Here is a 123,212-nt window from a genome sequence, read left to right on the forward strand (position 1 = left end):
ACTCTTGGAAAACATAAAGGTCGTCAAGGAGAGGCAAGAGAAATCATGGGAGGAGAGATACCCACAACGAATGAAAGAGAATTTCGACAAGAGGCATCGAGCAGACACATAGAGTCACCGACCTCGTGCTAGTGTGGAAAGGAATAATAGATGACAGCGCCAAGTTTTACAGTCCTTACTCTGTGACCAAAACAGCCACGCAGAATGCAATTTTGAAGACTGTCTAGTACACTGGTGAATGTTGATCAGTTGAATGTGCTTTGATTGGAAATGTCTTCAAATGATACCCCAGGAAGAGTAATTAAAAGAAACCAGGAAGGTGAAGCGGTATGAGTCTTGGGACAGGAGAAGAGGAAGCACGAGAGCCGGGGCAAAAAAGAACAGAAGGATGAAGTTAGGAATAAAATCACATTCAGAGGGACGCCACTTCCATACAGAAGGTATAGTGCTGTTTCGTTCTTTTAGGTAGAAACACTACACGACTTTTACTAGAAAAGGCATACATAAGTAATTTAATGACTGTAGCGTTTATAACGCTGCACTGACCATGCAACCTTTGCACGAAAAGACAATTGTTTTTAACGCTTTGCCAAGACGACACGGTGAGGCACCTACCCGTCCGTTTGCGTTCTACACCTTATCAACTCCCAGACGGGCGGGCACGCCACTCCCTTTGTTTTTCAAGATAACTGCGACGCGAGCACTGCTAAGTTTTCTAAAGACGACCGGACTACGCGACCACTTATAAGCGTGCAATGGACAAGGTCACATCTAGACACATGTTGCCCTTCACTTCTTTCTCTCTTCTCCTTTAATCCCCTCACCCCTTCCCCCAGTGCAGGGTAGCAAACCGAACGTGCGTCTGGTTGACCTCCCTGCCTTTCATTTCTTTCCTTCGTCCTCCTCCTGCTCCTGCCAGATATTGTTCACGTAACATGTGTGACATGCTTGATGAGCTCGTTCAGCTCTACTGCCCGCTCGAGGCAATCTTATGCAGCACCCCTTGAATACCATTCACCGATTTTCTTGCACTAAAAATCAAATAAACGTTTTTTTCACTACCTCCAGACGCAAGTGTATCGTATTTCGACGACAATTACAGTGTATCAAGCAGATAAGGGGCCAAGTTTTTTTGTCCTTTGTGAATGCTTCGGCCTTGCGAGAGTAGCAGGCGACTGCCTAATGTCCCACTTTCTTGCAATATTGGCACTGAGACTTCCTGTGTCTGTATTGCGACGCTGAATTGCTCGTGTCGCCGCAGCGCTAACACGCCATCCATGCTTTTGGTCGCGCACGATACCCGGTGAGTAGGCAGACTCAATAAACTACTTGCGGTTGCCTGATACAGTTCACCGGCATCCTAATTAGTGCCTTCTATCGCCAAAACTGTTTTCACCGCCTCCTCGAATGATAGGTCGGGACTATCGATCAGCCACGTCTGAGCTGCTGCGTTGTTTATGCCACATACTATACGGCCTCTCAATATGTTGGTGAGTCCGGCTGCATAGCTGCATTGCTCAGAAAAACACTTGAGTGCCGCAACAAATTCACTAACCGCTTCTCCTTCGGAACGCCCCCTCGAATTGAAGCGAAACCATTGCACAACGACGGACGGTGTGGGGGCGTAGGGTCTGCCAAGTACGGCCAGCATATCGTCGAGCATTTTATCTTGGGGCGTCGCCGGATTCACTAGGTTACTCAGGAGAGCATAAGCACGCAGTTCCCAGCAACTCAGAACTATTGACCTTTTTCTTGCTTGCCTGACAGCGTTGGCTTCGAAGAACTCGTGGACGTGCTTCACCAAAGCCGGCCAGGCCTCGCCTTCCCTTTTGAACGCTTCAATCCTACCAGAAGTAGGCGTGGTTGAGTTTGGTGCACCCTCGTTACGAGTTTCTTACACGTTACCAAAACAAGTGGAGCCGAAACCATTGTAACCGTTGTTATTATTTATTTATTCAATACTGTGGGCCTTTTCAGGCCTATACAGAAGAGGCAAGAGAACACAACGGTGAACACAACACAGCGGTGTGTTCTTGGTGAACACAACACAACTTTTTATTTCCCTCATAAATCTTCCCAGACTTGCTTTTGTTCTTTTGCCTGTGGCAGTAGGTGGCGTTAGTAACCAGCGGTATTACATTACTAATTGTCACAGAAATACTAGAGGCGTGTCATACTATACTGGCTCCACTTGTGTAACTGACACAGCTGTAGTGCTCTATCAAATACAGCTGTCTTTCTTTAATGAACTGCTCACGTGATGATATGTCTGCAGTAACTCTATACGTCACTGTACAGTGGAGACGTTTACCTGCTTTTCAGCCTGCGACGGCAGTAAATAATTGGTAGTTTGACATTCGGCTGTCTCTTTCTTTCTATCTTTTTGATACACCTTGCTTTCGTCAGTTACAAGAAGTCGAGCAAACGAAGGTCCCAACTCGCCTAAAAACAAGTTCTAGTGTACAGCACGTCTTGCTGTACTTTGTGCTTCATTTTCCCGGCTTGGGTGCGCCCAAACATAGTGTTTCTACTTTAACCATAGTATTGAGGGCTGGGCTAGTTAGTGACTGATCATTATACCATAACACGAAGTAGCTCAGTTTTGAGAGGGGCAAAGAGGACACGTTGGACACGACAATCGTTAGATTCTCAGCTAAATCAATTTAAAAAAAAGCTTCATATATTTGAACCCAAGCCTCTCATAGGGGTACAGAAATAAAATAACAGCCTGTGACAAAGAGGTCCGTGGTTCAAATCCCGGTTCCGCGCAGTTCCCAATCGGAAAAAAAATCCGCGTATTGATGGAACTGCATTAGGAGGCCTGAGGTGCGGCCTCACCGGTAACCACCACCTGGAACGCACTCCCTCACCAGAGAAGGATTGGCCACCCTGGTGCAGTATCTGGCCACTACCTCCCACATGCATACGTCAAATAACTCACCGCCCTCAGTTCCCAGCAGCTGCGAAGCAACTGACCATGGCGGCAGTCAGATCTGCAACGCAGCAGAGGGTGCTAAGAATCTCTGGACTACAGGCCGCCTTTGGAACCTGAACTTGGCAACTTTTAACGCTAGAACCTTATCTAGTGAGGGAAGTCTAGCTGTACTATTCGAGGAGCTAGAGGGTGTTAAATGGGATATAATAGGGCTCAGTGAGGTTAGGAGGACAGATGAGGCCTATACGGTGCTACATAATGGGCACGTCTTTTGCTATCGGGGCTTGGCTGACAGAAGAGAACTGGGAGTGGGGTTCCTAATTCACAGAAACATAGCTGGCAACATAGAGGAATACTATAGCATTAATGAAAGATTGGTAGGTATTGTTATTAAACTGAATAAAAGATACAAGATGAAAGTAGTACAGGCTTACGCGCCTACATCCAGCCATGATGACGCTTCAGTTGAAAGCTTCTATGAAGACGCGGAATCGGCAATGAGTAAGGTAAAAACCACAGTATACTATAGTGATGGGCGACTTTCTTGCAAAGGTAGGGAAGAAGCAGGCTGGAGACCAGGCAGTAGTAGATTGTGGCATCATCACTAGAAACGCCAGAGGAGAGCTACTAGTAGAATTCGCAGAACGCAATAATTTGCGGATTTTGAATACTTTTTTACCGAAAACGAGAAAACCGCAAGATGACATGGAGGAGCCCTCATGGCGAAAATATAAACGAAATAGACTTTATAATGACTGCACACCCAGGAACCGTGCAGGATGTGGAAGTGGTTGGCAAAGTACGATGCAGTGACCATATAATGGTACGGTCTTGAATTCGCCTAGACTTGAAGAAGGAACGACAGAAACTGATACGCAAAAAGCTAATCAATGAGCTATCACTGAGAGGTAAAGTACAGGAATTGAGAGTGTCGCTGCAGAACAGGTACTCTGCTCTTAGTGAGGAAACCAACCTTAGCGTAGATACAATGAATGATAATCTAACGAGTATCATTACGGAGTGTGCAGTGGAAGTTGGAGGCAGGGTAGTTAGACAGGACACTGTCAAGCTTTTCCAGGAAACGAAGAACCTAATTAAGAAGCGTCAAAGCATGAAAGTGTCAAGTACAACAGACAAAATAGAACTGGCAGAGCTTTCAAAGTTGATTAATAGGCGTAAAGTATGCGATGTAAGAAGGTATAACATGGAGAGAATTGAACACGCTCTGGAAAACGGAGGAAGCGTCAAAGCAGTGAAGAGGAAACTTGGGATAGGCAAAAGTCGCATGTATGCACTATGGGACAAAGAAGGCAAAATAACTACCAATATGGATAGGATAGTTAAAATAGCGGAGGAGTTTTACAGAGATCTGTACAGTAGCCGAGACAACCACGATCTCAATACTATAAGAACTAGCAGTAAGCCAGATGACACCCCACCAGTAATGATAGAAGAAGTCAGAAAAGCTTTGGAGAGCATGCAAAGAGGCAAAGCTGCTGGTGAGGATCAGGTAACATCAGATATGCTGAAAGATGGAGGGCAGATTGTGATAGAAAAACTAGCCACCCTGTTTACGAGGTGTCTCCTGACGGGAAGGGTACCAGAATCTTGGAAGAACGCTAACGTTATCTTAATACATAAGAAAGGAGATGACAAGGTGTCACACACTTCTGGTGAGGCCCCGCCGATCCAACATCGACGTGCGGCAGACTCGCAGGCTTCCACTTTACGCTTCGGCCTGCGACGCCTGAGATGCCTCGAAGTGGCACATTTCGAATTTATTTGCGGGTTGGTCGACCCTCGCGGGGTTGCACTTGTGGTGATGTGTGGGCCTGACCGACGCACTCATAGAGCAGACACGGAGTTTGATTACACATAAACAAGAATTTAATTAAAACAGGGGCAAAGGCATGAGTTAACAAAAATAGCAGAGGAGGAAAACTGATACGCGCGATAGAAACAACAGGTATATAACAAAATGTGCTAAAAACACAACAGATACAGGCTAAAGACAAATATGCGGAACATTAATAAAGTAACAACAAGATGGAAATCGTAAAAGAGGGTTACAAGGAAATAATTACAGAATGCTCATGGTGGCGCTTTTGAATTTCAACGTGCGACGCAGCGCACACAACTACACAGATTTAAAAAAAAGGGCTGGTTAAAACAATTTAACAGTTTAAAAAAAGTCACAATAAAAAGTTCCATACGGACCAGGCCAGCTCTTGGTGCACGTAGGGGAGTTGACGGGTGCCGCTGAAGGTCTCGCCGGCTTGGTAGACGACGAGGGTGCCCGGAATTGCAGCCGTCTCAATACGTTGCGCGGGTCACTCCATGCTCGCCGCCTACGCGAGGCTCGCGACACCGACTACCGCACTTGTTGCTGGCTGTACGTCAACTGCTCTTCTCATGCAGTTCAAACCACCTCAGGGGCGTACACGTGTTCCCGTCTCATCTGGGAGCAATTTACCTTGTTTAGATCGCCGGTGCCCCTTCCGGTACCGGTGCAGGGAAGACGAGCCGGCGCCACGCTGGGTCGTTATAGTCGCCGGATGTCGTCCCCCAACACAAAAGCGCCCTTCCTTGGTAGCTGGGGCCCGCGGATGCTCCGAAAATTGGAGTCATTTGTGACATAGCCCCCTTCTTAAGAATATTACTGCGTAATGTTCAAGAGAATCACAAACGGGCAATTTTCGAGATCTTGCAGTGTTCCGGTTGTCCACCAATGCGTTTTCTTTTTCGCGCACCATTTCACTGACGTGGACGACATCGCAGAGAACACCTGACACGCTACGCTTCACGGTCACCATAAGATGAAAGTCATAACTCGCGCACAACGTCATGGCCACACACATTCGAAAAGACAATGACAAAAATACTGCACACTTCAGGAGTAAGACAGGTAAGCATTCCTCGATGCCACATATAAAAAGTACGCGCTTTAAGCGGTATTGAAGAATCACTTACTTACACACAGTTTCCGACAAGGATGAATGAAAAATTATTCGGCATGATCATTTGTGCACAGTTCTTGAACATGCTCCACACTAAAGCGCTTCCTTTCAAAATAATAATAGAAAGAAATGTATTGAATAACATAGCGCCATGTTTATCATGCATGCGTACCGTGATACACTTCGATTGTATGACCAACCAGTCTCTTACAACAAAAAGCCCAACTAATGAAATAACAATATCCCTAAAACAAGGCTTCCCTAACTGAACGTGTAATAGGTTGAAGCAACAGAACATCGTCTATAAACACACAGACGACAAAAGCAAACCAAAAGATTAACTAAGTTATTAGTCCCCCCATTCATGGAATGCTCCTAAATCGAAAAACAGAAATGAACATTGTTTCAAACAACAAGTCATTTGCTTTTAAGGTTACCTTTGAGTTCCAATGTACGTAACCTTTATCCGTGCTCGAGGTGGCCGGGCTCTTGGGGGAGTCGTTCGAAGCAACCAGGGCAGACAAAAGAGTGTACGGCTGCCACATGGACGCCTGTTTCTCGTTAGTCTACCCCGTGGCAGCAAGCCATCGTCGACACCGCGTTCTACGGAAATAGGCTTCGCAACCGCGTCGCGTCGTCTAGGCATAATGCGCTCCCTCCCCGTGCATTCCGCTCCTCGAACACAAGAATGGAGTGGTGGGGGTCGGCTCCTCAGAGCAGCAGGTACAATCGCCAGCCTTACCCCCCTACCCTTCCGGCGGTTTGGGGCATGGGGACATGGTCGCCTCGCGAATGTCACCACGCGCAAACGAATCTTTTGTTGCTTTGTGTCACGTTTGGGGCCTCTCATTTGCTTGGGTTTTCCTACAGCCTTGGCTGCTTTCTGTACTTTTCGGCGTCTTTTTCGTTTGGCACATTTACTTGTGCCCTGTTTTGGAGCATCTGCTTCCATCAAATCTTGAGCATAACTACTCTGGTTGGTCTGAATTGATACACTGTGAACACAGCCGGGATTATTTCTTCTTGAATCAATGCTATCCTCACTTGAGAACAGCTTAACCGGCTCCTGAACAATGCAAATGGATTCCTCAGGGCGGCGCCGCTTGCACCTGAATGAACTATCTACAATTGTACTGTCCAGTCCACAATGCACTTCAGCACATGGCTCTGACCCAATGTAATTACAGGGGTTCTCGCCTGGCGATCTGGTAGTACTGCGGGCTTCAGTGTCAGCTGCCTTAGAGACGAACATACATGGTGGCTGTGGCGAGTCACCAGCAGAGGATTTTTCTGTACCATTCGAACCCTGCCGGCACAGCTCCTCGTCACCTTTTCTCCAGCTTTCATTGGGCTCTTTTGCCACAAAAGTGCTTTCTACAGCTAACACATTAGGTTCAGGAATGAACCTACTGTCCGCCTCCCAAGTACTACCGGCCTGCCTGGCCTTCGGCGGCTCTACACACTCGGGCTCCTTGCATCGTTTATGCATTACATCAAAAGCCTCAAACTCGCGCCGCCTGCTCTGAATCTTCAGGCGCAGTTTCTCAACGTACTCATGGTACGACTGTGCCAACTTGTTCGGGGCATGGGCGGTCGCGCTATTAGAACTTCCAGAGCCTGAGCAGGGGTCCGACTGCGTAGTGAGTGGTCCTAATTTCAAGCGCTCTTTCGCTGCTTCTATTCTGAGTCTGGACCGCTCTTTTTCACGTTCCATCTCGAGTTGCATATTTTGCATGTACCTAGTGCGCTCTGCATCGCGCTTCTCTTTAAGTCTATTTCGTTCTTTTAAGACGAAATTGTATAACTGCTTGCCTACAAAGCCAAAGGCTTTGCCCTGTTCAATTAGCTTCTCAAACTCCGTGTCGTCCATTGCTAAAAACAGTTGTCCACCAACAAAGCAATCATGGACGTCTACATATCACGCTCAGAGCTACGTCAGTCTCCCAGACATCACCACGTGATCGGCCAGTCCTGTCGCGCGGACGCCAGATAATGTCACACACTTCGGGTGAGGCCCCGCCGATCCAACATCGACGTGCGGCAGACTCGCAGGCTTCCACTTTACGCTTCGGCCTGCGACGCCTGAGAGGCCTCGAAGTGGCACATTTCGAATTTATTTGCGGGTTGGTCGACCCGTGCGGGGTTGCACGTGTGGTGATGTGTGGGCCTGACCGACGCACTCATAGAGCAGACATAGGTCGTCATAGGTCGTCGGTGTCGCGAGACTCGCGACACCGACGACCGCACTTGTTGCTGGCTGTACGTCAACTGCTCTTCCGATGCAGTTCAAACCACCTGAGGGGCGTACACGTGTTCCCGTCTCATCTGGGAGCAATTTACCTTGTTTATATCGCCGGTGCCCCTTCCGGTACCGGTGCAGGGAAGACGAGCCGGCGCCACGCTGGGTCGTTATAGTCGCCGGATGTCGTCCCCCAACACAAAAGCGCCCTTCCTTGGTAGGTGGGGCCCGCGGATGCTCCGAAAATTGGAGTCGTTTGTGACACAAGGACTTGAAGAATTAGAGGCCGATCAGCTTGCTCTCTGTAGTATACAAACTATTTACAAAGGTAATTGCTAACAGAGTAAAGAAAACATTAGAATTCAGTCAACCAAAGGAACAAGCAGGATTTCGAACAGGCTACTCACCAATTGACCACATCCATACTATCAGTCTTGTATTAGAGAAATGCCCCGCAGGGGCGCCTGCGCAAGTAGGCGTTTGGTGTGTAGCGACACCACGGACCCGAGCTAACGGGGGAGTTTCTACTCCCACCCACACCTAGCCGTGCGTGGCTTTGCCGTGTCCGGGGAAAAGGGGATCCTGGGGGTTGAGCCGACGCTCGGTGATTGGACCTTTAAGGCCCCCTGGCAGAGGCAACACACCCCTTTGGCCCCGGCTTCACGTAGACGGCACCCCTGGGCTGACCCACCCAGGGGAAATCGGCAGTCGCCTTTTCCTATCTCTCTCTCCCTACATCTTAGTCTTTATCTCTCACTTTTTATCTGTCCTGTCTTCTCCTCTCTTCTGTTTACTTCCAAACTTCCTGGCGGCTAGGGTTAACCCTGTGCAAATAGCCTACCTTGGTCTAGGCGCATTGGGTTATAGTTGCGTTGTACGGCTGGCGTCTCCAGGTTTTATAGCATCCACAAACTTGTAGCGTCCCCTCGTTGGGCTCCATGGTGGGTGGCCGCCAACGCTTCTGAAGAAAATTAAACTGGCATGCATAGAGCATTTCCCTTATTAAATGATCGTACCGCCTTAAAGCGTGTACGCACCGAAGACTTAGGCTTTTTCAACCGATCAAGTGAAAACTTCCCTCATTTTCATGTTATACATAGTGAGATAAGCAGCAAGCAAGCCAGAACCGTATCACCCTTTGTAGTAGCCAGATGTCTCACAGAAACTCTTGGGGCCGGGTACAAAGTTACCAAAATGGCCAGCGGAGACCTCCTCCTTGAAGTTCTAGAAAAACAACAGTTTGAAAAGCTACAGAGTCTATCAACTTTTGGTGACACTCCCATCACTGTAACGCCACACAGATCGATGGACACAACCCGTGGAGTGGTTTCTGATGCTGATTTGCTCGGCTTGACTGAAGAGGAACTTCTGGAGGGGTGGAAGAGTGAGAATGTGACCAATGTACAAAGGATCACCATTAGAAGAGACAACAAGGTAACACCAACGAAACACCTGATACTCACGTTCGCTTCCAGTAATCTGCCAGAAAGTATTCAAACAGGGTACACAAAGACGTCGATCAGACCATACATACCTAACCCACGTCGTTGTTTCAAATGCCAGAAGTATGGCCACGGCTCACAAAGCTGTCGTGGTCACCAAACTTGTGCACAATGTGGAGTGTCAGGCCACAACTCTGACAATTGCGAAGAACCATCACACTGTGTGAACTGTGGCGGAAATCATGCTGCATACTCACGGTCTTGCTCATTTTGGAAAAAAGAAAAAAATTATCACATTGAAAATTAAAGAAAACATCACATTTAAGGAAGCAAGACGAAGAGTGTCGCCATTTTATGGCGCTACATATGCTGATGCGGCGCGTCAGGGGGCAACGCCGCACCAGCCCTCGTCACTCCTTCGGCCAGCGCAGAGCGAGCCGACGGTTGTGGCACCTGCCCCCAAGGCGGCAGTAGTTCAGTCTACTCCGCCGCCTAGCGAATTGAGGCCGGAGACTCCAGGGTCCTCTGGTCTCAAGGCCTCCCCTCACCAGGCGAGGCCTAAAATCCGAACCACCAGCTCGCATGTGCGGGCAACCAGTGCCTCTGGGGAGGAAATGAATACAACGGTACCCTTGGTACTAAAAGAGCGGCGCGCCTCCTTGGAGCGCGTTAAGAAAAATAAAAAAACAATAACGGGGCCGGACGACCGTCCTGCCACCTGAATTAACGAGCTCACTCCAACACAGGATACTCTCTGTACACACAGCAGTATCTCTCTTGTTTAAATATGCAGACAGAAATATTACAGTGGAACATCCGAGGCCTTCTTCGAAACCTCGATGACATACAGGAACTCCTCCATGAACACAGTCCAAGAGTGCTGTGTGTACAGGAGACACACTTAAAACGAACTAACACAAACTTTTTACGTAACTACATAATCTTCCGAAAGGATAGAGATGATGCCATGCTACCATCCGGTGGTGTAGCGGTTATAGTAAGTCAAGATATAGCATGCACACAATTACCTCTTCAAACTTCCCTCGAGGCGGTGGCTGTCCGAGCAGTTATTCTAAACAAACTTGTCACTGTTTGCTCTTTGTACATACCACCGCACCACCGTCTAGAAAAACTTCAATTCTAGTCTTTAATCGACGAACTACCTGAACCTTATCTGGTCCTTGGGGACCTGAACGCACATAATGGTCTGTGGGGTGACTCTCGCTGTGATGCCCGAGGTCGTCTCATTGAACAATTCCTCATTTCATCGAGTGCTTGTCTGTTGAATAGGAAAGAGGCAACATACTATAACCTTGCCAACAAAACTTACTCTTCCATAGACCTCAGTATCGCATCTCCTTCACTCGTACCATTACTTCAGTGGAAAGTCATAAATAATCCATACGGAAGTGACCATTTCCCTTTAGTTTTGAGTACACCAATAATAAATGAATGTCCTTCACATGTTCCCAAATGGCTGGTAAACAAAGCCACCTGGGAACGATTTCAAAAGCTTACTCACCTAAATTGGACTGACATATGCGGGTTAGGCATAGATGAAGCTGTGCAGTACCTCACGGCTTTTCTTACTGACGCAGCAACCAAGTGCATTCCACAAACATCTGGACTGCCCGGCAAACGACACGTTCCGTGGTGGAACACTGAGTGCCAGAATGCGCGAAAGAAACAGAACAGGGCATGGAGGTTGCTGCGGAACTCGCCGACAGCGGAAAACCTTGAGAGCTTTAGGAAAATAAAATCTCGAGGCAGGAGAACGCGTCGGCAGGCCAGAAAAAAAAGCTGGCACAAGTTTTTATCAGGGATAAATTCATATACACAAGAGGCTAAAGTCTGGAACATGGTTCGTAGGGTAGCAGGAAGACAAGTACACTCACTCCCACTCGTAAACACACAGGGTGATAGCCTGGAAGATCAAGCGAACTTCCTCGGTGCACACTACGAGCAGGTGTCTAGCTTGTCACACTACACTGAAGCTTTCCAAAGACACAAAGCAAAAATAGAAAAGCAGAAACTAGAATCCAAGTGCACAAATTACGAGGAATACAACCAACCTTTCAACTTAGCTGAGCTACAAACATCACTAAACTCTTGCAATAATTCCGCTCCAGGCTACGACCGTGTCACATATGAAATGTTGAAAAACTTGCCGCTCGAAACGCGAAAAACATTACTCTCTCTATACAATGTTGTCTGGCTTTCAGGCACCATCCCTGCTTCCTGGAAAGAGGCTATTGTTATCCCTATTTTGAAACAGGGCAAGGACCCTTCCTCAGTTTCAAGTTATAGGCCCATTGCACTAACCAGCTGCGTTTGTAAACTTTTTGAAAAAATGATAAACCGCCGACTTTTACATTTCCTTGAAACACACAATTTGCTCGACCAATTTCAGTGTGGGTTTCGGGAGGGTAGATCCACCACCGACCATCTGGTGCGTATCGAGGCACAGATCCGAGACGCTTTTGTCCACAAACATTACTTCCTCTCAGTGTTTCTTGATATCGAGAAGGCTTACGACACAACATGGCGTTTTGGGATATTAAGAGACTTGTCTTACCTGGGTGTGCGCGGTAGAATGCTTTCCATAATCGAGAGTTACTTGTCCAATCGGAAATTCCGCGTCCGTGTGGGCAGTACTCTCTCCCAAATATTTGTGCAAGAAACGGGAGTACCGCAAGTTGGTGTACTTAGTTGTACACTTTTTATTATTAAAATGAATTCCTTGCACCTGTCCATCCCCCGCAACATGTTCTATTCCACATATGTCGATGACGTCCAGCTTGGCTTTAAGTCATGCAACCTAGCAATGTGTGAGCGACAGGTTCAGTTAGGTTTAAACAAGGTCTCCAAATGGGCAGAGGAAAACGGATTCCGGCTAAACCCAGGAAAAAGCACGTGTGTCTTGTTCTCCCGAAAGAGAGGCATGCACTCAGAACCCGACATTGAACTGAACGGCCCACGTCTGTCTGTGAATGCGGAGCATAAATTCCTAGGCTTAATCTTGGACAACAAGTTGACCTTCGTACCACACATAAAGTATTTAAAAACAAAATGTTTAAAAGCCATGAATGTTATAAAAGTGTTGTCACGTACTACGTGGGGTAGTGATAGGTAATGCCTCATGAACCTCTATAGAAGCCTTATTCGTACCCGCTTAGATTATGGGGCCGTTGTCTATCAGTCTGCCACTCAAAGTGCCTTGAAAATGCTGGACCCCGTGCACCATTTGGGCATCCGCCTTTCTACGGGTGCTTTTCGCACCAGCCCCGTAGAAAGCCTTTACGTTGAGACAAAGGAGTGGTCGCTTCATCTGCAAAGAACCTACAAGTCCTTTGTATATTTCTTTAAGGTGAAAGCAGACAAGAGGCACCCCTCATACTCTACTAATAATGACTTGGCGAGCTCCATTCTTTTTCAAAACAGGCCTTCAATGAGGCAACCCTTCTCAGTTCGCCTGAAGGGTCTAGCTGAAGATACCGGAGTGTCACTCGAACACATTTTAATGGCTCCTGTAGCATACCCGCCACCGTGGCAGTGGCAGACTATAGACTGCGATGTGTCTTTCCTAGAGGTTACAAAACATGCACCTATTGCCCATATCCGAACATACTTTCTGGAACTTCAACACAAATACACACGTCCTGAGTTCATCATAGATGCCTCCAAGACTAACTCCTCTGTGTCCTACGCTGCAGTCGGCCCATCCTTTTCGGATGCTGGCCCTCTACATCCACGCACAATTATCTTCACAGCGGAAGCTTACGCGATACTGGTGGCAGCTAAACACATCAAACAATTACAAATACAAAAAGCAGTAATTTATACAGACTCCCTCAGTGTGGTAACGGCTCTGCACAGTCCTAAAAAACAAAAAAACCCAGTCCTTGTCTCACTTTACTCAATTTTGTGCACACTCTACACACACAAACAACATGTTCTAGTGTGCTGGGTGCCAGGGCACCGTGAGATCCAAGGCAACGTGAGGGCGGATCAGCTCGCTGCAAATGTCCATGAGAGCACCGCCATTACATCTATATCAATCCCGGCCCTTGATCTTCATCCGTCTCTCAAACGAAACCTCAGGGACTACTGGCAGAGCAAGTGGGATACACACACACAAAACAAACTACACGTTATCAAGCCACACCTTGGCCATTGGTCACCAGTATCAAAATCACGTCTAACAGAGGTAACACTAACAAGACTCAGGATAGGACACACATACACGACACACACACATCTTTTATCCGGTGGTGATCCACCATTGTGTGAAAAATGTGGTGAGACATTAACAGTTCTTCACGTTTTAATTCAATGTAAACATTTAGACACTCTAAGAAGACAACACTTCCCACTATCCTACCGACAACATATACCTTTACACCCTGCAATGTTCGTTGGTAGGGAACCGCTTTTTAGTCACAAATCATTATTAGCGTTTTTTAAAGGAAATTCATAATTTTCACATCATATACCCGGGTATACCGTAGCACGACCTCTCTAGAGAGGTTTTTGCTGCGGTGGCTACACAAGAAAGCACTTGCCTCATGGCCCTTGGACGCAAGGGTATGAACGAGTGAGGCACTTGTGCTAATGTTATACATATCCACCATTGTCTTATTATCACCAACTTTTGTCATCATTCACACCACACACATCTTTCACGGCATGGTCATCATTTTATTACTTGTATGTTCTTACCCGCCTTATCGCGAGGAATTTTATGGCCCTTATACAGCCGCTTATCACAATCATTGTCCATATTTTTAGTAAAATGAAATGGCACTCTTTGGCCAACAAATGGCCCTTGCGCCAAAAAACACCATATATCATCATCATGTAATACAGAAATGCTCAGAGTATAACCAACCACTATACATAGCCTTCATAGATTACGAGAAGGCGTTTGATTCAGTAGAAATATCAGCCGTCATGCAGATACTGCGGATTCAGGGCGTAGATGAAGTATATATAAACATTCTGGAAGAAATCTACAGGGGATCACCTGCTACCATAGTGCTTCATAAAGAAAGCAACACAATACCAATCAAGAAGGGTGTAAGGCAGGGGGACACAATCTTCCCAAAGCTATTTATCTCGGGCATACAGGAGGTTTTCAGAAGCCTAGAATGGAAACAGTTAGGGATAAGAGTTAATGAAGAATACCTTAGTAACCTGCGCTTCCCCGATGACATTGCATTGCTGAGTAACTCAGGGGACGAATTGCAGCTTATGATTACGGAGTTAGACAAGGAGAGCAGAAAGATGGGTCTTAAAATTAATCTGCAGAAAACGAAAGTACTGTACAACAACCTCGGAAAGAAGCAGCGTTTCGAGATAAGTAATAGTGCACTTGAAGTTGTAAAAGACTATGTCTACTTAGGGAAAGTAATAACCGCAGAGCCTAACCACGAGATTGAAGTAACTAGAAGAGTAAGAATGGGGTGGAGTATATTCGGCAAGCCCTCTCGAATTATGACAGGTAGATTGCCACTATCCTTCAAGAGGAAGGTATATAACAGCTGTATCTTGCCGGTACTTAGCTACGGAGCAGAAACCTGGAGACTTACAAAGAGGGTTCAGCTTAAATTGAGGACGACTCAGCGAGCAATGGAAAGAAAAATGGTGGGTGTAACCTTAAGAGACAAGAAGAGAGCAGAGTGGATTAGGGGACAAACGGGGGTTAAGGATATCATAGTTGAAATAAAGAAGAGCAAATGGACATGGGCCGGTCATGTAGCGCGTAGGCAGGATAACCGCTGGTCATTAAGGGTAACTAACTGGATTCCCAGAGAAGGCAAGTGGGTTAGGGGGAGACAGAAGGTTACGTGGGCAGATGAAATTAAGAAGTTTGCGGGTATAAATTGGCAGCAGCAAGCACAGGACTGGGTTAACTAACGGAACATGGGAGAGGCCTTTGTCCTGCAGTGGACGTAGTCAGGCTGATGATGATGATGATGATGATGATGACATCTTAACTAATTGCATATTTTTCACCCTGATAAAATGATCAGGGCACGTCTATAACATGGCAGCATGCTTGCTACTTTATGATGGCACCAATGTTATTTTACTATCATTGTAACCAACTAACCAGAGAAATAGTTGAATCATTTCACATTACCGAAAAAAACTGCTATGTTAGTCTAGCTCTGGTTACACGAAGTGACCGAGAAGGCACCTTCCTGAAAGGGCTTAGTTGATGTATGTATTATTGCCTCTTTACCGCTCTTTCGTAGTGCCCGCTTGTATTTTGAGCGCGTGTAAGTTCACACTTGAACATTTCGCAAACAACCTTCACTGTACAATTCAATAAGTGTAGGATAATATAATTTTTTCATATCTCTACGCTGCACACGTACCGTTTTTATCGTTTCTTACTGCTTGAGGGCTCGCGAAAATTTGTTTTTGAATTATAGTACACGGACTAAATATTTATACACGTGTCGCGAGTATTCAAGTGTTACGGGTGCAAATTATACTGAAACGCATAACTTCATTGACTGTTATTTCATTTTTGTGTGCCATGTGGAGAGTAGGTGCACTAATAGTAATGATTTTTGCAAAATATATTCCGCTCTGCGTGTAGTAGGTGCCATGTCCATCTTGTCCTCTTTGTCCCTTTCAAAAGTTTGCTAGTTCACCTTTCGTTATAGTGATCTTCTTGAAGAGTTCGTCTGCTGCCTTCTGCGCTGTCTCGTCCACCAGACAACATCTAACATGATGAGTGGTCGACACTCGTTGCAACAGCAACAGGTGTCGCTTACTGACGTTCCCCGTTTTAATGCACATATTTTCCCTATATTTGCCGAAAAGTGCTATGGTAGACATTGAATGTCATAGAGACTGATAAGTGTAATCAGGTCTGCATGTTTTGTCTGACTGACGAACTTATATTGCCCGTACGGTGGTAATATGTTCTATTGTTGTTGTCTTTAGGGAAGTGTTGGTGCACCACATTTCATGCAGCTGGTTCGGTGGCCCTGAGCCGGAGCAAGTGCTAAAGTAACAGTGGTCAAACATTTGAGCTTGAAGCACGTACCTTCGCACTTACTCTTACACGCTTGCTCATTACTTTTTGAATATTGAAAATCATGAAGGGTCTTTACAAGGGAGTGCATCTCTCCTACCAAGCACACACGAAACACCTCAGAGAAGAACTGATGCCCAGTGAATGAACGAGTCATGTAAATTTGCTCCTGTTGTGTCTCGCAGGTGCAATAATAAAAAATAAACATGAGATATTACTAAAAATAAAAAAATTCTTATATAAAAGGCTCATTGTACTTTCGGCGACACACCAAATTAGAGCGAGCTAATGCTTCCAAAAGGTTCCATTTGCACGACGTTAGCGATAGCTTTAATTGTGGTCGCCTCTATTAAAATGTAGATCCGCGATAATTTCCTTTACCCTACATTCTTCAGCAAGTGTTATGCTTCGTGCCAATTTTGCGATTTTCTCTTGACTGATAAATATTGAACACATTTTTCATAAAACTACTTATATTGTTTCATTTTTGTTGCAACTGGCATAAGCGTTTTGTTTTACACAGCAGTGAAGAGCTTTTCTTGTTGGTAAGAGTGGTTGCTTGATTTTCTACGTTTCATTTCGATTTGCTAATCAAGTTTCTTTTTTTTTACTCTTACTATTGCCATATACACTTTTTAATCTTTTCCTCTATAAACCTGTGAATAGAGACAAAGTATTTTCAAGTAAACAAAGCAATGTGAAATAAATAAAGAAATAGAAAACAAATAAATAAAATTAGGCGCTATTATCACAAGAGAGAGCGTCCTTTTTTTAAGATATTTAGAGTGATGTTCAGAGGTGCAGGAGTGCCCTCCTCCATGTCTCACCGTCATCTCCTCCCGTAATTCAAATTTTTTTTCTCTATTCCTTCAACCTTGCCATCTCGTTGAAAGCATCACTTGAGAACAATAGCTATGATAATTTATCCTTAGTGGCTCTTCCTACGGCCTCCGAAGTTCGCATTCGTAAACGTGCAAGCGCCCCAACCCCTTCATCTCAAAATCTTGTGGGATTTCATGTAATTCTGGAATGTAGATATTTTGTTCACTCTCCGCCCAGATTAGCTTAGCCCGGCCCTTCAATAGAAAATTGTGCTATGACTTTCTAGGAGTGCGGGGAACGTCCATGAAGATTATAGACCCTTTTCGTAAACGGGCGCCCCAAGTGCCATCACGCGAACAACTCCTTGCTACCGTGTATAGGGCACCGGAGTGGGCGACAGCAACAGCGTTTCATGTAGACGCAGTAGGAGGAGAAACACTTTATTCATCCCAAGAGAAAAAGGTGCAGTGGTGGAGTGCCAGAGGGCCTCCCCAGCGTATGTTGCTGCTACCCTCTTGGCCCAATCCGAGATCTGGTCCTATGTAGACGCAGACACCGCTCGGCGTTTGAGGTACACGTAAGCAGGCAGGACTTTGTCGTGTGCTCAGAAACATGAAGTCACAACGAGTAAAATAAATACAAATATTTTACTGTCGTGAGCTGCGTTCTGTCTAAAATTGCTCCACGAAGTAAATAAGGAAGAAAATTTCATATTTCACGTTGAAAATGCAGGCGCTATTGTGGGACGACTTTCACTGGCGGTAGGATGCAGATACAAAGCACAGGCACACACCACCTGCCCTATACACGGCGGTTTGTATCCTAGAACCCTTGGTAAAATCGAAACTGACGAAAAGCTCATAGTTAGGCGACTCATTTATAAAGAAGGGTCTATTAACTTCTCTTGATGGGAGGCGCTGTATTTGACCTTCAAAATTGATGTGGTAGGTTTTAGTGGTTCAAGTGCAAGAATTATGGGATATAAACCTACCTGCACGATGATTTTGATTGTTCAAATACAGTGTGCTTTAACAGCAGCTTTTTATTCGGCCAGATTCCTGGTCAGCAATGCATGAATTGTATAATGTTGGGCGCAGGCTGCTGCGCAGGCATTTGTGCAAATGACTATTGACACGTGAAAAATTCTTGGATCTGGCAAAGGTAAACCAAAAAAATCTAGCTTTCTTGTTTCCTGTGAAATTTTGATGTATGGAACTGGCAGCTCTTTTTGTAAAATAAACAACAAAGATGGATTTTTTTTCTTGCTTTTTTTTCTTCCCAGAGCTTCGTCAAGGTTTTGTGCGTAAAATTTATGAAGTCATTTTTCTCTCATTTATTTCGTTGTGGCATTATTCAACTTCAGTTTAGACCAGGTTTAATAATTTACTTCAAGATGCATTGTCTTTTAACATCATTAAATTGATAATTACAAGCGAGCATGAAATTCCTAGCTTAACTAGTACCTGTGACATTACTCATTTCATGTCCTTCAAAATTTATTCATTTAAGTGATAGAAATGCAGCATCGTATTTCATAGCATCTAGAATTACGTATGATGATATATGCTGTCCTATATATCACCATACGTGATATATAGTTAACTAATTAAACTATTTAAAAAGTTATAAATTTAAATGTCATTATTGCGACATCGTAGACAGCATTGCCAAGTAAAAATTATCTGGGTAAATGACATTGCTGTGACACTGTAAACTATAGAACAAAGAAATGCGTACGTTGATGTATGTAAATGTCGTTCCAAGTTTATTGGAATTGAATGACAGTATAGTGGCATCATATTGCATAACGCAAAAAATGCGTACAGTGGTGCATAAATTTGCAGGTGGCTTTTGTAGGGGACTATTCGACGCTCGAATTTCTGCCATTGAAGAATACACGCAAGCTGTCTCTTCTGCCATTTGTACGCCCCATGTGATTCACCCTTGAGTAAGCATTTCTGGCCGTTTTTTAGTTATTCAGCTATATACACTAGTCGTAAAATAATAAGGTTTGCTGGATCACCAACTGACTTTGAAGTAGCATCAATTACCGATCCGTGAAATTGAAAAATTTCTGTGTTCACAATTAGCAACTTCAGTTTTTTGCTCACTTCTTTGCTTTTACAATCCACAGTTCTGTAAAAAAATTCTCAATAAGACTGAAACCAAAACTAAAATGTTGTTCGAGTAAAGATACTAGATTTTTTATCTGAAAATGAAGATGTTTGATAAATTTTGATGTCGGTGTTTCCCATTTTCATTTTTTAGTAAAAAGAAAGTGGGAAACGCAGACACTGCAAAACATATATTATATGAAAAGTCGGATAAATGTGGGACAATTATCGACATTTAATTGAGCAGCTACAGACAGAACGCTTTGGAAATTCTGCGAACGAGAGAAAACGCATACGAGGACTTCGAACAGCAGTAGCGTTTGAGGCTTTTTAGTATAATTAGGTACAAAAAAGTAATAAATCAAGCCGGTACTCCACTCTGTTTTACAGTGATAAAAAATTTCTTCGGGTTTTTTCATCGTTCTGCTTTTCCATATTCTTGTGCACAAATAATTAGCCAAGGTAAACACAGACCGTCAAAAAAAATGGGGGTCACGACTCCTTTAGCCTGTTCCACTCCCAAAAATCGTATTTTAAAATATTTTTGTGCTTGGACGCATTGTTGGTAACGCCGTTATAACTCACCTATTTGATATAAAATTCATTAGTATTCACCCACCTCTTTAATATAAAATCAGTTAGCATTCTTCATAGCACCAAGTGGAGGCCATGTGGCTAGTTTCTTCCAACACTACAAAAAATCTGTAACTGTGCAATACAGGAGGTTGTACCCATAGCACTTTCATGACGTAAGTTTATACGGAGACGGCTGCAGTCGCCTTTAGAGTACAAACCCAGCACACTGCCTTCAAAAATCAGCAGGCAAATGAGGGAGGCCCATGAAATAGAGACTCTGGGCGCTCTGATCTGCTTTGAGAAACCACAAGTTTGTATTAAGTTATGAATTCAATATGTTTCTTATTTATTTTTGACGGAGTCAAAGGCATAATAAAGCAGGTGACGTACAAGCATTCCGGGTGCAGAGGGGGAGAAGGAGGGGTTCAACATGCGGGATGTCTGACTTTATGAGGGGCTCCACCTCGGAATACTTGGTGATCTGTACCGATTGCCACTCGTGCCTTCGACGTCGGCCGATCCAGTAAGATCTGGAGCTCTGGAAGTCACCTCCTTGGCTCTCAGTGCCCGAGCGAAGGAAGTTAGTCGTTGAGACAAGATGACTTTATGCTTTCGCATAGTGGAGCACCGGGTACTCTAAATTATTACCCACTTTTCCGAAACAGACTATGGCTTGCAAGCAGACTTGGCTATGATTTCTCGCCACGTGAAAAACAATATATCATTGCTGGAAAACACATCAATAGATCAAACAATCAATCATTCTGTTTATGTCCTCCACTTAACGCCCAAAATGGATAGCAACCTATTTATATGAATAGCTTCCCTACCTAAAGGTTCATATAGTTTGCTAACCATTTTATCTACAGATTAGTGCACGAGCAAGACCGTCAGCAATTCGTATTTGAAAAAATGAAGCTTAAGGCATGCATGCCGTCTGAGTAAAAAGACGGGTGACGTGACGTTCTCAAACGTGCGGCCGTTGTAGTAGAAAAACTAAGGAGTAAAAAACTGCAACACATTAGCGCAATAAACAGATAAACTTCTGTGCCTATTCAGTATTCGAAACCGGGTAGCGATGATCAATAACCACTCATGCTTTAATGCGCATAAAAGTTCCAGACACGCTTCTTTAAATATTTTCAGACATTTGAGACATAGTTTTCACCATGGTGCTTTCGGCATGTGGATGAGTTATCAATGTTTATTTCAACAGGAGCATCAACCACTATACCAACACTTCTACGTAATATTCCAATTTCAGTAACACTTCGCGTACTTTGCTACCTGTAGGTGTAATATGCGAAATAGAATAGCTTGGAATTTATGTATACGCCCTCATGATTGTCATATGGGTTGGGCTTACCAACCCTACTGTTCCAGCGCTTCTCCATCACCAGCTCTTCTCCGGCAGCGGCACCACAGAGAATGCCTGTGGTGCCGCTTTCAGGCATTCTCTCCACAGAGAATGCCTGAAAACCAGGCCAGAGTCGGCGCCACCCCACAAAATAAACTGTCTTTTTTGCAGTGGTCTAGGCGTGGTATGTATAGTATAGCACAAAAAGATGGTGGGAAAGGGGAGTGGGGTTGAGGAACCGAGAAAGGCAGAGGCTTAAGCAAAGGATAGCCATGTATATTGCAGCACAGCAGCTACACACTCTTCTCAAAGGTACTTTCCGAAGCACTCACCGATCATTGCAACGCTTGAGGAAGCTGGTGAAGGGCCGCTTTCTCTGAGGATGTTCAAACAAGCCCTGGAGCACATTTACCACCTTCGCCGTAAGCGGGATGGACGAGCCCTGCTGGGTAGACTCCACCGCCAGCTATCCTTACGGGTGGGAAGTCTTTGTTAGATGTATGAGCAGATAATCACACACACGCCTGTGGCAGTTGTCCTACCTCCACCACACCACCGCACAGCGAATGTCCACCTCTCACTCGGTAGTGTGAAGAAACGGCGTATATCGCTTGCTATAGCAATATGATGCGGCTAGCAAGCTCCACGAGCAGATGGAAGGAACGCTTCTGATGCTCACATACAGGTCACTCCTGATTGGCGGTTCGGAAACTGCAGCCTGCATCATTGCGATTTGGGCGGAGAGCCGGCAAAGCCAGTTCCCGTTCGCTGCGATCTTGCCTGCAGCAGAGCTAGCAGGTTTCTACCTAGCTGCTGACGTGTGGCTGAGGACCCTCCTGAACAACCAGTGGCCGTCCTCTGTGACTCTAAATCAGTGCTCCCTACGCTTACGGACTCCTTAATGAGGTGTAAGGTTGCAGCACTGACTTCTGCAGTTGTTTTTGATAAATTCGAAGCTGCTTTTTGACTAGCCTGTGTAACGCTTCCGTCCGCACCTCTCCCCTTGCGCGCAGGTGTTGAAGCAGTGCCAAGTAGCTCACGCCCTCCTAGCAGTGTGCAGTGACGTCTCTCTCGCCTGCCGTGTGGTCGCCACGTTTCAGTGGTCTCTAGCTTCACTCTCTCCACTGCCGCAACGCTAGAACTAACTCCTCACGTGGGCATCATCTCACCCGCACCACCTCTCTCCATTTGTAAGCGAAAAGAAACCACGAGCCTGCGGGTGCGCGTGCCCCAGGAGAACATCCCATCGCCGACATTGTGGAGAGTGCGCCGCTGCTTGCCACGCAATCGCGCAGACGGGCACGACACCGTCGCGGCTTGCTTCCCGCTAGTGTGTGCGTAACTTTCCCGACTATCACCACCGTTGCGAGGGTTAGCCAAGCCGATTGCCTCCGCGAATAGCGCCGTCAACACCAACGAGGCGCGAGCCAGGGAAGCTGAACGAAGGCGTCGGCAGTGGATGACTAGCGACACGGATGAGGTGCCAGTCAAGAACACCAATCGCATTCGAGAATACAGACGGAACGCGGGTAACAACGACGAGACGCGAGCCAAGGAAGCCGAGCGCAAGCGTTTTCAACGGGACCACCTACAGCGTTCTTGCGCTTCAAATAAACGTTTACCAAACGTGTCACTGAATTTTGCTAAAATTGCTTCGCATTTAGAACAACCACAATGTTTTGTGCCGTTCCCCACGTAATTTAAACGCGTTGCTCAGTGAAAGAAAGAGGAGCGCTCGAGCAGGTGCGCGCGATTGGCCGGCACGAAGAGGCACGTGCATTCCATCTTGTCTTTATATTGTTCAACTCGGTTAGTGTTACTGTGGCAGTTTCTTTTTGGGCGGACTCAACAACGATGCTGACTGGTCCCGCAGCTTGCGTAATCTCAACAACACTTATTTAGGTTGGAGTTCGTTTATCTATAGCGGTCGTTGTGATTGATGGCGGCTTTATGAGCTTCCCTATATTTGGGGACAACTTTGTCAATGAAGAGAAATCTATGGGGGCGGAGCTACTGCACATATACTCCTTTGCGAAGTAGTCCGACTAGACTCCCTTTCCGAATGCCGGCCGTGTTCAAATTATACCACTGCACATAATTTGTAGCGTTCATTTACGCAGCTATTGCTGAGTTAAATTCAACACAAGATCTTTCGATGAATGATCAGAACAGCTTAAAAGTGACGAGCACTCACCTAAAGACGAACACCTCATGTTGACTGTGAGGTGCACCTGAAACATGTGTCCTGTTCAGACGTGCAAAAATGTGAGATGACACTTTATGAAACCAAACAAACAATAAAATCTCCTTGGCTCGTGCAGCGTCCCAATATAAACAGCTTTCCGTAGACAATAAAGTAATCTTGTTTTTTATTATATTCACGCGGAAAACAGACGTATTTGTGCGATTATATTCCTCAGTGATGACGCACGCCCACTTTGGTTCCGTAGCCTTCCCTTCATTGCCACAGATTGTTGTCTGCGAGTATAGTACACTCCCAAAGTATAGCTTTTTTCGCTGCACACTATACACTGTCTGGTTGGTATGGGTGTGGCATCGCTTTGCCGGGGTGAATGTTTGGTAGTATAAACTTCATGTTATGGTCTGTCTCTTGTTTATTTTGCACGTAGTCAAATGATTTATTCACGCGTACTATTTGTGATAGAGCCCATAGGAATATTTTACTAGTAATAATAATGATTACTTTCAGTTCATTTACTTTATAAATAAAGATCTTGTCTGGTTAAATTCTTTCAAAAGCCTTACTGATGTGTACTTTCTATTATTTCAGATCTCCTTTTCTGAGTGCAGCTGTAAAGCAAGTAAAAGATATGAGGCTTGTTTTGATCGCAGTGACTCTCGCTTCGATTGTAACCCATTTAACTCTTGGTAAGTGGCTTGCATTCTCACACACAGATCGTAAGCCCCCGTCATCAGTGTACATGTGGTTTCAGAGCGTGGTGACGTGTGTTTACTAATGTTTTCAAACTGAAACATCTTTACGATGGGTGCATGCAGAGGACGAGGATGAGGCGGCATTGGTTTGCGAGCACCTTGGTATCCTGTTATGCGATCTCAGCTTTACTTTCATTGTATAAATAAACGCGTTCCATCGTCGCGGTATGGTAATAACGCAATTGCGTTAAAGAGCTCGTTTTCATGTATTTCGGCATTGGCGTCGGCGTCCTTGGTTGTGAACAAAAAATTGTCATCTTATGCGTGACCGGAAAATTTAGAACGATGCAAATAAAATAAATAAACCATAAGAAAACCATGCAACAGAGTGGGGACTGAACTAGCGTTGTTAGGGTTCCAGCAAGCATCGAACCCATGTCATTTGTGTGGCAAGCAGATCTTCCACTACGCGGCCACACCATTGCTTGTGCAGACATTGAAAAAAAAAACTTCATCTGCTTGAAAGTACAGTGAAGGTATTTTTAATGCTTCACAAACACACGCGTTCTGTGTATATGCTTTACAATGCAACATAAAATATTGCAGTAATATTGCGTGGTAAAGAGTCCATTGCGAACGTGTGTCCCATTATGTTATTATCATGATGGCTCCATGGTTGGAAGCCGGCACCCCGCAACTAAAGGCCCACACGCTACTGCGCCTATTGCCTTAAGTCCATGTAGTGGGTGCGTGAAAGTGTATATTGAGTAGTTAACTTTGTTTCGCAATACGTAAATCACAGTGCATGTTCTTTAACCTACAGCTGGTCACAGTGGCCCCAGCGAACAAGCTCGCGCAATCATCTTGCTAATGCAGTTGAGCCAACAAGCGTTTGACGCGGCGAGCTGACTTGGTGACATGGTAGGCACATGTGAACAAGATGTCACTACAGCGTTCAACACCTAAAGCCGAAGCTTTAGGGTCCCCTAAATTTTCTCGGACTTCAATGAATATTTCGTTAGCGTATCAAATGGCTAATACTTCTGAGTTTTTATATACTGGTACCCTTTTTATGGATAACAGGAGGGACCTATACGCTATGTTTGAAGTGACACTGTGTCCATGAAATCCCTCCTGTTCACATACACCTCTTTTTCTGATCTCAAAGAAAGACCATCATAAAAAATAACATAGGATCAACCATAAATTCACCAGCTTTGAGCATGCCTATAAAAGTTGAACTGAAATTGTTTGCTATATGCATTATTATTCGTAAACAGCAAATGTTGGCCATAACTATGTTTATGAACTATAAACAGGAAGCCTCGCACTAGATACTATATTATAACAGGACATAAGCAGAGAGTCCCAAATATCATGCAGCAAGAGTGAAAAAAATGCCACCCAAGAACTCATTAGAAATGATTAAGCAGCAAAAGGAAGGAAGGAATATACGAGGAAAAGAATGGCAGAAAGTTTAATCAGTCTATAGACAGCCGGTTTCCTACCCTGTGCATGGAGGGGGATCAGGGAGACAAAATATACAGAGAACAGAGGGAAGAGAGATAAACACATCATATCAAGCCGCACACGCGCACACACTCAGCGAAAGCTAGAATGCGCTTTACCGGTATTTAGCAGTTGGTTCAACCCGACGCTGCAATGAAGCGTTTTCAACTTAATGGTGACATCTTCATGCTTCCTAATAAGGTTAACACACGTTTGACTTGGCTGTTTATTTCACATGCCACACATTGTGCCTCGCTTCTTCACGACCATGAAAGTGTGTAACGAGCGGGTAACTTCGTTTCGCAATGCTTAAATCACAGTGGATGTTCTTGAACCCACAGACGGTCACAGTGGCCCCAGCGAACAAGCTCGCCCGATTCGGTCATTCCAGCGACGTAGGTGTCGCCATGTAGCCGTGCTTTGAAGCTGTCACACGGTGATAAACTGCAACGCAGTTCGGTTTCTCAGTATTCATGAACTATGAACGCGTGTTCACGCTCTGCGACGCTGACGTGCACACTCGCGACATCACCGTCTCGTGCACCCTTTCGATCTACCGCTGCGCCACCTATAGTCGCTGGAATGGTCGAATCATCTCGCTGATAGTGTTGAGCCCACAATAGTTGCAAGCGTTTGACGTTACGAGCTAATTCGGTGACGTGGTAGACAAGATCCAGCCCTCACTGGTGCTTGCATGCCAGTTCGTCATTTTAGCTTGGAAGTTTTTCTGATCTTACGTACGCAGTTCCTGCCGGCACTTGGCCTCCCGGGCCTGATTTTGTGCTCGGACAGGTGAATGTCAACTCTCTCACCTTTCCACGGTCGTTGCTTCGACATGTGCTTAGGGCGACCGCTGCAGTAAGATAGACTACGTCATTCACGCCAAGGGCGTGCGGGCTTAGGCACGACGCTGAGGACGACCTAACTGATAGACCATCCAATGGAAACCGCTCTTGACACTGATATTGAGTGATTTTTTGTTACAGCTAGCCACCTTCACAGTAAAGAAGACGGGAAATCACAAAACCAGGCCAAAAAGCAGGCAACTTGAGCCAACAGATGTAAAAGTAGCCAGAAATAACCGTAAATTTGTCGAACCCACTTCCATATTGCCGTGCCCGGAACAAAGAACGAAGACGATGTGCGCGCCAACAGCCTCGTGAAAAGGGGGACTGAAGAAGACGATGTGCTTTTGTTTTGCTCGCCTGCTCTTGGCTCCTGCATAAAAACACACGCCGTCGGTTCTCGGACTCAACGTCTCGGTGCACTGCTTACGTTGAACCACGACACTGGTGAAGGCGCTGGGTTGCAAGCCTGCCGATGCTCAACACCCCATCTGGGAGCCGTTCGTCAAGTCCCGACACGCAGCCACCTGTTACGACACCAGTGCACCGCTTCAGTCGGCAGTTGCTAGGCCTATCTCCTGAGCTGACCTCCTTCGACGAACATTCTACCAGACATTACGTACCTCTACCAATGGCCTCCGCTAGCCAGCCACAGTTGGTCCAAGGGATACAAGGCAGCCTCGTTTCCAATCCAGCCCAGGTAACACTTCTTCAGCCGCTTGTGCCTGATCGCTTCAGTGGTGCCACACATGAAGATGTTGAAGATTGGCTTGAGAATTACGAACGCGTTGCCGACATCAACCAGTGGAACGCTCAACAGAAGCTCGCCCGCACGTATTTCACTCTCGATGACAGCGCTCACACGTGGCTTGAGAATCGAGAAGGCCGTATATCCACATGAGATGACTTTCGTCAGCAGCTGATTGACACTTTTGCTAGCGTCGACCGTCGAGAGCGGGCTCAGCAGTTGCTCGAGTTAAGGCTTCAAAACCCTAACGAAACTGTGGCAATGTTTGCTGAAGACGTGACGCGCCTCTGTCATCGGACTGATCCCAACATGTCCGAGGAGAAGTTGCGCTACCTTATGCGCGGTGTGAAAGAACAACTGTTCGCTGGACTTGTGCGCACTGCCCCAACTACCGTGGCAGATTTTATAAGAGAAGCCACTGCCATTGAGCGTGCTCTGCACCAAAGATCGAGGCAATATGATCGCTCGTCCACTACCACCCCAATCAACGCCGCTTCAGTGACTCTGGACAATCAGGGCTCCCTACGTGACCTTATCTGAGATATTGTCCGCGAAGAAATTCAGAAGCTTTGGACTCCTCCAGTGGATACACCAGTGACCGCCGTTGCCGCAGTCATTAGTGACGAACTTAGGCACGCTTTTTCAGCAGCTGATCTCGATCGCGATCAGCGTCAACTGAGTTACGCCGACGCTGTCCACCGACCACCACCCGTTCCACCTATTACATCATACTACCAGCCACCTACAGCCGCACCTTCGTCGCAACCATTGCAGGAGGCTTTCAGACGTCAGCTTATGACTCCGATGTCTCCATGCCACCAGCCACCACTTGCCGCGCCTTACTCACCACCACGAGAGGGCATAAGACGCCCACAATTTCGCAGAACGGACGCTTGGCGCACCGTCGATCGGCGCCCTCTCTGCTTCAACTGTGGTGGTGCCGGCCATATAGCTCGGTGGTCCGCATCGTCGGTTGGTACCGCGACACATCGCTTCGCCCGTCTCAGCCAGGGTACGACGGTCGCCATGTCAATGACGACTACATTGTTCGCCATGACGACCCTGGTTTTCGAGGACCTTCAACAACGTGGTCTCCCTATCACGAGTCGCCTCCTCATCGCCAGCCCAATTCCACCCACAGGTGACGCTCTCCATCCCCTGCACAGACATCATCACCGAATCGGCGTACTTTTGCTGACCTTCGGGGAACAAAGTCGCCCAGCCCTTACCGGGGAAACTAAAGGCGGCGACCTTTCGGAGTAAGGTCGCAGCCCGACCACAAGACGATAAAAAGTCCCCAGTACTGCCGCGACAGAAATACTTGACGCCGACGAATATTAACAACGACGAAATGGTGAGCGCCGACCTCAATGTAATTATTGACGGAGAGAAATGACGGCCTTAGTCGATACGGGTGCTGATTTTTCTATAATAAGTCGCAAGCTGGCTGATCATCTTAGAAATGTAAGAATGCCATGGACCGGACCACATCTAAGAACCGCGGGTGGTCAATTGCTCCTCCCTACTGAAAGATGCACAGCAAGCATCAGCATAGGAGATTCTTCTTTCGTCACGACTTTCATTGTTCTCCCAGAGTGCTGCAAAGATTTAATTATAGGAATGGACTTTTTCAGGGAGCATTGCGCAATAATCAACAACCCGGACCGCGTGGTTTCATTTTACGAGAGTGCTCGTCTGACTGATCCTACATCACCAGAGCACAAATCCTTTCGTCTCAAAGACCACAATATAGTCGTGCCGCCTCGATCATGTATCCTCGTCTCAGTAGCATGTGACGTACCTTTCGACGGTGAAGGAGTCGCCGACCAACTAACCTCGCTGCTTTTCACTCACGGGATTTCCGTAGCACGAGGAATAGTCAACGTCACCGACGGCCGAACGAACTTGCTGTTGACCAATTTCACCTCCGAGTGACGGCACCTTCCAAAAGGCACAACGTTGGCACATTTCGACGTGATCGCAGATGTTCATGACTGCTTTTCAGCACTCGAATCAACACCTGCACAAGACCCACGTCACCTAGCACCGAACCTTGACGTCAGCCCTACTTTAACTCAGCAACAGCGGGAACGCCTGCTTGTGCTGCTAGACGAGTTCCACGACTGTTTTGCGTCGACCTCGAAAGTTGGCCGGACGTCCTTCACCAAGCACCGAATCATCACAGAGGACACGGCTAGACCAATCCATCAAAATCCGTACCGTGTGGCTTCAAAAGAGCGAGAAGCGATAGAACAGCAGGTAACAAAAATGCTTGAAGACGACGTCATTCAACCGTCGAAAAGCCCCTGGGCATCACCTGTTGTTCTAGTGAAAAAGAAGGACGGCAGCCTGCGTTTCTGTGTGGACTATCGAAAGCTAAATCAGGTTACAAAAAAGGACGTGTACCCGCTTCCCCGCATAGATGATTAGATGGACAGGCTTCGAAACGCACGTTACTTCTCTTCCATGGACTTAAAGAGCGGATATTGGCAAATGGAAGTAGACCCCAGGGATAGTGAAAAAACCGCGTTCGTGACGCCAGACGGACTGTACGAATTTAATGTTTTACCATTTGGCTAGTGCTCCGCTCCTGCTACTTTCCAGCGTCTCATGGATACCGTTCTCTCATGCCTCAAGAGTAGGACCTGCCTAGTATACCTTGACGACGTCATTGTGTTTTCTACAACGTTTGACGAACACCTTGAACGATTGCAAATGGTCTTGCAGGCCATACGGGCCGCGGGCCTGACGCTCAAGCCGGAGAAATGTCAATTCTGCTTTTAGGAACTGCAGTTTCTTGGCCATGTCGTCAGTTACGCAGGAGTTCGTCCAGACCCCGAAAATGTTGCCGCCGTCGCACAGTTTCCAACACCATCAGATAAAAAGGCAGTGAGGCGTTTTCTGGGTCTCTGTGCATATTATCGGCGATTTATTCCAGATTTTGCGCGCATTGCGTCACCTTTAACTCGTCTCACGAGGAATGACGCTGCATTTGTTTGGGGCGACGAACAGGAAGATGCTTTCAATGACTTGCGGCAACGTCTACAGATGACCCCCGTGCTTGCCCATTTTGATGACACAGCCCCTACAGTGCTCCATACTGACGCCAGCAATGTTGTCCTCGGAGCTGTGCTTGTACAGCCCCAGGATGACGAGGAAAGAGTGATCGCTTACGCAAGCAGAACTCTGTCACGCACAGAAGCAAATTACTCGACCACTGAAAAGGAATGCCTCGCCGTGGTGTGGGCAGTTATAAAATTTCGCCCATACATGTATGGCCGCCCGTTCAAGGTTATCAGTGACCACCATTCGTTGTGTTGGTTAACAAGTCTGAAAGATCCTTCTGGGAGATTGGCACGCTGGAGCCTTAGACCACAGGAGTTTGATATAACGATGGTGTATAAGTCGGGAAAACGACACACGGACGACGACTGCCAATCTCGATCACCAATAGAGTCGGCTGCTGCTTTTGATGAAGAGACAGCGTTCCTCGGAATCGTCGACGCATCAACCATCGCAGATCACCAGCAGGACGATCGTGAGCTACTTGGCTTGATTAATTATTTAGAAGGACGAAGCCAGAATGTACCCAAAGCCTTTACAAGAGGACTATCGTCGTTCTGTCTGCGAAACAATGCCCTTTACAAAATGAACTTCTCGTCAGAGGGTCCACCTACCTGCTTGTCGTCCCTACCACTCTTCGTTCTGAGGTGTTGCAAGCGTGCCACAACGAGGTAACATCTGGACATTCAGGCTACAAGCGCACACTGAGCAGAGTTTGAGGGAGATATTACTGGCCTAGACTCACCGCTACCGTGAAGCATCATGTTCGGACCTGCCTCGATTGCCAGCGGCCCAAGTCACCTCCAACGAAACGAGCCGGCTTGCTACACCCTTTCCAGATCCCGACAACGCCATTTGACCAGATCAGAATGGACCTTTTGGGCCCACTCCCCACCTCTAGTGTTTGTAACCGCTGGGTTAAAATGGCAACTACCTTACTCGCTACGCCGAGACAAAAGCCATCCAGAGAGGCACAGCAGAGGAGGTAGTCCGGTTCTTCATAGAGAACATTGCGCTGATACACGGTGCGCCATCTATCGTTATAACAGATCGCGGAACCGCATTCACGGCCGCGCTTTTAGATCATGTGTTGGTGCTCAGCGGTACTATTCATCGCAAGTCGACAGCTTACCATCCACAAACCAACGGGTTGATCGAGCGACTTAACAAAACTCTGGAAGACATGCTTTCAATGTATGTGGACTTCGAACACAAAAACTGGAACGAGATTCTCTCTTACATAACGTTCGCATATAATACTGCGAAACAAGAAACAACACGGATGACCCTATTCAGCCTTGTCCAGGGACGAGAAGTAAGAACGATGTTAGACGCGATGCTGCCACACGAATGCGATGACAACGAAACGAGTGCTGACGCGTTTACTCAATGCGCAGAGAAAGCCAGGCAGCTCGCACGTCTGCGAATATGCCAACACCAAGAGTACGACGCAGGCCGCTATAACCAACGTCATACACCTGAAACGTACAAAATCGGGGACAGGGTAAGGGTGTGGACGCCTGTACGAAGACAGGGACTATCCAAAAAATTGCTCAGAAGGTACTTCGGACCTTATCGAGTGCTGCGACGACTAAGTGACGTTACCTATGAAGTCGTCCCGGATAGTCCAAACTGATCAAGCCGTCGCCAGCACCGACCTGAGCTTGTGCACGTAGTGCACATTAAGCCATACGTCAGCGAGTGACTCTGCGAGGCACCGTCGCTTCTACAAAGTGGCTTCTTGCGCAAATTACTGTCTCAGCTATAGCATAGGGGCGATGCTTTTTTAAGGGGAGGCAAATGCCGCGCCCGAAACAATGAACGAAGACGATGTGCGCTCCAACAGCCTCGTGAAAAGGGGGACTGAAGAAGACGACGTGCTTTTGTTTTGCTCGCCTGATCTTGGCTCCTGCATAAAAACACACGCCGTCGGTTCTCGGACTCAACGTCTCGGTGCACTGCTTACGTTGAACCGCGACCATATTTAGTTCAGAATGTAAATATTTGCAGCACTAACACTTTAAAACTATATTTTCTGAGGTTACTGTACAAATTCTTCACTCCAGAAATCATTTCATGCAAGGAGAGGGAGAGTTGGCATTGTTTAAAGAATATTCCCGAGTCTTGCAAATGTTTTCCAGAAAGGACTAGAATTTATAATATCAACAGCAATGCAAAAAGAGCTATGACCAAATCAACGCGCCGAAAATCACAGTTGCTGGCGTTAAAGCAAATAGTTACTGTCTCCTTCTCAATGGCTTATCTAGTGACGTTAATCTCGAAACAAAATCTGTGCCTGAGCCTAACCACTGGTAAAAATTTCTTTTCGCACGTTGTAGTGTGATGAAGAGTTAGGAAAGAGTGTACATGGGTTTCGAAATGTAGCGCTGAAAACCAGAAAACATGACGAAAAAGGGGCAACAAGAACTCTCTCTCTCTAATAATTGCTGTTACCACTTCTAGTGCCTCCCTGACTTCTTATATCCTGTGTTTTTTATTGAGTGCTCAGAGAAAGGGTGAAATATTCAATTTTTAGTGTCAATGAGTGCAAGTAGTGTTGCGTGCAAAGTGCTTTGAATTGCTGTTCACTTTGAAATCGGTTTTACAGTTGAATTCAGCAACAGTTGATTTGGATAATCAGCCCACACGCTATAATTTTTTGTATGCAAAATGTACAGTGATTATTTCACTCAATCTATGTAATGAAATTTTTTTTATCCAGACAGACTGCTCGGAGTATTGTATTTTCTTATGAAAGCTTTGTTTTCTCTTCATATAGCTTGTGCAGACTCAGAAAACCAAGTACCCAGGTTTTGCTGGGGTGGCCTAGTTTTATATCAGAGATATTGCCCAAACTTCGAAAATTATTCTTCGCAGTATACATGTTTTGGAGCAAGTTCTTTGGGATGTGCATGCAAAACACTTTACAGAGCAATCGATGGAACGTGCGTGCCGGTGGACAAATGCGGTAAGCAACCGACGCTATTTTACAGTTTCACACAGGAAGAGAGCGACACAAATTTTAATACAATATCCAAAAGTACTGATGGATTTTGCAATCATAGGCATCCGTCTACCCGCTAAAAGTCCAGCGACATGAGAACTGGGTTTATTTCTTTCGACAAAGTTAAAATTTTTTCTTCAAAACACTCTAAGACTCTTTGCTTATAGGGGTCCTGAAGCACTTTTTCAAGTAAGCATGGATTGAACTCTCTAGAATGGCTTATTGCTTCCCGAATTCAACGGTGCAATATTTTTAAGAATCCGTCAAGTGCGAGTAGATTTGCAAAGGTTTGTCGCATGCTGCAATTGTATTCTCTCTTCTCTGGTCCCGACGAAAGCGCTGAAAGCTAAGCAGGAAGAGATGAAAAGCCCACAGACAAACTTCACGTGCACTTTGCGACCTTGAGTGCTTTTTTCCTTTTTTTCTTCGAATGCTTGGCTTTTTGTTTTTTGGGTGATCGCGTGCGCACGCGTGGACAAGTCGCAGCCTACCGTGGTGGTGTCTGTAACGTGCGAGCGAGCCATGTTAAATCAGCTAATGGCTCATAGATGGGCCCTCTACGTCAGAGTTTTGGACATATAACGTTATTTCTCGAGAGAATAGAAACCAATTTTAGGTGACTTTGATAGTTTGTTGTGAATTCCAGGCCACGCGCTGTGTAATATTATTTGGCTTGCGTGTTGTCGGGAGCTTCCACTACCAATCAGCAGCATTTCCTCACCATGCTTAAAAAGTGTGGCAGGGCCCCTTTAAATGCTTTGCGTAGGGTATACAGTGCGCATGTCTATTGCTGGCAGGATACCTTATACCTTCGCTTTCTGTGCTTGCTGTATGCTTTTTGAAAAGTTATCATTCGTCAAACATCACGCGTAAGGCAAAATATTACTAATGCAAATCAGAGTTGGATACCACACATCGGACTACACAAGGCTATTTTGACATTTTGTTTATTTTTCTTCGTTTTTACTGTGTGCTAAATATTGCATCAGAGCAGAGATAAATAATTATTTTTGTGTAGTCCGGAAATGGTGCCCGATGTATCCCGTCTCATGGATTTTTTATTTTTTAACTATTTCCCAACAGGTAGTTGCACAGACAGTGAGACACTATTAGTAGGGGTTAGATTTGCTTTGTCCCACCACGGTGGTCTAGTGGCTAAGGTACTCGGCTGCTGACCCGCAGGTCGCGGGAATGAATCCCGGCTGCAGCGGCTGAATTTCGATAGAGGCGGAAATGTTGTAGGTCCTTGTGCTTAGATTGGAGTGCACGTTAATGAACCCCAGGTGGTCTAAACTTTGGAGCCCTCCACTACGGCGTCTCTCATGATCAAGTGGTAGTTTTGGGACGTTAAACTCTGCATATGATTCAACTTACGTTTAGTTTCGTTCTTTAACGCATTAGATCACCACCTGTTACAAATTTAATGGGACAAATCTTAATTTAAAGTCGAACGGTGTCTTGTCATTGTCAGCCTGAATCCCCTATCACTATAAACGAGCATATCTCATTGCACCAACTGGCTTCAATGGAATAGTTTGATTGAAAATCGGGAAGGATGCCTTGTAGAGACAAGTAGTGACCAGGAGAATAAATTGATGCTTATGCGATGAAGATAAGTGCACTTAGCATTCACTAACGTCCACCCTAAAAATCAGACTTATTTTTTAATAAATTTGCTTCACTGATATTTTGTTGATTAGGAGAAAGCATTGCTTAAGTTGCAGAGACTAAAAGAAGATCATATCTGCTTGACCAGGTCGATGTATATCTATACGTTCGCTGAGTTGTAGTATAGAAGCAAATTGCAAATATTTCCTTCTGTTATTTAGGAGCAAGCTAGGAAATTTCAAATCGTAAGAAATGTATATAGAATATGAATTCCAAATTATAACAGCACAGCCTTCACGGGCAACCATAGCAGAAAAATAAAAAAATAGGTGGAATGGATGAAACATAGATAATACTAGGCCAAAAAACTTCACAAGGCATAATGCAAAACGCGCCCGGAATCAAATAAGTTTCGCCGAAATATACAAAAGTATATGCACAGAGTAGCGAAAAGTATTTTAAAGTCATTTATATTTAGTGCATGCTTCAAGTGAGGAAGTAAATTTTAATATGATTAGGTTTTCTTACAACCAGCACTGAGCAGATACACACTAGTATATTTAGGAATGTACATGTCAAATTATAAGGGCTTGAAATCTAATAATAACATATTTAGGTATATTTCTCTGTGATGTGATGGAGTACTTCATAATTTTTAAAGGGCCACTCACCAGGTTTGACAATTTTGAGCTGACAAGCGCAATGCGTAGACGAGACGTTCGTGATAACGTCGGCCAAAATTTGCAACTCTACGCGCCACGGAAACGGGTCAAATATCAAGATGAATGCTGCTCCACCTCCCCTTTACCAGAACGCCTAGAAAATGAGGGCATGACACGCGCGTATGAATGGCCCTACCTCACGGCAATACAGTGACGTTGGTCCTCTACGTAGACGACTCTGCTCTGACGTTGCACACAGTGGCACGTGGTATAGTGAAAATTATTTGACACGGCATGCCCGGTTTATGTATTTGTTGCTTGAAAAGATCATTAAAACTCTACACAAACACTGAGACGCAATAAAAGAACGTGAGCGTCTTTTTTTCCATTTTACTCCCGCGAATTGCAACGAGATGTGGGGCTAATGTGTCGGCGTTTCGCATGCGTTTGTGTCGCCGCGGTCAGCGCATGGAGCAGAGTACCGCCGTGGAACGCTCCTACGCATTCGCGCACTCGTTGTTCTCAACTATTCTACCGCATCTAAGCCAGCGTTTCAAAACAATCCCGATGAAACAGGCAGAACACCACAAAATAACGCTGGTCAACAAAGCAAAGCCACTCACGTGTTCGGTGGTTGGACTTGTTCGGGCACGTCATGCACACGTCACTTCATGGTCGTATGCTGGAGAGGATGGGGACGAGATTTGGCTTGCGAAGGGTACGCGGAGGAGCGGCGAGGGTTTCGAGCTCGCTTCCTCTCATCCTCGATTCGCGCCGCTGCAAAAAAACCTGTTTCTCCGCTCGTGATGAAACGATTCAAAAAATTCGTGTGAAAAAATTATCCTCGTCGGACACCCAACAACTTCCACTGTCTGACTAAAATTTGGTATGGGGCCTGGTGAGTGGCCCTTTAAAACAATAAATGAAGGAGCCCCGCATACATTTTAATCTACACAAATACGGTATTCCAAATGCTAAAGTGGTTGTTTATTTTTTTGCATTTAGGAGGTACTGATGCTCGCCTAAGGCATTTGTTCAGTGCTGGATACGTGTGTGATCATGTTTCTAACGCTCTAATATTTTGAAGCCAATAGCATTACTCGAATCACTAGTGAACGCTGGCGCATTAGTAAAAAGCGTACACTTATTCTAGGTACAAAGTCTTTTCGACCCCAGGTGCACTGTTATTTGGCCTAAGCAACAGCAGCTTCTCAATCAAACTGCCATTTAGTCAGCGTCAGTATGGTTTCAACACAACATTCATATTTGAGAAATGGGCTTTCGCCTGAAAGAAATAGGGGTGCGATGCTTGTTTAAGAAACATTCCTAGCAGCCGACATCAGTTTTTTCTCAAATGGGCAATCACAGGCGTCAGGCGTGCTATTGCCACTTAGCTCGTTTTGCGAATGTGAGGAACACTTTTCCATCCTATTTCTGTCGCCGACATATATAGTGCGCCTTCACTTGAACTAGGACTAAAAAGTCTTTGCCGTAGGAACTATGCGGGATTGTTCCTGACAAAACAAAACGCGACCAATTCATAGAAAATCCTGGGTTGGTGAATACTGAAGTCATATGGATAGATAGATGGATGGATGGATGGATCGATGGATGGATGGATGGATGGATGGATGGACGGACGGACGGACGGACGGATATTAGATAATGGAGGTAGTGGAAATAACAGTGGGTATGCTTGAAGCTGTGGTGGACATTATGGTCGATTATGGAGAGAGTGGTGAGATACAGTGGCAGGTGGTGGTGGAGAGGCAGTGGTGGTGACAGTGGCAAATGCTAGCTGACGGTCGCAATGCAAATGGTATTTGGTGGATGGCTTGGTAAAAAAGCTGGATAACAGTTGCGTTTTGGAAGATTGCTGAATGATGGTGGCATGACCTAAACGCACATGAAAGTATGCGAAATCACTAATTTCTAGTGTTTCACTCTGCAATGCCTACGCCGATCATCATGGCATTCTAGCACGTTTTTTTCATTCATACGGCGTCAACACCGTCTTAACTTTGGTGGAGCGCTGAATCTGGCCACGTATGTTTGCATTTCGTGCATGTTCTTACATCAATTACACGCGCGATGTCTTGCTTTGTTGAGATGTTTAGAAGACCAGCGGTGTTGATGGGAACAGCGATAGTAAGTAGTACATTGCCACGCAGTTGTCGAGAAATAAGTTAGCTCTGGTTCAGAATTGCCCCTTCGGAAGGTAAACCTTGCAGAATGCAGCCGCCACTTGATTTGTTGATTGCCATGTGGGGTTCAACGTCCTTAGATCACGACGTGATTATGCGAAATGCCGTAGGGGAGTGCACCGGAAATTTCAACAACCTGTGGTTCTCTAACGTGCGTGCAAATTTGAGCACGCCGGTCAACAGCATTCTCGCCTCAATATAAAATAAAACCACCACAGCCGGGATTCGATCTCCCAACCTGCGGGAGGGCAGTCGAGTGTACCTTAGCCATTTGACCACACCGGCGGGGCTACAGCGTCACCTGATGTTGCCACGTGTTGAATGCTAATGTGGCGATTCTTGCACACAAAATCACCACCTGAGCCATACTATATGTTTTCAGTGAAAGTGCGTGCGATGCTAAAATGCACAAACGCTGATGTTCAACATGCGTCGTGACGAGCCCCAGAAAGTATGGCTTTTAACATTCTATTCTACCACCATGAATTCCATCAAATATTAGGCCTATCAACCAGGCCCGTTTAAATGTTATCGGTGCTTCTGGCTTTACAAATGCAGCATTCCGACAAGTAAAAAGGACAATACAGCAAGGCAGGGGTATAAGTTTTCCTAATTCAAGAATTTCGCTTGTGTACGGTGTCCACGCAGAAAACGATGATTATAGACGCAACGCGTTTCCGCTGAACGTACGCCTCCGGTAGTCAAAAGCCCTCAGTGGCACTCTCCGGCACTTCTCTGACTTCTACGCCAGAACAAAGAGTTTTCAATTTATATTCCTCACTAAACCGATGTTATGTCATATTTTATTCTCCGTGAGCAACACTCGTTTTCGGACAGGCCGTTATAGGTTGTGAATTATAGAGCTATGGATTGGCGCGATCTGGTGACTGCATTTAAGATAGCGCGGAAAACATATCACAGTACTCAATCAATTGTACGCGCGTAGTTATCAAATGAGCGGAACCGCCTTATGATGCCTCTTCACATGTCGCTCTGTAGAACGAGTGAGAACTAGATATTCAAGTTCACTGTAACAGCAGCTAAACAATACCATCTTGATTTTTGGTAGTTGTGAATTTAAAAACGTGTTGGTGCTGTTGGCATTATCACAGTGGTAGTCCTTACCAGCACCAGTTGTTTGTGTTTGATAAATATGTGAACATTAGTACCATGTGTAGAGCCCATCTGTCTCGTGTATGTGACATACGTAACTGGAGTTAAACGGTAAAATAGTATGTTTACTAGACATTCTACGAAGATGAAAACACACGTCAGCGTGGCACCGTGGTTATAGGGTTGGTCTGGTAATCCAAAGATTGCACGTTCGCACTGTAGTTGTGCCACTTTTTTCGTATCATCTTGTAATGCTTTTCGTATCATCTTGTATACATTGTTTTTTGCAGCAGCTCGACACAGTGGTTGTGACTCTGCAAAGCCTTTTTGTGCTCCAGCATTGCCACCACATCAGCATCTTCAACATCCACCATACGCCAGCATACACCATGTGCCACCAATATTCCAGCCCCATAATCCACAATAGTGGTGAATGGTGCAATCCACTTTTCATATAGTGGACATATTTCCCATTGGGCGAATACCCGTGCCCTGTGCAGTATCGCGATGTAGACGTTAGACAGTAGAAATACTTGACTACTGCGTTACAAATACATTTCCAAATGTATTTCAATACACAGACATAGGTATATGCTAACGTACCACTAAAGTACTATCGTGGTACTTTATTATTGCTATACTTTGCAGTCGTGCTTATAAACCATATAAATTTGTTATATTGTTGGTTGAAGACGCCTCTACGCATATGAATAACGCATGCACTTAGCCGTCTTTCGCTTCTAGAGGCGCATGCGGATGGACACTCAGACATAGCAAGTGGAAAGCGGATAAAGAGTATCCAGGAGCCGGCCCGTAAAATATCTGGGGAGACAGCCGATATGCCGACTGACACTGGCGATGGTGCTCAGCCGAATTATTATGAAACCCTCCTACACGACGCTAGCAATTACGAAACTGCTCTTCAGGTGAGTCAATTAGTAACTACTTTATAAAACTTTGGGTGAACTGGAGGCATAAACGCTTTTACATAATTCACATTGGTGCTGGGTATGTTTGCGTGATGGATGTCACCAAGAGAAATGTGAATGGCGATGTGCCAGATGTGATGGGCAACATGGCATGAACCAAGGCGTGAGGTTAGACTGAGAGTAGTATTTGCGCACGTTGTTCTTTATTTGTCTGTAACGCACACGCAAACTGTGAAAACACGCACAGTCTATACTGATTTTCATTGTGATAGCGTCTTCTGGCTAAAAAAACGTTTCGAAGCCATTGGGGTCAGCGTTCATTTTATCAACCCTGAACGAATGATTTTACTACATGCATGAATGTAACATTGTTATTATATAGTTATCGGCTACGTGTCAATTGACACACTGTGGGAATGCGTTTATTTTAAAGGTGTTCTCATAAATAAAGTTGCTCTTATTTATAAAAAAAAGCAGGGAAGCAATCCTCCCGTCTATAATAACTGAACGGGTCATAGAAGTTTGGCGAGGAAGAGTGTAAAATTTAAGAAATCGCGAAATCAGAAAAGTACATCGTGGAATATGGAGAGTGCCGTAGCTGTGTTGAACGAGATAGTTGTATATAGCAGATCTGACCATTCATTTCGTCGCGGCAAGCAAATCAAAAAGACCAACGTCACGTGTGGAAAGTATTCATAATTATCAAGCCCAAGAACATCACTTCTATTGTGCTGATCCATTAGGTTTCGTTTATGTCCCATTTGACTGCTGATCCAATGGCACTGACATTCACACGACGAAGTTAGCGCAATCAAAAGTAAAACAAATTACTAATTTATATTTTTCCCGTTTCTTTTGTCCTGATTTCGTGAGCATCGTCTGCAGCTTGCTCAAGAGCTCCAGCGCAGAGTCCCAATTTTCATGTGTTTGAAAATATTGCTGCTTCATCAATCCATACGTATAATAAGCTTGGTTTAGTTTGGTATTGCAGCACATGCCGTTCACCATGGGCCCACTTAAACGAGGAGTGGTGAAAAGCTAGGGCATATCTTAAAACTGACCCTTGGAAACGCAAATGCATTCGACTTATTGGTTAATTGTCTCCTATAAATACACAGTGGTATGCTGTGACCATGCCATAAGTTTGAAGTAGCTGTAATTTTAATATACGTGAGTTAGAGTTAAGAAGCGTCCGAAAAGCGATCACTGACTTCGAGAGCAGGACGATGTTCTTGAAAGTTCCTGAAGTGTAATAAAACGACAGAGTTGCACGGAGTCTCGTTAAACTGAGTGCAGAGTCCTTTCCTGGGCCTCCATCACGGCTCCCAGTGGACATGTGATGCGTCTTGAACATATGCACCGTACTTTGATTGCTCATATTGTTAATGCCTGCGCCATTGTTGTGTTCTGCTATATTGTGTGACCGGAACCTAATCCTGCCGCAACATCTTTGCAATGTGCAGAAATAGCATAGGTCTATAAAACAAGGGGGGGGGGGGCAAAGTAAATTTTCTTGACAAAATATCTGGCATGAAAAAAGATAAATATGAATTCCGTTCCGGGTGATGGGACCGCACGTCGAAGCATATGCATATTGAGTGAGATTCAAGAATGTTATTTGCGCCTTCATTTCTAAAAGACATGGAACCCAGAAAACAGACCACTATCATTTTGTGCACTTCCTGCAAACTGTAACAGTGTAACCTTCACCCAGTAAAACATCTTTTCAATGGCATACCGTTATTAGAGTATGAGAGAACAAAACATAGCATTGTACAAACTACGCACGACAAAAACTGGCGAAATGTGCAAGAAGATGCTTTCAAAGAAGAGTATGATTCCGCAAAATGTTCTGAATTTGCTCCAGGTGGGAATTTTGAGAACAACGTTTGCGGACGCCTCCATACTTCGCAAGACAGATTTTGTGCCCTCTTGTGGCTAGTGCAAACAATTCTAGAAAGTGTAGTGCGGCTGGATATGGCGTGTAACACAGCATAGCATTCTCACAGCTCTAATATTTTGATAATATGAGGGCATAATCCCATCCATGGAATCTATTCAGAATATGCTGAAATCGCAATAGACAAAAATAGTATACCCAAGTAATCTAGTTTTACGCCTAATCTAGTGATTTTCGGTTTCACCCAGCAGCCGGAAGACACAAAACTTTCCTTGCGTGAGAAAGTTATCAAGGACACATTAGATGTGGAAATGAGGCTTGAGTCTAACGTCAGTAACTTGAATTCGTAGATTTATTAATTTTTTCGAACAGTGATCAGTTGTTCTGCTTTATCAAGATTTGAGCGAAAACAAGAACAATCCTTAAAAAGTGGAATAGGCTAAAATGAACGGACATAAGCATTCAAAATAATTACTGTGTATATATGCCATGAAAGCGAGAACTGCCGCGAGAAAGCCCAAGGAAGGATAAAGCAAACGGGTAAGAAGGTATCACTTGAGCATAACAGGATTTGAATCGCCAACGATATTTACGCGTGAGATGACGCATTTACCTCCCGCCAACTGATAGCAAGGCCGAAAAAATTGTCATTGAGTAACGCGCAGTCAGCGCCATATCATCTTCGATTGCTCTGTTTTAAAGCAAGAAACACTGCTAATAAAACAAATCAGTCGAAAGAGTGGCTGCTGTAGCATGTTACTGATCTCTGAAAAATACCAGAGGCATGTTTGTATGCTTCGATTCGTGATGACGAAATTGGCCCGGCAGACTACCGGCTTTTCTGGACCGGTAGAAAGTCTAGAGGTGTGGGCGTAGCAATATTCGTAAAACATGGAATCGACCAACGGTGGCGGATCAGATTAGTGATCATAAAAGGTGAATTTTAACAGTAGTAATTCGAAAAGTTACTTGGTCTCTTTGTGCTGTTTATGAGCCATCGAGTGGTAGTGATGTGCTTCTTCAGCTTACTGTATGGCCATCCTCTAAAACTCTCCGGTAAGAGCCGGATTATCGCTTGATACTTCAATGTGTCATGTACTGAGCGAAGCCGTTTGTCATACAGGCGTTCTACTACCAGTGACATTCTGGTGGATAATATATACTCCCACATCTTCCAGCAAGTTGGAAAAACCACTAGTCCTGGAAATTCATTTTTTTACCAGCTATATATCAATGAAAATTTCAGTAACAGAGCAGTTCATTAAGAACCTGTATATTCTGATCGAAATTTATTTTAGTTTAACTACACTAAAAAGACTCTTGGAAATAGACACACCTATTATTAAGCTGCAATCAGAGACTGTAATAAGGCTAATGATACAATTATTTGTTATTTTGACTACTAACATGTCTGTGACAGTAATGATGTTGAGCGTTTTAGCAAACGTTTCCCTCTTCTTCAGAGTAGTTCATTTTTTATTTCATTGCCATTACGCAAACCTATAAGCAGTGATAAAATCCTTGAATCAGTAGGCCTATAATAGAGACAAAAGAAAAATAAAGCGACTAAGAAGGCAGCACAAGGCTTATATGCCAGAGTTCAATGAAAGAAATGAAGAATGATTTGAGGAAGTTAGACAAGCAAAAAACAAATTCTCGAATAACAAGTTGCCTGACTTTATTAGGCCTAACCGCCAAAACTGTGGCACCACATAACTGCAGCAAGTGACAAGATAGAGGAAGTGAAAGTACTAATCGAATCTTCCAGGAACAGATTAAAATTGCAGGTCTTTTCAATCAATATTTTCATACTTAATTTCTGAATTATTGTAAAACAATTACAAGGGTGTCAAGGGAGGACCAGAAAGAAACACCAAAGTGGTAACTCAAGAAGGTGTCACCCCCATGCCTCTAAATCTGAATATTAAAAACTGTGCTGGCTCAGACAGCATTGCAAACACAATTTTTAGACGCTATTCTGAGCGAACTTCTGGATTTTTGACCAACACGTTTATTCTATCGGAAACCAAAAGTGTCATCTGAACTGATTGACGCATTCTACGTGTTAAACACATTTCAAATAATTTTGACCGGCTCCGCCGCGGTGGTCTGGTTAGTAAGGTACTCGGCTGCTGACCCGCAAGTCGCGGGATTGAGTCCCGGCTCGGGTGGCTGCATTTTCGATGGTGGTGAAATGGCTGTAGGCCAGTGTGCGCAGGTTTCGGTGCACGTTAAAGAAACCCAGGTGTCCGAAATGTCTGGTGTCCTCCTCTACAGCGTCTCTATAATTATATGGTGGCTATGAGATGTCAAATAACACATATAAATAAAATAATGTGACAAGCTTTCGGTAAATATTGTCATGAGGTCGTGACGTGGACGAATGGAGCAGACTGCGGGTCGAATATGAAACTAGTTATTTGGGCCGAACTTGTCACCACGCAAAAGAAAAGTCTGATTACAGCATTTCACTGGCGCTAATAGCGGCGATCAGAGCGTCGGCCGTCGATCAACTGGCAAGAGGCGAATCTTGTCGGTATTTATACACTTGCCATCAAGTATTCTAGCGTTATCGCTAGCGGCGACGTGAATTGATTGATTGATTGATTGATTGATATGTGGGGTTTAACGTCCCAAAACCACCATATGATTATGAGAGACGCCGTAGTGGAGGGCTCCGGAAATTTTGACCACCTGGGGTTCATAACGTGCGCCCAAATCTAAGCACACGGGCCTGCGACGTTGATTTCAGAATAATCTGAAATGCTCACGAAGTGGGCGTATTCTCAATAAAATTATCGACAGCACTTCTTAAGGTACTCGAACACTGTAGGCGTGGTTTGCGCGGAGAATGGCGTACAGCGTAACGGGGTGATAAGAAAGCAAGAGAAAGGAACGTCTCTTTGACCCCCTCTAAAAATACATCGTCCGGATGCTTTCACATAAGATGAAAGCTTAAAAATAATGTAGGAAACTACAAATGCAAGGGGGTTTATTAGCGACGCCAGGTAATAGGCAGACAGCCGGTACGGAAACAAATGCTCGGGCAGTCTAGCGTCTACAGCTCGTGCTCCCGCTCGCGCTTCGCACTCAGCGATGGCCCCACTAGTCATTGCCTTGCGAATTCCCCTCTACAATGCCCCGGCGACAAAGACGAGCCATCCTGGCGACTCAAGGTGACGAGAGAACAGGAGGGTCGTAACAGGGCTTGAGGCGACTGACGTGGACCGTCTCACGACCAAGGCGGCGCTTGTCCGTGGATGGCTTGAGTGGTTCAACCACATAGGTGACAGAAGAAGGGTGCTGTATGACGCGGTAAGGGCCCGTATACTTCGGTGCAAACTTGGGAGTCAGTCCAGGAGAGTGCAAAGGCAGTCGGAGCCACACGAGAGAACCGACGGGGAAGGTATTCTGAACAAGATCTTGGTCATGGCGATCTTTTTGAAGGGCTTGGTTATCGGCTGTGAAGGACCGTGCAAGTTGACGACACTCTTCGGCATGTTCGGCCATTTCAGAAACTGGGCTGAACTCGGAGGCATCAGGATTGTATGGCAGAATTGTGTCGAGTGTGTTGCATGGGTCATGACCATATAAAAGAAAAAATTGAGAAAAGCCTGTTGTTGATTGAATCGCCGTACTGTAGGCGTACGTCAAGAAAGGAAGAACAACGTCCCAGTTGGAGTGGTCGGAATCAATATACATAGCGAGCATGTCTCCGAGGGTTCTGTTGAAACGTTCCGTTAGGCCGTTCGTCTGAGGGTGGTAGGCTGTTGATGTGCGGTGTACCGTACGGCATGAATGTAGGAGCTGCTGAAGAACTTCGGACAAAAATACGCGTTCTCTGTTACTCAGGAGCTCCCGTGGTGCACCATGACGAAGAACAAACCTGTGCAAGATGAAGGTTGCAACGTCACGAGCACCAGCCGAAGGTAGCGCTGCCGTTGCGGCGTACCTTGTCAGATGGTCGGCAGCCACAATCACCCATCGATTGCCACCAACAGAGCACGGTAGCGGGCCGTATAGGTCAATCCCAACACGGTCAAATGGGCGTGCAGGACATGGCAAAGGCTGCAGTTGACCGGGTGAATGAGGGAATGTCTTGCGCTGCTGACACTGGGAACATGAGCGAATGTGTTTGCGTACAAACGTGTACATACCCCGCCAGTAGTAACGTTGGCGGATCCGCTCATACGTATTTAGTGCTCCGGCATGTGCGTGTTGCGGTTCAGCATGAAAATATTTGCAGATATCAGACCGCATATGGCTGGGTATGACTAGCAGCCATTTACGACCCGCCACTTGATAGTTGCGACGGTATAACAGGCCATCCCGTATGGTGAAATGCGCTGCTTGGCGGCAAAGAGCACGCGGGTAACTGGAAGTTGATGCGTCAGAAAGCATATTCAATAGCGAGGCGATCCAAGGGTCCTTCCGCTGTTCGGATGGCATGTCTGTGACGCTGACGGCAGAGAGGGGAAGGTACAGGGCTGATATGTCCTATCATAAGATTTCACGGGTGATCGTGAAAGCGCATCTGCGTCAGAGTGCTTTCGCCCCGATCGGTAGACGACGCGTATGTCGAATTCCTGGAGGCGTAGTGTCCAACGTCCGAGGCGGCCGGAAGGATCTTTCAGCGAAGCCAACCAACAGAGTGCGTGATGGTCAGTTACCACATCAAAAGTTTGGCCGTACAAATGGGGGCGAAACTTGTTTAACGCCCACACAATCGCGAGGCACTCTTTTTCCGTTACAGAATAGTTGGCTTCTGCCTTAGTGAGGGCGCGGCTGGCATAGGCGACCACATACTCCGTAAAACCTGACTTGCGTTGCGCGAGTACTGCACCAAGGCCGACGCAACTTGCATCCGTGTGTACTTCGGTTGGCGCAGTAGGGTCGTAATGGCGCAGTACGGGTGGTGAGGTAAGGAGTTGGCGCAGTGTTGCGAAGGATTCGTCACAGGCTGCTGTCCAATTCGAAAGATCTGCAGGGCCAGCAAGGAGTTTGGTGAGTGGAGCGATGATGGAGGCAAAGTTCCGGACAAAGCGACGAAAATAGGAGCACAGGCCCACAAAGCTTCGTAGTTCTTTAACAGTTGTCGGCTTAGGAAATTCGGCAACAGCACGAAGCTTGTCAGGATCGGGAAGAATGCCGGCTTTCGAGACGACATGACCAAGTATGGTGAGTTGTTTAGCCCCGAAGTGACACTTCTTCAGGTTAAGCTGAAGCCTGGCGTTTGTAAGGCACTGTAGAATCTTACGCAGACGAGTGAGATGCGAAGTGAAATCGGGTGAAAAAACCACAACGTCATCAAGATAGCACAAGCAAATGTTCCATTTGAGACCACGTAAAATGCTGTCCATCATTCGCTCGAATGTGGCAGGCGCATTGCAGAGTCCGAATGGCATCACGGTAAATTCATAGAGGCCATCCGGTGTGACAAACGCCGTTTTTGGACGATCAGACTCAGCCATTGGGACCTGCCAATAACCCGAGCGAAGGTCAAGCGAGGAAAAGAATTCTGCACCTTGGAGACAATCGAGAGCATCGTCTATGCGGGGAAGAGGGTAAACATCTTTCCTCGTAATGTTGTTTAGGCGCCTGTAGTCTACGCAGAACCGGATTGAACCATCCTTTTTTTTACGAGTACAACTGGGGAAGACCAAGGACTACAAGAAGGCTTGATGACTCCACGCTGTAGCATGTCGTCTACTTGTTCTGCAATTATCCGACGCTCCGCTGGTGACACACGATAAGGGCGCTGGCGCAAAGGAGTACTCTTTCTTGTGTCAATTGTGTGCACAACGGTGTTCGTTCTTCCTAGCACCGCTTGGGGAAAGTCAAACGAACGCTTGAATTCGTGCAGCAGGGTAACAAGCTGCTCTCGTTGAGCCGGGGCGAGATGGCTGTCAATAGAACGGTGAATTGCATCGGTAGACACGCTGTTCGAGGCAAAGTGAGGAACCAACGCGTTCAGCTCCATATTCGGCTTGGTGTCGAAGAAATCGGCAGGCACGATAGTACCTTCATCGATAAGCTGAATGTGGCCGAGCGTCTCGTTGCGGTGCAAACTGAGGGGGCACGAGTTGGGATTGGAAATAAATATCCCGGTAGTGTCTTGACAGAGCTCAAGAACGGCGAATGGCAGCGATGTGTGGCGGCGGCTACCGAAGATGTCAGATGGCGTGAATAGGACGGTAGTGTCAGAAAGTGAAGCACAGCAGGTAGGGACAAACTGGGCGCTGAAAGGCGGAAGGTCTATGTCCGTCGCGACGACAAGGTTAGCCACACTAGATACGACCGCATCAACAGAAGGCGCATCACAAAACGGTAACAGCTCCACTTCGGCCCGAGCGCAGTCCACGACGGCGTGATGACGTGATAAAAATCCCATCCTAGGATGACATCGTGGGAACATGAAGCCAACACGTGAAATTCAATGGTGTACAGCACGTCTCGAATCACCACTTTTGCTGTACATGACGCGACGGGCTCAATTTGTTGGGCGCTTGCAGTACTAAGAGAAACCACGGGAGAAAGCATCGTCACTTTACGAAGAGAGCGGCAGAGTCTCTGACCATCACAGATATTGCGGCACCGGTATCGCTGAGTGCGAGTGTTTGTATACCTTCGACGATTACATCGATAAGATTGGCGGGAGACAGGCGAGGACTTAAACGATTAGACGATGACGCAGCTCGTGCCTCCGGAGCTGCGGCAGTTAGTTTTCCGTCTCAATGGAGGTTGGGCGTCGACGCATAGGCGACACGGAACGACGACTTGGTGAAGGTGAAGGCGAGCGGGAAGTAGAACGTCTAGAAGCGAATGTTCGGGCGCCGGAAGCAGTTTGCGCATCGCGTTCGTGAACTTCAGGTGGTACGTGAGGCGCATGGTATGGAGGTCGAAACGAATAGTCAGGATATCTTGGTGCGTTAACTGTGAAGCGCCGACGACATACACGTGCAACGTGACCTGGAATTCCGCAAAAGTAACATATAGGCCGGTTGTCAGCAGTGCGCCAAGGATTTCCGGCGTGTTGCTGTGTAACTGGAAGCGGCGCGGTGGACGGTCGCACAGGTTGTGGCGTATACATTGGCAGACGAGATGGAGGAGGCATTGCCGCGACGGCCGCATAAGTCAGTGTCGCAGCAACAGGCGTTGGTGGAGAGGCAGGCGTAGGTAATGGCAACACCTCGGAGACCTGCTCCTGAATAGCCTGTCTGATTGTCGGCGTTAGGCGGTTCGTTAGTGCTTCGGTGGTCGGCAGATACGAGAGACACGGAAGCTGCCGTGCGACCTCTTCGCGTACATATTCTTTTATCTGCTCCAGCAGGGAGCTGTCACCACCGACGGCCAGGGCAGCGAGAGAGTCGTCTGCAGTCGTTGACCTCCGAACTGCTGCACGTTGTTTCCGAATCTCTTCCAAGCTCTGGCACAAGGTTACAAGTTCGGATACGGTACTTGGGCCCTTTGCCAGCAACATTTGATAGGCATCATCGTCTATGCCTTTCAAGATATGCCTGATCTTGTCATGTTCGGTCATCTCAGGGTTGAAGCGCCGGCATAAATCGATTATATCTTCAATATAGCTAGTGAAGTTTTCGCCCTGCCTTTGTGCACGTCCGCGTAGGCGCTGCTCAGCACGCAGCTTGCGCACTGCGGGGCGATCGAACACAGCTGCGAGGGTGGTCTTGAAACCGGCCCAAGTGATAAATTCAGTGCGGTGGTTTGTGAACCACAGGCTGGCGACGTCTTTGAGATAAAATGGGACATACTCCAATTTCTAGGGGTCGTCCCACTTGTTGGCGGCGCTCACCTTCCCAAACAGCTGCAACCAGTCCTCCACATCTTGGTCCTCGGTGCCACTGAAGAAGGGCGGATCTCGTTGGCGCAGAGTGGTAGGGACGATGACCAGTTGAGATTGGGCCGTGCTTTGCTGGGTGGTGCCTTGCTCGGTCGTCTGATCAGGCATTGCTGATGCAGTGGGCAGCTTCCGGCTTCGAAGTTCCAGGTTTGCGTACCCAGCACACCTCCACCACTTTGCAAGGGGGTTTATTAGCGACGCCAGGTAATAGGCAGACAGCCGGTACGGAAACAAATGCTCGGGCAGTCCAGCGTCTACAGCTCGTGCTCCCGCTCGCGCTTCGCACTCAGCAATGGTCCCACTAGTCATTGCCTTGCGAATTCCCCTCTACACAAATATTATCGTACGATACAGCAATAACAACAACAAAATACACTCTTTCAGTTGGTCGACGTTCACGAAACGGCTTGAGGCGCGCGACATGAACGACTTCAGGTCGCAATCGGCACCGTTGAGAGTTCGTAATGCCGTCGGGGACAACCTCGTAGTCGAGTGGGAAGAGACGTCGTACTACCTTGTATGATCAAAAGTACCGTCGCAGAAGTTTTTCACTGAGTCCACGTCGGCGAATCGGCGTCCATACTCAAACACGCTGACCGGGCTGGTATTCCACGAAGCGTCGCCGAAGATTGTAGCGGCGGTGGTCACTCATCTCCTGATTCGTGATGCGTAAATCGGCGAGTTGACGAGCTTTTTCAGCGTGCTGGGCAGTAAAGTTGTGTAGCATTGCGTCGAGCATCGTTCCCAGGTTTCTTCCATAGACCAACTTGTATGGTTACATCTGCGTCGTCACCTGTACGGCCGTGTTGTGTGCGAAAGTTACGTACGGAAGGATGGCGTCCCACGTCTCGTGTTAAACGTGGAAGTACATGGCCAGCATGTCGGCGATCGTCTTGTTTGACCGCTCGGTGAGACCATTTGTGGGTGGTAGGCGGTGATGCGGTGGTGGCTTGTCTGGCTATCACTCAAGATTGCTTCAGTCAAATCAGCAATAAAGGTCGCACCTCTATCGGTGATGACAACCTCGGGGTGCCATGACGAAGGACGATGTTGTCAACAAAGAACTTGGTTACTTCTTCGGTGCTACCTTTGGGTAGAGGGTTTGTTTTGGCATAGCGGGTGAGGTAATCAGTACCTAGGACAATCCATTTGTTTCCCGAATTCAATGTTATAAACGGCCCCAGTAGGTTTATCCTGATTTCTTGGAATGCTCGGCGAGGGGGTTCAATCAGCGGAAGAAAGCCTGCTGACCTTGTCGGTGATGTCTTGCGTCGCTGACAGTCTCAGCATGTCTTCGCGTAACGAGCGGCGTCGGCGGTAAGAAGCGGCCAGTAGTACCTTTTTTGTATACTCGCGAGCGTGCGCGAGCGTGCGCGAAACACCAAAATGTCCTGCCGTTGGATCATCATGCAGGGCCTGGAGGAGATCTGGTCGCAGAGCTGAAGGCACCACAAGGAGGTGCGTGGCTCGAAGCCGCGGGAAGTTCTTGTTTTGTAGAAGACAGTTTCGCAGCAAAAACGACGTAAATGCCCGTTTAAACAGCTTTGGAGCAACAGAGGTCCTGTCCTCGACGTATTCGATTAGGCCCCTAAGTTTTAAACCAGCCCGCTGGGGTTCAGCAAAGTCGTCGGCAGTTATCGCTCCCAAGAAGCAGTCGTCATTCAGTTCTTCGGGCGGCGGTGGTTCGACGGGGGCTCGCGACAGGCAGTCGGCATCGAAGTGTTTTTTCGGACTTGTAAATGATGGAAATGTCATGTTCTTGAAGTCTCAGGCTCCAATACGGAAAGCGAGCTGAAGGGTCCTTCAAATTAGTTAGCCACCACAAGGCGTGCTGGTCGCTCAGAACTTTGAAGAGCCTGCGGTAGAGATAGGGACGACACTTTGACGTCGTCCAAATGAGGGCAAGGCACTCGTTTTTTGTTGTGTAATAATTGCTTTCAGCCTTGCATAGCAACCGGCTAGCGGAACTAATAACCCTTTCCAGCCCGTCAGCTCTCGGCACAAGGACGGTACCGAGTCCTTCGCTGCTTGCGTCAGTGTGCACTTCGGTTTCAGCGTTTTTGTTGAAATGCGCGGGTATCGGAGGCATCTGAAGGCATCGTTTTGGTTCCTGAAATGCTTCCTCCTGTGAGGTTTCGCACTCACAGTCAACTCGACGTCAGTCCTCGTAAAGTTGGTTAGTGGCTCGGCGATGCGGGCAAAGTTTTTGACGAAGCGCTTGTAATAGGCACACAAGCCGAGAAATCGACGCACGGCCTTCTTGTCGGCGGGTGGTGGAAACGCAGCGATGGCGGCTGCTTCTTCTGATCAGGTGTCACTCCGGATAAAAAGTTCCTTGTACGGGAAACGGCACTTTTCCGGCTTCAGATGAGTCCACAAGTCTTGATGGTTTGAGGTACAGCTTCAAGGCGCCAAAGATGCTCGTCAAAGCTTGAGGAAAACACGACGACGTCGTCCAAGTAATCGAGACAAGTCTGCCACATCAATCCTGCCATCACTGTGTCCATAACGCGTTGAAAAGTCGCAGGTGCTGAGCGAAGACCGACAGGCATGAGTTTAAGTTCGAAAAGGACTTGTGGTGTTATAGAGGCCACTAGACTTCGATGTGCCAGTAGACGGTATGAAGGTCTATCGACGATAAGTACTACGTGTTGTGGAGTCTATTCAAGGCGTCGTCTATCTATGGCAGATGACAAACATCTTTTTTGTGATTCCGTTCAGGTAGCAATAATCAACGCAGAAACGTAGGGTGCCAATCTTCTTCACTAACACCACAGGTTATCACCACGGACTCGTGGAAGGTTGGATAAGGTCATCGTGTAGCGTTTCGTCGACTTGCTTCCTTATTGCCTCCCGCTCTCACGTCGAAACTGTGTATGGGCTTTGAGAAGTGGTGTGGTAATCTCTTTTGTTATGAATTGATATTTTGCTACTGTTGCCTGCCGAATTTTCGACGACGATGAAAAGCAGTCTTTGAATTGCCGGAGCAGGCTTTCAGCCGTTTAGGCTTATGCTTTGGAAGTATCGAATTGATGTCGAAGTTCTCTTGGAGACCTCGATTCATCAAAACATGTTCAGTAGACTCGGCGAGGGTGATAGTATCACTTCCTTCCACAATTTCTCCGAAACTAGTAGGCAACAGTCGTGCCTCCGCTGACGTGGTTGTATTCGTTGCTGGAGTACATTATCATCACTCTTGCTTTCCCCACTCTCAGCTCGGTTATTCCACTTGTGATGAAAATGTTGTGGTTGTTTAACAGGTGTTGGTTGCTTTCAACGATGTCTTGCAAGCATGTTGTTTTCTGAGAGGCGACAAATATGTTGATGCTAGAGTGAGAGGGAATAGTGATTTCATCTCCAGTACTTTCAAGGCCACCTTTCCGAATGGCACATGAGGTCGCAGGGCGCGTTCTGTTGATAGCGTTATTCACATAGACCGGAGATCAATTATTGCACCATGAAGGCTTAGGAAGTCGATAGCAAGGATCCCATCTCTCGAGCACCACTCTAGTACTACGATGCTTGCGGGGTAAATGCAGTTGTCAATGCAGACTCTCGCTGTACAGATTCCCTCCAGCGTTACTAGGTGGCATTCAGCTTACCGTATTTCGGGCGTTCCCAGGTGTTTGACTTTTTCAACTTCATGGCAAATGCTGCACTGATGACAGAAAAGTCGGTTCCGGTGTCGACTAGAGCTGTCACACCTTGTCCGCCGGTAAGTACTTTGAGGTCGCCAGTTCGTCGTCTCGCATTGCAGTTAGGTCATGGCGTCGAGTCACAGCTGCGCCAGCTTGTTCCACTGTTTCCATGTTCCATGCGTCGTCAGGCGATCTTCGGTTGAGGTTTCGTCTTCAGTTCTATGCCTGGTTTGCGTCGTGTTCAAAAAGTTCTGTCGCAGCGTCGTCGGAGGATCGTCGGTAGTTTGTTACACAGCAACCACGCCTCCATTGGTTGTGGCCCTTAGTTTACTGGTACGGGCTAGGAGACCGGTCCCGGGTTGGGCAAGATTACTGCCGGCAATGCGGTGGCGGCTAGGCGATAGTGAACAGGGATTTCATGGTGTTCATTGCGCTTCTGCCAGGTAGTCAGCGATGTCACGTGGCCGTTTCCCTGGCTGCGGACGCGATGCATTGACGGCAAAGCCAGGCAGTCCCAACTATCGGTACTAGCAGCGGCGATACCTTTGCCCGGCTTCACCGCAGTGGTCGCAGAGTGGGCGGTGATCGGGGAAACGCCACACGTCTGTATTCCTCGGTCCGTTGCGCCAGCCCGAAGGTGGGTGGTATGGCGTTGGTGGTGGCGGCGGCTGTGTCTGGCGTTGGAACTGCAGTGGTGCGGCGTCTTGACGTGGGCTGGGGGGGGGGGGGGGGACGGAGGGCTACGACGCACTGCAGCAGCGTAGTTTATAGCCTCCGGATGAAACTGCGTTGGTTCGGGAATTCTCAACGCTTGCTGAAATTCTTCACGAAGAAAGCCAGTGATCGACTTCACTCGAGGCTGCGATTCCACGAAGGTCTTACGCAACTATTCACGCACGACTGCGCGGATCGTCTCACGCAAGTCATCGGCACTGTGGGCTGGAACGTCAGCGTAGTGCGTTTTTGGCAAGTGGCGGTCATACTGCCTTGTCCTCATCTCAAACGCTTTTTCTATAGTTGTAGCTTCGGTGAGGAACTCGGTGACCGTCGTGGGTGGGTTGCGGATAAGTCCTGCGAAGAGTTCTTGTTTAACACCTTGCATAAGCAGCCGACCTTTTTTGTCTTCGGCCATGTCAGCGTCGGCAAGGCAGAATAGTCGAGTCATCTCTTCCACTAAGAAGGCAACTTTTTCGTTTGATAGTTGCACCCAAGTTTCCATCAGGGATGCGGCCCTCTTCTTGCAGATGACACTCATGAAAGTGTGTAGGAAAGCGCCGCGGAAAACTTCACAGGTTTGGAGTTAAAACTATCGCTTTTCAAACCAGATTTTTGCCGAGTCTTCTAGATAAAAGTTGGCATATCGCAGCTTGTCCTCTGTGCTCCAGTTGTTCAAAGCAAAGGCACGGTCACATATCTCAAGCCAAGATTCCGGGTCTTCGAGGGATGTACCACTGAACGTTGGTGGCTTTTTCGGTTGCCGGAGCGAAATCGGTTCAGGTGGCACATGCGTGCTCATCGTCGCCCTGTCTGAGGTCGAGGCCGTGGTTCGCAGCGTTTTTACAGGTGGAGGCCCGTACTCTGGCGGGAGACTCAGTTGCCGGCGGCTTGTTCGTCGCTCGGGATTGACATCGATGTCTCCTTTTCGGCTTGGGCTAGGTTCACGGCTTGATGGGGGCGGCCGGTACATGAACGAACCAGCACCTCCACCAGATGTCACAAGGTCATGACGTGGATGAATGGAGCAGACAGCGGGTCGATTATAAAACAGTTTATTCGTGCCGAACTTGTGGCCACGCAAAAAAAAAAGCAGATTACAGCAGGGCACTGGCACTAATAGCGGCGAACAGAGCATCGGCCGTGGCGAAGCGTGTCGGCATTATACACTTGCCATCGGAAATTCTACCGTTATCGCTAGTGGCTACGTAGATTCTAGAATAATCTGAAATGCTCACGGAAAGGGCGTAATCACAATAAATTGATCTACAGCAGTCTAGAAGCTAATCGAATACTGTATGCGCGTTTTATGCTGAAAATCGCGTACAGCGGTACCGCGTGATACGAAAGCAAGAGAAGGAAACGTAGCAATATTTACCGCCCTGTCGCAACTATTTGCACATGTTGCAAATTATTGAACATGCTGTTGAATATTCATTCAAGAATTTCTAACGAATCAAGGCGTGTTGTCACCACAACCGTTAATATGTTGGTTTCGACTGTGCGCGAGATATTAGCTGTACTTGGTGTCTCTGGGCAGGCTGATATAAATATTTATTTATAGATATTTCAAAGGCATTCAATGAAGTAATATAAGGTAAGCTACTTTATGAGTCAGAATGGCTCAGCTGGCCATCGTTCATTGCTGAATGAAGTAGAGCACATCGTTTTAATAGAAAACGACTTGTATAATTAAAAAAAAAATTCTCATCCTCTGTGCTTCCTGTTACTTTGAGAGTGCCTCAATGTAGTGTTTTAGTCCTTTAGTTATTTTTATTTACTTAAATCATCTAGTTGTTTTGTTTTCTGGTACTATACAAATTCGGCTGTATGCTTGCGATTGAGTTGTTTTGAAAAACATTTCCTCTTCAAATGACTACATCTCGATACAAAGCAGTACAGCGCAATCAGAGATTGGTTGGATAATGTTTTAAACCTCAGACAAAACGGTACTAGAAAGTACATCGGCGTGTTTGATTAATAACAATAATATCACAGCAATTGACAAGTATAACTTTTTAAATGCTACACTAACAAATGGGTTCGCAGGGTCAGCACACGTATCCGATATTTGCTAAGCTTGTCTCCAGTAACTGCTTTCTTAAAATAAAACCCGATAAAGCACCCAGTTGCATAAAAGTTCTAGCTTCCAATGCCTGAATAAATCCTAAACTGGAGAACGCATCAATTGTGAGGATCAACATGATAAAAAAATGTTTCGCATTTAGAAAACGGTCAGCGCGTAAACTAGCTAGATTTATATTTGGAAATTATATTCGTCTGGATTGCCCTCCAGACCTAATTAATCCCAAAAATATACCGACACTTGAAGTGCCAAGAAATGTTAACAGCCTTTCATTCTTTTACAACTGCGTAGTACGTAAAATCCATTGAGGTTCGTCAGCCTCTGCAAAGCGACATGGTACGAGAACAAAGCGGCACATTCGCCTTTGTGGTCACTAATATTTGCTCGCACAAAAACACTTTGATGCAGTTTGTTCTCTCGCATTGTCGTGCATTGGAATTCATTGCCTAGTAGCATATTCAGATTAGATTTTTGTTAGTGATATTCATCGCTATGTTTTGAAGGTCTTTCTTACCACTCTAGCTTTCGTTGTTCCTACCTCATGTTTTAATTGCTCTATCTACATAATGATTGTCATACAAGTTTTATTGTTCGTAATTTTTTTTTACTCACCTATGGCGTTCTTCGTATAGTTCATTTTACATTGCAGAAAAAGTGCATCACCTTTAATCAAAATGTTCGCTTGATATTTTAAATAAGTGGGCTTTTGGTGCAACAAAATGCGAAACTTTGAACAAAAGCTAATTTCTATTCACTAACAGATACTGGTACCCCCAAAGCCAAATGCACTGAAGAAGAGAGTAAGACGAATACAAGTGAAAAAAACATGAATTGCAAAAAATAATAAACGAAAAGATTTTCTTCGGCCTAGTATAATGCAGAAATAATACTGGTGTGAAATTTAAAAAAGTAGATCTGCTGAACGAATATCATTATATCTTTCATTTAAATCAGTGTACTTATAACAGAGGTGATGTCTTTCACTTTTTCTCGTGTATTTTTTTTGATGACTAGGTGTGACTGTGCTTATTGCGGCCAAAACAAACAATGTTCGATTAAAGTCTGCGTTACGCGGGTTAATCCTTTTGCTTTCAATTATAGGCGAGTGAAATTTTCGAGCAATTGGTCAAGCATCTATAAAAATGTGTACACGAGGCGTGTTTAGGCGACTAGGTACGCCATCACTCGAGCGCTTTCCACTAGCCTCGCTACTGACAAGGCAGAATTTTTGATCCACGACGTCATCTTACATTATGGCGCTCCTCGCCAATTTCTAACGGATCGCGACCGCGCATTTTTGTCCCGAGTAATGAACGATCTTCTGCGATAATTCTCGACCCACCACAAGTTGACCACATCTTACCCTTCCCAACAAATTGGCCTTAGCGAACGCCGAAATTCCACCCTCACGGACACGTTCGTGATGTATGTGTCGAACGACCACCATGAATGGGACCTGGCGCTATCTCACGTAAGTCTTCGTGCCATGGCACCACTGGTTATTTAACCTTTTATTTGTTCTGTGGTAGTGATCAGACGTTACGACTGGACACCCTACTTCTGATCACTACAAGAGTGTGAACCAATACGCATGCGATGCTATTGCTCGTGCTGACACAGCATGTCAGGTCAGCCGCTTTATACTATCGGCTTCCCAAGCCACTCAGAAAGCCATCTACGACAAGTGGCATGTCGAAGTGCGCTTCTATCTTGGTTCTCTCGTTCCCCTGTGGCGCCCAGTTCGTCAAAATGGCTTATCAGAGAAATTGTTGTCTCGGTGCATGGGTCCTCACCATATCGTCCACCACGTAACCGACGTCACCTATGAGATCATTCCTGCATCTGAGACCACCCTGTCCGCCACCACACCCAGTGATGTAGTGCACGTCAGCAGGCTATAACCCTGCCACCTGCCATCTGAAGAACGTAGTTATTGCGCACCGAAACGGCACTTTTATCAACGGGGGGTATTGATACGTAGCTGACATATCACGGATCAGAAGGCGAATACGAAGAAGTGGGATGGTCTGTCTGCTGCGTGTGCTGTCCTTCATCTTTGTCGATGCTTTACGCATCAGCGTCAATATAGCTTTTAAACAGACACGCCTCGTGTCATTTCTACGTGACAATATATTAGTTGTGAAGCTTTTAGGGTCTAGCTTTGTCTCCCCGCCGGCGTAACGTATATATTACTTAGAGTGCTCGCTAGAGGCGTTGCGGCGCGTGCTTCCTCCCAGCGCGCAATCTCTCTCTTCGACAGCGAAGACAAAGGAGCTCTCGCTCTTGGCGCGTTCTACGAGTTGGAGTGGAGACGGACAGGGGCGCTGTCGTGTTCCTCGCTTTAAGGTACCTGAATAAAAGCTCTCTACCACCGCGCGATCTCTCTCTTGAGTCGACAGCCAAGACAATGAAGACAAAGCGGGAAAACTGCATAGATATTCTTAACTCAAATGAACATGAGAGGGCGCTGTGAAGTTGCAGCATGGCGGATTCATGGGGGTCTCTGCATCCGCTGTCGCTAACACAAATAATGAGTTTTCTGCAGTGTGATTGCAGTTCACGTTCCTTTGAAGAAGGGGAGCAGATTATTGATGTGGAGCATCATATTTTAGTTGGCACCGGTGGTCCCGCAAGCGCGAGTGGCGTTCTTGAAGTGGTCGCATTATGTCTGTAATGCACATGGCGTACCACATCTCTGCGAAATTTGTCTACATACTTCGGGTGGTGCCGCAGCGATATGTAGTCACTGGATACAAAGGTCATTTAATAGGTTTGAGTTAAGTTAACATTGGTGCCTCACCTGGAAAGAAGGAATGTGCTTGGCCGTTCGTTTTTTCTTCACGGGCGGCACCATCCTACCGGCCTCCTACCGTACACGACTGGCGCTTGGACTGTTTGGACCTCAGTACGCAGGTTCTCTATATTGACTCTAGGTGCCGCATGAATTGCTGGAGTCGCAAATATAGCTGAAGGCTCACAGAGTTGCCCAAGAATTGCAGGCAGCACAGGCTAGTGGATTCAGAGTGGTGGGATTGTGAAGATGCAGCGCAACGACAGCACCGGCAAGTTGGCCCGGGGTTGAGGGCCAGTTTGCTGGTGCTCTCGGTGCAGCTTGGTGGGCAAGGCAGCGCAGACAATTGCATTCGGAGGCTGTGAGCGCTCTCGAAGCTACAGCGGCACGTCGACGTTGCCAAGTGCACTTAGAGGCGGTGAGAGTGCGGGAAGCGGCCAAAAATACCGAAAACCGTCCTAACGTGAAGGTTTAATCGTGATATTAGCCTGGTGTGCGAGCGATGGCGGTGCTGCGAACGGCACTTGTACGACATCAATTTGAGAATTCCCGCGCTTTCGTTTTGAGGCCTGGCACCGTATAGAAACCCCTGTGCCTGATAAAGCTAAAAAAAGAAGCAGTTCAGTTGGTTATTTGGTGTCTGGTGGCTACGGACGCTGTTCGAACAACCGTTGGCCTCCACTTCTAACTTACTTTGAAAGCAGAGCGCTTTGTTTCATAAAACTGCGTGCGGCCACTTGTATCCGCGCGATGAGTGATGCGTAATGTTAAATGTTAAAAGGCACTCATCGATTATCTCAACCATATTTTATTGCAGTATATTGGTCTTCCCAGGCTCATGCACAAAATGTGAATTTATACACCTCTTGAACGTCCAGTCTTATCATGTACTGAAAATAAATTTTAATGCTGTGAAACATTTATGGTCTCTTTTTATTAATAGGAGCATCAGAAATTCGAGGCGGCGCACATGAATATTTCAATACAAGGCTAAGAATGGTGGCAACTCTAAATATTCTAAATATTTCACAGTTGAAAGTAGGTTACTAATTTAGAAAGAATAACACAACGCAAAATATGACATGAGGTGGACTGCAACTACAGACCAGCAGTAAACGTATCTTCTGTGTTAAATTACACGAAGACATTGCTTCAACCTGCTCCACACACGTTAAGTTATACGCGTAAGCATTGCCTCAACCTGATTTGCACGAACAGTGAGCATTCGCCACTTCACCGCAGGTTATCTCGACTAAAACGTTGTGTGGCGGGTTCGCAAGTCCACTTGTTTGCAGGATGATTGCTAAAGTGATGATGCGGTCTCCGTCGACAGCCTCGACAGCGCATTCAACAACGTGGCGAGCGTCGTACGCCGTTTCGCCCACGATGAGACACAGCGACGATGCACAACCTTAATGCACATACTTGTAGATGCTGAAGAAAGACACGATTACTTAAACACCAGAATATACAGCATATCCATGGACTGAATGATGATTAGTGGGGTGAAGCGTCCGTCCGTCCGTCCGTCCGTCCGTCCTTCTGTCTGTCTGTCTGTCTGTCTGTCTGTCTGTCTGTCTGTCTGTCTGTCTGTCTGTCTGTATGTCTGTCTGTGGATATGCCATGCTGACCACGCCAGAGTGATGGACTGTTCTAGACCACAAAGAGGGTTGCCCCTAATACAACCGAAAAAACAGTATCGTGTGGCGGAAGGTGTGACAACAAGCCATAAAACACACAAACATAGTTCCACTTTCTTACCCGCTATGTGGTCGGTGGCCTCGGCGCCCTCGCCGGCCACACGGTGGATTTCCTGGCCCTGTCTATTGTGCCGAAACTAAAGCAAGGTTATAATCGTACTCAAACACAGACCGTGAAGGCGTTTGTTGGCCCTCGCAAGGCTGCTAGTTCGACAAAGTTTCCGTCTGCATATACAAGCTGCGTATAGAAGCTCTGGCGGCGTCCTTGCGGTTGAAAGTGGAATCTTGAAATTGACGTCACACGCAGGAGGGTACCCCATCAAAGATCTTGAGGCCGAGTCTCGACCAAAGGTTTGGGCTCAGTCGCACAATTTGTCAACCGTTGTGCTTCCATAATAATCTGACGAATGCTAACATCGAGAACCAAGGCCGCGTTCACACTGAGCATTCCGACCACCGAAAGTGCCCCGAATCCGGTTCGGCGGCGGCGAGATTAGCCGAAAGGAACCTCTCCGCGCCGATCGCTCGCGGACCGATTTTTGCGGCGTCTGCCACCGAATAGGTCGCCGCGGACCAATAGAAGTGCTAGTCAAGGAATTTTGAAAAATGGCGGCCAAGTGCTACTCACTTGTTGTGTCGCAGTGCAGGTAACTGAATGTTGTAACCAACGGGAGTTTAACCTTCTCTGTGCCTACTTCGTGTCCGTATTTTGCGGAAGAAGTGATCGAGTTTGCTGTTGGCGTGAGCGAGTTTGTTGTGGTTTTGCAGAGCAAAACGAACCCATCAACGCCGCTGGCGTCGGGGGTTTTTTCTGTTCTTTGTGCATTACAAGACAGCCACTTGCCAGCAAAGTAGGCAGTACTGTCTTTTTTTTGCTTCCTGCGTACGAGAATCATCGAAGTATACACCACCGGATAGCGTAGTGGCGTTTGTGAGCCGCGACAACAACCAGGCGAAAGCGCATCCATCCCGCGTTCGGCCCTTGGTAGATGGCATATTCGGCGGCGCGGGGCCCGTCCAGTGCGAACGACGCTGCGTTTCGGTGGCAGGGGAATTTCGGTCGCTGTAGAAAGCGGATGTTTCAGTGTGAACTAGGCACAAGGGTGCCGCGCCAAAGCCGATGCTGTGCTGCAACGAGTGTGTCGCTCATGGTGATTTTTCCAGCAAGTAAATGGTTTGCACTGTTGTAAAGATTTCTTTGTGGCAGGTTAAGTCTCGGAATTGAGCATTGCGTACGGCTACTGCTACCCATTCATACCTGATCATTTAGGTTTTATGAACCACGTGAATGAAACGCACAGGAACGTTTGAAAGATTTTCTCTATGAGATTCGATGCTGGTAAATAATTCACTCGCCTCGCCTAGTAATCATCTTGAAGTAAACAATTAGCCCCACACCAGAAATGTTTATTTCATATGAAAGTTTGTTGCTATATTCAATGAACGCATAATACATGTCAGACTAAAGTTCTCTGCTTGTTATTTTGCAGCTTATACAAAGCCCAGAAGACCTCGAATTGCTGATGATGTCGGAAGAGCCATGGGTCCGTGATGACTGTCTTTGTCTGAAGTCGACGCGGATGATAAGTGGCATTAAAACAGCCGAGCGAACCCTTGATTGCTATGCTTACAGGACACGCCTGTCAGTATATTTCAAATTGGCATTGATCTGAGTGTATTTGTTGATAAAATTCTTTTCATCAAAAATCTTAACAGTACCTATTGTGCTAGATATTTCCGCTCACGCTTATTCCGCTCTCGCGTTATTATTTTGCACGCTCACAAAGACTGTCAGGAATGCTCAGCCCAAACTGCACCTCAATGCTTGATAAGTTTCATCATTGTAGTGAATTGTTTATTCAAGACTGCGCACCAGACACACACACTACACTTTCTTTAGATCTTGCGCGTATACCAGTGAAAAAGCTGGAAAATTCGATGGCACATGTAAAAAACTTCCAACGCTTTATCAATCGTAAGTTTAATGACAGCGAACAATGCGAAGTATGTACTAATAGCGGCGCATGACCTGCACGCTATTGTAAGTGAACTGTGTGTATTGCTTGCTGCAATTTGAGTTTCTATTTCGCGGCCACAAGTTTTGATCAAATAGGAATATTTGCCTTGAAGACGGTGACAGCTCATTCAGTCTTCATTACTCAGTGAGATCTGAAGGGATTGCTGATTCTTTCGTATTCTGGACTCAAACGAGGAGCCCGGAGCAAAGCCCACAACCTTAAAACACAGAAGCGTTCCTGCAATAACGAGCTAGCCGCAGACAACGAGATTTCTCACCCGAGTGCGGTCCCTTACCTGGCCGAGCAAAAAGACATTGGCCACGATGACGTCCGCAGTATAACCTGAAGCAATAGCGATGCAGTCACCCAGGTAGCCACCGGCGTTCCAAGGTTCGCCTTGTGAAGTCCCTGAAATCCAGATGAAGACGTTAGAAAGGGTTTTTGCTTTTAGCAACTGGAACCGCGATAACGAGCCGTTCCATGTGTAGTTCTATCTGGAAGACGCAGCAAGAATATGGTCTGAGAACAAGTAGTTTATCATGCCAACATGGGACATCTTGTGAACCGGATTCCTCAAAGCAATCACAGGCCTCGTTCTAAAGGGAAGGGCCGCTGCTTGATTGCAAACATGGTTACGGCTGGCGAACGAATACGTGACAATTTTGACGGAAGAGAAGACCAGGCTTTACCGCCCCACCAAATGCTACATGACCGTGCAGAAGAAGAATAATAGAAGCCAGCAAAAGTTTCGCCTTTGCCTAGTCTATCAAATCTGCTACCTAGGTGCAAGCTCATCAACTAGCTTTCGACGTAAACGAGAGTTTTCCGACGTATAAGCAAGAACAGCTCAAAACTCTGCACCTGCAATACAAAAACTGTCTTTCATTGTTGCAAAGAATTGTTGCCGTGGTCACGAAACATCGCATCAAGACAGAAGAAAATACCAGGCTATTCCGTCAGAGCCCGTAAACACTTTCGATGCAAAAACGTCAGGCCGTAAAGAAACAAGTCGACAAAATTCTACGTCATCACATCATCGAACCTTCAAAGGGTCCAAGGACGTCATTTGCGGTGTTAGGCAAGAAAAACGAAGCCCTACGCTTTGTCGTCGACTATTGCCGCCTGAAAAAAATCACGAAGAAGGATGTGTACCATCTTCCGTGGATAGAGAACGCCCTCGATCGACTCTGTGAAGTGCAGGCCCTAACTTGGATGGAGCTCAAGACGGGCTCTTTGCAAATTGAACTAAACAAGATAGACCGAGAAAAGACTGCCCTCATAACATCAGACAACCGGTTCAAGGTCAAGGTTGTGTGCTGGATGCATTGCTCGTCACCCTTGAAGTTTTAATCAGTCATGAATAGTCTTCGCTGGCTTGAAATGGCAGACTTGCTTCGTTATTTGGACGATGACATCTAGTTCTCCTCGCACTTTTATGAGAACCTCCAGTGCTTTGAATCAAGACGTCAATCAATCAAGAGCTCCAGACTTTTCCTGAATCAACATAAGTGTCGATTCGCGTTCAGAAAGCTCCTATTTTTGAGTTTCTTGAAACCAATACTCGACTGAGCCAAAAACCGCAGAAGACAACTGCGATAAAAATGTTCTTGCCCCATACTGGCAGGAATAGTTTTATTTCTTTTTTTAGGTTTCACTTTTGTTCCGCGTCACAGAATAAAGAAGTCAATTTGGTTTAGTCTTGTTCATATATAGTACAATTTTTGGTGTTTTGTATTTTTCATGTTGCAAACCACTTCCCTCTGTAATGCTTCGGCGAATAAGGGTGACAACAGTTAAGATATAACTAAACGCTGTGCGCCAATTTTTCAACTTCCTCGCCAATAACTGACACCTCCTCAAGGACTTTTCACGCATTACCAAGCCGCTAACGCAGCTAATAAAGGCCTATGTAGAATTGGGCTGACAAACAGTGCAATTGAAGAGTTTCGAAAACTGAAGCACCTACAGATCTAATCAATATTTCTGCATTTCGACAAATACAGTGATACAGAAATCCACGCCGATGCAAGCCGCGTAGGACTCAGTACCGTTCTTGGGCACAGCAGTAACGGAGAAGAAAAGGTTATCAGTTATGCACGTCGGCCGCTAATAAAGGTAGGTTGTAACCGTCGCACAACAGAAAACGACTGCCTAGCCGTCTTCTGGACTACATCAAAGTTTATCACTGCCTTTACAAAACGCCTGTTAAGAAGAATAAACCCAGCTCACTCTAGAGGAATAGAATAACGTGGAGTGACGCACGGCACAAGAACTTTCATTCTTTTCTAGCTGGCATATACGATGGAGTTGACACTCACTGCTCCAGCTTTTTCAGGAGTATTTTCCTTAATCCCAATTCGTCTGAAACGAAGTATTCGAACTCTTCAATGCCGGCTTGTGAGCGACCACCACGCCTTGTGCTGGCTTGCTAACATGAAAAACCCTTCAGGCCGTCTCACACGGTGAAGTCGAACACTTCAAAATTCATTATTATTTTCGTGTACAACACCGGACAAAGCACTACGATGACGACCACACCCGGACTTCCCCAGCTAATTGAGCCACCTGGCCGGCCATTGCAGCAAATCAGTATGCACCTATCGGGATTCTTTTGATGTCGAATTTTGAAAACAAGAGAATCGTAGTAGCTACCGACTGTCTCACCTCACCCGCTACGCTGAGACAGGGGTCCTGGTCAATGGCAGTGCCGCCGAGGTAAAAGGTTCTTCGTCAAGAACATCGTCTGGTGTCATGGCACCCTGAAGTCTTCGCTACCGACAGAGATATACGGCTTTTACTTGGACTTCACCCAGGACATCCTGAGGTGCAGCCAGACAAGTCATCGATGGACCACCGCCTTACAGCCACAGACCAAAGGCTTTACCGAGCGTCTAAGTGAAATAATCACCAAGAAGTTGGTCCGCAAAAGACAACGCGCTGCGCAACCGCTTACGAGCCACCCCGTATACATGGGCATCTTTACCTGCAAAATAGGGCTGTTGGGAAGCTTTTCTTTTTTAAGTGTTTGAAGAATAAACATATCTGGTGTTTGAGTGAACAAAACGCGGGCTGGATCTTTTGTCCCTCCACCGGTTTTGCATTAGTGCAGTTGAAAGACCATTTCATACATACTTTGCCCCTCCCCACTTTCACTGGTACTCGATTCGCGCGGCGGGCAGGGTTGGCGCTGTGGCTTCGCGGACAGTCGCTGGGTGCAGCTTACAAGCGAGAGTATGAGATAAGTTAGGCAAGGAGGCTTTTTCTATGCTTCAGATGACGTTGGAAGTTCATATCTGACTCGTGCTGTGCCCCGTCTCCACTCGTTTTTAGGCATGCCGTTCGTGCCGCCAGCGACGCCCCTAGATGGACCACGCCACTGCCGCACACTAATAGGGGCGCACCGCGATTAGTCTTATTTTAACCCAAGCGGGAAACGGGGGGCTTTAAATACATTACCTCACCTTCTTTTCCGCAGCTTTAGGACTTTCAAAGCGGTGTTTGTGGTACGTCGCGCACTCTCTTGTGTCTGTGTTTGCATGCCGTGGCTATGTAAGGACCCAAAAGCAGCTTGTGACGATAAACAATCAAGCGCATTATTCTTTCTTGGCGTTTATCTCCCACTCTCTCTTTTTTTTGCATTCCTTGTAACGCCGAATTGGTGATTCACGGCGAATGATTAGGGCATATACTCTCGAATGGTCCATAAACAAAAAATATAAGTTTTGAGTTGTCTTCAAAGGCTCCTCCTCCCATTCGCACAGCGAGTTGTAGACCTGGCGTGTTTTAGATACGAAGCATCTCTTTTTCGGGCCTATGCCTCACGGCACTCACAATACATATGCGTAACTCTCCTCCTTCCCTCTCTCCAATAGCTACGCGTTGCTCTCTTCACATCTATCCTGCCAAGTGCATGCGCTCGCTTGCCTCTATCTAATAAAGGCATTCCTCCCAGCGGCATTAACAACCCCGCCATGCGTGCATCTCCTCTCCCGTATCTTTCCTCTTCTACACTCTTCCTCTCTCACCTCACAATACCCACAAAGGCAGCGTTTGCTACCCTACGTTTGCGTTCCCCTCTCTTCTAGGCGTTCCTCCCAGCGTCGTTTAAACAACCACTGCGCATGCGCGTCCACTGCCCTCTCTCTCCTCTACTAGGATTCCTCTCACCTCGCGACGTCGCCGCAGGCGACGATTGTTTGCGAGTTTCTTGATTGTAAAAACTGACTGCTCACGCTACACAACCGTTCAGTAGCCACCAGATAGCTACGGGCATTGTTTCTTGATCTCCAAGTGAGTGCCGGTAGATTTATTCTGTGCGTTTTTGAACAAAAAAGCTTGTAGCCTGCACGTGAACTGAAAGTCGATTGCATGTCTCTGTGTCGAATCGGAGTATTTTTGTTTCTCACTGCCCATCAACTATGATTGGCGTGTTCAAGTAGGAAACACCGGTCCATCACTGTGTGCTTCACGCCTCCCCAGGATTCTCTCCTGAGCAACACCGCTGAGTGCCAGCGTGAAAGACGCCGACATTGTAACAAGTAGGGCCCACTTCTTCACATCTGCACATATTCCTTTCAGCGGGAGGTCGCGTAAATTTTGTGATTAGTCAATTCGGTACTACGAAGAATCGCTCTATTGAAGTTTGCGTAACGAAGAAGGGGCATGCAGTATTTGGCTCTTCTTACGTGAGGGATCGGTGCGTACCCTCGGTATAGGCCAACCTGACGTACAAGGCTGCGTACTTTTGTTACCATACCTAAGGCGCACAAGAGCTCCTTTTTCAGCATGTTATTCCTTGAACTAATAAAGGGTGCAGGCAGATTATGAATAAGATCATACGTTTCTTTTTTATCATCAGTGCAAATGATTAGTGTCTTCAAGTGCGTTGTACCTTCTGATAATGTGTGTTGCTGAGTTGTGATGGTGAATTACTTTTATAATAAGCTATTGTAAAAAAATGCAATATTTTTATTGCAGTATTGTTCCTCCCACTATAGAAAAACTGTAAGTATTCTTATTCTATTTGCTTCAACTGATTGTATCTCGTTCTCGTTGGGCAGCATAGGTTTGTAACAATGCTTGTAGACTGGAAATAGTGTAAGCTTTGTCGAAGTACTTTTTGCATGCTGGATTGCATCTAGCTGGGCTGCCTCATAAATTCACCGACGAAGAAGGTAAACACACAAGATAAATACAGTAATTTTCATCGCAATTCTCTGAAATAGTGTTAAAGAACGCTTCTAAGTACTGCAAGGTAAAATAAGTTTTAACGAAGTCATCATCTCTGCTCATCGCTGAATTCCAGTAGTACAGAAATTGTAGACATCACTGAGATAACGACTTATTGGAACAAGAAAGTTGGTGAACCTTTGGAAAAGTAAGATATGTGCTTTAGAAATAGTAACCATCTAACACTCTTTAATGCGCGGTTTTAGGAACTCTTCTAATACATCAAAGAAATGGAGAGTGGCTGCTCAATTTCTAAAAGTATATTCAATTCAAATATTGGCTAAGACACAAAAAAGGCGGAATTGCACAGCGCATTTCTAGTTTCAATAAACCTTTAAAATATGAAAATTCAATTTCTGTTGTAGATACACTGACCGCTATTTGAAGTGTCTGCTTTTTTGCTGCCTCAAATGAGCATTTTGCACCTTGTAGAAGAGTTTCGGAACAATTCAGCAGTACTTTCTTATGTCCCTATTTAACAAACTCTTATTCCAATAGTTGGACACCATGAGCAAGTGTTTGCCATTGCTATCACTCTATGTTGTGTATGAAGTCAAATCTCGCATGTTCTATGCACTAGTCAAACGCGCCAGCACTGGGGAGGAAAGTGGTTGAAGCATAGATAAAACAAAGCGACCGTCCCCGGCACACCAAGGGCGCATGTAATCAATGCTGGACACTGTGCGGGGACCACCAGTGGCGGCTTTTTAGGAGTTTATAATCCACCCTCCGTTTTTCTCATTAGTTCAGTCAGACAAGCTGGCTTCACTCCAAACACTACTGTCACATAATGGTCCTCAGTGGCATAATCAAAGACGCCCTCCAGAGTTATTCTTGAAAGAACATCCAGGCATGCTGGAATGTTAGAAAGAATGACCACCAAGGAACAGCAGTGCGGATCATCAAAGACAACTACTAAAGTTCACGAAGCTTCCAGTACGGCATTGCGGACGAAATAGCACACTTGTACCATGGCCGAGTGTAAGGAAGCAAGCGCAGTGCTCAGACAGAGGCGCGAGCATAGCTAGCGCGACAAAGAGAAAGACGATACCAGCCAGAAGAAAAACAAGTGGCCGGCACCAAAGTAGTTGTCTCTTGTATTTTTTTGTAATCAGTAATACACGCAAGTTAAACGCGTCCTCACAGAGGTAGTTGAATGTTAACATAGATATAAGAGAGTTAAGGTATATGAACAGAGAGATATAAGAGAGCTTAGCATATGAACAGAGCGAATCGCAGAACGCAAACACAAAGGAACTCTATATATTCAACGTTGACTGTTAGGCTTAACTGCTCAAGTTAGGTTAAGCTGACCTGAGTCGAGTTCAGTCGAGACGAATATAGCAAAAATTTACTTAACTTGTTTATTACAAAAAATGAGGTTTTATTTCTCAGTGCTGGTGAGGACAACTTAAGAAAATTGCTAAATGCGAATGGCCCAGCCGAATCAATTTAATTGGGGTAAATTATGGTAAACGTAATCTGTGCTAAACAAATTAAAAATTAAAAAATAACCAAATTAAGGTAAAGTGAAGTACTTTAGTTTGTCGGTGGTGTAGTTCTGCTCATTATTCTCAACTAGGTATTGTAGGTTGACTGCTGCTGAGCTTATGGAAACCAAGTAAGGCGCAGTTCGGAATGAACTGCCTAATAGAACATAACTATGTCAACAAAATTAGGCACAATATGTCTAAATATTGCAAGTCGAACTTATCATGGTGTTACTGAAGCCTCCTTCATGCTGCTGCATTCGACGCAACTACAGAGCAGAATGTCTCCCAATTTAGGTCACGTGTACCACTCTGATGAGCTCCATCTACTCCAGTTTCAGCCTTGCCCATCTAATGTGAGCGCATGCTCTGAAAGTGAGCTAGTTACTTTGATTCATGCTATCATCATACGTAGGAAGAACTCCGGGCTTAAGCTGCGTGCTACACCACCCCATCTCACGGTGGTGTAGAAGCCAGGCTGTTTGCTTACTGAATTGAAGGTCACGGCAACCTATCGGACGTCCCTGCCAGGGTGGCCCCATTTATGTAGAGAAGAAACGCAATATGCATGTGTAGAAAAACTTATGTGCACTACAGTAGACAACAGGTGAGTGAAATTCTCCGACATTTCTACTCGCACATCCATCATAATTATGTAGTGGTTCTGGGAGGTAAAATATTCCTCCATACTTTAGGATAGTACTGCACAATGTGTATTTTAGCCAGCAACAGCACACTTGTATTACTCAGCACAAGGATGTTCTGTTTGCCTCGAAGCCTCAACAAACTGAAATGCGTTTTGTTGTATTCTGCCGATTGAAACTTGTTTGAACAGGCCCCTGTATAGGTTCAACTGGTATTCGTGACTATAGGTTGGCAAAAGGAAAGCCAGTTCACAGGCCCCACTGTTAGTCACTTCTCAGTGATGGCGGCATAACACCCTATAATAAAGTTTGTTTTTGTGCGGAAAAAAACGTACTACGTGAGATAACATGCAGTTTCCAGAGTATAATGAAGGAGAGCATACTGCTGTTAAGCTGAAAACCTTCGCAATGTTGGGAATCACTGAACAAAGAAGCCTGCGACCTGTGAGAAAAAAAGAAGTGAACTGACAATTTTCCTAGAGATTAAAAAAGTATGCGCACTTGATAAAAATATCGGCATGAAGGAATGAACATAACGATAACTGCAGCGATTCCTCCAGTGCTAATAAAGTTGAAGGTAAACCATCAAAGGCAACCAAGTATTTCCGTATAAAACCGAACTGAATATATGTGCTGCCAGCCATGATAACGATGTAATAAAAGTCATGATGAAGTAACTAAGCACAACTTACAACTGCTGCACCTAAACACATGTACCCTTGTGCTTAGAAAATGAATCAGGTACGAAATTCTGCCATTGAAGCTAGTCGATATGAAAAAAAAAGATATCTAGATTATTGTTGTGCCGCAAAGCAGCACACACACAACGCATCACTCAAACCAAGAAAAAGTGGCACACAGTCTATGTCTGTGTGACTCTCTGCCTCATATCATTAGGTGTAAAACTCACTTTGCACGCAAGAAGATGCCCTTTAAAACAGCGGGAAAGACCACTTTCTCGCCATCGATAAGAATATTTGGCCTAAAGTGGAGATCCTGACTACCCCTAAATACTGAACTACTTCTTTCCAGAGCCGGCACCCAGACGTTGATAAAAATGTAAGTAATGAATTGTTTTGTGTTGCTTTAAAATAAGGGCGCAAATGATCGCCTTAAAGTACTAGAAAAGTCAGCCCTCTTTAAGAGGCACTGGTTAGTCAGGCAATGATTTGTTTCTAGCTGGAAGCATATTAGATTTCTAACCAAATCGTGCTCATCAAATTGGCTATTTGTGATTGTACTGTCCACACCTCGTCCTATAACACATAAAAGCGTTATCCAGGTCTTCTACATCCTGCAAAAAAAGAGCTGATTCCTTGTGTTATTGTTAGAAGCGTACAGCTAAATTACAAAAAAGCAGGCTTGATCCCTTCTTCATAGGAATCAGTAATACACGCTAGTTAAATGCGTCCTCACAGAGGTACTTGAATGTTGACATAGATATAAGAGAGCTTAGGTATATTAGTGTTCGAGAGTTACAGCACTGTACACCGTGGTATAATAAAAGAACAAGCAGGATTTCGGAGAGGCTACTCAACAATGAACCATATTCATACTATCAATCATGTATGAATGCTCAAAATACAGCCAACCACTTTATATAGCCTTCATAAATTACGAGGAGGTGTTTGATTCAGTTGAAATATCAGCAGTTATTCAGACACTGCGGAATCAGGGTGTCGACGAAGCATATATAAATAGCCTGGAAGAAATCTGCAGGGGAACAACTGAAACGACAGAGCTCCATGAAGAAAGCCACAAGATACCGATCAAGAAGGGTGTAAGGCAGGAGGTAATATCTGTTCTATTCTATTTACACCTGTTTACAGGTGGTCTTCTGTGGCCTAGAAATGGAAGAGTTAGGGATAAGATGTAATGGAGAGTACGTTAGTAGCCTATGCTTCGGCAATGACATTGCAATGCTGAGTAACTCAGACGATGAATTGAAACTCATCATTACTGAGTTAGACAAGCAAAGCATGAAAGTAGGTCTTAAAATTGATCTGCGGAAGACGAAAGTAATGTAAAACAACCTCACAAGAGGACAGCGCTTCGAGATAGTTAATAGTGCCCTTGAAGTTGTGAAACACTACGTCTACTTAGGATAGGTAATAACCGTGGAGCATAACCACGAGGTGAAAGTAACCAAAAGAATAAAAAAATGGCAGCATATCCACGGAGTGAATGTGGAAGAGCGGGGCGAAGCATCCGTCCGTCCATTTGGTCTTGCTTCTGTCCGTCCATGCGTCCATCTGTGTGACCATCCGTGCGTCCATCCGCCCGTCCACATGTGCGTCTGTTCGTGCGTCCGAGCTTCCATGTGTGCGACCATCTCTGCGTTCGTTTATACATCCGTCCCGGCGTCCGTCCACGCGTCCATCCGTCCGTGCAGCTATCCGTCCATGCAGCCATCCGTGCGTCCTACTATGCATCTGTCTGTGTGCCCGTTCGTCCATCTATTCAACACTCCAAGTACCACCATTTCGCATCTTTTCATCATATATTACCCGTATAGAAGCACCACCATCCAGCGGACAATTCAAAGGCTAAACGAGAGGTGGCACACACACACTTTCTTACGGCTTCTGCTTCGTGTCTACTTCCCACCTTTAACCACCTCCAGTTCATGGTATATACTAGTTCACTGTATTTATGGCACTGCGGCTCAACGCGCGCTAAACCTTTCTAAAACCAAAGAGGTTACGCCCAGCGAGTATAACGTAGCAATTCTTTATTGTCAGATAGTGCTCAATGTATATGCCAATGGCTGCTAATTAGGGAATGAGAGACAGGAGAATTCGGCTTTCAGTTAACGCCCACGCTGCAAATTTTTTATTGTTCAACAACGCACAGGAGGAACCTCCCATCAGCACCACCTTTCAGGTCAAAACGTAAGACACGTTACACACTTCGAATATATCTACTACGAGGGACGAACGGGTACCGCTATAAAGATTTTCGCCCCTAAAATTTGGGAGATCCTACGTACATAGGGAATCGATAATATGCGAAGCACAAATGAGAAATGTTGATATGTCACTGAAATCATCACAATATTCCGAGGTGGAGGTTAATGATGCCGTACATCACTTCCGTGTCATGATTATCATGTTTTCATGTGTCGTTTACCTTCGTCATCTATTCACGTCACGTGATCCCAACTTTAGTATATGCGGAGCTAGCAAAACGGCCCCGAGCACGCAATGAGCCTGGTATGTTGTCATGTTCTTACATGACTTGCGTATCAGAATTATCATGTTTGCACCAGTTATATATTTCGTCATCCATTGACGTCACGTAACACCAAATTCGGTATATGTGGAGCTAGCAAAATGGCCGCGGGCGCATCATAAAAGGCCCAACATACTCCAATGTAGCGTCGACGAACGCACACGCTGGGCACAGCGATGCTACGTTGGCAAAACGCGAGCACTTTATTGTCTGACCCCAGACACGACCAGCGTCCGTCGGCGCGGCCCGACGGCAACCGGTGCGAAATGCGAAATGCTGAATTTCGAGCTGATGCGTCACCCAAACAACAATGCATCTCCCTCTTTGCGTGACAGAGGGACCCTGGATGCGCTGGAACGCGCATGCGTCAAAGCAAGACAGCGCGGCGCGCGGCTGCGAGTACATGGCAGGAACGGCGCCTGGCGCGGCAACGCCGGCGTGACGCGACGAAATGAACACCGGCGAGCACGCACACCGCGTCACATCGAAATGTATTGGCGCTTTGACTGTGGCAGGTAGTCATGTTCTCACATGACACGCATCACATGAGTATCATGTTTGCACCAGTCACATACCTTCGTCATTCATTGGCGTCATGTAATACCAAATTTGGCATATGTGAAGCTAGCGAAACGGCCATGAGCGCATCAGTGTGGCATGTAGCCATGTTGTTACATGACACGCATGTCGTGATTATCATGTTTTATGTGTCATTTAACTACGTTGTCTGTTTGCGTCACGTAATACCGAGTTCGGTACATGTGAAGCTAGTGAAAAAGCCGTCAGTGCATCTGAGCGTAGCTTGTAGTCCTGTTGGTACACGATAGGCATCTCATGTTTATCATGTTTGCACCAGTATCATACTTCGTCATCCCTTCACGTCCCATAATACTAAACTTTATATAAGTGAAGCTAGCGGAATGGCTGACAGCGCATTATGAGTGTGGCATGTAGTCAAGTTGTTTAACATGCATCTCGTGATTACCGTATTTGCACCAGTCACATCCCTTCGTCCTCCATTAACGTCATGTTATACCAAGTTTGGCATATGTGAAGCTAGCGAAATAGCCACGAGCGCATCATGAGGGTAGCACGTACTCATGTTGTTAAATGACACGCATGTTGTAATGATCATGTATCATGAGTGTGGATGTAGTCATGGTGTTAAATGACACGCATGTTGTAATTATCATGTTTGGATTTGTCATTTACTTATGTCATCCGTTCGCGTAACGTAATACCGAACTTGGTATATGTGAAGCTTGCGAAACGGCCACGGGCGCCTCTGAGCTAACATGTAGTCATCTTGTTACATGACAGGCATTTCATGTTTATCATTTTTGCACTAGTCTTATACCTGCGTCATCCATTCATGTCCCGTAATACCAAATATTGTATAAGTGAAGCTAGCGAAACGCCCGCCAGTGCATCATAAGCGTGGCAAGTAGTCATGTTGTTACATGACACGCATCTCATGTATAACATGTTTGCACCATTAAGACACCTTCGTTCTCCATTCACGTATCTTGATACCAAAGTTTGTATATGTGATGCTAGCAAAATAGCCGAGAGCGCATCATGAACATGGCATGTAGTCTTGTTTTTACATGACATGGATGTCATTACTTTTGTGTTGGAGTCTGGCGCTTGTGTTCCTCATGAAGTCATGTCTTACCATGCCAGTTTTGCAACATTCCAAGTGAACGAAACCACCGCAAGAGCGGCAGGACCATGAAATGTAAATAATGATATACACCTCTTCATTTTCATGATATGACCAGTCAGGTATGTTCTTCCATCAGTCATGTTATGCCATACCAAGTTTGGTATTGATATCATCATTGAAATGCCCAGGAGAGCTAGAAGTCATAGCGGCTAGATATTTAAATAGAAACGCTCGAAGTCACCGAACTTCGCTAAGAAATGCTTCGCATTTTAAAATTAGTTCCGTATCAGCATATTACACTGAAAATGTCGTACAACGGCGATAATCTTGCGTCTGGAGAGTGAAAAAAAGGTTTATTTGATTTGCAGCTTAAGGCGCGAAAACGACACGGACGAAGAGAGACAGTACACACACACGGAGCGCCAAGCCCAGTCTGCTATTCTTACATCGTTTATTTGATGTTCTGCGCAAAACAATTGGTAAATGGTATTCTGGAGGTGCTGCGTTAAAGTGCCTCGAGCGTGCAGCGGAGGCAAACGAGTGCATCAAGTCACGTCGCACGTGAGACATGAGCGCTATCTGGCAGTTATCTTGAAAAATGAAGCGCGCGCGCTCGTCTCAGGGGTGATGAGGCGTAGAACGCAAGGCGACGGGTAGGTGCCATCACCGTGTCGTCTTAGCAGACCATTGGAAACACTTGCCTTTTCGTGCAAGCGTTGCATGGTCAGCGCAACGTGATGAATGTTATGTTCCTTAGAGTTACTTTTGTATGCCTTTTTCTAGTAAGATACACACATGCAGATTATGGACGTTCGCTATGGTGCCTCAGATGTGTGTAATATTATCTTTTCAATTGAAAATCACACAAGTATGAACACTGAATCTACAGCAATATTCGTGGGCGCTGCGGATGGGGTCGGCCGTTTGAAGTATCATTTGGCCACTTTCGTGCCGCTTAGGGTACCGTTAAAGGCTGACAAACAGACATATGTACATACAGACAGACAGACTGACAGAGACACAGACCAAAGTTTTTGCGTCGCAGGTCCCCAATAAGGACTATTGTCTGTAATATGGGGGTAGAGCCCACTTGGCAAGCGCTCTCAAGTATTGACTGGCAGATTGCCGCTATCCCTCAAGAGGAAGGTATATAACAGCTGTATCTTGCCGGTACTTAGCTATGGAGCCGAATCCTGGAGACTTACAAAGAGAGTTCAGCTTGAATCGAGGACGACGCAGTGAGCGATGGAAAGGAAAATAATAGGTGTAACAAGAAAAGAGCAGAATGCCTCATGGAAGAAACCAGGAACAAAAATATCATAACTGAAAGGAAGAAGAGGAAATGAACATGGGCCGGGCATGTAGCGTGAAGGCAAGATAACCGCTGGTCATTAAGGCTAAGTCACTGGATTCTCAGCAAAGGCAAGCGGGCTAGGGGAAGACAGAAATTTAGGGGGGCAGATGAGTTTACGAAGTTGACAGGTGCAAAGTGGTAGCAGCAAGCACAGGACCGAGTTGTCTTGCGAAATATGGGAAAGGCATTTGTCCTGCAGTGTACGTAGTCAGGCTGCTGCTGCTACTGCTGCTGCTGCTGCTGATGATGATGATGATGACGTAGTTCAAGCCATGCTGATGCTTGGTGGTACAAATGTATCCCGTCCACTGATGTCAACAATGAACAAATAAATGAACTGCTCTTTTCTTATATACTTGTGGTAGTTGCATGGCGAGAGCGTGGGCGCAAAATATAGGCACACATCAGGTGCTCACGGCGTGTTAGCGTTAACAGACAGTTTTTGTTTAGGGTTCTTACGCTCTGCTGAGCAGCTAAGCGCAGCGCGAACGCTAGTGAGCATGCACTCGCCGCTACGGCTGTAAGCGGGTCAGCGGAGGGAGGCCCACTCTCCGCTGACGGGCTGCCTAAGCGGACCGTCACTGCCGTTGTCTCAAGCGCCAGGGAGACCCAGCGCGCGTCCTTTCTCGTGCTCCTGAATGCCACCTCGCTGACTATCACGTGGCTATTTTCAAGTCGGCGCTTTATTTCGCTTCAATGAAATGGCCCGGCAACACATTGTAAGAACAAGTGTGAATACTTCGTGAACAATTCAGTACTGTATATTTGTTTTACATTGTAAAGGTTGTCTTTTATTTTATTTAACGAGACATGACCTGGTTAGAGGGCGTTGCAGCTGTGAAAGTTCTGCTCCGGAAGGGAGTATGCATAACAAAAACAGGAAAATTGACGAAGGGTCAACTCGGAGCGGAGCGGTCCGTAAAAACATCCAACTAAAACTCAAATATTGAACAATAGAGTTTCCTAATATACACTTGAGGAAACTCTGGTGCCACTGTGTATGGGCGCTGCAACACACGGTGCTTCAGCGAGCATGGGAATGATGGGTAGTACACACATTTGTCTAATACTCGTACTTCTAGCCTGCTTTTGGCTCCGTGTGCGTTTACGTGACTTGGAGCTATTTGCTCACAAAACAAATATTAGCATATGTTGAGCGGTTCCGCTTCACCATCTTATTCCTTTGGACATAGCTTTAAAAATCGGGTCACGAATTTCAAAAGGGTTAAATCTGCCTAAAACAAAACCTAAACACAGCAATAAACAAAGCCGCAATGCCGCTGAACGATCGCAGCGCCAGAGGCCCCTCTAGTTACTTTTAGAAAACTCTATTGAATGAGCCACACTTCCCAAACAATGCGAAGTGCAACGCGCGTCTTGTCTTTTGCGTAGGGCAGCTAAAATATTTCGTGAACCCAGCGTTGGAAACGCTGAGTTACGGTGACGTGACGCCGCCATGCATCGCAGCAATGAGGTTGGAATCGCAGTGTCTTTTTTCGTACGCATCGATTCTATGAGAGAGACCGACGTTGTACAACGTTTGGGGTAAGGTCGCTGTCACAGAACAAGCGCTCAAAATGGGCGCGCCGCCAAATTCCCGCGACGAAACGCCGGAGTGACGCCGCGAGGTCAAAAGAAAAAGAGAAAAAAGAAAACAAGCTCCCCGGGCACGCTCCTTCTCCTCTCGGAAGCGTGGCATCGCCGACGAACCTCCTCACCCCACATCGGCGGCCGAGCAAGCACTCGAAATTTCTAGAAGGAAAGGGGCGTGGTCATGCCGAGTTGAGTCATTCATCGCGGAGGGCATTCGAACCATCTCGCCCTTTCCCAGCCTTCGCTGCGTATCGCGCCGACGAAATGACGAGAACCTTCTGGAATCTCGCGCGGAAGGTATTTAATCGAGCGGCCGAGACGAGAGAGCAGGAGAAGACGGAAGTTAGCGCCATAGCGCGTGGGGATTCCGCCGTGTAGTCGGCGAAGGTTTTGTAAGTAGGGACAAAGCAGGAGAAGCCGGAAGTTAGCGCCAGAGCGCGTAGGGTATCCCGCCGTGTAGCCGGCGAAGGCTTTTTCCGTAGGGACAAAGCAGGAGAAGACGGGAGTTAGCGCCAGAGTGCGTAGGGATTCCGCCGTGTAGTCGGCGAAGGTTTTGTCCGTAGAGACAAAGCAGGAGAAGGAGATGATTTTCACCTGAGGGGTGACGACTCGAGCTACAGGCAAGAGTGAGTGTTTATCGCTATCGAGCGAAGACGCGTGGCAACAGCTGTATGTGTGAAGTCAACGTGTTTTCGGCGAAGAAGTTTGAAGCTTGAAGAGGGCCAATTGAAGACGCGAGGTTTCCTGGAAGAGGAACTTCGGCGAGGTTTTTTGGAAGAGAAACTTCGGGGGCTGCAGAACGACAACAACGCGGGACTTTGAGTGAGTGATTCTCGGAAGAGTATCATCCAGAGTTTTGTTTGAAGAACTTTGGACTGGATATGTTTTCTATCTTTTTAGTCTTTAAGTGTCTTGGTTGTTCATTGCATGCGACTGCATTGTAGTGTGTATCGTTGTCTGTGTCCGTTGTTTCGAGTGTGGCTGATTGTACTGTGTAGTACGTTGTTTGATTGGTGACATATTGTATGCAACTATTGTGGAGTGTACATTCTTGGGTATTGTTTTCGATCTGCCATTATTGAGAATATAATTCTGTTTGTTTATCAACTCTCGGCTCTGACTTGTTCTTTGGGCCACAGCCGGAGTCCGCTGGCGCGCCAAAAAGGACCACTTCTAAATTGTCCACGCTTTCGTGGAGCGGTTTGGGGGGCCGATACATCGGCCCTTGGAATTAGCCCGGCGATCGCCTCCCTAATTAACGGGACCTGTGTGACAGTCGCCACTTGCCAGTCCATTACCGTGGCCGCAAAATTCTTCTTTTTTTTAATGCGAGGAATTTCCTAGCGAACTTCGGCGACTTTGCACGTATCTATCTACCTATCTACCTAGCCGCCTACGACATTTAGCTCTTCTGTTCGTTTCAACAATGCTACAGGCACGTAAATGCGTATGGCATAACATGATTGTATGGTGAGCACAAGTGACTAGTCATAACATGAAAATCATGATATGTGTGTTATGAATGTGATGATTTACATTTTAGGCTCTTGCTGCTCTTGTGGTGGTTTTCTTCATGTGACATGTAGCAAAACTGGTACGGTATGAAATGCCTCTATGCTGAACACAAGCGATAGGCCGTAACATGAATATATGATATACACGTCATGTAACAACTTGACTACATGCCACAATCATGATGCGTTCACGGTCATTTCGCTAGCTTTGCATTTACCTAATCTAATATCACAGGACGTGAATTGATGACGAAGGTATGTGACTTATGCAAACGTAATATCAATGAGATGCGTGTCATGTAACATCGTGGCAACAAGCCACGCTCATGATGCGCCCGTGACCGTTTCACTAGCTTCACATATACCAAGTTTGGTATTACGGGAATAAATGACGAAGGTACATAACTGGTGCAAACATGATAATCATGAGATGCGCGTCATGTAACAGCATGGCTTCATGTTACGCTTGTGATGCGCTCATGGTCCTATCGCTAACTTCACATGTACCAACTTCGGTATTACGTGACGTGAATGAATGACGAAAGTATGCAACTGGTGCAAACATGACAGTCATGTGATGCGTGTCGTGTAAGCATATAACTACATGCCACACTCAAGGCGCCAATACTTTTAACCTGACCTGGTGCATGCGCGCACCGACGTTCGTTTCGTCGCGTCACGCCGGCGATGCCGCGCCTGGTGCCTATCTGCATGCCAAGTACTCGCAGGCACGCACCGCACTGAGTTTCTTTGATGCATGCGCGTTTGAGCGCGCCCGGCATCCCTCCTTAACGAGGCTCGCTCGCTGGATTCCGTGCCGACTGGTTTCGCGCCCACGCGCTCCGCGCGCTCGCGACCTTCGGCGTCATCGTAGCTCTGGCCGACTGGGCTGGCCCTACGTCACCTCCTGTCGCCGACGGTCTTCGACGACAGTGCAGCTATGACCTACTGGACCTGCTCTACGCCATATACAAACGCCGAAAACATCTCTCGCAAGTGTACCCCGTCCTCGGTCTCCAGTGACCATGCTTCTATCTTTCCTGTCTCTGCTATCCCCTGAGTTTGTTGTTGCTTCTTCTTCCTCTTTTCTATACCTTTACTTCTACCCTTTTATCCCTCCTCACCCCTATCCCTTGTAAGCTATGTGGCGGTGTCGCTCACTGAAGCAGAGAATAACGGGGCTCACTTTTCTCTTCCTTTCTCTATCTTAAGAACCACTCGCCCTCCTTAACGAAGAGAATGAGGCGCAGTGCTATCGGGGTAACGTCCACAGCGCGAAATGTAGCATGCCGCATTTCACGCCGATTGCCGCCAGGCCACGTCGACGGACTCTGGTGGCGGCGGTCACAATGGTGTCAACATTTAGAGTACTCGCGTTTTGCTAGCGTAGCGTCGCTGCGCCCAGCGTGCGCGCGTCAACATTACGGAGGAGTATATTGGGCCCATCATGGTGCGCTCGCGGCCGTTTCGCTAGCTTTGCATATACCTAATTTGGTATTACGGGACATGAATGAATGAAGAAGGTATGTGACTGATGCAAACATGATAATCATTAGATGCGTGTCATGTAAAAACGTGACTATAAGCCACGCCCATGATGCGCTTTCGGCCGTTTAACTAGCTTTGCATATACCTAGTTTGGTATTACCGGACGTGAATGAATGAAGAAGGTATGTTTACTATATACCAAGTTTGGTATAACAGGATGTGAACGAACGACGAATGTATGTGACTGGTGCAAACATGAGAATCAGGAGATGCAAGTCATGTAACAACACGATTACGTGCCACCCTCATGATGCTCTCGTAGCCGTTTCGATAGCTCCACATAAACCATATTTGGCGTTACGTGGCGTGAATGGATGACGAAGGTATATGACTTGCGCAAACATGATAATCATGACACACGTGTCATGGAAGAACATGACAACAAACCACGCTCATGATGGGCTCGCGGCCGTTTTCCTAGCTCCACATAAACCATATTTGGTATCACGTGACGTGAACAGACGACGAAGTTAAATAGCACGTCAAAACATGATAATCGTGATTGGCATACCATGTAAAGCATGACTACATACTACGCTCATAGCGCGCTCACGGCCATTTTACTAGTTTCTCATATACTGAAGTTGGTATTACATGACGTGAATGAACTACGAATGTAATTGAGAGGTCCCAACGTGATAATCAATATATGCGTGTCAGGTAAAACATGACTACATGCTACGAAAGCACACTCGCGGCCGTTTTGCAAGCTCAACATATACCAAATTTGGTATTACGTGACACGAATAGACGACAAAACTGAATAACACGTCCAAACACGATAATCATGACATGGAAGTCTTGTACGGCATAATTTGCCTTCGACTCGTATCCTCATGCTGATTTTAAAGTTACATATCAGCCTTCTTTATTCGTGCTTTGCATATCATCAATTTCCACTGTACGTGGAATCCGCCATATTTTTTTTACCTATTTGAAACGAGCTGAATGGGATGCAGGTGTAGAAACGAGGCTTTGAAGGAACTTACCAATGATTTCACGGTCATTACGCATTAACTCTCTTTAGCAAGGTCACTTTGACAAGATAGCGGCATAAGTAAAAAATGTGTTTGTGAAAATTTCGGCCTGTTTGTCCATGGCGCAGTAGATAACGTGCCCAGCACCTCTTGGGGCGGACCAAAAAATCGTGGGTTTGATTTCAGTTGATGAAACTGTTTATTATTTGCCTTCTGACCATGTGTAATCCTTCCTAATGAAAGTACGTATTAAAAGTATTGTTGCACACCGGCATAAAGCGCTTTTGAGTTGAGAATTAGCCACGCAAGCGGTTCTCGTCTGCGTCACCACACCTCAACTATCTGGAGTGATTTCCCAATTTTATCAGCAGTGTTTTGGTGCATTACATGACATGCGCCGCTTTGTAGAATATAACATGTGACTTGTTTAACATATTTAATACTGTTGACCCAATTTACTTCAATGAGCTGTAACAGACAATCATGCCAACTATAGGGAATGTTGTCAGAAGTAATTGTAATGTAAATGGGAAAAAAGAAAAGTGGATGAAAAGATGACTTACTCTCGGCCGGGACCAATCCTGCTGCTTTCGAATAATACGTACGATGGTCCGACAACTGAGCTATCTAGGCGCCTTTCTTCTTGAATCTAATAACCTATATACGTGCAATAAACCTGATAATGTCGGTAAGCACCAGCTGTAGTCACTGCGGCGAGTGTGCAACGCTCCTTATTCTGCCTATTAGGCGTCACGTACAACGTAAGAGAGCTCATAAAAAAGGAGAGGTCACATGGCATGCAAATGATGCATTATATATGAATTGTGATTTTTCCGAGTATGTTTTTTTGCAAAGGAGGTGGAGTGTAGCGTTCTATTAGAAAGTTTTCTTATTCCACGCGTCCCGTACATACCTTTCTTTTTATAAATGACTGGGTTAAAATGGACAAGCCAAGACATGATTCGGAAACCCATCATCGCTCATGGAACTAAGTACTATGTAACAAGTTAGAAACACTTGGGAAATATTAGGATCAATTCATTTTTTTCTACTTCGATAAGGTTCGCGTGGTCCACTATGGTGGATCACTTTTTATGGTGCTCGGCTGTGGACACTCAGGTCGTGAGTATGACACCAGCCGCTGCGATCACGTTTTCATGGATGCTAAATGGTCAAGTTCTCTTATCTGTGCAGTGTCCATTCATGTTGAAGAACACCAGATTATCGACACTGTCAGAGCCCCCCGCTAAAGAGTTGCTTCATATCATAGAGTGGTTTCAGGGAAGTGAAACAACGCATCTTGAAAGTCCTGCGTTTGCCTTGCTAATCGCTGTTCCCTCAGATCTTTCCGTTGAATAAACGGTTCACGTTAAATTCGAAACTCGCTGAATGTTTAGTGTAATAAGATAACAAACATGCTACAGAAAGGAATCGACCCGTCACGATGGTTTAGTGGCTAGAAACTCGGCGGCTGACCCACAGGTCACTGGATGGATTCCAGGCCTCAGCGACCGCATTTTTTGATGCAGGCGCATATGCTTGACGCCCATTTTTTTAAGCTTAGGCACACATTAAAGACTTGCAGGTGTTCGAAATTGCTGGAAACCTCCACTGTGGTGTTTCTCATAACTATATGACGGCTTTGGGACGTTAAACTGATCAAATTGCACTATAAAAAGAATCGTTGAAATTCGTGAAACTTATTATCCTCATAAAAGTTAACTTTCGTTATTTCTACACTACCGCATTTCAGAACAAGGGAAGTCGAAGTTACGGTGGGGAACTGGAACACAGGGGGTATAACTAAGATTTACCTCAAGCCTCCTCAACGAGGTACGTATTTATAGCTTCATGCCTTCTGAACTGACTATGTTGGTTCAGTATTTCTCAGCAATGCGCGCGCTGCATCTTTGCTCGTCCCAGGTAATTTCAAAGGAATGAACAAGTGCAATTTCCCGAGACTCTATGTGTGTGAAAGGTGTAAGCCTCAGAGTTTTACGTTGGATTTGCGCAAAACATTATTGTACTCAATGCGAAGTTTGTTTTCGTTGCTGGCAGCTGAAAAAGACGGTGATTTTTCCATCCCTAAAATAAACTTGGCCAATCGCAAGACCTTTGAAGCTGGCGCGTGTTCGTTTTTACAAGTGCCTTTGTGTCGCACTAGGAAATGCGAAAGGAAAATTATGAATTTGTGTAAGAAGTTCAAATTCTAACAACTTTCGAAGTCTTTGGAGTCAAAACGAAAGATTAGTCAGGCTTATTCCTTGCTGCGAAAACGTATAAGCCGGTGTATCCACTCTGAGTACTTATTTATGAGACAGGAACCTGGCAAAAATATTTTGCTGATTTTTCGCAAAGAAGACTGAATCTTTTAATCATTGATGACTCTTACCTTTTACGGAACTCGGGTCAGGTGATATAATTTTTTAAATGGGATAGAGGGCCATATAAAGCGAGAATCTGTTTTTTTTAGTTTTCATAACATGAGATTCTAGCACAACAGACAAGTGCCTCCATCTAGTGACATTTTTTCTATGCGCATTGGAAAGCATTCAAAGACAACCGCAAACGCGACCGAACCCATGTCTGTACTGCAGCAACTTCTTTTTCTTTCTTTCTCTTTCTTTCTTTATTCGTTTCTTTCTGTGCCAGAACAGAAAATAGAGCGAAGGCAAAAGGCTGAAAGCCTGACAAAGGGCCTTTGCTCCAAATACAGTGAGGCAGACAGGCTGACATAAGAATTTTGCAGGATACAGAAAAAACACAAAAATATACAAAGTTACATAGAGTACATGTGCAAATACTGTAACACATACAACAGTAATAAAATGTTATTTATAGTAAACAAAAATATACATAACCATCTTAATGTTTTAAATACCAATAGATATAGGTTGCGATTTCTCATCGCTATTGCAAGAGATATACAAAAATAACAATGTACACAGGGAAGCATAGGAAAAAAACACACACATAAAAAGCATCAGATACTACTTAGGTAAAGAGGACACATAGAACAATAGTCAAGAAAATCCAATGTTGTTCTCGATTAGTACCATCCTGATCGTATGCTTCGAAACTGTACAATTTATATCTAGGAGGCTGCCAATTTTGTTTAAAAACGTTGGTATCCGAAAAGATGAGTGTTGTCGTCCGTAGATCGTTAGAGTCTTCAGAGTTCTTCTAGCGTAAGTACGAAAATCGTACAGAGAACCACGAGAATCCAGTGAATGGTAGAGTCTATTGCGTTTTATTTACTGCAATAACTTAAAATAGTAAATCTGGCTTCCCTTGAGCATGCGATATTTCGAAAATAGCGGTTCTGTCCGCAAGTCACGTATAGGGCCACGAAAGTCTTCAAAGATTCTCAGAACCCTCTTTTGTAGAATAACCGATTTAGAATAGTTTGTTAGTGTTGTTGTCCCCCACACAAGAACGCAGTAAGAAAGTCATTCACCAAGTTCACCAGGTTTCCCGACAAAGCAGCTCTTCGTGGTCTTTGCGTCTCTACACCTTCCCTTGTTTGTTGTGTTCCTTCGCTAGACATAGGGAATCAAATTGCTGGTGGCAACTATTTCCATGATGCCATCTTCTGTTACGTAGCCGATGGTCTTAAGCATTCCGCCTTTGGTAGCCGTTTTGGTCATCTGAAAAGGCCCCGACAGTTTTGCAGTATGACTTCCATAGCCTTTTGGTATTAAAACTTGAACAAGTAGAATAACGTTGGGGATCTTGTTGTTGTGACTCTTGTCAAACGCTCCTTTCAGCGGCTGCCTGTGTTTTTTTTTTGCGCTCTGCCGTGTTCTTGGTCTCCTCAGTATGGGATTTATTGTGATGCGACACTGCTGCTGGTAGACAACAATCCCACCCTCCTGGGAATTGCGGGTACATGCATATGTATTGTTTCTTGTCTAGTATGACCCGTTCTGCGAGCCGCTCATGGGTGTTATGGTGCTACAAACATAAGAGGGCCTTTTTCTTGCTGCTATTTTGCAAGCTCCTGGCTCCTAAACGCTCGGTCATCGTCAGGCACAATGCACTTCAGTCCTTCAAACATGTCTCTGTTTAGCAGTGCTGTGACGGTTTGCGTATTCTCACTTTCTGGCTTAGCTGCAACGATCCTTCAGAATTCCTTATTACATAGTAAGGAAGAATAAGTTCTCTTCATGCTCTCGCTTTTTTTAGCTTCGCGAAGTCAACATAGACAGTCTCATACTGCACACTTGCATGAGATTTGAATACCATAGTGTCCGTTTTGTGCTTGTATTTGGCTTTCCTTAGTAGACAATCATGGCAGAAGCTGACGTAATGGGCAGCATTCTTGTTCATTCCTGGCCACTCATATTACCTTCTGAATGCATAACATTGCTCGTTCGCCAAAAACAATTTCGTCTTTCTGAATGTAAGCTGCGATGGTAAAGATAAAGAACGTTTCGTACCAACGTAACTAAAACTTGGAACTTTCCTTCTATGGGCATCAATTTCTCCGCACCTTCCGAGAGTTTGACTAAGTTCGCAAATTCCTTTGTCCCCCAGCCACTGATTACAGGAAGTCGAGAGAGTGCATCATTATCTCATAAGTCTTGCCCGCTTGTGTGCGCGGCTTTGCAGTCAACCTGCTGGATTTCGCTGATCCAGCGGCTTATTCTTCCGTTTTGTTTAGAACCAGTATGCAAGAAGGAAAGTGCGAGATGAGCAGTGAACAGTTCCGATTTGGTACCTTTGATGCAAAATTGAAAATACTTCATTGCTAAAACAACAGTCAGTATCTCCCTCTCTGCTGTATTGTAGTTCTGCTCTGCCATCGTACACGTATACAAAGAGGCGCCAATAGCTTGGGCTCCTCTGTGATGGTTTTGCTGATACAAAACAGCATCTGCACCGATCTTGAACGCATCAGTAGTTCAAACGAAAGAGTGAAATCGGGTAGCGTAAAGATTGGTTCTGATGATATGGCTGATACTAAGTCACCGTAAGCCTTTTCACATTCAGCGGTCAATATAAAATCTGTGTTGTTGTGAGGCAAATTGTTCAAAAGTTAAGCTCTGTCCGCAAACTTTTTAGGAGCGAAGCTCCTTAAGGCGTGGGCTGTGCGTCCCCTGTATGTAGCCACCTCTCGTTAAGTTCTAAGTATTACGCTAGCCACCGACCGATCTAAAGGGTACAGCCATATCCATCCGTCCATCCGTCCATCCGTCCGTCCATCCATCCATCCATCCATCCACCCATCCATCCATCCATCCATCCATCCATCCATCCATCCGTCCGTCCGTCCGTCCGTCCGTCCGTACGTCCGTCCATCCGTCCATCCATCCGTCCGTCTGTCCGTCCGTCCAAAAGATGCAAGATGTTATAAACTAGACGGCGGTACGTGTAGTTGATTATGAAAGATGCGAGGTGTTATAAAATAGGAGTGATGCCACATATGGCGCGTGTCATCGTTCGATATAGTGCGGCGACGTACGCTAAGGGGAGCGTTGCAATAAAATTGAGTGGGCAAAATGTACGGAGGATTCATGGTTTACCAGGTTTACCTCCGGAGCTTCGCGCACTCATCATCATTCACTTCGTGGATGTGGCGGCATTTTTTTATGAATTTTCTTGAGTGTCCGGCAAGCTAAAAAAAAAGCTCTAAGCGCAGGTACATTATCTGGCTTCTTGATCTGCCTTACCCGCTCCATGGACTCTTCTTTGGTGCTTTTAGCTAATCCACTCAGGACTCGTCCAAGAAATGTAATGTTTGCCTGAAAGAACCCACTCTTCTGAAAATTCACTTTCTCTTTATCTTCGCTCACTGAGATCAAAACAGCAGTCAAACGTTGAACGTGAGAAGTTTCTCTTTTGAATAGACTAAAATATGGCCAACATAGACCTAACAAAATACTGCAAAAAAGAGTTTCAAGATGCCATTTATCTTTTGAAAATAACAGCGCTGTTTTTTCCCCCAAAAAGCAAGTGATTGTTGTAATATACACCAAAAGGAGTGGCAAAGGCCATGTACACTTTGTATTCCTCTTTGATCGGGACCTGTGAAATTCTTTGCAGTCATCTATCCGGGAAGGGACCTTGAAACCTCTTGTTTTCTTTATTATTCAGTACAACCTTGTCATTGGAAAATGAAATAGGTCCATTTGATGATTTAAGAGTTGTTAGTCTGCCCATAGTCTTAAAGATACACCTTTTTCAGGAGCCAGCGTAGTTGGTGAGCCTAACGAACACATTGATGACCATATTATGCCAGCATCCAACATATTTCGAATTTCGCTTTTCAACGAAATTTTTTTTTCGCGTCACATGTTGTAAGGCTTTGTCATGATTATGAGACATCTTTCAGCTTAAAAAAACGAACATTTTGTTGTTTATAGTGAATAGTTGCTTAGGCAGATAGTTCGCGGAACATGCGGTGGACATCTTCACACGCAATAAAACAATCCGCCATGCCCAAGGAGGCGCACGTCTCTTTCTCCGGAATCACTTCATCAATCTAATAAAGGTTTACTTTAGCTTTTAATACCAAGTCGAGAAAGTAAAAATATTTAGTCATACTCTTTCACTACGATGCGTAAATTTAAGAAATCTGGCCTTGAAAAGAGACACTTGTCCTCAGCCATTCATCACAAATTTTTCTTGTCTCATCAAGAGCTCGTACTTGTATCAAACTGCCTCTAATAATTTCTTTCTTCTTTACACAGGCCTCATTTATGACACAGATGGCCCACTGTTTAGTGGAGTATCAACATCTTGACCATTTATAATTAGTTATATATACAGAAAGTTAAGTTAGAAGCAGTTTCAAAACGTCTCCAATTTTATCGTCAGTTGCTGCCATGCACACTCTCTTATTCATTTGTTCTTTCAGCTGCATCTAGATGCGAAAAAGCCATATGCTCTTGTTGATACGACATCGAAGATTATATTGACCACTTCATTTCAATCACGCAAATTGTCAGGGTCGCGTGCCCTGCAAGGTTTCCTGTCGAGATAGAAATCTGTAATCTCACCGACGTGGGTTCTGGAAATTCGAATAAATATAGATGTTTATGAAAAGTACTGGAAGCTCCATGACAGTTCTTGTCGACTGCACCTGTGCTTCTCTTTGTAGTTCCTTAGGAAGGCCGTAAATAATGACAGGAACTATCACAGACTCGGGATATTCCGAGTTTGCCATTTGAAGAAGCTGCCTTTCCGCATAAAATTACTTCACGGGCTTTCCTGACCAAAATTTGTACCGAATCGCTCAGTAGCAGTTTTCGTTGATGTTTTCATCGAAAACTACTACGAAACTCCTTTTCCACTCGTTCTATGTGCTAGTCTCATGTCCATTGTAGTGAAGCTCGTATTTCTTTCGAGCCAGCCCGGTAAGAAGCGAACGCATGCTCCTGATGCGTTCCCTGGTTCTTGCCAGAAGTTGTCCTCACACACATGTTCGTCGAACTTCATTCTGGTGTATGGCCTTGTCATTTCAACATCAAATCAATGGAGCTTTGCTATCTTTTCCTTGGGTCTTTGGTCTAGATTATGGCAAGAAAACTGTACAAGAGTTACTGCTGTTGTTCCATTTGCTGATGATGATGATCGGAGGATTGCATTGAGGCCTAACTTCACGAAACAATCTTGATCGCTTGCCGAAACCTCTGACGACGTTTTCAAAAGCAACTGCATGAAGTCTTCTCGAAACTCGGATTACTTCACTTTCATCGCAGATAGTTGATGGTCGAAGTCTTCCGGAACCTTCCTGGCTTTCTCAGAGACAAACTCACGAACTTAAAAAGTCGTAAAACTTTCACGTATGCGTTTTTTATGCACATCGCGCGTCAAAAAAATGGCAAAAAATAGGTATTCAATCACTGGCGTTCTTATTTCCGTCAGCAGCACCAATTTAACGTGCTAACAGTAACAGAGATAAAAGATTTTATTCTGTTTCTTCCCCTAGTACCCTTAAAGCCGTTTCTTGTCACCTTTGGGTTGCTTAAATGGCGTTTTCACCAAACACTACTTTCTGTCAGAAAAGGAACATCTTTGTAACCACTGTATCTATTAAGCGCAACCAATTGTTACTCCTTCTTGGATAGCGCGCGCCAAGGCAAACGGGAAATCACAACGTTGCCATTAGAACTGTATGTTTGCAAAATATGTTCCTGTAAGAAAAAAGCTCTAAACTTCTAGTCTTCAAATATCAGAATTTTCGTGAAGAATGATTGTGCCTAGAAATATATTTTGGTTCCGATGGATACCCCGGGTGCATGTAATAGCCAGAATAATGAGGTAACTCCCGTGGCTCTGATTAGTACATGTAACCAAAATTCTCTTTGTACATGTAATGACCAGAAGGAGACACACTATTTTACGTGCGTAATTTTTTCCCAAACGTTCCTGCAGAAAATAAAAATTACACGAATACTTTTTATTTTTAATAATTCTTTGTACTTTCCTGTCAAATTCAGTAGACATCCAGTAAAATCTCCATTCAAGCCACTTGAAAAACTTTGCGGCGTGTGGTTTAAACATAACTGAGCGATGGGCAGTCGTAGTTGCACACCTGTCCTTGCTGTCCATCCCCCCTTATTATTGCGAACCAGTCAGACCACGGCTTGCAGCTCTTTTCGGCTGACATAATATAAGACTTCTATATTATAAGACAAAATATAAGAATTGCAGTGCTCCGCCCAACGACCTAATGACATGTGGATGAGTGTATTGGCAAAAACGGTGTGAAGAAGTTCCAAAATAACGCTGATGTTCACAGCCTCTAATTTATGGAACTCCTCTTGGCTTACTTGCCATCTACCTCTGCCGCATAGAAAGACGAGGCCTACATCAAAAAACATAAAATTTTTATTGGCTCCGGCTAAGTGCCAGTCTTTTCTGACAATTATTTGATGGTGCGTGACGGGGAATCTAAAGGGGCCCTGCAACACTTTTTGAGCATGATCAGAAATTGCTGCTGATTGGCAGTAGAGGCTCCCAACAACAAGTGAGCCAAATTTTAAAGCACAGCACGTGGACTGGAGTTATATCAAAGTCAGCTAAAAACTGCTTTTTCTTCTCTCGACAAATCACAGTATATGTCCAAAACTCTCACGTCGAGGACCCATCTATCAGCCATTGGCTGATCTGAACATGGCGTGCTCGCACGTTACAGAAATCGCCACGGGAGGCTGCTACTAGTCCACGCGCGCACACGCGATCACACTGAAAAATCCACGCATTCGAAGAAAAAAAAAGTGCTTAAGATCGTGAAGCACGTGTTAGGTTCTTCTGTGGCCCTGCTGTTCCTCCCTGCTTAGGTTCCAGCGCTTTCGTCGGGACGAGAGAATAGAGAATGCAATTGCAGCATGCGAGAAACTTTTGCAAATCTACTCCAACTGGATGGATTTTTATAACTTTTACAACGTTGCATTCGTGAGGCAACAAACTTTTCCAGTGAATTCATTCCAAGGGTACTTGAAAAATTGTTTCAGAGCCCCTTTAAAGATGCATTACAAAGTCAGCAGTTACCCCTCGGTATGGCTAATGGCTAAGAAAGCGTGCCGATACCTTCGTATGCAAGCACATATTGTTTTTCTTTTGCAACTTCTTAAAAGCACGTGTTTTTGGATGCTTGTAGTAATATTAATATTATTATTATTATTATTACTATTATTATTATTATTATTATTATTATTATTATTATTATTATTATTATTATTATTATTATTATTATTATATTCCGTTTAAAGTTTGCGCTCTCTCCCCGCGCATATAATATTTATCACTCCACCTCTTCATGAAGTCTTTACTCTACGAATCAGCAGGCCTATCGAAACTTCATAAGCCCAATTTCTTTATTCTACGCGTGAGAAGGCCTATATAAACTTCCTAAGCCACATTGGCGATGTGTTTCAAGAAAGGTGTGTTTGTAACGAGTACAGCAATTTTTTTTTTATTCTTCCAGCAAATGAAGTAGCAGACGTCGACAAGGTACTTTTTGGTTTGTGGAACGAATATGACGTCCTTGTGGCCAAAACGACTTGCGTGACTCTTACGTTTACGTCGCTTGTTGATGGTGAGTACTGTCATAACATTTGCAATATCCATGGACTCTCACGTTGTCAAGCGGAATTCGGGAGTGTCCTACTACGTGAGATAGTGGACGACACAATGGCAGCGCTACACTGTCACTCCCTTGTTAGGCTGTAGTAGCTTCAATGTTTACGCGTTGTCAAGAAATGAACAACATGTTTCCTGCGTCATTAATCAAATCGGCTGCTCTGAGGCAATTCGTTGCTGCCATACACATAGTTTTCGTGAAAATATGTGGTGAATTGCACTTTCAAAGGCTGCCCACAGGGTACACTTATCAGCTTCCCCAGAATTGCTGTAGCTACGTAGGTCAGAGAAATGTTTCCATTCGACCTTTTTATGTGAAAATCACTCTGTCTTACCTGCATACACCATTCGTCAGTGTTTTTTGTAGTTCATGTGTCCCGTAACACTGAACGCGGAAAGTCGCGCGAGTCGCCTGTACTATTCGGTAACTGAGCAATTTCCAACTCTGACAGCACTCTTAAGCAAGGTGCTTATTCCATTGCCAAAAAAGGGCTGGTATGAATTGTGCGAGAGGTATTTCGATTATTTGACGATGAACTTGCTGCACGTTAGCTGTAGAGCACCGTAGAGTAAACGCTGTGAATGACGCGTTTGACCGACGTTGCTTCCAGCGTTCATTACGCTTGTTCTTTGTGTTGTGTCCTTTGGTGATAGAAACCAGTACGCCGCGAGCGAATTGCTTGTTCACGGGTTAGAGCAAAATGCCGTGAGAAATTTTCTCAGAATCAACAAGGCACCGAGAGTGAGAGAAACGATGATTGAACGGCTGATAAATAACTAGCAGCGAGTTGCCTTTCACGTTCCATGTTGCGATATTGTTTTTTTATGCTCGTAATCCTTTGGGTATATCTAGAACTCCTCAGCGAGATCAAAATAAATTAGTACTTTTTTCGGTATATTACATGTTCTGCTGGTTTCAGCCGTTGAAGCACTGCGGGGTATTCCAAGGCATATCTTAAGTGCTTGGGCTTGAATGCTCTGAATTGCGCGCAGGTTGGTCTTGCCGGTGTTAGACATTGCAGGTAAGCTGTACCGTAAGAATCCGATGAACAGCACTCTGTACAGTTGTAGCATGGATGGTATGGACACTCCCCAATTTTTTCCTGCAGGGAATTTGAGCATGTGGCATGTTGCGATCAGCCGCTTCTTCACATAGTTCACGTGTGGAGTTCACGACAGGTTTCTATCTATTATGACTCCCAAGAACCTGTGGCTTCTGCTGAGCGATATGTATTCTTCATTAATCGATATACTGTAAGCAGACATTGGTTTCCGCGTGAACGCTACCACTGCACATTTTCCGCAGGACACCTCGAGGCCTTGTTTACGAAGATAGCATGACGTCGTTGTAGCAGCCTTCTGAAGGCGGGCGCGAAGCTGAGGCCTTTTCACACCTGATGTCCAAATGCAGATGTCATCAGCATAGACATAAAGTTCTACAGTTCTAGGTAGCTGCTCTACTAGACCAATGAGAGTTAGGTTGAAAAGGGTAGGGCTTAGCACTCCTCCCTGAGGAACTCCTCGGCTGCTGTAATGATCAGGTGTTGGGCCATTCGCTGTCATCACGTAAAATGATCTCAGCTGTAAGTAGCTGTACACCCACATATATATATATTCCCACCAAGGCCTACTGTTTCCAAAGCACTAAGAATGGCTTCATGGGTGACATTGTCGTAAGCCTCCTTAACGTCTACAAACAGGGCGGCGCACAGTCTCTTACAGGCTTTCTGGTGTTGAACATATGTCACCAGATCAACAACGTTGTCGATTGACGAATGACCGCGCCTGAATCCGGTCATGGATACTGGGTAGATTTCGTAGTGCTCTAAATACCACTCCATTCCCTAGAATCATTCGTTCCATCGTTTTTCCCACACAACTGGCAAGTGCGATAGGACGGTATGAGGCAATATCCAAAGGAGATTTACCAGCCTTCAGAAGTGGAATGAGGCGACTTGACTTCCATGCCTGGGGAACAGTACCAGTCTGCCAGGAGTCGTTGTATAGGCGTAAGAGTGCCTTCCGAGCTTCGTCTCCAAGATTACAAAGGGCACGATAGGTAATGCCGTCAGGACCGGGTGCTGAAGAACGTCTGCACAGAGCCAGTGCCGCCTCTAGCTCATCCATAGAAAACTGGCATTCCATACGGGGATCACGTGAGGGCGGTGGGTTGTCAAAAGTTCCCGTTCTTGATACTGTGAAATTGGAATCACCGGCAATTCTTCTACAGAAAGATTCTGCGACGCCAATCTTTCTGCATCGAAGGTGAAGTGCCAGAGATGTAAACGGGTGTCGCTGACTCAAGGTTGTGCTAAGACCCCGGACAGTTCGCCATATCAGTGATAGGGGCTTTCTTGGATCCAACGACTCGCAAAAGGATGTCCAACGTCGCCTAGCCAGTTTATCCATGTGCCGCTGCATTTTCTTTTGAATGCGTCTAGCCAGCCTCAAATCATCCATGCACTTTGTCCGTCGGTACCTTCGTTCTGCACGACGGCGTATTGCGCGAAGTTTCTCAAGCTCGATGTCGAAATCGGTGTGCTTGTGACTAGCCAAATGTGTGTGCGTGGTATTCTGCAGGACATCCTTTATCGAGTCCTTTAGGTTATATGATGAGCCGTCGGTACAGCAGTCTTCCATTAACATTTTGAATTTCGGCCAATCGGTGTACTTGAGGCCTCTTGAGGACTTGGAGCTGGTGAAACCTTCTATACACAGGTAAGTTGGTATATGGTCGCTGCCCCGCGTTTCCAGATCCGAAAACCAGTGCACTTTGCTGATAAGTGAGCGAGAAACCAATGTAAGGTCCAGGCAGCTGCTATAGGCTGATCCGCGTAAATATGTAGGGCTTCCATCGTTACAAACGCTGAGTTCGTACTCCGAGGCTAAGGACACCAATTTTCTTCCTCTAGAGTTGTCCCTGGAGCTTCCCCATAGGAAATGGTGGGCATTGAAGTCGCCAGTGATCACCCATGGCCTTGGAGTCGATGTCAGAATACCGCGTAAGCCCTCGCAGTCAAGGCGGCTTGATGGAGATAAGTAAGCTCCGATAATCGTGAAAGCAACCTTATCCTTCTTCACAGTAAGGTACACATACTGATTCCCTTCATCAGGCGAGACTCTGTGGTGAACGTAAGTGAGGTCATGGCGCATGAATACAATAACTTTGCTGCAGTCTCTGTGAGTGGAGGACATAAAGCACTCATATCCCGACAGCTTGATTGAAGCTCACAGGTTGGGTTCACAAATCACAATAATGGGGAAGCGGTTCACAAATACAAAGTGTCTAAAGTCCATTGCCATTGCTGAAGATCACTCGATAAATACGCATATTATTACCGAGACAATGCGAATGCACCTCAGGCATTATGCCAGGACCCGTTCTCACCACCTGGCGAGCCTAGCTGCTGAAAGGCCCCGCACGACCTACGGCACTATTGTCTCCAAGCATCGTTCATCGTTTGCTGAGACATACGCACCTGCATCAAAACCACTGCTTACTCCTTGGAGCTTGAGCCGCCCGCGAGTTCACTTAATGACTCCAGGAATGAGGAGAAAATCGGACTTACCGACACATGCCCTGAAACAACTGAGTCTATTCCTACTGGAAGAAAACTACAGTAACCACGTGCACATTTACACGGATGGCTCTACTACGCCGTCTAGTTCAGGTGGAGCAGTGGTTATACCATCACAAGGGATAACTCGGTGTTTCAAGACTTCACATGTGACAAGTTCAATGACGGCAGAACTCGAGGCTCTGCGCAATGCACTGGAACACATCAATTCAGAAGAAAGACCAGGTAAATGGGCTGTGTTTTCTGACTCAAAACCAGCGTTACAATGCCTGATATCAGTTCTCCGACGCGGATGGCACGACCAGTTGACCTACCAAACCGTGAAACTTCACCACCTGTTATTACAAAAAGGCCATGACATCGTCTTTCAGTGGTTACCTGGGCATAGTGGTATCGGCGGCAATGATTCTGCAGATCATGCTGCTCGCACGTCACATAAAGAAGCGAACAGCGTTCCGATACTACTTTCAACAGCGGATGTGGCGAGGCAGACTCGTCGACTGGCCTGCAGTGTCACACTGACTGAGTGGAACACACCAAGCATACGACGTACAAGACTGCACGAGCTCGACCCTTCACTGCAACTCCGGCCTCCACCCGGCCTAGATCGACGTGAAGCTTCGCTTCTCTATCGCCTTTGGCTGGGAGTTGCTTTCACGAAAGCTTATACCACGTTAATCAGAATTACTGACAGTGCAGCGTGCAATGTTTGCGGTACCGACGAAAATATCGAACACCTGCTGTGTCATTGTCCTCGATTTGCCTCAGAGACACAAGTACTTGCCAACGCAATGCGGCGACTGGATGATCGGCCTCTTTCTGTGCGGGTGCTATTACAGCAACGCACACAAGCCTCGACAGCCCACAAGGCAGTGAAAGCCCTGCTGCGTTTCCTGAGAAAGACAGGCTTGTGTGAACGCCTCTGACATGCGGTAGAGTTCTACACGCTGCAGTGAAATTACTGTCAGTCTCTCTCCCACCCCCTTTTTCCCTCTCTTCCTTCTTTCTCGTCTTTCTTGTCCCCTTCCTTTATTCCCCAGTGTAGGGTAGCCAACCGGATGTCTTTCTGGTTAACCTCCCTGCCTTCTCCCTTTTTGTTGCTTCCTCCTCTACATGTTCTGCAATGATTGCAGATATTATTGAGTGTCGCATACCACCAACACGCTCCAGGTCAAAGCAATGAAACATGTAGTCACAGCTACGATCCTCACCTCTGGGTTAAATTTATGTCTACTTCACCAGTGCTTCCGAGCACCATTCGTATTCGATGAATTTTCGAAACGTTGAAGAGGTCGACGCAAGAGAACGCTGACGTGTAATTTTTGCAATCGTGCTTCTAGCCTGACAAATCTGAGTGCATTGCATTACGCACTGCTTGGATCTGAGCATAGAGCCATGCACACGTGCCACTCATTGGTTTAATGCGATAGCAATTATATGAATACTCTCGGCTGGATTTCTCTGCGGACGCTGCTATCGCTCACCGTATATCTTTACGTATTTGTATAAATGTATACGCAAGAAAGAAAGAAGCCAAGAAAAAGACTCTGACACGCGGAATCGAACTTGGGACCTCTCAGTCGTGAGAGTGAGGCGATAACCACTGAGCTATGAAAAAGTACTTCCTCGAACGTTTAAACGGCAAGCTATCTATATCTACCATTTATTGCTGCTGATGAGCATTTTAGTGGGGAACCATCGTGTTTTCATCATTACCAGCAAGATGGCGTAATGAGCGGGCTCGAGTAAAGGTAGGCGCCCAACTCGCCGCAATGCGCCGAAGAGCGTTCACTTCCCACACGTGTTCTACTCCGCGGGGGGGGGGGGGGGAGGGGAGCGGCCTTATTGCGTACTTATATTGTAGGGAGGGGAAAGGGAGAGAGATTCACGCACCTTCAGCTTTGACCATGGCGATTGCTTTTAGTGGCCGGGCGCACAAAGATCACTTGCTTTCTGGGCAGGCCTCATTCGCGGAAAGAGCGCGCTTTTCAAACACAGAGAAGTAGCAACTGGGAACTTGTTAGTTCACAATATTATCTGTAGCTATGAGCACGTTTCATGTGTCATTCTTGTTTTAAACAGCACATTTAGTGTCAAAGTGTAAACGTTGTTAGTTGGCTCTCGTCCTGCGTGTTTTATTTTCGTGCGTCATTTGTGCATGAACAGCGTATTGCATGTTTCCATCTGCTTGTCGTCCTCAATATCACATTCTTGATTGTTGCTATCGCATTCATTCCTTTGCCCTTGTTGTGAGACTGTGACTTCTAATTATATGCTTGTGTTCCATTGATTTAGTAACTCTGCGTTTTTGAGTGCCCAGGTGATGACGACAACATAATGTATTTGTAAACCACTACGACCCTAAACACGCAGCCCTGTGCAGCAGCGATGGCGCTACTCACTATTGTCTTTCTAGTGCGGTAAAATCGTCAAGCCAGCTCGGTACACATTACTTATGAAAGCCTTTCAGTGAATATGTCGAGCCTACTTTTTACAGTTCTGCGAAAGCGTGTTTATGCTACAGAAAACATCGCCGATGCCTAGTAACGGAGTGTAAATAGAACTTTCTAGAAGGTGGGGAGTATTTTAGGGGTGACAACCTCACTGCTTTCATCATTTCTGTAAGTATTTAAATCTCATATGCATTGCTGTGCAGCTATGCATATCCCCTGGTGGAAGTAGAACAGGCTAAATGTGAACACGTATGGTTTGTTCCTATGTAAAAAAGCCGGTTGACACTTCTACGGGCGTCATTCTGAATTCGACCACGCGCCCTGGAAAGTTTGTGGGAACTGCAATTGGTCACATAATTTGGGCAAAACAATTAGTCATGGTTTGTAGTGTCTCGTGCGGAGTTTCATCAGATCACGCGACATAAATAAAAACCAAACTCTCTCTTCCCACAGTTCACTGCAGAATTCATTCTATAGGCTGATATAAAGCATCATTTTAAAGTCATTTATTGGTGTAACATTGCACAATGACCGGTACAAAAGGATTTAAACTACTAATATTGGATATGTCGCTTTCTGCGAAAAATTTTCTCTCGCATAAAACAAAAATTAATTTTCTGAACATTCGTTTTGTCATGAGAATAAACATGTTATACAAATACGTGTTAGCTATATTTTTGCTTTAAAAAACTCCATTGCCAAAATCAAACCTCAACGAAAGTGCATTTGTGTATTTTCTGATATTTGCCACAACACTGTTGCAACGTTCCGGCTTAATTCGGTCCCGAAGTATATTTATATTTTATTGTGTAAACGTCAAACACTGCACTCCTAATGTATTATTTACCGAAAATTTTAGCTTGTTCTAAAGAAACATTAAAGATATGCAATTTTCGCCCTCACTAAAAGCAATTGAACATAAAAGAAAAATGAATAAGTTTTTGGGACGCACATGCACACGGGGACGAAAGACAACCGCACGGCGTGAATCGCAACTCTAAGCTGACTTTACTATTTTCACTGCGTTCTCTTTGCTTTTGTCTTCCCCGTGTGGTCAGAAAGCTGAATAGGTGAAAGGAAAACCAATTATCAAAAATAAAACTAAGGTGTCTGGCTTCGTTTGTCTGTCACCACATTTGCAACCACAAACCTCTCATAGTCATCAAAGATTAGCACCTTGATATTATGGCAAAGTTATTTGGCAGTAATTAGTGAAAGCGGTACTTTTAGATAACTGAATAAGTGACCAAGTTCCTCATTCGTCCCTCAAGTCCGAATGTCCCTTTACACAAGGAAGATTTTTCTTATGAATTTTAACGCCACAATGACTGCTCACACTACCATATGCTACCACATTTCCATATACTGCCACACATAGTAGGGTAACGGTTGTGTGATTTACTGTACATTAATTAGAGCTCTTTCGGCCTCTTTTACTGCCACTATTGTACCACGCCATCCTGGAGAAACTATTGTACAGCATTCAGCGTTTCTTACAGATGTTTATTTTCACAGGCAAACTTCACTGCATGATATGGGGAACGCGTTCCGGTGATGAAATCGAAACAAACGATTGCTACGAGAGCTCCTACTCGGTCTGTGGAAAGCTGTCTATAGCAGTAGAAAACAACGGTACAGACCCCTGCCAGTCATACGATTATATTGATGACTTTACTACAAACAGTGCTCACAATGAAGAAGGACCTGTGGTATAGCAATAAAAACAGTAGCAAAATAAAATTGTATTACGAAAGTATATTACGAATTTGTATTAGCTAAAATTTGTTGGCGAAAGCTGACGAAAACTGTGTTACGCGCTAATTCCATTCGGCAATCAGTCGACAAAAGCGACCGAGGAGCCACGCAGTTTATATATGGCGGATGCAGGGTAAGCGTGTCGTTGTGTGGCGCAACGTATGCCGGTGCTGTGAAGCGCACAGCGAGTTCCCGTGCTGCCAATTAACCCACTTACCACAAACTAACGAACGAAACCGGTGCGCGGGAAAGACGACGCGAAAAACCCACGCTGAGATAGATACAAAGGCGCCTCGGTTGTTTATTGCGTTGACGAAAGGAGCCGTTAAAGCTGTTCCTTGTTTGCGAAAAAATGAGGAGCAGCTGACCAGAAAGCGTGTTTCGCAGGGACGAGGCAATGCACGGCCACCTGGCATCAATTTGACTGTTTAACATTTAGATGCCCCCTTCGAGAATGCCGTATGCACACGGAGCAGCTTTTTCACTTGGCCAAATGAGACTGATGAATGGGGTGTGCAATCACTCTTTGTAGACAACATGGCCTCGAAAGCATGCGGCACATCTTGCACCCAGCTACAAGTGCCCTAATGGGGGTGCAGCGCCTCACTGTCGCGTGCACCTTCTTGTCATTGGTATGGCGACTTCTTCAAACCGATGTTTAGTGCGCGGGCTCATCGAGCTCGAGCCTGGGACAGGCTACCGGTGGACGTCAAGGTCGACCCTTATGTCATAACGTAGAAGATAGTGTGATGACCCAAGCTGGGCATAAAATATTAGCGCTCACGTTTTGTACTGTATGGTTCACTCTTAGAACAAACACGTGAACGCATGGCCGCAGCTCACGTGCCGCGAACTGGTGGCGAGATTTGTAAACGTTGCACACGCGCAAAAAGCGCGAAGATGGCGCTTGTACAATTTCGTATGCTACTTTCCGCTCCTGCGCTTGCTGAGTGCTCTCATTTTTCCGCGGAGCGTTTCATGCCGCCACTGGTCAGCTGGCGCCTCGTCAGGTAGTCAGCAGGCACATAAAAGGTTCAGCTTTCATTTTTCGCGGTATCTCGCCAGTTTCGAAACGATGCTATTACCAGCCACAGTAGTGAAGATTAGATTAAAGGTGATATACAATGAAAAGCCACGCGAATATATTTAAAAGTATGTTAATAAAAACCTAATAACAATTATGTTGGAATTGAACATCGCAGAACAGCGGTACGACTGTAATGCATGCCTTGGAAGGCTCCAAAAGTTTCGACCACCTGGTGGTGCAAACAAAGTACACGGGCCTCAAATATTCCCGCCTTCATCGATACTGTGGCAGTCGCGGCCGGAATTCAATTCCTTGACCTCAGGCCAGCTGTCGAGTATCGTAGCCCCTATACCATCGTGGCGAGTCAATAAAACACTTGAGGATGAAATCTCTTTAAAGGATCGATACGGCTTGATTCCTGTGTTTTGGCTCTGACTGGCTACATCGCGGGAAATATTACTGTTAACGTTATAAATCCTGTGAGTTTTTGATTGAAAAGGCAGCTACTTACGAAGCTCAATGTTTCAAATTGCGATAACATGCACTTTTATGACAAGTACAGCGCTTCTAGAATATGTGCGCGCATGAGAAATGAAGTGTGTAAAACGTGAAAGATAAAATTTACTCGTAATATTTTTGTGACAAAAAGACGGACCAGGCCAGATATACAGCGTCTTAACGTTAGAACAATGACTAGCTTCATTTAGTATCGCGAGATGTCAGATCCATCGTCGAGTACGGCCTTCATCCTTTCAGGTGGAGACATATACATAGCTACCGTCAAAGATAAGTTGCGCTTAAGGTGCTCCCACCCTTCGTTTAGAGAAGCCCAGAGGTCATCCATAGAATTCACGCGGAGAGTTTGGTGATACAAAGAGATGGTTTCATTCTGTTCCACACAGTTTGAATTAAGTTCAAGTCAGGCACTGGGGGGCAAGGGGGCACATAAGCACACCATCATGGTCTTCAGTGGCCTGGTTACTGACTTCACGCTGACTGTATTCCTTAGTGTAGATCTCGACTATGAGAACGCTTTCAACCTCAAGTGCATTGGCCATGTCACATATAAGAGCTGGCACCACCAAAAATTTGTTCAGCGAAGAAATATGGCCGCAGCTGCAGAATTCGGTGAAAGCAATTACGAAGCCCATCACTTGCGTAACCTGTAGTGTCAATGCTCACAGAATTCTCAGTTGTAAGCTTAAATTTGCACAACGCTCGAACCATCTGGCTGTCTTTGATAACAGACAAGCAAATTGGTGCTTTATGTAACAAGTACAGCCGGCTTCTTCCAACCACTGAAACACAGCACGGCGTTAGCGCACGGCAAGCGCTAGGGCGGGGAGCTAGCATACGAAGCAGGGCACGAACCACTCTTTCGATTCTGCGCGCATGCTCCGCGTTTCCAAATATCGCCAGCAGTTGGTGCCCCGTGGACTGCCGGCCGCGCACTCGCGTGTTCCCCCTAAGAGTGGATTGTACTGTACATTGTGATACGATATCAGGCATGGTATCACCAATACCATGCCTATCACGAAAGTGTTCGCGCAATCACTTGTGTTAATGCGAAACGAATCTGTGATTCGTTTGCTTAGATACCCTTTGCTTGACTGAGGTTTCCAGAGATGATGCTTGGATGTGAACAGAAGTGCGGAGCTTCGGACTTGGAACCGAGAAGATGTCTGAGTGCTTCAATAAAACACCTGTGTACCGGACAATGGCTCCGCCTTCATGCTGCCACCGAGCACTCAAGTCCCCTAGGTGTGTTAATTCAGAAGGTCAAACAGCTGCTCTCCTTAGCTAGTGGTAAAGCTAGTCTAGGAAGAAGCATGTTAGTAAGGAAAATTAACTCATGCCGTCGAAGAATAAATGATTGCATATTAAATTGTAGGATACTACAGTTCTTGATCCTCCACCGTCGGGTTAATAAAATAAAAGATTAGATATGTGTTTGTAAGTACCGTCGGGCATTCCAGATTTAGCTGGGTAATTTATGTTATGGTCATGTTGTATATAAAGTGGAAGAGCAATGCTTGAAATGAATTTCAACTTTTTATTTTAAAAAATTTTGTTCGTTGAAGCAAAAAACACGCATGTTGCTATGATAGCCGTCGTAGTCTCACCTACGCAACTAGTCGGCAGGAGTTTTAGCCATAGCATCTTCTTCACCAATGCTACCACGGCGAATCACCTTGCCAGGCACGTCTACGAAAGATGATGAGATATTTAAGGGATCATAATGACCCATTCGCTAACGCATGGCCTCATCTTTTCACAAGAGCGAGTTCCTTGCACTCCATGGGTTATTTACATTTACTCTAGTTGCTTAGGTTGTAAGGTTTACATTGTTTCTACTATCAGCTGACACGCTATCAAACTTAATTATGTTTGTTATTCTAATTCTAAATGTTATGAAGTGAATGTATGAAATGTTTGAGTTTCACTTATGTTTACTACCAAGTGACAATGCTGTGAAATCGTTGTGTATAAAACAGGAGTTCATTATTATTTTCTACATGCTAGTGTAGTACGTCCTTGAATAATTTAATAATTTTGCCAGTTTCTCACCTGCCGGTTCAAGTTATTATTCCATGCATCGAAACAAGTAGAGAAAAAACTTCTAACTTTGAGCGTGTCTATTTATCTATCTATCTATCTATCTATCTATCTATCTATCTATCTATCTATCTATCTTTCCATCTATCTATCTAACCAAATCTGAGTTTATGCTTTAGATTTTTCCCTAATGCGACATATGTCGAAATTGTTATGAAATAATAAGGAAGTAGGGCCAACAATCACTATTAACTGATTAATAGATTGATTAAAACTTCATTTCGGTCCTGAGAAGACGCAGGAGAGACCCCGCGCCCCCCGGCTAATCCCACGTAGGGACCGTCATGCCGAGGTTGGCGCCCCGTTCACGGGCACTCTGGACGGCCAGCGTTTGATTCTTAAGTTCGGCGCTGCGTAAGAGCACAGCCCACATGTCCCCGCTCAGGGCGGAGCCGATGGCTTCACAATCCCAAAATACATGGTTAAATGTGGCTAAGAGTCCACGGTGGGGCATTTTGCTCTTGAATACCGTTTAGGGTACATGGCATGAAGAAGCGCAGGGTTGGCCTACGCTTTGCGCAGTGGCAGTGTCGTACCCAATTAGGTGTTAACTGAAAGGCGACTATTGATAGTTGAAAACTTTTCATTACGAACTAATGGCATATAATATAGGCCCCAATTTTGGTGCTCTTGTGATCAATTTGTTAACTTAGATTATATACGCCTTTTCAAGTTTTCATGACTGGGGGCCACCATATTGAAAGGCGTGCCGTCTGGCGCGAAAGTTGGGCGAAATAGCCGTCATTGGCTGCACATACTCAATTGATTGATTGATATGTAGGGTTTAACGTCCCAAAACTACCATATGAGTTTGAGAGACACCGTAGAGGAGGACTCCGGAAATTCAGACTACCTGCGGTTGTTTTAATTGCACCCAAATCTGAGCACACGGGCCTACAGCATTTACGTCTCAATCGGAAATGCAGCCGCCGCAGCCGGGATTCAATCCCGTGATCTGCGGGTCAGCAGCCCAGTACCTTAGCCAATAGACCACCGCGGCGGGGTGCACGTACTCGAGCTAGTGCTTTATCCGTTAGTGTGAAATCCCCACTACAACATGTGTTCGCCGGTATTTCGTTCGCTTAGACTAGTTTGTCTGAATTTGTCGATGTCACTGAGTGATTTGCCGCCCTCAGAACTATTCAACAGCGCGCATTCGCGCCAGCAATGCAATAATGAACTCCGCGTATGCTGACTGCAACGCTTCGTCGTCAGTACCAGATTGATCACGACGTCAAGTGTCAGTAACTGGTCAGCCGAGTGTCATTTGCTTTTCTTATACTGTTAACCGCTTTAGCCAGCAAGAAATAACACCTGTCTATCCTACTTGTTCAAAGATACCTTGACCTATGCCCACCCCAGCGATATCGAAGACTGGACCAAGGACACACGCGAGTGCCCACAAATAGAACAACTGAACATTGCTTGCCACCTCGTAGAGGTGAAAGCGTGTGACCTTCGCCAGGTGTGTAACTACAAGGCATTGAAGTCGTATAACTACGAGCCATCTGGCAGGGTAGGCCAGTTGCTGACACACAAATTGAACGACGAGGTTGTGCTAGTAAAGACGGTGGGGACACCATCGCAAGCAGTAAACAGCAGGCACCATCGCGCGTGGATTCCCGTGAGGCCTTCTGGTGAGGTCCTGCGCGCTGGCTGCACATGCGTAACCGGACAAGCCAGAATATGCAGCCATGTCGGCGCTGTCTTATGAAAAATAGAAAGTGCCGTTTTACGTGGCCTCACCGGCAGAGCGTGCACAGATGTTGCTGCTGCATTGAATAAAGGAACGAAACTTTACGTCAAGCCCTCAACAAATGAAGAGATAAACTTCAAGTTTTCCCGGGCTGCTGTTGACCCTGATTCCGTGGCACAGCGTCGGCCACGAGATACCCTCGTGCCATTGAGGAGAGAGGAAATACAAGCATTGCATTGCGATTTGGTTTGCCAGGGGCTGTTCAACGTTCCAGGTAAGTCCAAAGTGTTACACATAGTGGAAAGCTATTGTATGTTGTGTATTCATGTGTTTTATCGCTCATTAGCACAGTTTATGCCACACGATACTATTTGTTCGGGTGTATTAGGGGCGAACCTCCTTGTGGTCGAAGACATTTCATCAGTCCGGCGTGGCCAGCTTGGCATATTCACAGACAGACAGACAGATAGACAGACAGACAAACAGACAGACAGACAGACAGACAGACAGACGAACGGACGGACGGACGGACGGACAGAAAGACAGACAGACCGACAGACAGATAGACGGACGGACGGACAGACAGACAGGCGGACGTACGGACGGACGGACAGACAGAGACAGACAGGCAGACAGACAGACAGACAGACAGACAGACAGACAGACAGACAGACAGACAGACAGACAGACAGACAGACAGACAGACAGACAGACGGATGCACGCTTCGCCCAGACATCATCATTCACTCCATGGATATGCTGTAATTTTTTGGCGTTTACGTAATCGTGCCTTTCTCCTGCATCCACAAGTATGTTCATGAAGCTTGTGAAACGTCGCTGTGTCTCATCTTGGGCGAAACGGCATACGATGCAGTTCACGTTGTTGAATGCGCGGGCGAGGCTGTCAGACGAGACCGCATTCTCACTTTAGCTCTCGTCATACAAACAAGTGGACTTGTCAACCCGCCACACAACGTTGCAGTCGAGATTAAATGCACTGAAGTGGCGAATACTGGATGTTCGTGCAAATCAGGTTGAAGCAATGCCTACGTGTGTAACTTAACGTGCGTGGAGCAGGTTGAAGAAATTGTCTCTGTATAACTTACTATAGAAGTTACGTTTACTGCTGGTTGCAGTTTCAGTCAAGCCAAGTCACATTTCTTATTGTGTTATTCTTTATAAGTTAGAAACCTGGTTACAACTGCAAAATATTTTGAATGTTTAAAGTTGCCACCATTCCTAACCTAATAATGAACTATCAAGTGCGCCGCCTCGAATTTCCTGTGCTCCTAATATTAAAAAGAGACGATTATTGTTTAACAGCATTAAATGTTTATTGTCAGTACAGCATAATACTGGAAGTAGAAGGGGTGGAGTATAAATTCATATTTTCTGCCTGAGCTTGATAAGACCAATAAACTTGCAATAAATTGTTGTTAACATAACGGATACGGGCTTTTCAACATTTAACATTTGACATTACGCAGCACTCGTGGCGCGGATGCAAGTGGCCGCACGCAATTCTGTGTAACAAAGCGCTCTACTTGCAAAATCAGTTAAAAGTGGAGGCCCACGGTTGTTCGAACAGCGTTCGTGGCCACCTGACACCAGACAATCAACTGAACTGCTTCTTTTTTTCTTTTTTAGCTTTATCAGGCACAGGGGTTTTTATACGATGCCAGGCATCAAAACAAAAGCTCGCGAATCCTCAAATTGATGTCATACAAGCGCCGTTCGCAGCGCCGCCCTCCTTTGCACCCCACGCTAATAACACAAATAAACCTTCAGGTTGGGAGTGCTTTCGGTGTTTTGTAGCTACTTCCCGCACTTTCGCCGCGTCCAAGTCTACTTGGCAACGTCGACGTGCCGCTGCAGCTTCGCTAGCCCTCAGAGCCTCCCGATCCAATTGTTTACGCTGCCTTGGCAGTCAAGCTGCACCGGAAGCACCTTCAAGCTGTCCCTTAACTCCGGGCCAGGTTGCCGCTGCGGTCATTTTCCTGCATCTTCCTGATCCCGCAACTCTGGGTCCACTAGTTTGCACTGCTGTTATTGAGCGGCTTGGTGAGCCCTCAGCTACCTATGCAGTTTTCCCGCTTTGTCTTCATTGTCTTGCCTGTCGAAGAGAGAGAGAGAGCGATCATGCGGTGGTAGCAAGCTAAGTTTCATTTAGGGACCTTAGAACGAGCAACACGACAGCGCCCCTGTCGGTCTCCACTCCAACACGGAGAACGCTCCGGGAGCGAGTGCTCGCTCCTCTGTGTTCGCTGTCGAAGAGAGAGATCGCGCACTGGCAGGAAGCACGCGCCGCAGGGCTTCTAGCAAATACTTTAAGTATTACATACATTACTTCGGCGGCGAGAAAAGGCTAGACCCTAAGAAGCTTCACATATAAAATATGGTTACGTAGAAACGACTCGAGGCGTGTCTATTTCAAAACTATATTCACACTGATGCGTATAACATTGACTAAGATGGAGGACAGCACACAAGACAAGCCATCCCACTTATTCGATGTTTCGTGTTCGTCTTCTGATCCTGGATATGTCAGCTATGTAGCAATACCCCCCGGTGGTAAAAGCACCGTCTCGGCGAAATTATTACGGTATTCAAAAGGCAGGCGGTTCAGTTATAGCCTGCTGACGTGCCCTACATCACTAATTGTGGTTGGAGGCAGGGTGGTCTCCGATGCAGGAATCATCTTATAGGTGTCGTCGGTGATCAAGCGGACGATACGATAAAGACCGATGTGCCGAGACTACAATTTCTCTGTCAAGCTAACCCCATGAACTGGGACACAGGAGAACGCGAGAACCGGGTGAGAAGCGCAAGTCGACATGCCGGCTGTTGTAGATGGCTTCCTGAAGGGCCTGGGAAGCCGATAGTCTAGAGTGGGCGATCTGACATGCGTGGTCGGCATGAGCAATAGCGTCGCGTGCATATCAGTTCACCGTGTTGTAGTGGTCAGAAGTAGGGTGCCCAGTGGTAACGTCGGATCACTACCATAGAGCAAATAAAAAGTTGAATTACCATGGTGTCCTGGCACGAGGAATTGTACGCGAAGGTCACGTGAGATAGCGCCAGGTCATATTCGTGGTGGTTGGTGCGCACATACATCCCAAACATGTCCGTGAGGGTGCGATTTTGTTATTCGGTAAGGCCATTTGTTTGGGGATGGTAGGATGTGGTCAACTTGTGCTGGGTCGAGAGATATCGCAGATCATCCATTAGTCGGGACAAAAATGCCCGGCCGCGATCCGTGAGCGATTGGCTAGGAGCAGCAAGATGTAGGATGACATCGTGGAGCAAAAAGTCTGCCTTGTCATTAGCAGGGCTGGTGGGAAGCGCTCGAGGGATGGCGTACTTAGTCGCAGGAAAAAGCCTCGTGTAAATATTCTAGTATAGGTGCTGAACCGATTGTTCCAAAATTTCACTACCCTATAATTGAATGCAAAAGACTTAACCCGCATTACGCAGATTTCCATCGAACATTGTGTGTTTTGGCCTCATTAGGCACTGTCACACCTGTGCGGCACAGTCGCCGCAAAAAAAAAAAAACACGAAAAAAGCGAAATACGTTACCTCTGTTATAAATGTGCTAATCTAAATAAAAAAATATAACGAACTCTGCTAAGCAGGTCTTGAAACACTTTTTCAAATAAACCATGGAAGGAATTCACTGGAATAGCTCATCGCCTGATGAATTCAACACTGCAAAAATGTGAATAATCCGTCCAGTGCGAGTGGAGTTACAAAGGATTGTCGCATACTGTAATTGCGTTCTCTCTTCTCTTGGCCCGACGAAAGCGCTGGAAGCTAAGGAGGGAGAGATGGCAGGGCCACAGAAAAAGGTCACGGGAACCTCGCGACCTTGAGCACTTTATCTTTTTTTTTTCTTCGAATGTGCCGTTTCTACAATGTGATTGCGCACAGACGCGTGGACAAGTGGCGGCCTCCAACGGCGATCGTTGTAACGAGCGAGCGCGCCATTTTCAAATTAGCCAATGGCTGACATATGGGTCATTGACGTGTGATTTATTGTGAATTCCAGGCCATGTGCTGTGCATTTACATTTGGCTCACTTGTTGTAGGGGGTATCATTCAACGATCGGCAGGGTTTTCTGACCTTGATCAAAAGTGTTGCAGGGCCCCTTTAGAGCGAATGCTCTTCTACCATGACATGTTAACAAACTGTGTCACTCAGCTACATGTTAACATACAGTTTACAATGTTGTGTTACACAATAGTATTTTTGGCAATCATAAAAGTAAGTGACTAAAAGTTTCAGCAAACTACTTTCAGTGCTTTTAAATATACAGTGAAAACAAAGGCAATGCAGTGATGGTACATCAGCCCAGTGAGCTCACATAAACCTCAGAGCCAACATTTTTGCAAACTTCCACCCATCCATCTAATGCCAAATGTACAATAAAGTTTTTGCACACACACGCACGCACACACACACGCACACACACACACACACACACGCACACATATATATATATATATATATATATATCTGTGTGTGTGTGTGTGTGTGTGTGTGTGTGTGTGTGTGTGTGTGTGTGTGTGACGCATTCACAAGGTGATTCTAGGAGAAGCCGACGAAGAGTAAGTGCGCGTGCCTTAGAATAAACGCATGGCACCTGGACCACGAGGTGTCTCCATTTTGTAGCGTCACACCAGTCGACAGGATCGACCTCATCAACGTGCCATGGCTAAGCCAAAGCCTCCGCTCAACATACAGAAGTTCAAGGAAACACCAGAAGACGTCCCCATCGACAAGTGGCTTCTTCTTTTCGACATGAAGGCAGCCGAGGCGTCATGGACTCACCGCGATTGGGTCAGTCACTTCAGCAAATACATTGAAGGGGAAGTGTTCAAGTGGTACCTGAGAAAGATTTTCGGCAACGGCGAGAAAACTTGGGACGATACCAAGCGTGACATGCAAGCCCGCTTTGTTACGACTGACGGAGATGCCTTCCGTTTCTTTATTCACTACCGACTGAAAGGAGGGCAGGCCATCAAGGACTACTACGACGAGAAAAAGCGACTGGGTTCCTTTGCTGACCTGAAAGAGTGCCACATCATTTCTGGACTGACTGATGCAGTTCCTCCTGATGTGGAAATGGCGCTCGCCGGACTGTCTTTCGACTCATCATAAGAGTGGTTCACCGCTGCTCAACGGGTCGAGACATGTTTAAAACGGGTGAGAAGAGTTTGTTTTACTCGTAACGCTAGTATAGCATCAAGAGCCCCACGTCTCTTCAGCAGACCGCAGCAACCGACAATAACTCCTCAACCGCGTGCCCCGCAAAACGAATGTAGATACTGCTCAGCTGCTGGTTTCCCATGACAGTTTCACTGGCACAACGAATGTCCACGCCATGGCAATGTGTCTGCTATTGATACTGAACGGGGAAACGAGGAGGGTGACCCAGAGTTTCATTAATACACTTCAGTGCTCTCATCAACGTAAAGCCAATAAATGCAATTCTCGATACAGGAGCAACAATTATTGTATCAGCGAGCATGTGTACAAACAGCTAAAACTTCAGTTGATGAGAGACTCCAGCATCATGGTCCAGCAAGTTGCATCAAGCATTCGAACTTTGGGTCGCATAAACATTCAGTTACAAACTGGGAACGTCATAAAGAAAGTTTATGCACATGTGCTGCGAGGCATGAGAACGCAATCAATTCTTGGCCTAGACAGTGCTTCATACTTTAATCTTACTGTAAATCTGGAAAGCAAGTCAGTGACACAAACACGTGAGAATATGAACCTTCCGCATCACAACGAAACGAAAACCATTCAAGCCCCGCTGATGCGAACCCTGACTTCAGAAAACTTATCAGAGCATGAGTCTGTGGCGCTTTACTCTCTTTAAAGCAAGTATGACGAGATATTTTCGAAATCTCAGACAGATATTGGGTGCATCACTACCGAGAAACATAGGATCGCACTTACCATTGCTGTCCCTATTCGTCGAGCACCATACCGATGTTCACAGGCAGACAAAGTGGAGATCAACAAACAAGTTAACGCTCTCCTCAAGCAAGGTGTTGTGAGGCCTTCATTATCGCCCTACGGCGCACCTGTCATTTTAGCAGAGAAGACAGGTGAAGGACCCACTCGTCTATGTATTGACTACCGAAAACTCAATGCCATAACGGTACCCGACTTTCAACCAATTCCACGTATAGATGATATTCTCGACCACTTGGGAAAGGCGAAGTTTTTCACTACGTTGGACGTAACGCCGGGATACTGGCTTGTCCAAATGCATCCTGACGATGTCCAGAAAACTGCATTTGTCACGCCTGATGGTCATTTTGAGTCATTGGTAATGCCGTTTGGGTTGAAGAACGCTCCAGCTACATGTGAAAGAGCCATGAAATCAATAATAGCGAAACATCCGCTCAACAATGTTAATAATTACTTTGACGATGTGATCGTATACTCAGAGACACTTAATGATCATAAACGACATCTTCAGGCGCTATTGAAAGCTCTCAAAACCGAGAACGTAAAACGCAAACGAAAAAAGGCCCAATTTGCACGCGGCAGCATTGAATACCTAGGCCACGAAATTTCACAAGGAACAGTGAAACCTAACCAAAGTAATGTGGCTGCCATACTCAAATTTCCGACCCAAAAAGGAGAAAAACATCTTCAGCGTTTTCTGGGCACTAAAAATCTACCGTCAGTACATCCCCCACTTCAGCGATATTGCTCTTTCACTCACAAAACTACTCCACAAAGGCAGCAAGTGGGTGTGGACAGAAGCATGCGAGCAAGCCTTTCGTGAACTGAAGGAGCGGACAACTGAAGAACCAGTGCTTCGCATATACGACCCTTCGAGACCATGTACTGTGTACTGCGACGCATCTGGCGAAGGCATCGGTGCTGTGCGGAAACAACCAGATGACAAAGGCAAAGAACATCCTGTTGCTTACTATTCCCGCAAACTACTTAAGCGCAAGGTGAACTAAGCTATTACAAAAAGAGAATGTCTTGCCATTGCAGATGCCATTGATAAATGGCATTGATACCTTCAAGGAAAGTTATTCACTGTTGTAACAGATCACTCTGCACTCCAGTGGCTGAAGCATGTTAAAAATCATCAAGGTCGTCTCTTCCGGTGGTCTGTGAAACTGTCAATGTATGATGTGAACATCAAACATCAAAAGAGTGCAAGTAATGTCGAAGCAGATGCGCTGTCCAGAGCCCCAATAGTTAATCTTCTATCACACGACGACCTTGATAGATGCAACAATGAGCGTCCAAAAAGAACCCACTCATTGGAAAATAACATCATCATCGTTAAAAGAAAAAGACTACAGAAAATATACGTGCCCCATGAACTACTCCCAACCACTCTGAAGAATGCACATCAACATTTTGGGCATGTCGGAGGGAAGAAGACGCTATCGCTCCTGTCTCCGCAATATTGTTGGCCGCATATGGTAACCGATATTTCCACTTACATTTGGCATTGTGATACATGCGAGAGATGCAAGAAGACGAAAACAAAAAAAATGTTTTGGACGCTTGAACTGCCTCCAGCTGAAGCTCCAGCTTCGACCTCTTTGCAATAGACACCATTGGAGGATTTTCTGAATATGGCTCGTCAAAAAGGTTTATACATTTGGTTATTGATCATGCGACTCGCTACGTATGGGCGTTTGCTCATAAAAGTGAGAACAGTGACGCCTACATTTCATGCTTAACAACATTTTTTTCTTCTGGAAAACCACGGAAGCTCCTTTCAGATCGTGAACAGGATTTACCGCAGGAAAATTCAAGCAGTTTTTAAAACATAATCGTATACACCAACTATTCACCTCATCGCATCATCCACAATGCAACGGCATGAATGAGCAGACAAACCAGACTATCGTTACGAGACCTAAATATAAGATCAATGACGAACCACAGAAGTCTTGGACTAAGCTGCTTCCGGAGGTAATTGACGAATACAACAGAAAAACCCACGAAGTGACCGGCTAAGCACCTTCCTTCCTGATGTATGGAACTCCATCTTATCCTACTGTACTGGAACAACGAGAAGAAAATGTTGAAGAAGTGCGTAAAACTGACGTTACCAATTATATCGCCCACCAGAATAAGAACAAAGCCGTTTATGATAGAAAATTTCTTCCGACTGAGTTCCAAGTCGGTGACTTTTTTCTTTACGAGACACCATGGTATCCCTACAATGGCAAACTGAGTTCCGTCATGGAGGACCCTACAAGATTCTACACAGGGTCTCAACAGTGAACTATGAGATCAACCGCTCCGTGGTACACTTACGTAGAAACTCTGACATTGTGCATGTTAGCAAACTGCGGCGTTATTTTGAATCTTCTGAACTGAGACTTTCTCGAGGGGAGGGGGACGTGTGACGCATTAACAAGGTGATTCTAGGAGAAGCTGACGAAGAGGAAGTGCGCGTGCATTAGAATAAACGCATGACATCTGGACCACGACGTGTCTCCGTTTTGTAGCGTCAGCGTCGCGTATATATATATATATAGATATATATATATATATATATATATATATATATATATAAGTCTGGGTCTTTGTCCTCATCTTTAATGGCTGTCACCATAATCATCTTCAAGTGTGTGCACCCTCGGTCTGAGACTGCCCGTTCGCTGCTGAGCCCTTGAGCTTAATAAGTGCTGTCTCAACCCAGACGCCATAAGATATATATATGTATATATATATATATATATATATATATATATATATATATATATATATATATATATATATAGGCATACGACACAACATATCATTTTGGCATACTAAGAGAGTTGTCTCACCTGGGTGTGCGCAGTAATATGCTTTCCATTATCTAGAGTTACTTATCCAATCGCACAATCCATGACCGTGTGGGCAGTGTTCTCTCCCAAACATTTGTCCAAGAAGCGAGAGTACCACAAGGTGGTGTACTTAGTGGTACACATTTTATTATCAAAATGAAGTCCTTGCACCTATTCATTCCCTGCAGTATGTTCTATTGTACATATGTCGATGACGCCCAGCTTGGCTCAAGTCATGCAACCTGGAAATGTGTGAGCGGCAGGTTGAGCTAGGTTTAAAGAAGGTCTCCAAATGGGCAGAGGAAAGCGGATTCCGAGTGAATCCACAAAAAGCACATGTGTCTTGTTCTCCCGAAAGAGAGGCATGCACCCAGAACCTGACATTCAGCTGAATGGTCAACCTCTGTCTGATAACGCCGAGCATAAATTCTTAGACCTAATCTGGGCCCACAAGCTGACCTTCATACCGGACATCAAGTATTTAAAAACCAAATGTTCAAAAGCCATGAGTGTTTTAAAAGTGTTGTCACGTACTACGTGGGGTAGTAGGCAATGTCTCATTAATCTGTATGGAAGCCTCTTTCGCACCCGCTTAGATGATGGGGCCGTTGTTTATCAGTCTGCTAGTCAATGTGCTTTGAAGATGCTGGATCTCGTGCACCACATGGGCAACCGGCTTTCTACGGGTGCTTTTCGCACCAGCGCTGTAGAAAGGCTTTACGTTGAGTCAAATGAGGGGTCACTTCATCTGCAGAGAACTTACATGTCCTTCGTATATTTTTTTAAGGTGAAAGCAGACAAGAAGCACCCCTCATACTCCACTATTAATGATTTGTCGAGCTTCATTCTGTTTCAAAACAGGCCTTCGATGAGGCAGCCCTACTCAGTTCGCCTGAAGGGTCTAGCTGAGGAAACTGGTGTGTCACCGAAACACAGTTTATTGGCTCCTGTAGAATACCCGCCACCGTGGCAGTAGCAGACTTTGGAATGCGATGTTTCTTTCCTAGAAATTACAAAACACGCGCCCATTGCCCATATTCGAACATACTTCTTGGAACTTCAACACAAATACAAATGTCCTGAGTTCTTTACAGATGTTTCTAAGTCTAACTTCTCTGTGTCCTACGCTGCTGTTGGCCCATCCTTTTCGGATGCTGTCCCTCTACATCCAGACACAAGTATCTTCACAGCGGAAGCTTATGCTATACTTGTGGCCACTAAACACAATAAACATTTACAGCTACAAAAAGCAGTAATTTATACGGACTCCCTCAGTGTGGTAGCGGCTCTGCACACTCTTAAAAAACAAAAAAACCCTGTCCTCATCTTACTTCACTCCATTTCATGCACACTCTACACACTCAAGCAAGATGTTGTAGTGTGCTGGGTGCCAAGGCACCATTAGATCCAAGGCCACGAGATGGTGGATCAGTTTGCTGCATCCGTCCACGAAAGCACTGCCACTACACCCATATCAATCCTGGCCCTGAATCTTAAGCCGTCTCTCAAACGAAAGCTCAGGGACTACTGGCAGAGCACGTGGGATAGACACACACAAAGCAAACTACACGTTATTAAGCCACACCTTGGCCATTGGCCGCCAGTACCAAAATCACGTCGCACAGAGGTAACACTAACGAGGCTCAGGATAGGGCGCACATACACGACACACTCATATCTTTTGTGCGGTCGCGATTCACCATTGTGCGATATTCGTGGTGAAGCAATAACAGTTCTTCAGGTTTTAATTTGGTGCAAACAAGTAGACTATCTCAGAAAACAACACTTTTCATTACCCTTCCGACAACATATACTTTTACACCCTGCAATGTTCGTCGATAGGGAACCGCTGTTCACTCATAACTCTTTGCTAGCTTTTTTGAGAGATGTCCGCTTTCACCATGTCATATACCCAGGCATTACGTAGCGTGACCTCTCAAAAGAGGTTGCTGCAGCAGAGGCTACATTGAAAAGCACTTGCCTCGCGGCCCTTGGACCGAAGAGCGCTGATGAGGCACTTGTGCTAGTTCCGAATATTTTTACACTTGTTTTCATTATCAATACCTTTTGTCACCCATTTTTACTATACATATCACGCCACTGTCATGATTTCAATACTTACGTTCTTACCCGCGTTATAACAAGGAGTTTCAAGGCCCCTATAGAGCCATGCAACATATCATTGTCCACATATCTAGTCATTGAAATGGCGCTCTTTGGCCTTCACTTGGCCCTTGCGCCATAAAGCGCCACACATCATCATGGTGTCGCAACGTTCGAAACAGAACTTGGAGAATTCTTACGCACTTAACTACTTGAGCCGTACCTTTGAATTCAGAAAGTGTGTTTCCCGCCAAAGTATCCAAAATTTCACTTTTGGCATAGTACATCTTGACGAGCCCAATGAAGTGTGACTTTCACCCTTCCGCTTCATTACCATTCATTCCTCAAAACGCAGGGCCAACCGACGGAGCCCGTACAGTGTCATTAGCGCTTCTGGGTATCAGAATACACAATTAAGAGAAGTAAGAATGAATATACAGCACAGCCAAAGCATAATTGAATGCAGATTAAGCATTTTTTATTTTGTAAGGTGTCCGCGCAAAAAACGACAAACACGGATGCGACGCGGTGCGAGCACTTCCTGCGAACTTACGCCTTCTGTCACCGAGAGCCACCGGCCACACTTACCACAAGTTTCAAGCTCTTATGCGAGAGCACACACTTGCCAATTAGCGTTCTTGCTTAATTGCTAATAAGGCATAATGTTTCCGGAGCACAGCATTCGTTTTGGCCAAACCGTTATGTATATAGTTGTTGCTGACAATAGAGCTAAAGCAGGGTTCTGGCACAACTGCGCAGTACGTTGCGCGAAAAACGTCACTATGCTGAATGAATTGTGTGGGCGTGTCTATCAAATAAGCCTATGTGCGCAGCAACGGCTGAGCAGATGTCGGCCTTCGGAACAAGGGAACAACAGATAATAAACTTGTCAGCAACTACCGATAAACTGTACTTTCTTCTCAGTCCACTTGATTTTCTTTTTGCACTTGTGAATTGTAACAAAAACACAGCGCTGTTGGCATTAGCGCAGGGGCCATCATTACAGGCAGCAGTTGTTTGTGTTTATTATAAGTGCATATTTTAGTAGTAGGAGCGGATCCCGTCTATTTCGAGTGCGGAACATACAAAACTGAAATTGAACGGTTAATTAGTAAGCTGTTTATTCATTTTACTGTGATCGTTGCATATGTGAGCATGACGCCGTGGTGAGTACATTCAGTTGGGAACATGGTGGTTGCACATTCAAGTCATCGTGTTCGTGTTTTTTTCCTTTTTAAATGCGAAGAATTTCTTAGTGAACTTCGGCGACTTTGAGACTATCTATTTATCTATCTATCTGGCTGCTTGCGACTTTTAGCTCTCTTGGACGTTTCAATAATGGTATCGATACCAAAATTGGTATGGCATAATATGACTGTATGAAGAACATATTTGACTAGTCGTAGGCTGAAAATTTTGACATGTATGTCATAAAAGTCATGATATAAATGTCATGATTTTGCAGCTCTCGCGGTGGTTTCGTTCACATGAATTGTTGCAAAGCTGATTGAGTGATATGTGTGGTTTAACGTCCCAAAACCACCATATGATATTGAGAGACGCCGTAGTGGAGGGCTCCAGAAATTTAGACCACCTGGTGTTCTTTAACGTGCACCCAAATCTCAACACATGGGCCTACAACATTACCGCCTCCATCGGAAATGCAGCCGTAGCAGCCGGGATTCGAACACGCGACCTGCGGGTCAGCAGCTGAGTACCTTAGCCACTAGACCACCGCGGCGGGGCGTCGGAAAACATGTATGGTATGACGTGACTGCATGGCGAACGCAAGAGACTGACCCTAACGTAGCAATAATGACATGCGTGTCATGTAGGTCATAAATCATGGCTACACGCCATGCTCATGGCGCGCTTGCGGTCGTTTCGCTGGTTTTACTTATACCAAATATGGTATCACGGGACGTGAATGCAAGACTGAGGTATATGACTGGTGCACACAGGATAGTCATGAGACGCGTGCCATGTTAGAACATGACTACATGCCACGCTCATGATACGTTCGCGGTCGTTTGGCTAGCTTCACATATACCAAGTTTCGTGTTACGCGAAGTGAATTGATGACGAAGGTATGTGACTGGTGCAAACATGATAATGATGAGATGCATGTCATTTAAAAACATGACTACATGCCTCACTCAAGGCACCAATACAGTTCGATGGGACCAGGCGCGCAAGCGCGCTGGCGTTCATTTCGTCGCGTCACGACGGCGGTGCCACGCCTGGCACCGGTCTGCCTGCCACATACTCGCAGGCGTGCGTCGCACTGCGTTGCTTAGACGCATGCACGTGTGAGCACAACGAGCGTTTCTCCGTCACGAAGAGAGGCAGACGCAGGGCTGTCCAGGTAACGTAATCGGCGCGAAGTGCACTATGTCGCATTTCGCGCCAGTTGCCGCCTGGCCGCGTAGACGAACGCTCGTGACGCCGTTCCCACCTGGCGTCAGATTATAGAGTGCTCGCATTGCTAGCACAACATTGATGTGTCCAGCGTGCACGCCCGTCAGCGTTCCGTCGGAGTGTATTGGGTCATTAATTATGCGCTTGGAGTCGTCTCGCCAGCTCCACATATACAAATTTTAGTATCAGGTAACGTTAATAGATGACGTAGGTAAATGACACCTTCAAACATGATAATCATGACAAGAAAGTAATGTATGGCCTAATTTACCTCTGCATCATAACGTTGTGCTCATTTTAAATTAACATATCAATCTTCCTCGTCGTGATTCGCATAACATAGATTCCCGCTGTACGTGGGATGTGCCAATTAGGGGCAAAGCATCTTATAGCGGCCCCTGTTCACCCCTCTTAGACGTTGTAGTATGTAACTAGTATAACATTTCGACCTCCAAGGTTGTGCCGGTGAGAGATTTCTTCTGTGGGTTGTTGAACAATAAAAAATAGTGCTCAAGTTACATGCCAATGGCTGCTAATGGGGAATGAGAGACAGGAGCATTCGGCCTTTTGTTAACGCGCACCCTACGATACCCACGGATGATCTTCCTTCATCTGTTATTGTTGGATGCAGATTATTTGCAGATGACTGCATCCTGTACAAAAACTCCACTCACACAATGGCCATATCGCCCTAAATACCGCGCTAGACGCAATTTCAGCCTGGTGCAGTGATTGGCAAATGAACATCAACGAAAAAAAGTCCGCGCTCATATTCATTACATAACATCATCCGCGCTGAAAAGACTGTAATTTATAGAAAGCTGATTACAGCAAGCACCACCACACACAAAGTTACTGGCCTACAATACACTTATACGACCCATCCTGGAGTACGCAAACACTGCCTGGTTCCCGTACACAAAAAAACTAACCAGCAAACTCGAAGGTGTTCAACGAAAAGCGCTTAGGGCCATATTTAACAAATTTAACAGAAAAGATTCACCTACAGAGTTGCTTAAGAAGGCTGGAATACTAACCGTAAAAAAAAAGGGCGATGTTGGCACAATTAAAACTGATGCACCAACTGTTACATGGTCACCTAAACATAGACAAGTCTCGCTACATAAAGCTATCCCCAGCTAGAACTACCTGCCACAAATACTCTTATACCCTTGCCCCTTACAGATTTCACACAGGTGGCTTCAAAATCTCGTTCTTCCCGCTTGCGATCAGAGAATGGAATAACTTGCCCCCTCCATTACGAATAGCACATCCCTAGCCACTTTCACAAATTTAGTAGACAGCGACTTGATAGCCTCACAAACATAATATGGTGCTATGTGATCTTCCTTGTTATTTCAGTTAGGTGCCAATATGATTGTACGTTGAAAAATGTGCTTATATGTTTTATTTTATTGTTGTTGTTTTGTTAATTTCTTAATATTTTTCCTTTCTATTGACTGTTTTTAATCACTGCCTTAGATTGTCCACCTGTTATAATCCCTCTGGGATTGACAGTATGTGTGAATAAATAAATTATTAAATATTGAGCACTATCTGACAAGAAAGGGTTGCTACGTTATACTTACTGGGTGTCACCTCTTTAGTTTTAGAAAGGCTTAGCGAACGTTGAGGCGCAGCGCCATGAATACAATTAACTAGTGTATACCTTGAGTGAACTCAAGGTGGTCAAAGGTGGGAAGTAGATACGAAGCGCAAGCCGTAGGAAAATAAAAGCCGAATTCTCCTGTCTCTCATTTCCCATTAGCAGCCATTGGCATGTACAGTGAGCACTATCTGACAGGAAAAGGTTGCTACGTTAAACTAGCTTGGCGTAACCTCCTTGGTTTTCGAAAGGTTTGGCGAGCGTTGGGCCGCAGTGCCATGAATACAGTAAACTAGTATATACCATGAACTCGAGGTGGTTAAAGGTGGGAAGTAGACCCGAAGCGCAAGCCGTAAGAAAGTGTGCGTGTGCTACCTCTCGTCTAGTCCTTGGAATGTCCGCTGGATGGTGGTGCTTCTATATGGGGAATATATGATGGAAAGATGCGAGATGGTGGTACTTGGAGTGTTGACTAGATGGACGAACGGACACACAGGCAGATGCATGGATGGACGCATGAACGGACACAGGGGTGGATGCATGGACGAACGTGGGGACGGACGCACGAACAGACGCACGCACGGATGGGCAGATGGACGCATGGACGGTCACATAGGTAGACGCATGAATGGACGGAAGCAAGAACGAATAAACGAACGAATGCTTCGCCCCACTTTCCAACATTCACTCCATGGATATGCTGCCAACTTTTTACAGGAGCCTTTCGCATCACTTTCTACAAAATCACTTTTTTATTTGTGTGGCAGCTCGTCACGGTGGTTCTGATGCCGTTTTTCGCTCCAGTATTGCCGGTGGTCCAGCATCCATTACGCCACCATACACCGTATACCACAAATAATTACAGCACTATAATCCACCACAACGGTGGATGGTTAAATCCACCATTGCCATCATGAACGTTTGTTTTTTTTCAATTGGGTTGAGCTACTTGAAACGCATTCATTCCTTCATGTTTGCCTTCATGACTTAATTATGCTTTCATGTATGCATATATAAGACACGTTTTTTCCAAGAAACTTTAAATTGTTTGACAGCGCTTATGTCGTGCACTTTCTTGTGTTTTCGTGCTTTTTAGTGCGCTGATCAAGATGACTAGTAATATGATTACATTAGCGAAAATTGGCTAAGAACGTGAACGCCAACGTATGACGCATTTTGAGACATTAGTGATCAGCAGCTACGCATTTGTCTTATTTGCAAAGCAGATGGAGTCTCATGTCCTAATGGCCACATTTCACATTAAAGGCATCACTCATACGCAATCTTTCTTCTGTAGGACCACCTCATAAGGTAGAAACATCATGCGAAGGATTTTGTTACTACCGTAAAGCTCACTTCTGTTCCGTTAAACCATGGTAATTGTAGGTCAATAATATGTAAGGATAAAAGAACCTCAAAAGGACTTGGAAAAACAATACACTTGCTTGCAACTGTGAGAAGAGCCCCACGTTAGCCTTGACAATGACTGTGCCGTTAAAGCATTTCATTAACTGAGGCCGTTATGCTCGAACCAAAACTGCATAAAATTATTGAAATATTAAGCTTACAGACAGCCAACAGGTATTTATCTGTGAAGAGTCGTGTTTTGAATTTTTTATAAAATAGTTCTGTGTTTCATTATTTCTGCATTACTGTTCTTCATAACAAGGAAAATCGACGTTTCAGTGGAGAACAAGACATGTAACATTACCGCAAACTTCAGGCATGCTGAGATAGGTGCGTATTTACACTTGCAGACATGTTGTGTAATGGAATCATCAGTTAGAATACTTCTTCCACAAGGCGCTTGCTGCAATTTTCTTTCGAGCAGGTGATATGGCCATAAGCAATACATTTCGAATTGTCCTGTCCTGTGTTTAGTAGGCAGTATTTGCAGCGCGAATATTTCTCATCAATTAGCAATGTGAAGCACGTGTTTCCCATTACATTTTGTACGCATAAACACAATTTGATTCCATATTGACATAGAGTTACCAGTACTTCTGCCACTAAAGGTGTTATCGGCATATTTGTGTAGATCTGGAAAGAACAGCGACGAGACGTAAACACCCACACGAGAAACACCACCGCGTTATTTTGCTGTGGACGCTCGCTTATGTGTGTCATTCCGTCGTCTACGTTGCTGCTTTTAAAATATAATAATAATAATAATAATAATAATAATAATAATAATAGTAATAATAATAATAATAATAAATTTCCTCCATTCACTGTTCTTTGCCATCCGCTGATATCTTAAGGTACACGGGCTTTTGCCATTTTATGTTGATGGAAATGCAACTTCCGTGGCCTGAATAAAAAAACTGCGACCTTCGGGTTAGCAGCGGAACACCCTGAAGTTATGGTGTCACCATGGCGGCCGTTTACTATGCACCGATTGCGTTAAAAAAAAAAAGGTGCCGCAGAAATTCTTACGTCATCGTGTTTGTGTCGGAACCATTAGTTGTGAGCGAAAATGATACTCTTCTTCGAGAAAGAATATAGACAAAGATGCAAAATATAGTAATAATAAATATTCCAGGTCTGAGTGAGCATCGCACCCGCAACCATTATCGCAGGAAGCAAATGTTCTATCACAGTCATGCTATGGCCGGATACTCCTTCGAAAAAGAAAACACTATTCGGAATACCCACTAACTACAAGTGGTGCTCTGTACGTTTCACGATGGCACCTGAAGGAGGGTCAACCCGTCTTGTTGCCTAAGAACAAATAGTACGGCGGGCGTACGGACAATGCCATTTCCAACATATAAAGCCATGGGCTGTGCAGAAATGCATATGCGCCTGAAATACTTGTTTTTTTTTACATATAAGTTCACCACCTGATGGTTTAATGTGGTGTGAAAGGTGATATTTTCGCTCAGTTCATGAGTAACGCTTTGTGAAATCTTGTGAGTGATACAGACATTTCAACTATGAACTCAGAAAAAATATCGAGTAAAAAGGTCGTCTTTTTTTACCACAACAGTAATCTTTATCTACATTGCGTTATTT

At 45.5% G+C, this 123,212-nt stretch overlaps 1 protein-coding gene, 1 long non-coding RNA gene and 1 pseudogene across 2 annotated transcripts; all 3 read left to right on the top strand.

The window, feature by feature from the left end:
- Nucleotides 1-24,061: 24,061 nt before the first annotated feature.
- On the top strand, nucleotides 24,062-62,417 carry LOC142766945 (uncharacterized). Its single transcript, XR_012884676.1, has 4 exons — nucleotides 24,062-24,379; nucleotides 33,330-33,518; nucleotides 39,886-40,067; nucleotides 62,251-62,417. It is a non-coding gene; the product is annotated as an uncharacterized LOC142766945 (long non-coding RNA).
- A 20,161-nt stretch (nucleotides 62,418-82,578) lies between these two features.
- Nucleotides 82,579-99,859, top strand: LOC142767775 (uncharacterized). Its single transcript, XM_075870010.1, has 4 exons — nucleotides 82,579-82,625; nucleotides 83,778-83,857; nucleotides 91,959-92,069; nucleotides 99,660-99,859. The coding sequence occupies exons 1-4, from the start codon at nucleotides 82,579-82,581 to the stop codon at nucleotides 99,857-99,859; spliced, it is 438 nt and encodes a 145-aa protein (XP_075726125.1).
- A 4,193-nt stretch (nucleotides 99,860-104,052) lies between these two features.
- Nucleotides 104,053-104,183, top strand: LOC119180479 (U4 spliceosomal RNA; annotated as a pseudogene).
- The last annotated feature ends 19,029 nt before the right edge of the window (nucleotides 104,184-123,212 follow it).

Source organism: Rhipicephalus microplus, chromosome 7, assembly GCF_043290135.1.
Source record: "Rhipicephalus microplus isolate Deutch F79 chromosome 7, USDA_Rmic, whole genome shotgun sequence".
NCBI classification, from domain to species: domain Eukaryota; kingdom Metazoa; phylum Arthropoda; class Arachnida; order Ixodida; family Ixodidae; genus Rhipicephalus; species Rhipicephalus microplus.

Excerpts from the sequence above, each read along its gene's own strand:
- LOC142767775 (XM_075870010.1), top strand. The coding sequence starts at position 82,579 with ATGACTTACTCTCGGCCGGGACCAATCCTGCTGCTTTCGAATAATAC. Across the intron at positions 83,858-91,958 it reads CCTCAAGCCTCCTCAACGAG|CAAATGAAGTAGCAGACGTC; the intron begins GTACGTATTTAT and ends TTATTCTTCCAG. Across the intron at positions 92,070-99,659 it reads GTTTACGTCGCTTGTTGATG|GCAAACTTCACTGCATGATA; the intron begins GTGAGTACTGTC and ends TTATTTTCACAG.